The 141578-nt window shown below is 39.6% G+C and overlaps 11 protein-coding genes across 23 annotated transcripts in view; 5 read left to right on the top strand and 6 right to left on the bottom strand.

Moving 5' to 3' along the window:
• Nucleotides 1-275: 275 nt before the first annotated feature.
• si:ch211-243g18.2 (uncharacterized protein LOC559906 homolog) lies at nt 276-7052 on the bottom strand. 2 transcript variants are annotated; one of them, XM_068334867.1, is made up of 11 exons: nt 7006-7052; nt 6479-6675; nt 5475-5743; nt 5208-5333; nt 4766-4848; nt 4463-4619; nt 3444-3611; nt 2986-3111; nt 1842-2059; nt 1550-1578; nt 276-816 (listed from the first exon to the last, which is right to left on the bottom strand). In XM_068334867.1, exons 3-11 carry the CDS (start codon nt 5724-5726, stop codon nt 701-703), a joined length of 1275 nt encoding a protein of 424 aa, XP_068190968.1. In that variant the 5' UTR covers nt 5727-5743; nt 6479-6675; nt 7006-7052; the 3' UTR covers nt 276-700. The 2 variants fall into 2 exon arrangements, with proteins under 2 accessions (XP_068190968.1, XP_068190967.1); XM_068334866.1 differs by lacking the exon at nt 6479-6675 and having other exon boundaries at nt 7006-7049.
• A 24738-nt stretch (nt 7053-31790) lies between these two features.
• On the bottom strand, nt 31791-36745 carry ndufa8 (NADH:ubiquinone oxidoreductase subunit A8). Its single transcript, XM_068335063.1, has 4 exons — nt 36571-36745; nt 34949-35112; nt 33066-33231; nt 31791-32232 (listed from the first exon to the last, which is right to left on the bottom strand). Exons 1-4 carry the CDS (start codon nt 36622-36624, stop codon nt 32095-32097), a joined length of 522 nt encoding a protein of 173 aa, XP_068191164.1. The 5' UTR covers nt 36625-36745; the 3' UTR covers nt 31791-32094.
• A 118-nt stretch (nt 36746-36863) lies between these two features.
• Nucleotides 36864-47871, top strand: morn5 (MORN repeat containing 5). 3 transcript variants are annotated; one of them, XR_011038265.1, is made up of 6 exons: nt 36864-37128; nt 37264-37411; nt 38857-38968; nt 40163-40294; nt 42202-42403; nt 47233-47299. XR_011038265.1 is itself a non-coding variant. In XM_068335701.1 (5 exons), exons 1-5 carry the CDS (start codon nt 37082-37084, stop codon nt 47337-47339), a joined length of 546 nt encoding a protein of 181 aa, XP_068191802.1. In that variant the 5' UTR covers nt 36864-37081; the 3' UTR covers nt 47340-47871. The 3 variants fall into 3 exon arrangements, 2 of the variants coding, with proteins under 2 accessions (XP_068191802.1, XP_068191803.1); XM_068335701.1 differs by lacking the exon at nt 42202-42403 and having other exon boundaries at nt 47233-47871; XM_068335702.1 differs by lacking the exon at nt 42202-42403 and having other exon boundaries at nt 37117-37179; nt 47233-47871.
• A 298-nt stretch (nt 47872-48169) lies between these two features.
• lhx6a (LIM homeobox 6a) lies at nt 48170-63572 on the bottom strand. Of its 4 annotated transcripts, none has more exons than XR_011038264.1 (9): nt 63020-63572; nt 61977-62048; nt 61521-61703; nt 59431-59552; nt 52969-53189; nt 51018-51118; nt 50783-50878; nt 50443-50597; nt 48170-50329 (listed from the first exon to the last, which is right to left on the bottom strand). XR_011038264.1 is itself a non-coding variant. In XM_068335698.1 (9 exons), the coding sequence occupies exons 1-9, from the start codon at nt 63095-63097 to the stop codon at nt 50250-50252; spliced, it is 1128 nt and encodes a 375-aa protein (XP_068191799.1). In that variant the 5' UTR covers nt 63098-63572; the 3' UTR covers nt 48170-50249. The 4 variants fall into 4 exon arrangements, 3 of the variants coding, with proteins under 3 accessions (XP_068191799.1, XP_068191800.1, XP_068191801.1); XM_068335698.1 differs by having other exon boundaries at nt 50443-50617; XM_068335699.1 differs by having other exon boundaries at nt 50443-50617; nt 52969-53186.
• A 1937-nt stretch (nt 63573-65509) lies between these two features.
• rbm18 (RNA binding motif protein 18) lies at nt 65510-77428 on the bottom strand. Of its 5 annotated transcripts, none has more exons than XM_068335173.1 (7): nt 77241-77428; nt 75936-76049; nt 71317-71443; nt 70441-70527; nt 68627-68668; nt 67774-67874; nt 65510-66404 (listed from the first exon to the last, which is right to left on the bottom strand). In XM_068335173.1, exons 2-7 carry the CDS (start codon nt 76040-76042, stop codon nt 66221-66223), a joined length of 648 nt encoding a protein of 215 aa, XP_068191274.1. In that variant the 5' UTR covers nt 76043-76049; nt 77241-77428; the 3' UTR covers nt 65510-66220. The 5 variants fall into 5 exon arrangements, with proteins under 5 accessions (XP_068191274.1, XP_068191276.1, XP_068191275.1 ...); XM_068335175.1 differs by having other exon boundaries at nt 70447-70527; nt 77241-77427; XM_068335174.1 differs by lacking the exon at nt 77241-77428 and adding an exon at nt 76199-77227.
• Nucleotides 77429-77530: 102 nt separating this feature from the next.
• mrrf (mitochondrial ribosome recycling factor) lies at nt 77531-93885 on the top strand. 2 transcript variants are annotated; one of them, XM_068335171.1, is made up of 7 exons: nt 77531-77703; nt 81652-81810; nt 81963-82115; nt 85336-85454; nt 90353-90444; nt 92132-92291; nt 92551-93885. In XM_068335171.1, the coding sequence occupies exons 1-7, from the start codon at nt 77637-77639 to the stop codon at nt 92626-92628; spliced, it is 828 nt and encodes a 275-aa protein (XP_068191272.1). In that variant the 5' UTR covers nt 77531-77636; the 3' UTR covers nt 92629-93885. The 2 variants fall into 2 exon arrangements, with proteins under 2 accessions (XP_068191272.1, XP_068191273.1); XM_068335172.1 differs by lacking the exon at nt 77531-77703 and adding an exon at nt 81383-81515.
• Nucleotides 93886-103734: 9849 nt separating this feature from the next.
• LOC137608769 (programmed cell death 1 ligand 1-like) lies at nt 103735-109198 on the bottom strand. The gene is made up of 8 exons (XM_068335342.1): nt 109160-109198; nt 108732-108792; nt 108303-108565; nt 108083-108179; nt 107601-107864; nt 106803-106913; nt 105764-105832; nt 103735-103989 (listed from the first exon to the last, which is right to left on the bottom strand). Coding segments are annotated over exons 2-8 (861 nt in total). The 5' UTR covers nt 108787-108792; nt 109160-109198; the 3' UTR covers nt 103735-103987.
• A 1711-nt stretch (nt 109199-110909) lies between these two features.
• Nucleotides 110910-118043, top strand: plgrkt (plasminogen receptor, C-terminal lysine transmembrane protein). Its single transcript, XM_068333988.1, has 5 exons — nt 110910-111027; nt 111413-111507; nt 116781-116911; nt 117584-117693; nt 117903-118043. Exons 2-5 carry the CDS (start codon nt 111427-111429, stop codon nt 118028-118030), a joined length of 450 nt encoding a protein of 149 aa, XP_068190089.1. The 5' UTR covers nt 110910-111027; nt 111413-111426; the 3' UTR covers nt 118031-118043.
• Nucleotides 118044-118844: 801 nt separating this feature from the next.
• Nucleotides 118845-120519, top strand: rln1 (relaxin 1). Its single transcript, XM_068333987.1, has 2 exons — nt 118845-119046; nt 119398-120519. Exons 1-2 carry the CDS (start codon nt 118851-118853, stop codon nt 119745-119747), a joined length of 546 nt encoding a protein of 181 aa, XP_068190088.1. The 5' UTR covers nt 118845-118850; the 3' UTR covers nt 119748-120519.
• Nucleotides 120520-120622: 103 nt separating this feature from the next.
• The window catches only part of LOC137608018 (tyrosine-protein kinase JAK2-like), a 21015-nt gene continuing 59 nt past the window's right edge, over nt 120623-141578 (bottom strand). The window contains exons 1-24 of one of the 2 annotated variants that reach the window (XM_068333985.1): nt 141340-141578; nt 134356-134637; nt 132100-132223; nt 131872-131992; nt 130776-130921; nt 129967-130261; nt 129660-129779; nt 128979-129136; nt 128774-128885; nt 128454-128640; nt 127631-127755; nt 126659-126793; nt 126486-126573; nt 125826-125953; nt 125579-125717; nt 125275-125426; nt 124915-125065; nt 124501-124634; nt 124005-124194; nt 123594-123718; nt 123115-123287; nt 122543-122660; nt 122178-122291; nt 120623-121934 (exon numbers count right to left, since the gene is read on the bottom strand). The exon at nt 141340-141578 is cut by the window's right edge and continues 59 nt beyond it. In XM_068333985.1, the coding sequence (XP_068190086.1) occupies nt 121827-121934; nt 122178-122291; nt 122543-122660; nt 123115-123287; nt 123594-123718; nt 124005-124194; nt 124501-124634; nt 124915-125065; nt 125275-125426; nt 125579-125717; nt 125826-125953; nt 126486-126573; nt 126659-126793; nt 127631-127755; nt 128454-128640; nt 128774-128885; nt 128979-129136; nt 129660-129779; nt 129967-130261; nt 130776-130921; nt 131872-131992; nt 132100-132223; nt 134356-134593 (3381 nt within the window). In that variant the 5' untranslated portion in view covers nt 134594-134637; nt 141340-141578 and the 3' untranslated portion in view covers nt 120623-121826. Of the gene's footprint in view, nt 121935-122177; nt 122292-122542; nt 122661-123114; nt 123288-123593; nt 123719-124004; nt 124195-124500; nt 124635-124914; nt 125066-125274; nt 125427-125578; nt 125718-125825; nt 125954-126485; nt 126574-126658; nt 126794-127630; nt 127756-128453; nt 128641-128773; nt 128886-128978; nt 129137-129659; nt 129780-129966; nt 130262-130775; nt 130922-131871; nt 131993-132099; nt 132224-134355; nt 134638-135439; nt 135581-141339 lie in introns of those variants that run through there. The other variant, XM_068333986.1, reaches the window with a different exon arrangement.
• The window catches only part of LOC137608849 (zinc finger and BTB domain-containing protein 26-like), a 9959-nt gene continuing 3750 nt past the window's right edge, over nt 135370-141578 (top strand). The window contains exon 1 of the mRNA XM_068335439.1: nt 135370-135506. The gene's annotated coding sequence lies outside the window, so the exon portion shown is untranslated. The remainder of the gene's footprint in view (nt 135507-141578) is intronic.

Raw genomic sequence — 141578 nt, 5'->3', positions numbered from 1 at the left:
AACCCACACAGCATATACGTTGGTTTATATTCAAATTTATGTAAAATACATTATCCTCATCAAACAACATTTTAGTGTAGTCTCATGCCAAGCTACTGAGTCTAGTCCACATTATACTAACTAAACATCTTTACATTAACATTACCATAATGAACATGTAGGTGTGATTTTCCTACATGAGGTCTCTTTAGACTTTGTATGCAACAAGTTCAACATCAGGTTGTTGATTTCAGTATAAAATATGATTTCAAGCAATTCAAGAATCAGATAATCAATTGATTATACAGAAACTTTATTGATACAGAGGTAAAATGAGATAAAATTCTGTTCTTGTTAAAGTATGTTATTTTTTCTCAATAACTATCACAATAAGAAATAAATATGTTGTTTATTGAGACAGCATTTGAAGATGAAACAGTATGAAGATGGTTACCTGGACAGTTGACACACCCACACACACAGACAGACATTTCTACTCAAAAGTGTTTGAATTATTTTTAGCTACTGCAGGACTGGACATATTTGTGATTTCTCCAAAAGCAAACAATCAATGTAAAATAAGGTATTTGAAATTGAGCAGTAGCCCAAAAATTCCCAGGTAAAACCAATATTTTCTCTGTTACACCAGTCTTTTATTTTTTTTCTCTGTCCGTGTTTCACTTCCATCTACCTTCTACTTTCTTCTCGTCCTCCCTCCTGTTTAGTTCTTGTTCTCCTCGATTTGCTCCACCTCACTGGATTCTTCCACCACTTTGCCATTGATCATCGTCTGAGTCACCACCTTTACAATCTTTCTGGTGCGAATGTCAGGTTCCTCTGCACATGAGGAGATGTTTAAATTAAAGAGAATGAGAAGAGATCAGAAGGGTAAGTGAAAAAACGACAAAGATTGGTTAGATAGTAATACGTGGTTAGAAAGATTTAAATGAGTTTAAATGGTGTTTGATGATGTTTGCATGAAACTAAAAGACAAGGAGAATTAAAATACTATGAGAATATCATTCTGTGTGAAGCGATTACGTTGTCAGTGAGATACCTCTATTTCATTATGAGTATTATGACATTGATTGAAGTGTGTGCAGTGTAAGTACTAAATACCCAGGGATATGATGGAGACAATGACAAATATTTGTCACAATTTTTTCATCCAGCAGCATGACTCATTATAATTAAGGCGTAGTTACAAGTTTGGGAGTGTTTTCAAAAGCACATAAGCTACCCAAGGATGAGGTAGTGGTGGTTGCATTGTTTCAAAGTGCATGAACCTATTATTAAACCTGGGCCTCTTGGGTGTTTGTAAAATAATTTTGTCTGGCAGCTTGAACAAAGGAACAGAAAAGAGTTCATGTGTAGGAAGGTGATCATTCTACAAATGCTTAATAAATAATTGTGAATGTTTCTCATGATTCACATGCGTCCACATAATTATAACTTTAATTAATATTTACTTCCCTGATGTGTATGGGTTTAAAAAAGCATTTTCTCATTATGAATGTGTTACTGTATAATAGTGTAGTGACTTTGTTTCATTAATGGAAAAAGCACTCACTCTTTGGTGGGGGAGGAACTTCCTTGACTCTGAGAGACAGAAAAGAGAACATTCATTTCAAGTGTGGAAATGGCTACCCCTGTTTTATCAGCAGGTTAAGGAGGAGCCTAAAGAACTCTCTTTTAAGTACGTTGAATGTTATAAATTTTATCTAAAGAAAATAGAGTTAAACTATATGTGTCCCATTGTCCAGTGTGCTCAGCAAATACTCATTACTTCGGGACTTGGGTGCCACCTTATGGCTGACACTCCTTCAGTTGTTGTTTTCTGTATGATTTTGGTGAAATCTTACATCTCCTCTCCCTCCAGTAGGCGCCTGTAGGTGGCTATCTCCATTTCCAGGTTCTGCTTGATGCGAAGGAGCTGATCGTAGTCGGTCTTGTTGCGCTGCATGTCCAGCCTGAGCTGGGAAAGGTCATCCTCCAGCTGGTTCAGGGTGAACTGCAGACGCTCAATCTCAATGGCGTATTTCTGACCTGTCTCAATCAGATTACCTTCCAGTGCTGCTACCTGTAGAGATAAAAAAAAAAGTAATGGCACCGGCCCTATTCACATATGACTACGATGTGCTTTTGTTGTCCACAATCACATAGCAATTATCATTTGTCATTCCCTTAAAAGTGCAATGTGACTTGATCACAGTAATGTAAAGCATTTTTCTCAGAACATGCTTGCCAGCAGAAACCAAACCATAAAGTCATCTCCTGAACTTAAGATTACTCACAGAACAATTATCAGACCACAACTGCCTGTGGTTTGACAAGGGCTTGGCATCCGTGATAAATATTCACTGCTCAGACAGGATTAACTGACTAAACAAAGAACCTCACCCTCATGTAGTTTAAGCAAGGGAATCCAAAGCGTTTTTGCCTGGTTTAACAGTGTGGGAAAAGATATTTACTGTTAACTAAGGGTTGGAAAGAAAAGAAAATAACATGACAATTAACAAGACAAAATAACGAGATGTTCCCCATATTTTTTTAATGGAATAGCAGAGATAGGTATAAACTTGGCTGTGAGACGTAACATGAACCTCCTTATGAATTCTCTGTTGTTATAAAACTAGACTTTTCATGACATCATTGCTTACTGCGGCACCGACAAAACTATTAACCTACTTTCAGTTCCTAGTTGTGGCACAGCTTTGTGTGCATTACATTATTATTTATTTGCACAGCTAGTAAACCAGAAGTATTGCCTTAATTTTTATTGGTAAACCTAAATACAATCACAACTGGGTTAGATTAAAATCGTCACTGGAACCACAAGGATGTTGCTCAACAAGAGAACTTCTAGTTTGCTCTTAAACATAACCTCATTTCACAAATGTTTCATATTTAAATATAGGTCGATGTTTTTTCACCAAAAATAACTAACCAAATCTGAATGATCTGACAGTAGACAGTAAAACCCTGACTACTGTTGGAGCAGGTCACCTGTTTTTGCAGACTCTCCAGCTCAACCTCCAGGGTCTGTAGGAAGCGCTGCCTCTCAATCAACTCGCTCTGAGCTCGTCTCAGAGCCTCGTTGCTCTCTTTCACATCAATCTGCACCGTCTCCAGCTTGAACACGGGACAAAATAAACACAATGAGTGATAATATACGCACAAGGAACACACATGAACACACATATGCTGTGATATCAAATTAAATTACAAATTGTGTATTTCCCTTCATTTATATATTCACTGAAGTTTCTTTTTCTGCTTTGTTTAAGGCGTATGTAAAGAAACGTCAGTATTATAGGATTACTGAGAACACTTTGAAGCTACAAAACATGAGGGTTTCTTACTTTTCTTTAACATTTTGGACATATTGAACATTAAACCTGTAAATTATGAATAGGAAATATCATCAACATAATCAGATGAATCAAGGAAAATCTCCCCCACACCTTTTGGCGGTACCACTGCTCTGCTTGTTCCTTGTTGTTTTTGACGATCGCTTCATACTGGGTACGCAGGTCAGCCAGAATGGTGCCCAGCTCAGGTCCACTGATACCAGAGTCCACTTCAACATTGACCTCATCCTTGGCAATGCGGGACTTCATCTGCTCCAATTCCTGGAGGGGGTAGAGGTAACAATCACATGTGTAAGGGCCATATGGAACCAACAACGAGGTCGCAAATCCTACACCACCAGGTGGCAGAGAAGACGTGAGGGCCTCCTTCATAATTTAGAGGGTCTCCATAAATAGTTGATAGTGAAGATCTCGTTTTACAACCAGCTTTCTAATTCACACTGTGCATATGTACTTGCTGTATTTCTTTTACTCTCATTCCTGACATCATGCTCTCCCATGTGATTTGTTTTCGGTTGTTTATGTCTTTTGGGAGTTAAGGTTTTATTTTAAAACCACTTTTGCACCACTTTCCTCACACCAAACAGGACAAAAACCTTAACATGTAAAATAGGACAAATAAGCAAATAGTCATCCTCTCCTTCTATAGTTGTTATGCCTGTTTATGTACATTTTCTTCTACCAGTGTTAAAGTATCTGTTTCTCATTTCTTAAAAGGAAAGAAGCCCAAAGTTAATTTGACAGAGAGAGCAGGTTTGGGAACCGGATCCACTAGCTCCTTTAGTCCGTAGTAATCAAAAGACCATCTCTTATCTCCTCTTCACCACACAAAGTTGTTTTTTTTGTTTTGTTTTTTTTGTTGGTTGACTCCTACAAAGTACCTCTTCAGTCCACCTAAATAGGTCAGTCTGATACTGAAAAGTTTGTGGTTCGTGAGGGCAGGTGGCAGAATAAGAGAGAAGGCCGAGGTGGAAACAAGATGAATCCAAAGTCAAGTAACAGAGAAGGCTAAAGTACATGAGATTAGACTGTTCTAAAAGGCTGCAAACATCTGAATGGGGTTTCAGGAAAAAACTGAAGGCATGAAAGGGTAAAGAGACACAGGGTCTCACCTCTTCGTGGTTTTTCTTGAGGAAGTACAGCTCCTCTTTCAGGCTCTCCAGATCTCCCCTCAGAGAGGAAATGATCTGCTCATGGTCGGTCTTGGCCTTCTTCAGAGCAACACAATCTCTCTCCACAGACTGACACATCACCATCTCAGTTTCCCACCTAATAAAGTCCAGAAAAAAAGGGTTTATACGCTTTTATTTCGATTAAAAACACATGCCTCATGAAGCTATACATTTTCATTTTAAAGCATGCACACAACTAGATGAAAAACATTTTATATATGTAATTATTCTCACTCTACTCACTTGATTCTGAAATCATCTGCAGCCAATCTGGCATTATCAATCTCTATCATGAGACGAGCATTCTCCAAGGTCTTCTTCCTCACCTGGCAAACATCAAGGTGTGAATAGCTTTCTTTAAGAGTCAATTACTATAAATATTATTATCAACTATCACGTCAACTCATTCCTCAGTAATGGATTTGTGAATCCTTATTCATGTAAAATGATTCATGTTAATTGTTAATATAATGGAATAATTAATGGACACGCAGAGCTCGTCCACATTACTACTGATTAATTGAAGGATAAGGTGTAAGTCTTGTTCTGACATGTTGACACTTGAATGAGTGTTTTGCACGTGTGACAGGAGACGCATTGATTGACGAATGTTATTAAATCTCTAACCTTTACTCTGACCTTTTCACGTGAGTTATGTCTGATAAGATTATTGTGCCATGTGTACCTCTTGTTCTACAGCATGAGCTTTGGCCATCATGGAATCAAGGTCATGACCTTTGGGAATGCGTGTCAGCATCAGCTGCTTGATCTTCATCTCCAGGTCTGCGTTGGAGCGCTCCAGTGAACGCACCTGGAGGATAACAAAAGAAACTTTTGATGGGCAAAGTGCCTGATGAGGTAAATGTCTAACTTCCTTGTGTGCGGTGCCACATAGAAATACACCCATCATCGTTTTGACAGCTGAAGCAAAACTTTTTTTTTTTTGTCTGACCTTATCCAGATATTTAGCCAGGCGGTTGTTGAGGTTCTGCATGGCCTCCTTGTCATTGGCGCTGTTGCCATGCGCTCCATTAAGCTGCAGGCTCACTGGCCCATTGAGATCCTGGCCAATAGAAGCAGAGCGGCTCATGGCGGCAAAGGACACCGAAGCACGACGAGGTCGGCCAGTGTCCATCATGGAAAGGCTGGTAAATGTTGCCGGACGGCTCTTCGAGTAATTCCTCATCGATAAGGCTGAGGTCATGATGGATGGCTGAAAGACTGAGTGACACAAAGATCAACAGGAAGCAGAATTAGATGAGGACTAATAGTGAGAGAAACAGCACAATTACAAATAACACGTCAATCTCAATTCAGAGTTGATGGATACTCAAATTACAGATGTCATTAGGAAAACACATCTCCTTCAGGGATTTTGACCCATTACAGTCAATCAAAGATACTGTTACATGAATCTAGAATAGCTCTTTTGTGGCCCTTCAACAAATGTTTTATTCTATCATTGAACATAAATATACTCAGGGCCTTATATTCAAGACCACTGGATATCCACTGTGAATGACGAAAGGAATCTTTCAGTGAGTGTTCATACATGACTTTATGGTCAGAGCCACGTCAGTCCTTCCATCATGGTTTTACTCAAATATAAATTAACTCAGTCATAAAATCAAAATGTAAATGTGTGCCTCTTCAAGCCCTGGTTATCCAAACAGCCTCTCACCAAGAACTCTATTAAAATGATAATATGGTATGTTTTATATTCAATGAGAATATATGAGAGGAAGAAAGTAAAGAGATGAAAAGTGGCTGTGGAAAATAAAACCATTCCTAAAGGTCTGGATGTTGATATGCTTCGATGTCTTTGAATGAATGAAATTGTGAAATTGAAATTTCTGTACATGTTTGAATCATGTTCAAACTTATTGTTTCTTTCCAAATAATTTACCCTCACTGTACTTTATGTTTAAAGGGTGTTTGCATTAGTTACTGACTTACTGACAGGTGGATGTGAAACATACAGGATAGGTTGTCTTTGTGTCTGAGGTTTTGTGCAAGCTTGCTTTTTTTGTGTTTCTGTAGCAACCACAGGAACCTCTCTGTCTCCCTGACACTCGATCCTTACAGCACCGTTCCCACAGCATTACAAAGGACCAGCAGAAAACAGAAAGTCCTTGTTCAGATGAAAGATAAACCTTTGGGAAAATCATGAAAATATTCTGTCTAAATTCCACTGACACAAGGAGAAACTTTGTTCATGAGGACAAAAACCGTCATTTATTTTTGTTCCGATCACCTTTCCATTAACTGACAAATAGATGAGATGACAACTCAAAATGGAAGCAAATAGGACAACAAAATATCGAAGAAAGCCTTTTCTTCCAACCATAAATGCAATTTAAATTGGTCTTCCATTTATTCATTGACGAGTCCATTCTTAAACTTAATTTAAAAAAACCAAATGCAATCAGTAAAAATAATTCATCACATTTAAACAATGACTAAAAATAAAATAACCCACTCACCGAAGTGTTCTTCAGATAGACGCACAGTGGAAACCAGAGGAATAGAGCAAACTGTGTGCTGCTGATATGACAGGTGTGCTTATATGCAGGTGTGCAGGATGTGGGAGGGGTTATCTTTGAACATGAGGTTTGTTTACTGAGCCTGAAGGTCTTGAGAAAGGTACATGTGATAGACAAATTACTACATTTCCTGTTAAATGTCCCCAGAGAGTCACTCTAGCTGTCAAGTACTTTTAGTATTCTGACTTGGGATAGTTTTCACTGTCCAGAGAAAAGTCATAAAACCGCAGATAGCTCAATTTCTTGAGATAAGTTTAAGATAGATTTATTTTGTTGCTTGGATTTTCTAGGTATGAAGAGCCATGACCTAGAGTTTCATGGTATATCGCTTTCAGTGGGAATAAGTCTGAATGACGTTTGTAATAAAGTTGTATTTAACCTATTGTTATTTATCTGGAGCTCTGTTTCTGTACATCTTGGATCCTCTTGGTTGTTTCTTTTCTTTAGATTCCACCAACCCCCTAGAGGGTCACATCTAAGAGACCCATTTCACAATACACATATTTTCTCATTGTTAATTTAAAACAATACTCAGCTTGCAAATAGCAGCATCACTGATCATACAAGATCATGCCCTCTCATGTGTCTGTTCTATTAAATATCTGAATATCATTACCATCCATTTACTGTTTGCATGTGAGTTCAGTCCCACCTGCAGTTTGCTGGAGGCCTCCTGTCATACACTCAGTCATCCGGCTGTAACCGGAGTCTCCATTTGCCTGTAGGAGATAAAATATTCATCAAGTCATTCAGAGAAAGAAATACTGCTCTAAAACGTTTACCTTATTCATAACAGCTTCAATGAAGATACACACACACAAAAATTTCAATCGTGTTTCAACAAATGGGGTTGCTGTAAGTGATTGAATGATTCCTCTTTAACTTTATTTTAGTTGTAGTTTTATACCAGAATCATTAGAAATGTCCTATGAATGTGTCGTCAGATCTCATCCAAGTCTCATCTTGTCTTTAGCTGCTTATGCAAAGTTATGGGTAAAGGGTTCTGCTGGAGCTAATCACAGATGGCTACAGGCATGAGGCAGGGTACATCCTAGTTGACATGCCAACTCATTGCAGAGTCACATGAAAGACAAACAGTTGACACTCACATGGACAATTTGCAGGTTAATGCACCTAAATTGGATATCTGTGGTGGCAGGAAGAAACTGTAGAACCCGGAGATTACCTATGCAGACAACAGAAGAACATAGGTTGAATCGAACCAGTACTTCTCATGGTTTTGGTGTTTATATTCTGATTGATGAATCTCATCTCATCATCATAGTTTATTTTATTTTATCTCATTTTATACATCATCTCACCTACCTTACCTCTTCTCATTTTATTATTGTCTCGTAGTATAAACTAATATATCAGCAGATACCATATTTTAGCTTACCCTATAATATCGTATCTCATCTCATCTCATCTCATCTCATCCATTTCTCTGTATATCTCTACTTAATACCAATGGTACAAACAATTAAAAACCAACATAAAGGAATGAAACACTCAATGAGCAGAATAATGAACATAAAAAGTTATCATGTATCAAAATGTTTACAGGCTCGTCAACAAAAAAATTATTTAAGCGATCATTATACGTGATTACTTTACAGGAACATAATTGTATTTAATCATTATTATCATATCAATTGTAAAAGTGGACATAGCAAAGCAAAGGGATTTCCATAATGAACAAGAAATTAAAATGGAATAAATTAAAAGCATCAACATTTGAAACTTATCAGTGCAAATTTTATCTAATTCTTTCTTCCAAAGTCTTTTGCGTCTATTCCAATCATTCATTCATTCATCTTTCAACCCACTTAATCCGCTAGTTTAGGTCGTGGGGAGCCGGTGCCTATCCCGGCAGTCTCGGGGCGTGGGGCGGGGGACACTCCGGGCACGATGCCAGTGTACCGCGGAGCCACATAGAAACAAAAAATCATTCATACACACTCACTCACTCCTACGGTCAATTTGGGACCGGCCAATCAAACTGAAGCGCATGCTTTTGGAGGTGGGAGGAAGCCGGAGAGCCCGGAGAGAACCCACGGGGAGGGCATGCGAAGTCCGCACAGAGCGGGACTCGAACCCGTGTCCGCCGTGTTGTGAGGCTGCAGCGCTAACCACTGCGCCACCGTGCTGCCCGTCTATTCCAATCAGACCCGTGTCATTCACCAATCGAAGACACCCAGAGCTAAAGCTGCAGTCTATCGCCACCGCGTGGAGGAGACTGCTTATTGCAAGTGAAGCGCACGACAAAGCAGGGACCAGAACTCCCCAAAGGAGGGCAGCAACAAGCTATGCTAATTTGGAGCTTGCTGTTGCTTTATAAAGACATGGCCTAAACTGACTTTTCATTGTGTTTCGACACATTGAAACCCAAAACTCAGCATTTTTCTACAGCTACACCTTGAGTGTAATATACATGTTTCCCGCAAATTCACATTCACATCTTTATATTTTATTATGTTTATAGACTTAGGTATCTCCATCAAGTCTGTACAATATTTTTTTTAATTCATTTGACATCAAACAAGGCCTTTCTGTGTGCTGTAGCAAAAACAACTAAATTTGAGACCAGTCAGGATCAACTTGAACCTTTATCAACCTTTCCTTTTGCTTTCACTTTCTCAGTCACCCTCTCTTCTTTGGTCACTACGCATCTGAGTTTGGTTGTTAAAAAAATAAACAGGTGATTAAACTGACAGGATGTCAGGATACCACTCATGACCCCACTTGACCCCTCATGACCCCTGTCATACCCCTGTCTCCTGTCATGCACTCCGACATGGAAGAGTCTGAACCCTATAGTGCCGAATGACTTTCAGGTCATTATTTTCATAATATTTCAAAATATTAAACTGCATAGACTGGAGTTAATCTACCACTTCATTGTTTATTTGGATGATGGATGAAATAGTGGGAATTTGAAATCAGCTGGATAGTTCTGCACATGACTGTAGCATAAACACAAAATTCATCTGTGATTTAAATTATTGTAATAAGTCATCGGTTTGGAAAAGTAAAACTGTGATGTGCTGATGACACAAACCTCCTGTAATTTCAAGACTGCTGGCTGGATCAGCTCCTGAAAACAAACTTCAAATGACTTCAGCATCAAACAACAAAACATCCTGCGGCTCTGGCCATGAACATGACAGACGCCTCTCTATGGTCATTCTGATCCTGAAGTGATTGCTTCCTGCTGAGATTCTTGTGCTGGCCGGACTCGCTTGCATTTATGTTGGCCATCTGACAGACAGACAAACAAAACACATATGCACACAGGCAGAGAGACCAACTCCCTGAGCCAAAGATGAGCATGCAGGCACCGCAGATTTTCATTATTTGCTTGTAATCACTGATCTTTTTTTTTTATTATTATAAATTGTATTTATAAAGCAGAATTGTAATCTGCTTCTACTGGAACAAATAACCATGAGGTGTTTCTGAGCTGTTTTACTGGTAAAAATTTGTTTTGGTTCACAGTGCTCTGGCCTTTATATCATATTTAATTTAACGTACCTGAAAGAAATCTCACCAGTCGGATAGATTTTCTCCAAGAGTCAGGTGGTACATGTAACATGGTGGAGCAGATGTTGTATTTGGATATGTACAATATGTGATTAAATAAATGAATGTGCAGGTATATGTGTAAGGACTTCCTGCAGGAAATGCAGTGCTGTAATCAAGGACGTAGATTTAAACTCGCTGAGATTCTTAAATCAAACAGAGCAACTAGTTATATTCTTTGTTTCCCAGAATGACAAACCTGCATACTTTATAGTCAGAATATTTTGTTTATATACTCTTCCGTACAGTTTTTGTAATTGCATGGTTTTCTACCATCAATGCTCTGCTTCTCAGTTTGCCTTCGGGTGTTTTACATCTAAGGTAATTAATGGAAGGTAATTTGTTATTCCACCAATTTATGGGACACAAACCGTCGCTCTGTTCTAGATCCCTGATTGGTGCAATTTAGGCCCTGAGTCACAGTTTGAAAGGTGGACTTCAGTGCGCCAGCCGCCCTCCGATAAGGAGATAAGGATCTACACCAGAGTAAAAACATGAGGATAACACTATATGTGTGTAGCACCGGAGGTCAGCACCTGTACTCACTTGTTATTTTCTTTTTCTATAACCCCCCCCCCCCCCCCCGAGTGCAGGTTGTTTTTGTGTGACGGAAACATGTCAGACCTCTTAGTGTGTGTGGAGATTATGATCAAAAGGGTTTGTAATATTTAAGATACAGATCTACTGTATAAGCATAGCTGGAGCTGCTGAGTGAATGAAAAATTCAAAGGGAACGCTGTGTGTGTGTGAGTGTGTGTGTGTGTGTGTGTGTGTGTGTGTGTGTGTGTGTGTGTGTGTGTGTGTGTGTGTGTGTGTGTGTGTGTGTGTGTGTGTGTGTGTGTGTGTGTGTGTGTGTGTGTGTGTGTGTGTGTGTGTGTGGCAGAAGCATAGGGAGGGTAATTTTACTGGGAACTGCATGGTGGCACTAGTCCCATTGGAAGCTGAGCCAGTTAGCAGTTACATGATTTTTGTGTTTGCTCAGTAGCACGTCGGCAGTGGAGAACACTTTCCTTTTTTTTAATTTAATCCCACTGTAAGGGTTCAAACCACAGAGGCCCCATTGTCAGGCTACTGGGTGGTTAATGCTCCAGGGGCCTGGAAGCACCAGGCGCAATCAAAAGCCCTATTTTACCTTGTGTGACTTCATTTTGTCAATTACTTTTATTAAATTTTTTTGAAAAAGTGTGTACCCTTAATGACATTGTGAACAAATGCATCATTATTGTTTTAAATTTTAAAGGATCAAAACGCCTACCGGTATTTTCTAAAAAAAGAATCTTAAAAACATTATTGGTATGGCTTTGATTTTCGTAAATTACCAATTTATATATTTTTGTTGTTGTTCTTACAGTTTTTAATTCAGCATTAAGCGATGAGAAATGCTTGAATCAATGTCATTTGTGGGTTTATTCTTCCTTACCAGTCCACACTAACGCAGTCCCGATGAGTTTCAAAGATTCAGTGTGCAGCATTTCGCTGTCCAATGCGGTGCGGTCACAGATTGCACCTAACTGAACACCTCTCACCTCGCCCTCTCCTATGGTGGCCTCCAAAACCTCGAAAAATGTAAAAACCCTGTCCAGAGCCAATATTTGGTTTGTCTGTTCTGGGCTACTGTAGAAACATGGCAGTGCAAAATGTCAGACTGTGGCAGAAGATCTTTGTAGATATAAAAACATTCATTATAAGCTAAGAAAAACACAGTCTTGCAGGTGATATATTCAGTTTCTGCTCATTTATATTTCTGCCCCTATATTTGACTTAATCAAGTATTCTCAATTAATTTATTCTAATTCCTGCCGTGCTCATGTACTTTTCTGTAGACATGTCGGTATGCTGGAGTTTGCATTAATATTAGTATTAGTATTAGTTACTGTACGGCTTTATTCATGATTTGGTCTTCTACTTTATTCCACTTTTCTAACCAGAAAAGAACAAAAATGAGGATGTGATGAAAAACTACAATTATTTTGAATATTCCGCTTTCCTGAGAGGACGTTTTCATCATTTTAAATCTTTTTATCACGTATGAAAATAAGTGAGGCCATGCCTCCTATCCAGGCAAAACATGCAAGACAATAATGACACAACTCTGTGATCCATCACTAATGTGATCATTGGATGTTTGTTTTGAGGGAGAGAACTCAAAAATCTGATGTTGCTCAGCTTTCCTTCATTTGGTCCCATTAGCCTGCTGGCAGCTCGCTCTGTTTTTCCGTTGTTGTTGAAAGAAGTCCTTTCATATTCATGTTCCATGTTCTGAAGACTCTGTGTGTGTGTCTGTGTGTGTGTCTGTGCGTGCGTACGTGCGTGCGTGCGTGCATGCGTGTGTGTGTGTGTGTGTGTGTGTGTGTTTGCAGGAATTACTCCGTAAGCTCCAAAGTACGAATTGAATATGCAAAACAACTAAAATGAAATAAAAACTCCAGTTGTAGATGCTGAGGGTTAAACACTGCTGGGTGAGTGTAGGTATTCATTAGCAGCAATAAAATTGCTTCTCATTTCAACTCCTAAGTCCCTAATGAATAGCTACTATTGTAATGATTAACGAATGATTCAAGTTACTGCTAACTGAAACTGAACTGACCTTTAATGACCATATCTGCTAATTGAAATGTGGATAAAACCTATTGCGTTTAACATTCCTAATGTTCCTGACTTTGTCCACAGCCAATCTAATAACAGCCTCCGATTAGGAAAAAAGAAGAAGTGGGACAAAAACTTGTTGCATCCTATTTTGAGGAGCAGTGGCCTTTGACTGCAATTAATTAGGTCAAGAACAAGCAAAATTAAATTTTGCATTATCTTATGATGATTTCAATGTTTTGTCATTTCTTCTTTCAAATTAGCCTATACACCTGAGCCTGACTACAAGAAATACACCTTCCACCATTAAAGGGTTCATCTTACAGCACGTTAGAGCAACAGTTTTGACAAGAGAAAAAGAAAAAGAGTATTTTTTATAGATCTGAACTTAATGTCATGATGCATTTCTCAGCTTCTTGCTTGAAGTAAGTTGTTGATCAATATGCCCAGCGGGTGTGATGAATATGCACAAGGCGTCCGCCGCAGCGGCCCGGTAATTGCCGGTCGTCAGGGGTGGCAGGCACAGTAATTTACATCTTGGGGATCCTGCAATCAGCATTCTATTCATTAGTACGCCAGCCGCTTCATCTGCTGGCCACTCAGAGCTGCCAATCTCTCCTCGGCAGCCAAAGCATTTGGAAAAAAAAAAAAACTGAATGAAAAAGTTTCAATTACAAGCTTGTGGGTAGTGGTGTAACAAGTCTTAAACCCTGTATTTAGGCTGTTTTATACATGTGATTGACCATCACTGCAGTGTGAAAGAAAATTGTGGGAAAAAAGGAAATGCCTAATGAAAACAACCATAATCTCGTGTACTGTATTATATATAATCTTTATCTCTGAGTGACACCCTGCATTCACAGACAAAGAGAATGATGACCATAAAAGAAAAACCAAAGCTTATTATACCTCTATATGTAGGTGAACACTAGCACTCATAGCCATTGTCTCATGAACATTACACACCATGGATAGGCTACCGTCTACAATAATGTGGTGATTTCCAGCTGGATACCGGTTTATGTCTTCATATGATGGACGGCTGATAAATGAGGGTGACTTAAACAACACCTTCCTATAGTGTCATAATAAGCCTGACAGCTTGTACGTGGACACAGAACTTCTCACATTTAATCCTGCATCCTGTCTCTGCTGTTTCCTACATACTTATTTTTTGTAATTATGCATGAAAAGTGAGTGAACTACTGTTGGAAGCTTAATCCTGATGATTTGTGAGCTTAGTGTCACCCAGTGTTCATGTTTGTGTGCGTCTGCCAGCATTGTTGCAGGAAGGGAGTGGTAGAAGTGCAGGGGTCTCCGGAGAAACGAGTACAGATGCATGTGTGTGCGTCTGCAGCAGCACCGTGAATCTTCCATTGTTTTACAGTGACATACCTCATGTTTCCTGTATCATAAATCTACGTGCTCTCACATAACTAATGTTCTAAATGTAACCGTAATGATGCAAAAAAATTTACAAACATACACATACAAAGTGCAGGAAGAATAATAGCAATAAATAAATGAATAATACGGCGAGGAGGAATGACTAATAACATAACAAACCAACAGGCACACAGCCATTTCTCTGCACACATGGTTTATTTGCCCTGCCATTGTCTTACAGGAAGCCTGTAACTGAAGAAGGAGGTTGGATCTCATCCTCAGCCGTAGAACCTAAAGGGCAGAGGGTGAAGACAGAGAAGACCAGGGTGGAACAGACAAGGTAGTGAGAAGGCAACAGTACAGGACGGAAAAAAGAGAAGGCATGATGTAGTTTCCAAAATACTAAAGGAGGTCGACTCACTCTTCAGAAAATTATAGATGTCAGCTATAAACCAGTATAATATAAATGCATTATATAAACCAGTATATATAAATGCATTCACCAAAAGGAAGAAAAAAAGGTATTAAATAACATTTTCTCGTTGAATATGCACATATAAAATCATTAAAGAGGAAATAACAGAAAAATCTTTAATGTTAATCCATAGCTCCGTTAAGCATATCATGGGTGAACTGGAGATTCTAAATTGACTGTAAGTGTGAATGAGGGTGAGAGTGAATCAGCTGTCTGTCAATATGGGATATAATCAGCTAATCATTGTAAAAGAGAATTGGTTCTCATATGACTTACCTGGTTAAATAAAATTGAAATAAAAATAATAAATTATGTGTGCAGTAAAACACACGCATCAAACAAGTAAGACTCTGAAGGCTTTATAATAGTGTCTGCTAAATGGATGTTAATGCTTATCATTAGAGCTATAGCTGTTTAAGTGATTAAAGCGACCACACCAATCTGTATGTGCAGCAGTGAGTGATTGACCCACCACTTTATGGTCATAAGGAACTGACTGTTTCTATGCTTGATGTGTTTGTGATGTGAAGCAGGCAGCGTGCAGTTAAAAGAATTAAAAGATAAATTCATGAAAGTTAAGGGAATTATTAGATTTTTGTTTTATAGTGTGACTTTTGCCTCATAGAAAGAAGGTTCTGGATTCACATCCAGCCCTCGGGGCCTTTGTGCACTTCTCCCCACCATCATCCAAAATTATGTAGATACACATTGTAAGTTTGAGTGTGAGTAAAAATTGTTTCATTTTCTTTTCAATTGCTGTGCTCCAGCTAAAGGTTTAAAAATCCTTTGGGAGCTGAAGAGGCCAACTTTTCCTCAAGCGCAACCTTGAAATTTGTGATTCAGTCTCAACAGGAGTTTTTTCATCACCTTAAAATTTGGCGCATACATTTGTGTACCCCGAGGGTAAATTGTAATGGCTTAGATAATTCCTTAAATTTTTATCAGAGGTCATCTAGTCAGTCTTAAGTTGTCCAGTACTTGATTGTTTATGATCAAATACATTCCAAACTAACAACTTTCCCGTTGTTCTCAGTTGCTCTGTGTTCAGCCTGAATTATCAAATCCTATGTTCATGTGCTAAACAGAAATGGTTTGTGTGGTTCTTGCATTTCTACTGCTCTCCATTCCAGCGACCTCGTCTGATCAGAGCCATTTAGACTGAATGTTGTCACGTAACTCCACACACTTTTGGCAATGATGACATCATCAGCACAAGTTTGTTCCTCATCGATGGTCAAGGCATTCATGTTTGCCTGCACAGTCTGGCAACCTGTGATTGACAAGTGATCCAAGTTGGATTGCAAACCTTTTTTTTTTTTCTCATCACAAACCTGTAAGTGTTCATGCGGAGACAAATTTCCACAGTGCAACTCCTCCTTTGTTATTTTTGTGTCACACCCCGATCGTGTATCACTGAAACCTATTTTTTTAATCGCTGAAATGTCATTAAATTGACATGTTTCTGTCAAATTAAAATGTTCCACACACACACACACACACATGCATGCACGCTCACACACACACACACACACACGCACACACACACACACACTCACACACAATCACACTGAAACTCCTTTTCCAAATGACTAAAATAACACCATTACTCCTCCTATCATCATGTCAAAACCCTTTTCAGTGTCCATCTAACTTGCCCAGCATGGATGAACAGACCTGCAGCAGCTGTCAGAATTCTACAAATAAAGGAAAAAATAATAAAACGTCATAAAGAAGTGCTAAGGAGCATTGCAAAGATATGGTGAATTCCAGGGAAAGGAAATTCTGGGAATTTTGGACGCTCCTTGTCCACTTAAGAACAACAAACCATTTTTTATGCCACCGTCTCGCCTTCCTGGATCTGAAAAGAAAGAATATCTTCTCAGCCCTCTGAAAACCATGGCAACCTCATGGCCCTGCCTACAGAGACACCTTGACACACACCTGTAAAAGACGAAAGGAAGGCTTTGTACGCACACGCTCCAAGTGGGGAGACGGAGAGGGAGAGAGCAGAGTGTGTCGAACTGCTCTGTGGGTGGCAAAAGAAAGGGAACAGTGGATCTGACGGGAGCTATTTGACTAATCCAAAACAACAGCTGTAAGGTAGGGATGAGGGGATGAAGGGGAGGAGGTAGAGGGAAGGTACAGGAGGTGAATTGCAGGGGGGGACTGTCAGTTGAGGAGGATTTTAGGAGAGAGGGAATTCTAGAAAGGGAAAATGAAAATTAATTCCGCATGAAAGCCTTGAGGGGAAGAGAAGGCCTCACAAAAAGAACATTTAGGACATCACAAAAAAGCCAAATGCAGAGTCAGATCTACAGAAGTGTGAGCAAAAGAGAGAAAATCCTTGGTCAAACTTTACAAAGTATCACTGGGTTGCATCCATTAGCCTCCACACAGGGGGCTGTAGCAACACAGGTGAGAATGATTACACACACACACACACACACACACACACACACACACACACACACACACACACCATCCTCACACATAGTCTGGCTGGACTGGCCTTCATTGCACATCTGGTTGAGTTTTGTGGAGGGAAGTTGTGTTGGGGTGGTCTCTGCTCTAACAGGTCTGTCCTGTTAACACGGCGGTCCATCACCCCTCGGTGATCGTAATATCTTAACATCTCTTCTCCAAGCAGCTCACTAACTTTCATATTTTTTCTTTCAGTTCATTCCCCTCAAAAGTAATAAAAAGAGTCATGATTTAAAAAATGTTTCAAAGGTTCAGCACTAACAACACTTCACCAAACAAGATCAATACCACTCTCAGTCCATCTTTGCATAACATGTGGACAAGAAATCAATCACCTTTGAAATAAAACTCATTTAATACTTGTAGAACAGATGCCTTCAGGAAACAGTACACCTCATGATACTCTATAAAACCACAAATGTAAAAGACATTAATGATCTTTAGTGGAGCAGTTTAGTGGATTTTGTAACCTGTAGTCAAGTCATGCTAGCTATTTCCACTATATAGGGTTTTTGTGCTAAACTATACTAATATGCTAATGGCTGCAGCTATATATATTCATATATTGATCTTTTCAATTTTGTGCAATAAAGCAAATGTCTTTATTTTCCTCATTCTAAGACAAATATCTGAAATATTTCAGTTACATAATAATAATAATAAATGATCGTGTTTCCTCATCAATTTTATATACTGTACGTTTGTAAAGCAGGTTAATGGTCAGCCATAAATGGTGTCAGTTTATCTAATGGGTCATACAGGTGAACCACATCTATTTCCTGTAGTCTCCTTTGAACCTCGTTGTCAACTCTGCGTAGATCTCCAGAGAAAAACCAAAACACATTAAACATTAAAGTTCCCAACAGCAGCTAAACCAGGGATATTTTATGTCAATCTCACAGTCTGCAAGGACAGGGCAGCCAGGACCAAACAAGAATGACCACAGACAGATCCCATGTGTTTAAATTTTATTATATCATATTTAGAGGAGCAATGAATAGGTAGTACAAATCTATCCAACATGAGTGCATGTATTTCACAGCAGATAAATAAAGCTGTGTCAGTTTGATTCAAGATAAACTGCGCGTTACACAGTTCAACAGTGTGGCAGATTAATATGTCTTTAATAGATTCTGAACAAGTCTGGAGGTCTTGGTGTAATGGATTAGGCGTGTACTTGCTAGAAGACTCAATCTATTGTTACGATTTCATGGGACGTGTCAATAGGACTGAGAGGAGCATGGGGAATTTAATTGTCGTTTTTTCGTACAGATAGAAGGACACAATGCAGCCTGCACACCTTCACGAGGAAGAAGAATCAAACCCATGTCTGTTCAGCTCTCTTGACCCATGAATCACTTGTCAAAATGTCTGCTTTTCCTTTTGGCTTTTCCTACAGGGTTCGCCACAGCAAATCAGTTCTTCCATCTAACCCTGTCTTCTGCATCCTCTTCTCTCACACCAACTACCTTCATGTCCTCTTTCATTACATCCATAAACCTCCTCTTTGGTCTTCCTATAGGCCTCCTGCCTGGCAGTTCAAAACTCAGCATCCATCTACCAATATATTCAATATATTCACTATCTCTCCTCTGGACATGTCCAAACCATCTCAGTCTGGACTCTCAGACTTTATCTCCAAAACCTCTAACATGTGCTGTCCCTCTGATGTACTCATTCCTGATCCTATCCATCCTGGTCACTCCCAGAGAGAACCTCAGCATCTTCATCTCTGCTACCTCCAGCTCTGTCTCCTGTCTTTTCCTCAGTGACACTGTCTCTAGACCAAACAACATCGCTGGTCTCACCACAGTTTTGTACACCTTTACTTTCATTTTAGTCAAAACTCTTCTATCACACATCACACCTGACACTTTCCTCCACCCGTTCCATCCTGCCTGTACACGCTTCTTCACCTCTTTTCTACACTCTCCATTGCTCTGGACTGTTGACCCTTCGCTTCTGCCCTTAGTCTAGCTTCAACTACTTTTTCCCATATATTAATTCTATGGCTCATCAGCTTTATTCCTCTGTAGTTGCTACAACTCTCTACACCTTCCTTGTTCTTAAAAATGGGCACCTGCACACTTCTCTTCCTTTCCTCAGGCATTTGACAATCACTTGTCAATTTGACAATCACTTGTCAAAATGTATTTTGTGGAAAATTGATGTGATAGGTTTCAAAAATTCACAAATGAACCAACAAAAATGATACTTTGTCGAGAAATTAAGTATTGTTCCTATTTACGTCTGCAGAATGCATAAAAGTGCATTTGCATTCTGGTCAAGTCAAATCATCAACGTCATCGTCATATTCTTTGCTTCTCAGCAAGGCAAAAATGTTAGAAAACAAATATGAGGTTTAAGTGGAATCAAGACGCCTCTTCGTACAGAGACAGAGGTCTGCAATCTCTACGTCTGGGTTACATTTAACCCACTGAGGTTACATTAGTTCTGCTCAGGGACCTGGCTGTGAAGCAGAGTTCCTGTGGCTTCAGACCAAACCAAAAGCAAAAAGCCCTTTCCGCACAGATCTTCGAAAATGTCTGGCTTTTCTTATCCTTCTAGTGAGTGTCTTCTCTATACTGTTCCAGAAAAAAATGAAAGCAGAGTGGGCTTCTTCTCCTCTGATTCAATCACCGCAGAATAGCTGGGGTATGTGAGGGTTTTACTGAGGTATTCTGAGGCAACACTTTGATGGGATCATCCAGGTTTGGTCATTAATGTGGTTTTGGGCGAAAAGACGTGAATGGAAGCGAATGAAAACCGACAGAGGAAAACAGCTGAGAGTGAAGGGCTGAAGTAGTGGACAGCTCTGTCGAGATGGACATGGCCAAACGAAAAATGATCCGGCTATGCCGTTGTCTTTGGCTGCATCTCTGAGATATCGGTAATCTGATATATAAAGATACACACCTATTGTTCAGGCACACATGTTTAGAAGTTATGACAGTATGAGGTCATACAGCTTTTATTCGAGGGAGTTTTCATCTTTGGCGAAGTCTGATCTCACAAAAATTCTTATTGCATTATCACTGTGTAAATGATCCATAGCTCCTTAGTTAAAATTATTCTACCCCCCCCCCCCCTCCAAAAATAATGATCCCTCTCCTTTAATTGCAACCCCTTAACCTCCCTGTTAGATGCAGAGGTCTAGACCTGGACTCCTCTTTAAAGTCACTTTGGGAACTTTAAACATGCCTTCATGTCTGATTGGGTCGCGGTTCTTCAGTAACCTACACAAAGTAGCTCCTGCACCATGCATGTGTGTGTGTGTGTGTGTGTGTGTGTGTGTGTGTGTGTGTGTGTGTGTGTGTGTGTGTGTGTGTGTGTGTGTGTGTGTGTGTGTGTGTGTGTGTTCAGTGCTCATGACTGCGTCTTGGCCCTAAGCAGCAACAGATGCTGCGCTGACCTCAGAGGCTTCCTGGAAACGCAAATTTGTCAAAATGAAGCAGGAAAAAGAGAGAGCAGCAGTTTAGGTAAATGTAACATATAGGGACACACAGACACACAAACGTCCATGCAGACACACACACACACAAACTGAGAGCTTAGTGTAGTGTTACATGGGATGCACAAAATGAATAATTGCAAATACACTCACAGCATCAAAAAGAAAGAGAGTTGACTTGACTTCAATGACTCGAGAGTAAACGCAACCCCCCCACACACACACACACATACACACACACACGCACACGTTGTCTGTCGTATATATAAACTCTAAAGGTGACCGTGTGACTGTATTTGTTCTTTAGAACACAAAGGAAAAGCTGACTGAGAGTTTAATCAGGTTTGATCGAGTTATCATTAATATTTAAGGTTAATAATATTGTCTAATAATATAGCAAATATTGAACTATAGAAAATATAAAGTCATTTATTTTAGCTGAGCCGTTTCAAAAGAAGATAGATCTGCTCTGGTTACTCTTTAAATAATTCAAAGTCTCAGAAAGAATGTATAAAATAAACTCGCCAGCTGAGATTTTATCTCCTTTGATATGTTTTAGATGTAAAAAAAAAAAAAAATAAGCCGCTTAGTTTAGTTTTAATGACGGCCTGATGGTCGATTTCCTGCCGGATAATGAAAGAGCTTTTGAAACAGAACATGTAAAACAAATGGTGTTTTTTCCTTGGCCTTGTTTCAGACTTTGAACGATAACACCGTTTGATTTAACGTGAAATCCACTGAGAACCACGCCACCGTCTGATCCATCTCTCTTTTTCTTTCTCTTCTTTCTTCTCTTTCTTTTCTTTCTTACTCTCACCGGAAGCAATCACACTATCTCCGTGACGAGCAAGCAGCCCGACCGCATGATATCACCTCTTTAGGAAAACAAGAGGAAACGCGTGCCAGTTGCTCTCACATGTGATCAATTATTTTACGATGAAGCCGGTCTGGGGGGAAATTTTCAGCCATTAGCCCTTTAGAGCAGGGATCATACTGAGGGTAATAGTGACTAAACACTGAATAAACACATTTGGCTAATAGGTCATTCGAACTTCAAGTGGGGAAGGTGGGCCTGTTGATTGGCCAGAAGGTTAATTTTTAGAATCCCCAAATATTTAGTCAGAATTGCAGAAATGCATGAAGACGACCACATCTAAAAACATTTTGAGACAGCAGGTGATTGTCTTTTGTCAAGGCTATCGCAGGCAGTTTGCTACTCCTACTGTAAAGTATGCAAATCAAGCTCCTTTAATTAACAGTGTTCTTACAGGAAGCCTATAGTCTTCATCGATAGCACTAATTTTCAACCTTACCCAGACTGTCGGCAGAGTCGATGTTCATGAACATCGGCATGCACATGAATGCATTGTCTTTTTTGGTCTCTGCTCAGAAGTTCACAGAGTTGTGACCAAAAGGACGAAACACTGCAGATGACACGCCAACAGGAAAACTGAAAAGGCCACATGACGTCAGAGCAAACAGTTCACTTAGTCTACTTGCTGAGTTATTTTGACATGAAGTGAACTCTTAACATATGGGGTGTTAATGTTACACTATGGCAGCACGCGGTTGTTCATATTCACAAGTGTTCAAAAGTTGGATGGTCGTATCTTGAAGACAACCTGTATAACGTTTTGTTTTGTTTTATCATTACCGGTTGCAAAAGAAATGATCACATCTTTTACTCAGATATAAGTCACACTAAAAGAAGGAAATAGAAATCTTCAAAGTCTTGATTTAAAAATAGTGCCATATTTATTTTGTAATAGCCTTAATTGTTAAATCTATATGCTTACAGTAGTGGCTTAAATAATAATGTAATTCAACTTTGATCATCATCATAAAAAATATGTATTTAAAGTTTTTAAAGTGACCAATCAAAATGATTCAACAAATCTGAAAAGTAACTGAAAATGAACTGTTTACATCTTATTTATTATGTACAACCAAGTGCTCACTAGAAACCACTTGACTTAACCGCAGCAAATTAAGGTTCAACCATTTACATCCACTCATATATGATCCTTGTTCTTTTCTATTTCTGGTATATCTGTTATTTTTTCTTTTGATTTCCCTGAGACAGAACAGAATGACGACTTTTTCCTTTTCCCTACATCATTTAAACCAGATTCATTATTTTGTGTCATGAGATTGTTGCAACAGATGGTGTTTTCCAACTTCTTTCATTTAGTTTTTTATGCTTTTTGCTTTTACTGCAAAGGTTGAGAAACAAACCGCCTGTACACTCTCTCTCTCTCTCTCTCTCTCTCTCTCTCTCTCTCTCTCTCTCTCTCTCTCTCTCTCTCTCTCTCTCTCTCTCGCTCTCTTTCTCCCATCCTTCCCCACCTCTCCCTCTGTTTATTCTGCTGGCGGTGCGACAGGCCCCAGAGCCCGGGGGAAGTCATGTTCTCAGGGAAACTGCAAATCTCTACAGAGCTCATATCAAAATAGTTTAAAATGTGAATTGTCTGATCGTTCCCAGTGAGTGCAGAGACGAGCCAAACACTTCCAGAACCCCCAGCCAGCAGAATGTAAACAGAGCTTGAGTCTGGGAGACACAGAGCTAGTGAACCTGTTGTGTTCAGAGCAGCCTGATTCATCTGCTTGGTGTTCCAAAATTAGATTTAAAAAAAAAAAAAAAAGTAGTGTATTGCGTTTAGTCAAAAAGTCAAGGGTATGCTGGTGTTAATGCTTGATGGGGAAATATTTTGTCAGAGCTGCAATACTGACATGAAGCAGATGTCAGCAGAATTATTTCTTCATGTACAAAATGAACAACAGTGATAAAAACGAAGTTGCATTTTCCTGAACGGTATACTGAAGATTGCTTAGTCTGGGGTAGAGGATGCTGACCATGTAATAGTTATGTCATTTCTAATCTCTCTCCTCTCATTTCTTGCCTGCTTTTCCACTGTCTGTCTTTCTACTAAATTTAATTTATTTTAAAAAAAATAAAAAAAAACACACACACACAAACATAGAAATGTTTCTTGTAAAATGAATTGTAAAGGTAGGTATGAAGTGTGTGTTATACTTTCTAAGATACTTATTTTGATTTCAGTAGCTGCACCCACGACTCTCTTACCAGCAGAGGGCTCCAGGCCTCTGTGGAGGCAAGCTCCATTACAGACTTGTTTAGAAAAGGTGGTTGACATTCAATTATAAATTACAATAAAAACTGAGCCTTAAAGGGGAAACGTATGGGGGACAAAGCTGCCTTGTATTACATATTTATGTGCTGCTTATAAATGATAAATAGGGCTACATAGAATAAAGTGTTTCCCAAAATTGTAATAATAGACAGTGATTGAATATGAAAACAACTGTAAGGTTATTGTCTGTGTGTGCAGAAGTTGTGTCTAGAAATGGTTAGAATATGAAATGAATAAAACAAAAAGTTGGTGTAACATCCATAATAATAATCAGGTTGCTCATCCACATCATATATTTTTCTGTGTTTGCATAACAGACATATTACTGAGTTACTTTACCTTGAATTCCTCATAAAATAGTGGAGAATATGTGATATAAAGATTTAATCTATAATCAATATTGTCTCTCAGTGCATACTTAAGCTAATATAAATGATTGCTTCCCACAGCTCCAGAAAGGTGTTCAGAACTATTTATATAATTATGCACTGGACCTCTGATTACACAGGAGAAAAATTGTTCATGATAATTTTATCCAACGTGAAAAATATGTGTGTAAGAATTTGAAATGTAATGTGTTTGATGACAGGCGTGCATAGTAGGAAATGTCACAACCTCAAGACATAAACATAAAATCCTGTGTATACAGCATTTCAACCACCACATCTAACACACACTTCCCAGAATATGGAAAATTCAATTATCTTCACTAATTTGCAAAAGGAAAAATTTGAAACCTAATTTTATTCATCTCATCTGTTTGTGTGTGGAAAATATCTAAAGGTCTATATATTTGCATTTTATGGATTTTATTGATGTGTTGGAAGATTTAATGTTTTTGTATGGTTGTGAAAGCAGATCTGAACGCTGACAGACAGTCAAATGTTGCATAACGCTTGATTCGTACCTTCATTTGTTTGCCTGCGTGCTTGTTTACTCTGGCGTTTAGTCCACGTTTGTAAGGTAGCTGGAGATGCCAGCATGTAATTAAACAATGTCCTGCATGCAATAAATCATATGATAATCATCATCATCATCATCATATCAGGGATAATAATGTTTTTTGTGAGGTAAATGACCAATTTTCTCAGTTCTTTTCAACCAGATCTCTAACGTTTGACTCCATGTTAGGCTAAATGAAGACATAAAAAATAAAATGAAGACATGAAGACAAAAAAATAAAATGTTCATGAACACGTATGCCTGTTGAGGGCTTTGTGGGCTTTGCCTGAATAAGCACTGGAACTTTCCAGCATTTCTGTTCTTTTTATTTATTTTTTGTCTGTGTTGTTTTCTCAGTATTGCAATGCATCACTTGATATTACCCAAGCAAGTTTGAGCTGCAGCGCATCAGCTGAAAGCAATTTGGTCCGGAGCGCAGCTGCCAGGCGGATAAGACTTTCCTTCTTTCGTTTACTTTGAAATGTTCCTGTTTTTTTCAACATCCAAAATACACAAGGCAGCCAAATTGCTGACATGTGTGAGAGGGGCAGTGAGACTCCTGCATTCTTTCATGCCCCACTATGCAAAATTCCACATTGTTTATTTAAAGAACACTGAACACTTTAGCACTATTAAGAAACATGTCATATAGTAAACTAAAGGTTTCCTCTCAGGAAAAATCCCTGTCAGTTTATTTTTCTTCTGCAAAAAGTTATTTTAGTTTTGACTCACAAACTGCCTGCATTCACAATTAACCAACAGTGTTGTACCACAGCTCGTGTGGTGTGAGACACTAACTGCCTCGGTAAACCTGGAAATGGTGCGATTATTTATGTGTTGAGGCATGGAGGTGTGAGATGGAAGAAGAGGATTGTCTCTTTCTCACTAGTTGAAGTGGCAGCACATTTGTTTTTAACAATTTTTTAATGCATTTTTTAACTAAAGATATGACAATGAAATTAATTTCAAATATAATATTATTGTAGACACTGAAACTATAAGTTTAGGATTTGGCCTGAGTGGGAAAAATGTTTCCACGAAGCGTGATTCAATGTGGCATCAACAATGACGGCAGTGAAATGCAGCTCAGTGCAGCATGAGAACAAGAGATCGCTTTAATATGTGATAGGATGGAGAGAAAAATTTAAGATGACAAGTGAGGACCGTATAGCCTGCTCTTGTGCTCCATGATCTGAGCGGAAAGTCATATGGAGGGGATGTCTGAGAGACACAGACGAGGAAAAAGGGCAAAGCTTGACGAGCAAACCGCGGATGGCAGCCAGAAGACAGCCTGTGCGTCAGTGTGGGTGAGGTGGCTGATGGGAGGAGGGTGTGGGAGGGAAGGGGAAGGAGCTTCCATAGCGGGAGACGGGAGGGCCCGACTGTGAGTGATAGCCCACCAGGGCCTGAAAGCGGAACGACGCAGGGAACAGCTAACCTACCTTGACGTGCGTAGGAAACCTAAACCGATCTGAGCCCTCTGTTAGATAGAAGCCACCCAGAGGAACCCTGCCACAACTGTGTAGCCCGAGCCCCTGTGCGTCCTTTTTAACTAGCTTTGTTTAGATGAGCACACGGTGGAGGAATGCTCCAGTATACCTTGTAGAAACCACAAGCACAACAGCATTAGAGCTACATCAGATTCCCAGCGCATGTGAAGAAATCAGCTCTGGCAGGATTATGACTGCTGGGCTGGAGTTCAGCACGCTCGTGTGTGTGTGTGTGTGTGTGTGTGTGTGTGTGTGTGTGTGTGTGTGTGTGTGTGTGTGTGTGTGTGTGTGTGTGTGTGTGTGTGTGTGTGTGTGTGTGTGTGTGTGTGTGTGTGTGTGTGTGTGTGTGTGTGTGAATGCATGTCAGTTGGGCAGCGCGCTGTGTGTGTCTGTGTGTATATGTGTGTGGAAATACACTTGAGTAGAAGTCCCTTTGATGCGGTAATGTTCTGAGGAAGATAAGCTTTGAAGGGTAAAGTGACTCTGAGGTAGGTTTGGGTCATGTTAGTAGTTGTGACATTGTATTCAAAGACAGTGTTGATCTTTGTTGACGAGGAGCGACGATCCAACCAACATTCATAACGCAGCGCGTCGACACACCGCAGGTCTCCTCCACCCTTTAGCACCACTGACAACCTCAGAGCTGAAACTTGGACTCTTCAGAGACAGCTTGGCACGAAAAGCATCCAGAACAGGACATGACGGAGTGAAGGACATGGAAGGATTGAAAACATATAGAAGAAAATCAAGAGCTATGCAACAATCTACACCTATGCAATCCAAAGGTCAGGGACCACTGACTTGTATGTCGAATCACTTTTGAATGAGAGCTCGAAAAAGTCTATATCGCAGCTACTGCAATAAGAAACATTTCCCCGACTGTAATTTGTGAATTTAAAAAAGGTGAACTTTATGTCAGTTGTTCTTTTACTTACTGCTGTATCTAAACTGGACATACGAAGTTGGACTTGATCCATCTTTAAAAAAATGTTTTGTTGCTCATTTCAGAGGTGTGTTCCACAGTGAAGATCCTTCCCTTCACTGGACAAAAGAATAGTTGTGTAACAAGTGCATTATAATAAAGATGCTTTTACGCACCACAGCAGCATCAGCTTACAATGTGATGAATTAGACATCATTTACCTTCCCACTAACATGGTGATGGGTCTCAGAGTTGCTAATGTGATGAAGCGCTATCTAAATAAAGGTTGATTGTTTGATTGATTGATTGATTGATTGATTGATTGATTGATTGATTGATTGATTGATTGATTATTACCTGATTTGTTGCTCTTTTATGAGTTAGAGGCTAACTGCTACCAACCACTATTTACATTTTTTGGTTATGGATCATAAACACATTACGTCACTCTCCTGTCCAGTCCTACCACCTTACCAGCTCATCTATGGAAATATACTTCAAATTATCTACATACAGTATCTGCCTCCACCAGAGAGGAGAGGAGAGGAGAGGAGAGGAGAGGAGAGGAGAGGAGAGGAGAGGAGAGGAGAGGAGAGAAGAGAAGAGAAGAGAAGAGAAGAGAAGAGAAGAGAAGAGAAGAGAAGAGAAGAGAAGAGAAGAGAAGAGAAGAGAAGGATTTAATGTTGGCACATAGGGAAAGGCAGTCTGCGGTAGACTTGTAAATAGCCGGAGGGACAAAGGGATGGAGGAATGGAGCTATCAGCAGAGAAATGATGAAGGTCTGGGAACAGGCCAAGATAAACATAGGCCAGCCCAGAAGGAGTTACAGCGCCACATATGCACACATTAAGACACACACACACACACACACACACACACACACACACACACACACATACAAACCCTACTCACACATACATGTAGAAATGAACAAACATACAAACATTTAAGGCCGCAAGTGCTTTATTTTCATCATGTGTCCACATTCAACACGTGTACACAGACATGCGCAAACACACACACACACACACACACACACACACACACAAACACACACCTGCAGCGCACCCCCTGCCTCCCAGTCCACAACTTATGGAGTGTTAAGCTGCGTGACAACAGCCTGAGCTGTCATTTAGACGTTTCATTTCATCACGTACTTCGCATTAATCCATTTGCTAAGATAGCCCAGAATAAACAGGCAGGGAAAAGAAGGGCCTAGAGATTTTTGCTTCAAACATGTAGAATAAACACAGCTTTCCAATAATCGCTTAATTTTGAAAGAACAGTAAAATCATTTTCAAATACTACTCTAAACCTGATTTTGAAAAAAGAAACGAAGACATGTGTTGATATATGTGGAAATATGTGTGTGAATTTTGCTTGTTTTTCTCATCCCTCTGTGTGACATGGTGTGAAGCAATACTAGTCGTGCTCTGTCTTGTTTTTGACAAACTAACACCTTGCACGAAACTTTGAGATTTGCTAAATGTTATCTTAAGAGTGGCATTCAGAGGCGTTTGGCAAAACTTGCATGAAAGAGCGGCTGTGGAGCGTATCTGGCTGGAATGCAAAACATAAGTCACGGTCATCACTCTGTCACCATGCAGATTTAAACTCTGAGGGCCCAGGTTTCAATGTGTGTGAGCGACTTCGCTGTTTCGGCTCATTGTCAGCGCCCTCATCAACTCTGTTTCCAGCAGGCAAGCTTTAAGAGAATTAGTCCAAAATAAAGATATATACTAATGATGTGCAAATAAATCAACGGCATCCAGTGAGATTTACCATCCAAAGATGTGAGGCTTGTCTTCCAGGTTTGTTTACACACACACACCCCCCACATTATGAATAAACAAAGCCCGGATGCACATCATCACATTGTGAGTGGAGTAAGGTTGAAGTTTGCAGAAGAAAACTCAGCAGATCCACCTGAACCTTTTCTGCTGATGTTCTATTTTGTATAAATGAACACAAAGATTAAAAACAACAACATCTGCTGCAGGCGTGAGCACATGTGCACACGTGTCTGTTTCTGAAGCTCTCCAATTATTAATCTCCATGAGTGGTGGTACTTGTGTCCCCTCTGTGTGTTTGTGTGTGTGTTCTGTACACAGAGCAACCTGCATGGCTTTTCAAAGCTAGCCTGTGCAGCATGAGAGGGTGAGAGGACACATGAAAGCAGCACTCAACAACACACACACATTCAAGAGATCACAGAGGGACTATGGCAAGAAAGATGCACCAACATAAACAAATCAAATGCACCTACCTTTCAGAGTTTGTCAAACTAAGTGCACCCCCATGGTGGGGGGGGGGCTGTTGATGGCAGGGATGTAAGAAAAGACCTCTCTAGTATTAACACAAAGGTAATGCATTTGTAAAATAGAGTGGAAAACGGAACATTAATGAGCATATTCTGTATAATTTATTTAAACTCATTAAACTCAACCCTTAGTCTCAATCACAAATTAATTAATGGATAAAAACCATTAGTCATGTCTAGTGTAATAAATATTTGTTTATTCTTATTTTTTATTTTTAAATGCATTTTATAACGCTTAATATTTTTGTATCTCAAATATGTATTGCTCGTTGCTCTCTTGACAATTAAATAGAAGCTTTTATTGTACTCATACTTTTTGCGCTTGTGAAGTAAAAGCAGCAGCTGTAGCTGCTGAAGATCGCCGCTTTATTACCTCAGACTTGATCGTGAACAGTGTGAATTCTGACGGTCGCGTTTTGAACTCTCCAGACTGCTTTAGTATTTTAGCGCGTCAAGCAGAGGTGAGCTTTGTGAAAGCCCTGTATTGTATTTCTTTCCTGTGCCAGAGCCCTTTTCCCGTGTCAAAAGATGACCCCCTGTTTCTTGCAGGTCGCATGGAGAGAGGTCTGCCACGAGCCCCGGGGCCTCGCCGCCAGCCACCAAACAACTTACATGCCCCCCTCTCTGTCTACTCTCAAATCACTCTCCACCTTGCCCTGACTGGATCCGTTTTTCTTTTTTCCCTCCATACGTCCATCAAACTCCAGCTCCTCTCACTTATTCCTCTCCATCAATGACCTTCTTCCCCTACTATATTTTCTTAACTCCTGTCTCTCTCCATGTTTTTTTCTCAATCTACACCTCCTTTCCTCTTCACATCCCTTCTTCCCCCCTCCCTTTGTCCCACTATCCAGGTCAGAAAAGGGTTCCTCAGGCGTTTCCTGCACATCCAGACCACACCTTGAGAGGGGATTTCTGCAACACTCACCAGTGACATGTTATAAAATCAGACGTGCAAGTCTGACGTGTAGTAAACCATGTTTATTCTGAGCAAATGTTTACTTTTAACATCTGCATGAAGCCTCCAATATGTAGCATAAAATGAAACTCGTGGGAAAAATATAGGAATCATTAATTATTCTGTATCATTGCTTCATCTGGAATGGAAAACAATGAAAAATGCTTAGTGTATTTTTACACATTTAAACAAAATCACTTTGGACCAGTGGACAGCTGTTGACCTCCCTTTTAAGTCAAGTCCTTGTTTTTTCATGCACTGAAATAAGATGGGGGATTTTAGAACATATCCAAACACCCCAGGGCCACGGCTCATAAGTTCAGCTTTTGAGTATGAGAAAGCTGTCAAATCATGTATTACTGGGAGTCCCAAAAGTCAAACATATGGCAGGGGTTAGAGACAACGTGCCTGATGGTCACTCACTACTATCATAGTTAGGTTAATATGGGAATATCTGCACTTTTAAGGTAACTCATTTGCAACAGAGGTCTCTCAACACCATATAGGGAAGCTTTCATCTTAGACAATGCCCCGCCACTTCATGTGTTTGCATTGGCACGGTCCACTAATGTTCCACACGCCAGCATGTCTTTGAACTGGCTTCTCATTCAAGGTCATGAGAGCGCCTGCACACGTGTGCCGGCAGCAATAACATGCTTTACAGTGAATCACTGAAATTGTTTCTTCTGTGTCTTACAGTCCAGGTCAGGGGCAGGAAGTGAGCTGGGCAAAGAGGAGGAAGCAGAAGCAGCTCTCTCTGACTACAGGTAGTGACCCCTAACCTTGACCTCCAACCCCACCCCCCACCCCCCCACCAGTCTGACTGCACAATGTGACAAAACACAGATGTGCAAACTTGGTGGTGTTACCTACATCTTAGACTGAAGGGACTGTTTCAATCCTGCCCTAAAGGCTGACCCAAACCATTACATCAGGAATGATGAGTTATGATAAAGAATAAAGACGTGGAACTCCACAACTGTATTTCATCTCTTTATTATTTGACAACAATAATAATAGCATGTTGTAATTTTTTACTGATTACATTTACCTTGTTCAAACATTTAAAGATTATGTTCTCCAAAGTTTGAGGATGCTGGAGGTCCAGCGGATGAAGAGGATGGGACATGAGCCCTTTCTAAAACTAACCCTCACAACCTACACGAATAAAGCCAAGTCATTCCTTGACATTTGTGTCTGAACTTGACAAATTTAACCCCTTGTGTCAATGGTCACAAATATTCTAGCAGTTTGTGGACAGGTGACAGACTTCCTGGAGCAGCCTCACCATCTCCAGAAGAAAAACCTGCTGCCATATTTGGAAGGCTCCAGTGGGCCCTCCGGGACTGGAGTGGGCTCAGGACGTGGCTTAGAATGATAGGGGTTCTCTGGAATGGGCCTTGAAGTCGACACTTTGGTCACCTACAAAAGAACATGAACACGAGAATTTGTTAATTATATACGTATAAAACTCTGTTCATACAACAAATGCATATTGAATTTGTTTAAGGAGTATGTGGAACCAGAATGACCCAAGAATCTGCCACGAGCACTTCACCCCGAATGATTTTGAAAGCGATTTGAAGGTAAGATCATTTTCAGACAATCCATAGTATTTATTCTGAATTCCCAAGGTTCCACCTTGTTGGAATCTGCGTCAAAAATGGAGCTCCGATCCACCCACCCGTCCATCTGCTCCATCAAAAGTCACTCACCTGTTCAGTCTGTGTAAATGTTAAAAAATCTGTCTGTGGATATTTGGTGACACAATCTTTACTTTTCAACTTGTGTGTCTTGTTTGATAGTGGGCGGGTGTCAGCCTTCCTCACCTTGGCCAAGCCTCTGAGCACTGAACACCTTGTACTTTTGGACACTCCAGGTAGATTATAGTTCTTGAATGTGACAGCAGTTGAGGATAACCGGTTCATGGAAGTGTCACATTTTATTCTTCTCAGATTTTTGGCTCTGAATTTGCATCTTTTTTACTCAACATCTTTCTTGTGACCATTTTGACTATTTGCAACAACATATTTGATGGTTCTGTGAACAAAGACCAGTATCTCAGCATTTTCAGTACATAAAATGCCTTTTTTTGGCCCATTTTGTGAGAGGAAAAAAACCTGCCTAAAAATTATGCACACCTTGATATAAAACATTATGATATAGTCTAAATATTCACTTGCCTTACAATTGTGCACATAGCAAAGAGCCCAACAATCAAGCTGTGACTGAAGCCAATCCTGCACAAATCTCACCTTAGACAGGTCTCCCAGTTCAGGTCTCTTCCATCCCAGCTTATCAAGGACGCAGTTGTCGAAGGCCTGCTGCTGCTTACGACAACATCGCAGTTCTGCTAAGGCCGAATAATCCAGGCAGGTCCAGTACTCAGTGAAGGAATCAGCACAGGTTCCTTTGATTTGCCTGTAAAAGAACAGTGAAAATAGATCTTTTAGTCAGAATGAAATTTAGAAGAGGGCATAAATAATCCAGAAAACCACTGAACCCAAAAACAGGAAACAAAGCAAACACGTAAAAATTATACCCACATACTATAGGATTTTCTAAATAAAATTTTTGATCAAGCCATGTGTCTTGACCTGCATGGAATCAAAAAACTCCAATCCTGCCGAGACCTTAAATAAATTGTGATTTATGAATTTCCAGTTCCAACAAGTCAAATTATTTATGATGTTTCCATATAAGGGACTGTTTGAATTGGTGGTGTGGATCACATGCTTATAAAGGAGTTGAGCACTTGCCAGAAGTACCTCAGCATCAAACCAGGTCTCCAGTGCAATTACTGTTTTTCTCAAGTCTTTCCTCATTATAACAATTACACAGAATTCTCTTTCACAGTTACCCTCAGTTTAACTTCAGGGTCAGAGTGTCAGTTGTTTGTTTCTGCTTCACAATTAGAGGTCATCTGTTTTTAGAGGAACAGAAATGCAAGCTGTCTGATGCACTCCCACACACAGAAGCACCTTAGTTACTGCATGGGCAGAGTAGCTTAACAGAAAAGTGGTCAAAAACCTTCAGTTAACACAGACGCAGTGGTTAAGAGTGACAAACCTCAGATGTTTATTCATATTTTAACAAACCTTTCATTAAAAGTAGCAGTATTAAGGAAATGAAGTATGACAATAACAGCGATCCCTGTTAGATTGTAGTTTATAAGATTTGTGATTTACTTTAATGTTAGGAATTTATTGAGAATGCCAAAATGAGAAAACAACAAGCTGCTACATTGTTCGGAAATAAAAAATAGAAAGTGAAAATAATTTATATAGATTTACTTAAATATTGACTAAAATTATACAAAAATATCACGAGTAAATATCCACTGTAAATGTGCTGGAAAAAGTACAAGAAGATGCATTTTATCATCACACCTTCACAGTACTCATAACCCTACCCTGCAAGACAACTTAATTATAATGCCTTCATTTGCACATTTATCACTCAACATTCTCTCCTTTAGAGCACACTTTGGTAAACTAAGGATGCTACATGCATAATTTTTACCAAGACGATGGAACAAATATTGTAGACAGACATCAAATTATATGAAATTATCACTCCTCTTCTGTATAACTTTGTTGTTCCATTCCATTCCAAATTGAGCCCCAAACATATTAAACTTCTTGTCTGATACCATTCAATCAAAATTTGAAATGGTAAATTTTTAACATGCCGCTTCTACCCAAAGCAAACTGAATGGAAATGTTATTAGCTGGACAAATTTCGGTACACGGAACAGGCCACCAGATGAAAAATAAATACAAACCACAAATATCTGTTGACCATAGTTTAACCAAGACTATCCAATTCTGCACTCCTCAGTTGGCTCCAGAATTCAGCCACATCTTCGATCACTCTCGAAATACAAGCACACTGTTCGATTTTGCAGATGTCACCACAGTGGTTTTCATCTCCAAAAACATATACAGTAGATTCAACTCAATCACTAGTTTCTAGTGTACTCATCATTACTGCAATGTTGGATTACTTAATGTTTTGTGCAACAACTTTCAATTAAGAAAAAACCTAATAGAAAAAAATCAGCAATACATCACAAATACCTTTGCATACCAGGAGTATTTTAGCACTAAAAATAGCAAAACCCTGAAATGAGGGGTACCTGAAAAAGTTAAGGGCACACTCATTGACTTTTCTCCCTTCTTCTAAACATTTTCGGGGATCCTTCTCCTCCCAGCGGCAGAGCATGAACTCCTTGTTGGGTTTATCGCACTGTGCGCCATAGTGGTGGGCACCAGCCTTCAGCACAGCAGATGACACATTTACCTGGACAGAGGTAGATGCAGGGAAAATAGTGCAGATCAGTGGATTACTATTAAGTGTAACACAATAGGATACCATTTTTAAAGGCAACCTGTACAATCTAATATTTGGATAATTGTCTAATCAACATGATTCTTGTGCCTTTTGATAGTTTTCATTTTATAGCACTTGTCATAGAAACACATTTCAGGTGACTCTACAGAGTCATCATTGCTTAACTTACTATACAAACTGCACGCATTCACTGCAACAAGGAGTTATGCTTTTGAATATTTTGATTTTTCTGTAAGTGTTATTTTTTTCCTTGTTCATGCAACAATGACTTTAAGGTGATTCTGAACGTTGGGAAATATCTCCATATATCCTAAACAGTTCATACTCCTCAATACTCCCCTAAGAAATGGAAGATATGTAATATACAGAGTGATTTGTAGCATAGTGTTCTGCAGGGAATAAGTGTGTGCCATTCCTTTATTTCACTCTTTACTTATTTTTCACTATCTTTGCTCCCATATTGTAAGAGACTGAATTCTATTAAACACCATTTAAGTTCGTGTTCATAAAAAAGTGGAGAAATATTTTCATGGAGGTACTTGTGGATATTTGTTGCCCAATTTAAGAGACAAATAATGTATTATATTAAATTTGTGCTGCTAATTGAGGGAATTTCAATTAAAATTATCTATACGTATACATACATATGTATACATATGTATGTATGTGTATATATATGTATTATGTATGTATTATGTATGTATGTATGTATGTATGTATGTATGTATATACAGTACGTAACAGACCTGAACATCAAATGTATTACAAGGTCCACAGTTTGCAATGGTTTCTTAAGGAACTTTACCTTTACAATAACTTTACAATAACTTATATTACTAAAACTGTTACTTTCTTCTTATTTAGATAATAGCCATAACAGTGGATAGGGATTAATCCATTATGCAATTTCCGCATACAAGTTTCGGTGCTCATATCGTTTTTTGTCAACACTGTGGATTGTTGAGTGTTTTTTATGTCAAAAAGACACTAGCTGTCTCCAAGGACAAGTTCAGACTAATAACCGGCCGGAAACGTGTGCTGGGTCAGTCATTATAGGGTTTCTGTCCCCATAAAATAGAATTGAAGGGGGAATGAAACGTTAAAAATGTTGTCCTGCCTGTTCCGACTCATATAACGTGACTTTAAGACAATGTTGTGATACTGGGTGTCATAAATATAGCAACATATTTAAGTACAAAACAATAACTTCTAGTAGATCATTTAAAACTCAAGATGTTTTTTTTTTTAATGACGTTAACCACTTTGAGAAAAGCTAAAGCTTGTTTCATAAATTTAAATGCTAGCGAGAACATCTTGAACTGCACAGCTAACCTTGGCTAGCTAATTAGCATGTTCAGTTTTACCACCATTTTCATTCAAGCTAAAAAAAAAATACACGCTACTCACTTCATTCACGCTAAGCTCCTGCAGCGTGGGAACCTCTAAGGTGGGCATGGCCATGTACAGACACTACACACTACAGCAAATTACATACATCCACTGAAAACAAGTCAAGGTCCTCGTCCGGCTCCAGGACGATCGCCGAGGCTACGGAGAAGGTCAGTTTGAGCAGCTAAACTCAGTAGACAGCTGAGAGGCGCGATCTGATGACGTAACGAGAGCGTCACCAAACCAGGAACCTTTTGCGCACGCGCACTTTAAAAAAATTTTTTAACGAAACGTGTTTACGTTATGGACGTTGTATTTATTTGGTCTTGTTTGACTTCAAGCCCTTAAATTGATGTATATAAAAAGAAGAGATACTAAACCTTCTTTATTTGTGAACAATCTAAGGTCAAGTCTTTCACCCTGGTTTTCTCTGTTGTCATGGTAACTACCCCCACAGTCTTGCCCTCAGTCTCCATGAAGTCTACAGTTTGCGTGACATTTCATCTCGTGAATAAAATTTAAGGATATAATGGAGTTTGTCGGAAGCAGTTACAGTGGAGATACAAAAAATGGCAGGTTAGTAAACCTTTGCTTCAGAAACAAGTCACGATAATCTAACCAAATACTGTGAGTAAAAACACAGAGTTGACTGAAGATGGTAACCGATGTGAGCAAAGGTTAGCGAGTGTGACCGCCTCCTCTCTTCCTCAGGATGCATGGAGACGGGGAGTACACCTTTCCCACAGACACCAGGTATGTGGGAGAAACGAAAAATGGGATGTTTCACGGCAAAGGAGCACTGCTCTTTCCAAACGGCAGTAAATATGAGGCAACCTGGGAAAACGGCAGAGCAAAACAGGTGAGGACTGTGTGTGTGTGTGTGTGTGTGTGTGTGTGTGTGTGTGTGTGTGTGTGTGTGTGTGTGTGTGTGTGTGTGTGTGTGTGTGTGTGTGTGTGTGTGTATGCATGTCAGAATGCAAGCATCTGCATAGATGTTTTACATTGGTGATAGCTGATATTACATCTGGTCTGTTTTAGCAATCATTCACCATTATTGTTGTCGTTATTGGGTTTCTCTCCTTCCCCTCCAGCATGAAGCTATGGTCTCGCCTGCTCTGATGCAGCCTTTCATGGGCTTTTGCCACAACAGCAACTACTCCAATTATTATCATCAGTACATTCATTTGAAATGATAGCGGCTCTAAACCATGACTAACCTGGGGCCAGAGTACCCTGCACCTGCCTCCATGCCATACCGAAAGCCCTACAGCACTTCAATTCAAAACAGACCTGAACTGTACTACAATGAAGTGAAATGCAGAAATTCAAACCCTGGAAGTTATATCTGGTCCTCTTGCTTCTCCCTTTAATGTTATTCTGGGAGTTGAGGATCCCCCCCCCCCCACCTTCTGTTTTGTGATCTAATGTTTAAATCAACTGTGTATATTACCGTCTGACAAAAAAACCTCATAGGTTCTTGTAATATCCATATTGAATTTAAGTTGTTACAATTGTTCAGGATGCAGCTCATTGATAGAGTGCATGCTTTTCCTGTCTGCCCCATGTTGTCACAAGTTACTAAATCTGTCACTGACATCACAGCAGTTAACATTTCAAGTGCTCCCCTTTAATGTGGCTCGCCTCTCATCATTTATTCTCTTTCTCTTTTATTTCACAAATTACTATTATATATGATATACATAAATATACAGTATATATACTGTAAATATATAGTGTATTTATATATATATGTTTATGAGAGAAATTCTTAACGTTAATATAATTACTTACAAGAATGTTTAGTCTTCATTCATTTATTTTTCATTCCCAGGTACAGTTTTGTCATTCTTGAAAATAAGAGAAACACATAAGGACACAAAAAGATAGCTTTTTCCACTTGCTCCTTTTTACGCAGACAGTTTTGATTTAATCTGGTTTGTATCATCGTCTATGATTTCTGTCAAAAACAATGAGCAATAATTTTAACTTTTTTGCTGTGCTTAAAGCCCTGAAAAGTCATTTTTGAAGACCTCAGACACAGTTTATCTTTCCAGGAACCATGTCTGGGATTCATATTGTAGGATTACCATCAAGCATCACTTTCAACAGTTTTCACTGGAAATAAACACACACACACATGCACACACACACACACAAAGAAAACTGTCAACAGGGAAATTATAGATCATCTTGAGCAACATTGTTTCTGCTCTTTGGTAACACACACAAAGGAAACCCATTTTAATGTACAGTAAGTATTAATGTATTAATAATGGTGATTTCACAAGTGTGATTCCTCACCAGGGTTCCTTTACCTTTGCTGATGGCCTTCAGTACCAGGAGAAGGACTGGGACTACTGCCATTGGAACGACAGACGTTTCCACAGTGAAAGGTGCAATGGACTCAAACCGGCAGGTTTGAATTGATTGATTTGCTCCTGTATTTATATTTGGTAATAGTTTTCTTGTCTACCCTGGACACTCACATCATTTAGTGCTTACAGAAGCAAACCTGCAAGGTTGCAGCTTCAACTCCCTGAATTTTCATGAATAAATCTGAATGAAACTAATGTAACCTCAGTAGGATATGGTCTAAATAAAGTAAGACCCTTAACTTTAGCAGCGTCAGTGCACTGCCCATTGTCCATCTTCAGAATGCAGTCGCTTACATGTAAAATGTTCCTTTAAGTAAAGATTAAGAAAAAATATTGCCTAGAATGAAAACACAGAGTGGGAACATACCTTCATCAACACCAATGTGACTAAAACCTGAACAAGCTAAATTGAAAATTAAGTGATGTCAGTTTGTTTCTTTGGAAATATTATTCCAATATTTTAAATTACGTGTTCATCCTGAGTAGTTTGTTGATTATCAAAAAATACAAAATTTTAAATAATGTGGTAGATGAGTCTCTTTTCTAGCTAGAAAGAACTTGTAGCCTTTCAAAGATACATGATTCCTTTTGACTGATTAATCTGAATTATCTCAGCTACACACTGGTAGTGATGTCCTGTCTCTAAACCTCGCTGACATGGTACTGTCAATAGATATCACCTCTCTTCTGTTAAATTTCAAGTTCTCAAGTCCAGAGTATGATCCAGAAACAGATCTTATTGTATCACTTCTATTTTGACCAAATATATTCTTTTTCTTAAAACAGAATGTGTCATACTTTCCTAAAAAGTAAGAAAGTAATCTGAAATCTGCGTGAACCAAAATCCTCCTCAAAACTGAATCATCTCTTGGTTGACCTCATCTTCATCTCTTCACAAAATTTAATAAAATCTGTTGACAACTTTTCAAGACACTGTGGAAAAACAGGCAAACAAACATTGGTGATCACATAACCTTCTCTGAGTCGGAATAAATTGAGATCATGTGTGAATAAGAGAAATGACATCTAAAGCCATTACGTTGACAGCAAATACATTCTACCGACCAAAACACAAAAACCATTTAAAGCTTCTGGTGATCGTAAAAATTCACTCATCATTGTGTGCATCATTTGTATTTTCTCCAAATGTGTGTCCGCACAAAGCTTGAGGCATGAGTTGTAAACTACTGGATGATTATCAGACAATGCACCAAATGGTTGTTGGGTTACTGCAGGAGAATCTCAGATGACTGATCGGCATCCTAAACCCATCATTCCCGAGGGGTGTTACGACTGCGGAGACGGTTTCTATGATCCTGATACCAGAGTTGTCACATCTTACGCTTGCAGATTCCTCAGGAACGCAGGTAAGATATAAAGTATTCTGTTGCGATACCACAAATGATATGACCCCTTTCTGTGAATCATAAAAGCAACCCTTTGCAGCTAACTACTATGTACTTTCCAACAAAGATGTATTTTGTGCAGTGTATATAATCTGTAAAGTGAATATTAGTGGGCTTTATTTGCTGCAGACCACATCAAAGTGTAGATACGAAGCAAGGAGAACTGACACGGTGACAAAACTTTATTATAATCAAAGTTTTACTTTCTTTTCTAGCTACTTTTTCTTCAAACATTTTGTTTGTAGACTTTTATGTTTTCACTGTTGACTGTTGAGTCATATCCCAGTGTCTTTCTATCTTTTGTGCCAAGATCATTTTTAAGTAAAAGAGCAAATAAATCTCATTTTTAAAATAATCATAAGCATTTTAAGCACTTTGCCAGAGATAGGTTGTTACATTTGTATTCAAGTAGTCATCAGTAATTAGTAATAAAGCATCATTGTTGGTCTGTCTTGATAAAAAGTCAAGTAATAGTGTTACTGGCTACTGTTTCCAGCCTTTCTTGAGGTCTATAGTTGAACTTTGTAAGGAAACAACCTCTCCAGGAGTCTACCTCAGTACGTTTCAGCTAAAGGTTGAATGTTGAATTTGTTTCAGACAGAACCCTTTGTCTTTACAAATTTTCTATAACCTCCTAAAGCGTACAGCCTGGTCACATGGGAAGGATTTGATAACACTGACTCTGGAGTGATGTTAAATGGATTACCCCTTTATTCTCTGAAGAAAGGTTGCTACATCTGATAAGCATGCTTCCATAGGCTGTTGCCATCTTTTCATTTTTTTTTTCCTTTTGTTATTCGTCAAAAGTGGAAAACTCAAGACACATTTTTCCACTGAACGAGCGCCCAGTTTTGGAACTCCTGATTTGAGGCGAATGCAGTCTGTCAGGTGTCCCGATAGGAATTCACAAATTCTGACATGTTCTGCTCATCGTGTCTTCTGTGATTCGGCATCTCTAGACAATGTGGGGAATCAGGCAGCAGCTTATAAAATATAGTTTTTAAATCTTTGAGCTGTGCATTAAAATTACATCACTATTCCTATGGAAACATTCATTACCAGACGATGCATGAGGATGCTTGATAATCATGCAGGACTCCTTTAATTTTACAACTTCTATTTTATTTTTTATGTGAATTTGAATGCTGCTAATTTAAATTTATTAACACAGGCAAATGGCAACATAGGATTCCTGGCAGACATTTCAGTATGACTCACACTCCCTATGGTAGAAATTTACTTTCTGGCAGAAAATTTGTATTAAAATGAGCTACTTGCAACATAACGCAGATTAGTTCCACAAGCACGTGCGTTTACATATGTGTGGAGACAGAAGGAAACGTGGGACGGGATCCACATCCTCAGCAGATGTTCTCGACGAGCCTATCCAGCTCAAAAATATGTTTTACGATTCTTGCCTTGATGTGGGTTGTTCATCATCATTATCGGTCTGGTATTGATCAGTGGTGCAAGTAAGAGACAGAGAGAGAAGAAGAGTGCAAGAGCATAAGAAGAAAATATTTTTTTAGATGAAAATGAGGAGTAACTGAACATTTTCCAACAACGCTCTGGCTCTAGTCTGATTTTAATAAATACAGAGTCAAACAGGAAATATTTAATTGGTGTGTGCCTTTTTATGGCAGTGTTTATGTTATAGCAAGTAGAGGGAATGTTGCTATATATGTCTTGAGCTGTACATCACAGACTCCGCTTGTGTCCGTATACTCCCTCTCTTGTCTTGGTACACCGTTCTTGAGAATAATTCTCCTGTATCCTGTATGGATTTATTTTCCAACCCGTGGAGGTGAAGGCACATTTGTCAAAGTGGGTGTGAAGACACAATTTATTGCTTCATGGCTTCCGTCCAGGATGAGGAGTGCAAGGATGACGGGACACAAAGAAGGCCCACCCTCCCAGAGGGGGACATTCACTGCAGTGCGGAAAGAGGAAGGAGCTCCCTGCATTGCTGTCACAACGGGTGGATGAAGGACAAAGGCAAACTGAGCCGGTGAAGATGGAGCTCCATCAAAGGTTGCAAAATAATGCATATGGAAATGGCTTAAAATGCAGGTGATTAACCCCTTGAACTGCACATCGTTGTTTGGCTAAATTTTACTGAGTGCTCAAAATGGACCTGTTGCGATGTCCTGTTCTCCTTAGTTACTGTTGCTAACTTAAACAAACATTACTTGTTGGCATAGTGCCAGTGTAGCAAAACAATAGGATTGTTAATAACAATTGTTAATATTCCCCAAGAGGTTAAAGATTATTTTGGAGTTTATCTTTTTTCTTGTTGTGAAGGGGATGCTGATATACCTGCTGTACATGGCGGAATATGTTCAGAGCACCATGTAATGGAGGAAATTATCCATCTATATCATCCTAATACAGGCAATGACTGTAGAAATGAAAAGAGCAATACTGATTTCATTTCTAATTGGTCATTTCAGAAGATCTACAAAACATTAAATGAAATTTTCTCGTTATTTGCTGGTTTGGGGGGTGAGGGGGGTGGGGGGACCAGGAGCCTTTTCCCTGAATTGGTGGAGATGTTGCTAGTTGACCAAAACAACTCAATGAGATGACAACTGCCTGACACATGAAGCCAATCAGCTGTCACTGGTCCACAATGTGCAGACAACATGTCTGGAGCTTCTCCCCATCCCCTGCCTGTAATACTGCTGGAATAGGCTCCAGCAACCCCCGTGACCCAGAAAAGCAGAGGAAGTAGAAAGAAAATGAATTAATGAATGGTCACTGATTCTTATCCACACATCCATCCATTTTCTACTGCTCATCACAGGTCACAGGTCTTCCCAGTTGGCTATAGGTGAAAGGTGGGGTACACCCCAGATTACAACCTTCTTACTGTGAGGCAACAGTGCTACCCACTGCAACACCGTGCCGCCCTCGGTACACAAAAATTTACGTAAAAAAGGACATTCACGCATCATTTTATGTGCATTTTATATCTATGGATTGAAGTTTCTTTGTGCAGTCGGGAGATTTAAAAAAATATACCACTTCCCACACCATTTTCACAGATTTAATTTTCTGCTGAATCTTCATGCCTTTTTTTTCAGCTTGGGTTAATTTAACAAGAAAGTGTCTTTTAGGATTGGTTGGCTAAATTCATTATGATACTTTCTTCATGTCTCTCTCCCCGACCAAACCTTTAATGTTGAGAATGATTTTTTTTTTTCAAAAGGAAAAAAACCTTTGGAGCTAATATTCCAAAGAAAGCCACATTATTCATCATTGATTCTGGGTAGATTGTCTGACCTTGCAGTCAGGTGCAGAGTAAGAAGCTCAGTTTGATACAAAATCACAATCAGACACACCTCACATCAGGCAGGTAAACCGGGAAATATATAAAGAATAAGACAACACTATACAGTATGAAGCAGCACAGTAGTTGCTGATGGTGATTTGGATGTTATTTGTTATGGGACGCTCTAAACCTAAGTGCTGCCAATTAAGTGTATTTTCACCTCTGATTTTTATCAGATACATTTGTTAATTTATACATAGAAGATAAATACAAATACAAAAAAAAAATCAAAGTAAAATTATATACGTTTGAAGGCACAAAATGCAGCTTGTTAGAAAAATAATGTTCAATGAAAGATTTGAATTATGACTTGATTTTGACCTGAGATCGTTACAGCAAACATGTGCTCCCACTTACTGTCACCTACCTCACTGTGTCATTGTTAACCAGCCCGGCTTAAATAACGCCAATAGACCACAACACAATGAAATGATTACTGCAAAATCTGAAACACAAATCGCACAATCAACAAACAACTCTAAAAGGTTGTTTTTATCTGCTTTCCCCCAAAGATCCAGAGACACATAATTGAACCTAATTTGTTGTTGCTGATGAAGTTCATTTCTTAACTTTGTAGGTATAATGCAAAACATTTGAATTGCTCAATAAAGCTGCAATTAAAAAGGATACACATCTGCTCAATCACGTTCCCACCACCAACTGATTGAGCATGTTTGGTTATTACTAACACACACACACACACACACACGATCACTTGTGTATATTCTGTCTTGGCAGCAGACAACACTCAGCAGCAGTGCAGGAGGCGGCAGCTGCTCCAGCAGGGGCCATGTGTTGCCATATTGTTTGTAGCACTTTCCTGTTTCTGGAATAACTGCTTCCCTTTGAAACGGCACACAAAAAGAGTCCCACACCGAAAACATTCCACTGCCAAGGAAAACACCTCTGGTGACCAAACCGCAGCTCCTCCCTTTTGTGCCCACCGAGCCGAGGTGTTTCACAGACAGATAAAATCAGTCAGGGCCCTACAGAATAGTAAGCTCCCTTTTCCTGAAACTTTCCTATTTTTTGAGACAAAATTCACCACAAAACAAGATTCACATGTTGGATCTGTAAACTTGAAAAGAAGAATTCAAAATCTTAAAAATCAGTTTTATTTCTACATAGAAATGGGAAAACCTCTGCAGTTTTTTGTGATGTCACCAAGATACAGAAACCGAGGCTTCTCCGTTGGTCCTGAATTGAAGACAGATGACAAGTATTTGAGTGTTTATTTGAGCTTTCGCGTTGATTTTGATGTCAGTGTGGTGCCTCCAATTGAAAACCACAAAATGTGCTTATGTTATCACACATGACCCAGAATAAGTCCACTAAACTCCTACTGTCGATTTTGTCCCTTGGTGACGTCACAGAATCATAGCTTTAAATAGGAAATAAGATATCTTTCTATTATACCATCAAATCCAGAAGAATCATCTCCTTGGATTCAAGGAACCTAATTTTTGCTTCTCTAATTAAGTGTGTGTGTGTGTGTGTGTGTGTGTGTGTGTGTGTGTGTGTGTGTGTGTGTGTGTGTGTGTGTGTGTGTGTGTGTGTGTGTGTGTGTGTGTGTGTGTGTGTGTGTGTGTGTGTGTCTGTGCGCGCTCACAAGTACCTGTGTGTGTAAATTTGCTACCATTAGGCTGGAAGGAAACACTTTTCCCTCTGAGTGTATTTTAAGGATTAAGATAAACAGGCTTTAACAAGGTGCCATTATCGCTTTCACACGCTCTCTCTCCTGTGTGCGGAGCAGACACAGGTTGTTGCAGTTGAGATGTTGTGAACCAAAAAGTGATTGTTCTGTGTTGCACTTTACTTCTTACAATACATGCTTACAGATCTGACAGTTATACATTGTAGAGAGAACCACACAGGCTAATGTGATTTTTTAAATGTTTTCTTATCCCTGCCACATCCTCCCATCCATCCATCCATCCATCTGTCATTCATTTTTGCTGCATAACTCAAAAAAATACTCAATATGTTGTCGTCACACTTTCTGAAGAGATGGCTTTTATTACTTAAGAACTTTTAGTTTTGTTATTGTTGTTGTTGTTTTTGTTGTTTTATTTCCATGGCTGATATTCCAAAAATAAGGTGAGATATTCCATTAGTAGTCCCACAGTGGGAAAATTTCCACACACACAAAAAAGGACTCTTCCCGTCAGGGAATCGAACCCGTGTCTACCGCGTTACAAAGTGATCCTGGGAGCGGAATTTGTCACAGATGAGCGCTTCCAGGTAATGGATAAAACTCCAATATTTATACCGGCCATGGATTAGAGAAGTTCCTGTTGATTTTTAACTTCTTCTTTTTTTTTATTTTGAAAGCCGAATTCGAAAGGTGATTTTTTTTCTCTCTCTCTCAGGTAATCAAATAAAAGGAACAACTTCATTCTTCTTATTTCCAGTTGTCGTCAGTGAAATCCGCCCAATAATGTGGTATCCTGAGTATTTTTTTCGCTGTTGTTTTTGTTGTTGTTGTTGTTGTTGTTCTACAACATACAAATCTACCGAAATTATGAAATGCGACATTGGGTATAGGTTTATAAATTGAATATATTGACTTTGAAACGGTAGACAAAAATGTCCTGCTGTCCTCTGATGCAGGAAATTACCTAAATATACTGCACCGCCACCTGCATCGATTACATGCTACTTAAATGGTGTAATAAAGGCTGCTATAAGACGTACCGCATCTATGAAAAGGTCCTAATGATTTTATCGTTCATATCAAATGTGCGTAATGACGCAGCGACGTGTAAGCTTCTCTAATTGCCTTCCCCACTGACAAATGCGTGACAAAGACCGCCGCTGAAATCGCAGCTGCCTTCGTGTCCGACGCGTTCAATTGACCTCCCGACCAGAACAGGTAGAAGAGAGACAGAAAGAGAGAAGGAGTGCGTTTTTAAGCTTGAAGTGGCTGTTAGTCACGACGCCCGTGGCCGACAATTACGCACAATCAGCCCCCGAGTTGCAGACCTGCTCTCCCGCACAATGGAGCCCCGCACGACGTGGAGCCCGGTGAGGCCGGTTGAGCGGCTCAAGTGCGTGCAGCTGCGGGCGCTCCAGAGAAAGAGCGCTTCCCCTGCAATTAGCAACTCGTTTCAGTTGTAACAATGAAAAAATGGTTTATTATCAGCTCCTCTGTCAGTCGTTACGGTTTAAAGAAATAGCGACTATTTTCGGCCTTATTATTTATTGGTGTCTGAAGTGGCACTAAGAAGTTATTTTCTCCTAATTGTCAGGTTTATCTTGATTTGACAAATTTATCCGGGACTTAAATGCCACTTGACAGTTTTGCAGCCTTACACACAAAATGGTTCGTAGTTTAATTATATGGTTACTGGTTATTAGAGATTTGATTCGAACGTTTTAGCTTATCCAAATGAAGACAGATCTTTGGTCTGCAGCCCTTTTTTTTTTTTTTTCATCTGAGATTTTTAGCCCTGATTTTTGTTGTTGATTTTGTTCATATTGTTTAAGGTTAAAATTTTATAAAAACCCGTTAACGTGAATAATACGAACAAAAAAATCGTAATAACCTGACATGAAAATTTCCCGACAGATGACTCCGAACATGCGTGGATTGTGCGGACTTGTCGGAAAGCTGATGACGTGGATCCTGAAATATCTGTTGCCACCAGAGCCGAAGAGAACGAAGAAATCCAATGATTTCGAATAAATCTGTTTTTATCATTTGCAGATACAGTACAGTGCTTCATCAGCACTTTTTTTTTTTTTTTTTGCTCGGTTTGTTTTTGTGTAAGACAAATTTAAAAGCATTTTACACTTGTGATATTTTTCCTTTTCAATAATCATTGTGATACATATAATAAATGTTAGCATTGCATTGCAATACATTCCGTACCATTTCAATATTGTGTGGTCTCGGATGTATGTGTAAATTTAAAGACAGTAGAATGTATGTCCAAACTGTCGTTTGTTTTGATTGTAAATAAATCTTCATCCTTATAAATGTATCATATTTTGTTTAGAGATAAGCTGTTTGTTATGTAAACACACTGTATTGTATTTGGATGCCATCCAATCCAATCAGATGAATGTAAGCCTGCTGCTGTATATGTCTGTCCACGGGGGCAAAACGTTGAATACAGTTTCTGCATTTAAAACATTTATTTTGCTTTAGCCTCATGATCCAAATGTATATGTTCTACACGAGCTTAGTACACAGAATTGGTGTCTATTTATGTACCACAAATACACCTTTGGTGTGTCTCAAATGTGTATATACTAATATATCGATACATTTTTTTTATTCCCACACAGATTTTGGGCTATAATTATGCATATAGAAATAGATTTTTTTGCACAATTATTGAAAGCATTCAAAGTATTTAAAATAATTTGGTGTTTGGTGTCTAATATGTGTTAAAACTTCAGTAAAAAGAAATTAGTCATTATTTGGTGCTCCGTTTAAGATTAGCATGATATGATCCCTGGTCTCCAAGGTGAGGGAGTTATCCTCTGCTAAAGCACAGGTAGTTAGAAGTAACAGCTGGGACCAAAGGTATGATCAACTGTCTCTAACAGATTGTGTTAGTTGTGGTTTGGATGTTCCTCAATCACCCTTCACAAAAATTGAATCAACGAGAAAATTGATCAACGAGAATTTCCTTTTGAAGGCTGTGTTCATTTCACAGTTTTCCCATAATGCACCTTTCCTACTTCATGGCAAGTAAAAATTTACAAAACACTCACAGAGAGAGGGAGAGAGTATGCAGTCCACAAAGTGTGAGTAAATATGCACCCAAACAATGAAATGTACCAAACTGCAAGCATATTAAGACAGTAGGACAATAGCAATAACTCTAAATCTAAAAAAACACACACAAAAGATCCACTATTACTTAATATATACATTTTTTATTTGTTTTTGTCCAATTGTCACACACGTTGTTATTGTGTGAATTATTGCTTTTTTTAATATATCCATAAAAATGATCCAAAAACCACAAAAATATCACATTCTATTTTATTGCATTTTAATACACAAAACATTTATGATGCACAGTCTATCAAATAAACTTTTTGTTTCATTTCTTGTTTTTTAACAAAAACAAAACAATGTCAGAGGGGGAAAGTGCTTTACAGGGATTTACCGTCTCAATAAATACAAGGACATTGAGGTCTTGTTGGATCCTGTTCTTCACACAATGGCCATGGCACGAAAATACAGATGCACATTCTCTACCCCTGCCAATACACACACACACACACACACACACACACACACACACACACACAGACACACACACACACACACACACACACACACACACACACACACACACACACACACACACACACACACACATACACACACACAGAAACAAACACTTGTATAACCACTGGTTCATTTTGTCCATATTGTACCAATACACCAACACTCCTTTTCCCTCCTTGTGTGAAAGTCAGACACACTGAGGCTGAACAAGCAACCATAAAAATTATAAATTAATGATAATACACTGAGTTGGAAATATGAAGATATTTAAGTTGCGACATGCTTTGTAGCAAAGGGACTGAAGGATGAGCTCAGAGACTTTGTTCTGTTTATAAATGTATTCTTCTATTGTGGCTTCAAATCTTCCGTTTGTAGTATTGCAGCTGTAATGTAACAGCACTAAGTCCTATATACTGTGCTTTATGGTATTTTTTCATAATATGCAGTCAAAATGCTGTATGTAGATATTTTTGATTTTCACCAATTTAAGATGTGTGTAATTTGTTCTGTACGATTAATTTAAAAAAACATCCAAATCTTTGTTTGGTTTCGAATTACAGCCTCCAATTTGAATCAGCCGATTCTTACTGTTTCTGGCACCAATGAAAATGATAAGGCACACATTATTTCACTGTTGAACAAAAAAAGAATCAGACTGTAAATCTTATTTCAGAAGAGAATTGAAAAAAAATTTAACTGGCAAGTTTTCTGACATGTCATTCCTAAAGGAAACATTTCAAAAGTCGAGATATTTCATTTACATGTAGGAATCCTTCATAGTTGCTTCAAAAGACAAGAGGGAGGTATCTTACCTCTAACGTGGTGTACTGAGTGGGCCCAGCCTTTGAGCCACAATGAAATTTCCCTCTTAAATTTCCCCCTCATTTTTTATCTTCTGTACTCAGACGGCTCTCAGGCTTCAATCCTGCATTTTGATCAATTCCATCTTTTAAATCTGCTCCACCGTCAAGTCAAGGGTGGATGAATAGAGAGGAGGATGCTGTACACGTGAAGCAAAATGGGTCCAGGAGGAGGTGTAAAATACAGTCAGCGAGTTCCTGCTCATAATATATGCTTCATGGGTCAGTTTTGACAGAATGTCTGCAGGTGGGATATTCCTGTCCTCAGAGAGAAAAAAGGACGGATGTGTCTAAGGTTTTCCTCTTCCTTCCATTTCTCCTTCTGTTTCCATGTGGTGGGAACTCCAGTATGCTGTGTCTTTTCTCCAGTCTGACTCCTGTGTGACCTCTGGGCAAGGCCTGCAGACATCAGTGGTGGAAGATTGGAGGGTTTCAATCCAGAGTTTGAGGGGTCATGAGGGTCGTAGTGGTGGAGCTCTAGCGGCTAAGGGGGAGCTGGGGCAGAGACATGGCCTGGTGAGGGAGACTCTGAGAGGTCAGCACTGAGAAGGGATGACCTGGAGAGCAGACAAAACACAAAAACACTTCAAATAAAAGTATTACCTGAAGAAGTGCCAGTGAAGTAAAACATTTTTTGCCTCTATATCCCACATAAAAGGAAACAACTCACTGTCGATGTACCCGTGAAGGGCCACCATGCGAGCCCGCTCAGGACTACCAAAGGGGGAGTAATGCAGGTCATCTGGCAGGGATGAGGGTATCCTGGACTGGGGATGACCTGGAGGAGCCCCATTGTGTTGGGGCGTGTGCTTTTTGTGTCTTGCTCTGCAGTTTTGAAACCACACCTATGAAGACGCAATGTAACCAGACATCATGTATCTATATCCTTAAAATGGGATGTGTTAATATATTTCAGAGGTGTGTTCGTACAAATTACAAATTTGTCTGAATATTTAAGTATGATTCTTTCCAATGCTTACTGCCAAAACTGGATTCATAGACATACTGACCTGTATTACTCTCCTGCTGAGGCCTGTCATATCAGCCAGCTTCTGTAGCGTCTGGGCATCTGGATTGTTATCCTGGGCAAACTGAGCCTGCATGATCTGTATTTTGAAACCAAACATTAGCCAAAAATAATTTGTTGCAGAAATCAGTTCATTACCAAAATGAATATATACTAGTTTTAATGTTCGAATTGAGAAACATGTGTCATATTTGAAACTCAACAGCTGCATGTCTGACCTGTAGCTGCTCTGCGGTGAAGGACGTCCGTGCCCTTTTAGCTGGTTTGGGTTGACTATCTTGTTCTGTTGGAACCGCTCCTTCTAACGTGATTCCATTGCCTGGAAAAAATAAATAAATTAAAAAGTAAGAGATAACAGATGAATATTCTTAAAAATTACAGTTTATCACATCCAAGATCACTCCTGTATTTGAGCCAGATAGAAGCAGGTCAGATACATCACGTTATTACAGTTTTTTTCAGTCGCTAACAAGCATTTGTTCAAACAGCAGTAACATTTTCAAACCTCTTAACACAGACTCATACCTAGAAAGCACGATTGACCAAATGGTTGATTTTCTTCTCAAAGACACATTTTGTTAAATAAACACTTTGTCTGCACACACACTTTACCAAAACACTGGATATTTGACTGAAAATTAAATTACTGTGTCAAACAATAATGCTTGTTTTCACTTCATAAGGTACATGCAGTCAATCAAAGTACACCAGGTTTCAAAATACTGGGTATCACTGACATTTGAAAAATTACAGACTTTTATGTCTCAGTTATAATGGTATTTACCTGCAAAATGTACACAAAATGTCTTGGTTGGGAACTTTATGTTCACATGCAATTTTCACATTCAAAAGCATTCCAGTAAAGAGCAAATAATTTTTTTTCCTTTACAGTTTATTACAGGAGGTACAGTAAAAATACTGTTTACAATATGATAGAAAAGAAAAAGCTTGCAGTGAACAAAATAGCCATGAAACACACAAGAGCATTCTGAACAAAAAATAACAACAACAGCAAAAAGCCCAGAAAAAAAGGGGGCGGGGGGCTACATAAAAAAACACAAAATTACTGTCTCTAATCTCTACGATCTCTGATATCATCCAAGGTGATGCACCTGGGTGAGAACCAATTGGTACGCCGGATCCACCCTTGGTAATGATCAGCTGTGTGTCAAAGGGGGGGCAGTGACTCAGTGGTAGAGCGGGTCGTCCACTGTTCCAAGATTGGCGGTTTGATTCCCCCTCCCCCTCCACCTCCCTCCTGACAGTGGGAGGTGTCAGCTCACCTCCTGAGCACTGCCGAAGCGCCCTTGAGCAAGGCGCTGTCCCCCTTACAAGTTGCTCATTTGGGCGCACCATAAAGGAGCTGCCCGCCACTCTACCCCCCCCCCCCCCTCCATGCGTATTATTGAAAAGGAAAAATGCGTAACCCTGTGTGTGTGAGTGTGTGTTCAGGGCCTTTTCACACTAATATATGCACATATGAATTACTAACACTAGAGTGTGCCACTAATTTCCCTTTCAGGATTAATTGAGTATATAAAATTAAAAAAAATATTCAATTGTTTGTTTATCAGCTGCGATATATTGTTTTTGAAGTGATATCATTGCAGAAGCAGAGGTTTTTATACTGTATCTAAGGTTTAGAATATTGTTGTTGCTATTGTGGGATGTTGTGTGTTAACATTCGTAAATAATAAAAAAAACAATTCATAATTTTGTTGGGAGGTATAGCTTGTCTGTTAAGAAAATGAAAGCATTGTGGAAATATGTTCTGTGACTGCATATTGAGTGAAAACAACTTGAAATGTGTGAATGGTATGGCCACAAAAGACCGATGCTGTGCTAATTGTGTTTAGAGTTTTGAAAATGTGACTGCTGTTTGGACAAACGCTTGTTAGCGACTGAAAAAAAACTGTAATAATATAAAGGTGCTAAAATAACATAAGGTTTGGCAAAAGTGACAAAAAATATGAGGGTGTGTGTGTGTGTGTGTGTGTGTGTGTGTGTGTGTGTGTGTGTGTGTGTGTGTGTGTGTGTGTGTGTGTGTGTGTGTATGCAGTCATAATTTTTGCATGTGCAAAAAGATATATATATATAAAAATGTGGATAAACTCTATGTAGCGAGGACAGTCACCAAAAAGTAGTAAATGTACCAAAATCTTTCCTCACCACTCTCAGCTGCTCGTTTGAGGTTCTCCACCATGGTGTCGTAGTGAATCCTGCACAGAACCTTCTCCTCCACCAAGCCAAACTCCTCTCCCGTGGATAACTGCCTTTTACATGAGTAGCAGGCAAAACATGCTAAGTGGTATGCATTTCCCCTGGCACGACGTACCCAGTCGCTGGCATAGATCTGCCGCCCACAGCGGGCACACTTAGTACCAAACCTACTGTGAGAGACAGAAAAAGAAAACAGAGACAGAGGGGCAGGAGAAGTGAGGCATTAGTGAGATAAAGATGAAGTAAAAGCAATATTGCAGCAGAGAAAGTTGCATTTTAAACCTCGTCTTGGGCTCCATAGGCATTACAGCTATAAAATTAAACGCAAACAGACACTCTTTCAGCTAAGGATACTTTAAGAGAGAATGAGAGAAGATACGTGTTTTTAAACTTTAGGTTTTGGCAGAAGTCAAAGAGTTTGTGGAATATACTCTGGAGAAGGATATGGCCTTCAGAAGAGTTCTGCTGCTGCTGCAAGCTGAGCCTTGAATGCAAACAAACCAACACCTGCAATTTCCTGGCTGATGTATGAAGGTCCTGACATGTACACTGGCTCAGTCACACACACGCACACACACACACATACACCAGGGAACACACCAACAGACATGTAAACTGGAGTGGTCTTACACGATGTAGGATGTAAAAAAGACTCGGATGACATCATTCTAGATCACTACGCTGTAACCGATAACAACAGTGAGGTCAGGCGGTCTATAAACTTAAACCACCTGATTTACTGTTCACAATGGGTGGGTAGCGTTTGGGGGCTCAGGGGCACAGAAGGAGACGATGAAAGATAAATGCACCGAAAGTCACAAGCATAGAGAGTTAAGAGTTGGCAAGCGCTTCCACAATGTCCTTCTGAACTCAAAACAGGAACAACAAACATTCTGTCAAAATTAGAAATATTTGACTGTGACTGAAGACAGAATGAGCCAAATACAAAGGAAGGCAGAGACAAATCTCAAACTAAGGATGTGAGTGTTTCTGAATGGGACACAAAAAAATGAATATTTCTGGGACATTTTTGAAGAGGTACTATTTTCAGCTGTGGATTGACACATATTTGGTCTTTTAGTGAGTGTACAGCAACAGAGCAGTGCGAAATGTCTCAAATTAAGTTGTGCTGTTTTTATAAATTTAAGAACTGTTTATTGAGACAACTGATCTATATCGGGTATTGGCTATATATTCCAGACTTTTAGGATTTTGTTTTAAAAAAATAGAAATACACGCTATCAGCAGCAATATCCTTTAGCTGAGCAGCTGGTATGGTTAAAATTGAAAAAAAAAAAGCTTTATACAAATGAAATATTATACAAATCTCCTGCTGGACATTAGAATCAGAAAAGATTGAGCCTGTTCTTTAAATAGCACATTGTGGGTTTAATGGGTATAAAATGATTTAGGTTTGTGAAGGTTATGATTAGGTTAAGAGTCATTGTTGAGGTGAGCAGCTGCCAATTCTGGTGAAGCAGGCAGGATTTGAAAGCAGTGAAATCCTTCGACGCTAAAACTGTGGGGAGGAGGAATCACAGCAACATTGCTTCAGCTCAAATTAAAAATGTTTCCGTATTTATGTTCTCTAGAAGAGGCGCTGACCAGATGTTACAAGCAAATGGCAGACTCTTCATTTCAAACAGTGCTATTGCTCCCTATAATTTAACCAATCTTATTTCAAAAGACAAAGGAAATTTTTTTTTTTAAAATTAATTCAAGCAAAGTATCACAAAGAAGAGACAAATTCAAAGACTGGTCGATGGTTGAAAGGTACAAAGGCGGCAAGAGTTGGTGAGGGCAGGATGAAAAGAACAGACATGGAGAGAGGAAGTAAGTGGCTGAGGGAAATAGCAGAGAGCATCATGGCTGAGAAAGAGGGAGCGAGAGAGGGAGGGAGACAGAGGGAGAGAGAGAGAGCGAGGGAGAGAGAGAGAGAGCAGGGGAAGGAGAGCACAAGGGTTGCCAAGTGAGTGGGTTTGGCAGCCCATCAGTGCAATCAAGTCCACTCTATCTGGGATGAAAGCATACTATAGCCCTGGCATCTCATGGCCTCATACCCCTACTCATGTATATGAAGTCAGTCGGCCACAAGTAACGTGTAGTGATGGAGAATATTTAAAGTTCATTTTTAAACGCCTCCTGTCTGAGGATCTCTGCCATTCGTCTGGTTGCTGCCTTTTTCAGTTGTTTATAATCATCATAACACAACATGCACAGAGTATTTAATTAATGCATCAACATCCTAATAAAAAAAACTGAGCATGGACATTTTACCTGGCATAACATTCAAGTCATTTCAGCATTACCGCAGTAAATCCACTGGGGAAACAGTCTTTTTGATTACCTTGAAATAAAATCAACTGGCATGGCACTTACAAGGGGCTTAGGTTGTCAGTGATATTTGCAACTTGACCAAAAAAACCCTTAAAACTCAATAAAGCCATTCCGGAGACAAATCGACTCCAGGGCTTATGCTGCGCTGAGCGTATGGCATCATTTTAGATGGGAATGGGGAATACCAAGCTTTTTCTACAGTAAAGAGGAAAACATTGTGGAACACTGCAGCTAATCTAGCATGACAGCTTGTCAGTTTCATGCTACGAGACAGAACCCAGAAAAGCTGCAAATCATCCCCTTTCGTAAAGCCCTCCTCCTTTGCGTCCGTCTCCCTCCTTCTGCCCTCTTCCTTTTTTGTATCTTGTTTTGTCTTTGTACCAAAAACCTGGCGTTTATTTTAGTTTGTTGTCGGTTCTCACAGCCTCCTATATCACTCACAAGAAGAAAAATGCTCCACCACATAAGTCTCTTTTACCCCAGACTCTCTATCTTTCATCTAAACCATGCTTTTCTTTTCTTTTTAACCTTATTTCACCTGCTGCTGAAAGAGGGGCTTGAGGAGGTACATGTTTTTTGGATTATTTCTGATGTGCTATAAGAATACTTTAATCGCTATTAAATTTGCCCTAAGAGATTTCCAGCTTGACTTTGTGGTCTTGAGACGTGAGGTTCATGTTAAGCCTTTGAAAGACAGTCTAAGACAGGATAACATACTTAACAGACAACTTCTTTTAACACATTTATCATTACATTATCATTCTCAGCTCATACAGGCTGCAGTTTCTCTTGAAATTATTTTTCTATTTCCTTGATGAGCAGACCGTTTTCTTATTGTGTGACAGATTTCTTATTATAATTTTGATTAATTCAGTTCTTCATAAAACTCAAATCCTTCTGCAATTTACTCGTACTTGTTGCTATATGGGGACCTAATCTGCTAATCAGAGGTGGATCGGTGAATAATTATTATTAGGCACACACACATATACAGAGGCATGTACACCTACGCATGTGCACACACCTCACACACAAAACTCCCTGCAACCATGGATTCTGGTTACACTGTTAGAATCCCAGGGTGCCCCTGATTAGTGCAGCAATGCAACTTCCTGTGTGGCCTGCAGCTCAAAAATGAGTATGATGTTTCTATGAGTGGGGTTCAGAGAGGCGAGGGGGTCATGGCAGGAGCCTGATAAAGAAATGGTTTGCATTTGTATGTGTGTGTGTGTGTGTGTGTGTGTGTGTGTGTGTGTGTGTGTGCGTAAGTGTGTGCGTAAGTGTGTGCGTATGTGTGTGCGTATGTGTGTGTGTATGTGCGCACGATGGTGTTTATGTGCAAGCCCTTGAGGCTTGACATAGGTTTAAGAAGCACAGCATGAGCTCTGTCCTGCACCCCGATGTCGACATAAACTAGCCACTTTCCTTCCGCCAAACACACACACACATACACATCACACAATCACACACGCGCACACACGCGTATGGAGGGAAACCCACTCTGATTTCCTGCTATTACGCCCCATTAAAGTAGCTGTCAGTCCAAAGCCAGATGAGAGCCTGACACAGATGAGGAAATATCTCCAGAGGTTTGAAACCAGCCCAAAGGATCTGGACTCACAGTGGTGTTTAGCCTAGTTTAAATCTGGCCTAAACCCAGATTACAGTTTATATTTACAGAGGTAACCTTTGTGCAGGCCCCAGCCCTGCAGCAAAGCACCACTGTTAAGAGTTTCTAAAAAATTTTTTTTCACTTTTCAGAGTGAATTTTAAGAATATTTCAACAAAACTACAAATATTCTTATGCCAATTAGGAATTTTGCCCAGAAATTGCAGCCATACTTGGCTGAATACATGCAGTTTGCATAATGGCTAATAATTCCATCAGCGATATTCAACATATCCAGAATATCAAAATGTATCTATCAGCACTTTGCTACTAATTTTGAAGTCATTCTATACAGAAGTTATACAGTTATCAATCTAATATTTAATCCTAAGGATGAAACTGACCAAAACAGACCATTTGTGGTCATTGTGAAGGTGTTTCTTTTCATAAAGCATATATCTGTGAAACATAAACTGTCCCAATCATCAAACTCAAAAAGAATATTTTAAAAAAGCACCAGAAACATGGTTATACATGCAGAGATCTGTATTCCTACACAGCCTTGGGAGTTTAAATGGGATATGAGAGATAGGATATTAGGCCATGCAGATTGTATTGGTTTATTAGATTTAGCCAAACACTATCACATTTATTTTTCTCCACTACTATTTGCACTGCTTTATTTATATAAAATTGTATTTGAAATGTATGTGTCAGTTTCACCTAACAGATACAGAGTGGGAAGAAAAAAGGTTAAATTGAGGTTAGCTGTGGCTCCAGCTAGTTTGTGAGCAGCATAGTTGTTGTTGTTGTTGTTGTTTTTATACTAGCCTCATTTTTATCATGCTTTTCGAGATCAAAACGATAGGATTACTGTAAAACATCCCTGAATTTCATATAATCAGAGGATAGAATTCCTATAAGGACACAAGTGGTCCAGGGACAGTTCCCTAATTCTCTGTCAGATTGTTAATCCACTTTATCTACTCCTGGTTCTGGTTGAGGGCAAGAGAGGCGAACTTTATAGAGGTTAATAAGTGGAAAACTTATTGTGATGAAGCCAAAATCACTGTTTTGTGGAAAACATCATCAAAATGATTGACAACTTCTCGACATACTTAAATAAACGGACATCTTAGTGTATGTTTATGTATGTGTGTAGGCTGAGTCAAAGAGCAAGTGTGAGTCAAGGAGCTGCAAAGAGGCAACGTGTGAAAGGCATTGGTTTTAATAGGTGGATGTTAATGTTTCACATTCATGTGTGTGTGTGTGTGTGTGTGTGTGTGTGTGTGTGTGTGTGTGTGTGTGTGTGTGTGTGTGTGTGTGTGTGTGTGTGTGTGTGTGTGTGTGTGTGTGTGTGTGTGTGTGTGTGTGTGTGTGTGTGTGTGTGTGTGCGGCGGTGGGTCTGTTTAGTTTGGAGAGGAGTCACGTTCGGATCACAAGTTGCTGACCAGGCACTAGGGGGAAGTCTAATTGCTGGTCTGGAGGCCTGAGGGTCTGCTGTGGGGATCGACTAATTGCTGGTGATTATAAACCTCAGCGCGGTGGCTTGGTGTCAGGTTTCGATCAAACTAACACCGAAGCTCACTCGTGGGTCGGAGCAGACAAGCGCGCACACACACACACACACACACACACACACACACACACACACACACACACACACACACACACACACACACACACACACACACACACACACACAAACTGACGTGTACAAACGTGAACTTGTGTCCATTCACTTCATATGAATCAATTTAAGTTTACACATACGGTTGTTATACAGAACAGCCACCACTGATAAAATGCTGTATCTTCAAAAAGATTAAATTCTACGTGCGCGTGTACGCGCGTGATTTTGCGTGTACGCGCCCGAGTATTTGTGTGTGGTCACGGGGTTTGAGTTTATATAGCGCGCAGAAATCGTTTAGTGGTAAAATAAAAACTGGTTAATTCCCCTCTGGTCTGATATAATTCACGTCAAATGAATCACCAGAATATTCCAGCGCCGTTTCGAACGAGTCACTTTGGTAAAATGTGATCCCAGACATCCTCCATATAACCGGTACATTCTACCATCCAAAAAACTGCAACGTGGTCCTTTCGGCTTTACAAGATTACGCATGTGATTTTATAAAATATATTCGAGGAGACACTGGATATTATTTTATTTCCTTCAGTGGCTGCTGTAAATCGTGTGTTCTGGATAGCCATAACAAACTGGTGGCTCTTTCAGCGGTGTGGCTGAAGACTTTTATTTTGTTACAGAGCTTGAGGGTTCGTGAAAAGGTCTTTCAAGAAGACATCAAGTAACCCGCATATCTCAAAGGAAGTGTGTGTGTGTGTGTGTGTGTGTGTGTGTGCGTGCGTGTTGGTGAAGGAGATAGAGAAGTGGGGGGGTGGGGGATCTATGCTTGCAGAGTGGACTTTATGTTTTTGGAAACACGGCCATAAACTTACCCTACCTGAAATAATCCATTTTACAGAAGATCTCCTTGTTCTTGATGTAACAGCTGCTGTGCTGACGTAACGACGTCCTGCAGACGGAACACTCCAGACAGCGCACGTGCCAGATCAGGTTGTTCACCTGCAAACACACGACGTCCCCGTCAAAGCACTGGTGATAAATCACTGGGGGGTGGGGGGGACACGGCTGTTACAGTATCGATTATTCCTCCAGATGTAATTGATCAGCGATCAGCAGACGTTATTATATTAAGGTAATCTTTATCATAATTATTTTTTACGTTAGAGCCATATGATTTAATTAACAACACAATGATTTTCCACAACTCTTCTATAGTGGTGTTTAATAAGGAGCTTCTATATCAAAGCATATAATACATTTCCGTTATAATTTCATTATCGATATGGAGTTAAACAGATCATCTACATCATGTTTTCCTATAGCACACACATATATTCTATTCTTATCAGATAGTTTACTATTCCCGAAATTGAGTCATTTTAATTATCAAATAAAGCTACAAAGTAATAAATTGAAATATTGTGCGTATAGTTAAATATTTTGTAGCCCTGTAGATCTTTGGGAAATATCGAATCAAATGTTAAGGTTCCAGTTCAGATTATTGGGATATTGGGAAGTAAACACCCCTAAGAACAGATTTTTCAGTCGTATAAAACGACATCAAACCTCCCGCAGTAACTGATGCAATAAATTTAATTAGTTTGACGATTTTCAGACAGCAGTATTATGCTAAAAAATAAAATAACGTGGTTATTTAAAGCAGGACGTTCATCATGAAGTGTGTCTGGTACAGGCCTGAGAAACCGTTAAAAAGTTAGTCTGTCTAAACTCACACAAATGTCTAGTCAACGCTCTTTAAATTACGTAATTAATTCGTAAGTTCAAAACATTTACTCTGATCGATGAATTGCTTCTAAATCATTCACCTGTAATTTTTAAAATATCAATTTCACCCAAGTTATCAAATTATTAATGAGTAGAAACCCGGAGTGGTTCATTTAGTTTGGTCTGTAAACATTCATTTACAAAATCTATAGAGAAAATAGCTAATTAATGTTTTAAACAAGACAATTTATTTTCAAAAATTGATGTAATTTTCTGTGTGTTTATCTCTTTATTGCAGTTGCCGAGATCTATCATCTTTATATTAGAGTAGCTCACAAAATTTTAAAAAAAAAAAAAAAAAAGCCTGTGGTTTTAATAGCAAGCTGGTCAAAAAATAATTTCTGTCTTCATTTAAAATAAAAATATTGTAGACTTTCTGTCTAAAAACTACAGATCTGAGTAGAATAACTATTCCAGTAGTTCCAGTCCAAACAATCCCCTTCCGTTCTCATCTCTGAGATAAAAACTGATATCAGACGAATGACCTTCACGCTTCCTGACAAACACACATTCAAACACACATTCACACACACATTTAAACACACATTCAAACACACATTTAAACACACATTTAAACACACATTTATGCCAAGCAGAGAATTATTTGCGTGAAACACGCGACCGCACGCGACAAGGCGCACTGACGTTTTAAAACAAAAACATTCTTTTCGTGTGTGTGTGTGTGTGTGCGTGCGCGTGCATGCGTGCGTGTGCGTGTGTGTCCTCTCCAAAAAAAAAAAATCGCGGTTTTATTCTTGTCCTGTTAGTGTTACGATAGAGAAAAGATCGATTCCATCTAAATTAAATCGTGCAATGGTTTATATAAATGTATTGTAAAGTAGGATGTATCTGTTTATAAGGGCTGTGTTTATTTATACGCAGATTATTATGACTAATATTTACCCCAATGTTCAGTCTATGTTGTTGTTTTTTGTATTTGTTCTTTTTTTTTTTTTCCCAGAGTCTAATGAAATACTTCAGACGCCCTAAGGCCTTCTGTTTAATCCACGGAGGGGATAAATATAGAAAAATACACGCAGAACACAAATCCAAAGCAAAACAGCACCAGAGCAACCGCTTTTTTATGACCTGGTCTAGGAAAAAGCGAACGGTCTTAACGAATAAACGAGATGATATTTTTCTATGCAGCCACTCAATCTGGTTTCATCGATTTCATCTCACCTTCAGCAAGTATCTGTCCAGGATCTCCTGACCGCAGCTGGCGCACATGTTCTTCCCAGTGGACGGCACCGAGCTGGTGGTGGAGGTCGGTGAACACACGGAGGGAGTGGATGGCGTGCTGGGTGACGAGCGAGTGTCCTCCCGCTCCATGTTGGACCGCTGGGATTCTCCGTCCGAGTGTGACTAGAAGAGGGCATCAGCAGAGCTCAGTAACACACAGAATCATCCTCATCCGCGCTGTTCCAGTCTGCGGTTGTCGCCATTTTCAATGAAGTATTCTATAATGTGCGTAATACATTCATACATACACATATAAGCCTATACGTGCATGGCTCCTGTCTGCGTGCGTTCGGTGCGCACGGGGTGGAGCGATCAGCGATCAGCTTTACGCGCAGCGTAGAAGCGTTGAATGATCAAGACACAATGATCAGAACACAAACGGGGAATAAAGCTCACCATTGGCGCGCGTTTCGAGTCCACACTGCAGCGCGAGGCTCCCGGTGTACTCAGATGTTCACTAGAGATCACCTATAAGACAACGTTCAGTAAACCACTAGTCTTCATCACTCTTCTTCATCGCCGGTCTAATCCTCAGCTGACAAAATCCTCTGGAGACATTTGCACCCCAACTCCTTACAAACTACTCCTATATAAAGTCGTCCTGACAATAAAACCTGGTTAAAGCGGTTCAAAAGAGAGGGGGTGGGGGTGGGGGGGCACGCAACAAAAGGCACATTTTAATCAAGCTATTTCAATTTGGATTGATTTTTCCCTTCCCCTTAACCCATGCCTCTCAGAATAGGATTTTCTTCGCAATCCAGGACATGAGAGTGAAGGGGGTGGATGGGGGGGGGGGGGAGAGAGAAACTACCTGTAATTACAAATAGCTTGAAACGCGATGGATAAGAGCGACCCAGAGTGTCAATTTCAACTGTCAATCAGAAAAAGGCAACGGGTCACCCAAAGAATTGCAAATTTGATTTTTAATGGCTGTAATTAAAATCCAATTCTTCTCAGGCGAGTTGGCAGCGCTCGAGAGGCTCGCGGACCGCAAATCAAGCTATTCATAACAGGGAGGCGCGTGCCTCTTCACGGCGGCTGGCGCGTGCAGTTGATCTCAACGCACGAGAAGAGATTCTTGTGACATCACAGAGAGACAAAACAAATGTCACACTCGATGCTGTGGGCTACAAAGGCGTGTTTTTGTTTTTGTTTTTTTTGTTTGTTTTTTTACCCTAGTGGACACAGATCCGCTGAACGTTCATGAATTGATTGATTTTTTTATTTTTTTTTGAGAAATGAAAGGATTTCGTTCTGATGGTTATCACTTCAATCACATATAATATAGAATTAATGAGATTTTTGTCATCACATTCGAAGGAAAATAAATAACCCGAGGCCCAAACAATGCATGCGTGGGTGCCTCTCCGGTTTCAACATCTATTACGCACAAAATTTAAAAAAAAAAAAAAAACGAATCCATTCCCATTTGTTATTACCTGCTTCGTGGGAATTCCTTCGGATAGAATCTTATTTCCCTCTGAAAGAGGGGACAAAACTTCATTTTTCCAATACATGAACTCCTGGAGTCTCACAGCGTGTTTCAGTGTCTCCAAAGTCTGTGCGTGCGATCAGGAGAAGATTCGGCGATGGGCGTCAGAACTTGTATCATCCGTGCCATGCATAGACTCGGGTGTAAATGGCGCAGATTGTAGGTTGTTGTTGTTGTTGTTTTTTAACGCGAAATATCTTCTTTTCCTAAAACACTGCCGGTCATGACGATCAGACACAATAACGAAGCTGTTGCAGGGGCGAGAAGCCGCTTGCCGCTCCGCAGAAAGCCTTATTTAGATCAGAAAGAATTCTTCCTTTCTCCGTGTTCCCCCTCTCCACTTTTTGGGAAGGAGTATATTTACAGGAAGCGAATCGAATTGAGGTGTTGGCAGCTTTTACTCCAAGGCTTCACAGGTACGGGGAGACTACAAGGCTGCAAAGTCGACGTGAGCGCAACAAGCAGAAGCAGTGTCTGTGTGGAGCTGCAGTGAAAGTTGGTGCGGCTCTCTGGCCTGCCTTATAGTTAAAGAAGGGGGAGGGTGAAGAAAGAGTTTCATATGCGTGAGAAGGGTGGACACACTTTGAAACTGTTATGACAGAAACTTATTCAAACTGCATCTTGGGTATCGGAGACATTTCTATCGGCTGCCAGACAAAAAAAAAAAAAACTACCCAAAGTAAATTATAGTTATTTATATAATTACTATTTATTTGCTGCCAAAAATATACAACAACATTTTGACGCACATCTCCAACGCAGTGATTAACAACATATAAATATACCTTTTTATATAGCGTTCTGATTAATATGTAGTTTGTATTTCAGCCTAAAGGAATTTAAGAGAAACGGAAAAAATAACAGTACCGTAAAGCGTTTATGTGAATTCCATGTTATAAAGCATAATTTAATGAATTCAAATGTTCAGTGTATTATTACACATATTCTAGACATATTAATGACCTTTACTATGATGAAATGAGGCTTCTTTTTAACGTTAGATCTTCGTTTTTACGGGAATTAAAAAATTGTTTAACATTTACATGTGATATCTAAAATTAAGAACACATACTGAATGTATGGTTGACAAATACATATTTGGAATTTTTAGATAAGAAGAAGTGCAATGAAGTGTATACAGATTAAAATAATTAGATATTAATTAATGGTTGTATTTTTTGTAATTCTGGGTTTTTTTTAAACAACTGGTTTATAATATAATCCAAACAGTTATTTGTATATGTAAACAGTAGAGAAGCTCAAAAATAATAAATGAAGTCCTTAGAAATAACTCAAGGAGGGTTTTGACGAACGGGAAGCCTACAAATTACAGGATAAAAGCCCACACAGTGATTTAGATTGACGTGTCAATGAAACAAGGACCACACAATTATCTGTAAATGTATTAATCTGTTGTAGAAAAGACCTCATCTAAATAAAATCTTTTTTTTTAAAAAGGAAGGGGGTTCATTATTTTAGAGTAAAAGTCAACATTTACTCAAGTTAAAACAGATTTTTAATAGGTATTTTATCGTAAAAAGATAAAACAGGTATTTTAAGTAGAAAAAATGAAGCGATTTCACAAAATATTTCTTTTTTTTTTAAAGTTATGTGTCACGATGTTGGATTTGAATAATTTGATGCGTAGAAAAAGACGCTCTTTCATTGCATCTTGTGTAATTACATCTCTGCACCCCTGCTGCTACACGACCTGAGCAAAACACTCTGGTGAACTCTTATAAACGTTGAAGCTCCGAAAGACCTTTGGCTGGTAAATTTATTCATCAGGCAATCAAATTCAGACTAAATTTCACTCTGCTCCTCCTTCCTCCCCTTTAATAACCTAACATTTCACACCTGTTCCATGGACAATATGGAATACACAAAATGTATGTTTTCAAATAAATTACATAAATTTAAAAAAGTTCTAAAAATAACAAAATTGAAGTTTGTTAGACTGCATAGGAATTAGTATGGGCAGCCCTCAACATGCCAAATGCTATGATAGCCATACTATTAAAGAAAACTTGGTGATAATTGGCATATTATGAATAGCTGTTATGGTCAGATGAATGTTTTTTTTTACTATAAGCATAACAGTGAAGATAATAATGGTAGTGGATAACTGTGGATTTAATTCTTGTGAGTAGTTCTTTGAATAACCCATTACTAAAATGCAGATGTTTTGCCAAATTTCTTACAATACTATATATTATCAGCAAAACCGCAAGGACTAGAGCGGCAGGCATGGAGTCTTGTGACAAATCCTGAAAGCAACCCGTACTTAAAGAACAATGTGGAGAATACACACACACACACACACACACACACACACACACACACACACACACACACACACACACACACACACACACACACACACACACACACACACACACACACACACACACACACACACACACACACACACAGCAGATTTGATATTGAATTGCCTTTAATTGAAAAATCAAAATAAAGAGACTGTTTCAGAGAAAATACCGATATTCTAAACAACTTAAAAGAAGTCAGTAAAAAGATACTGAGGGCGTGTAAAAAATTGGATCCAGGGGAAAATGACAAACTATTAGGTAGAGTAAAATACGTCACACAAAAATACTGCAACTTACAGTATAAGCCGCTGAGTGGCTGAACTCCATCGATACATGTGTTACATATCTGTGTGGATTCCACCTCATTGAAATCTCAGTCAAGACTATAAAAAAACAAACAAATCCCCCTTCAAATTTCATTTTTAAATAATGTGACCTGAAAGAATGACGAAATAGTAATATTTCTCTTTCCTGTGTCATGTGATTCACAATCACACCAGTCGCCTGCATTAAATCTCTGCAAAAGTGAGAAAGCAGACTGATAAATGATCCAACTTTCACAGCAGTCAGATGTGGGTCACATGTTAAGACTGAGACTGTAACCCAAAATAGCTATGGAAAAAAAACAAACAAACAAACAAACAATAAACACTTACGATATTTGTCCAGAATTTGCATTTATAAAGAGTTCAGGTTTTCAAAATATTTTTAACAACTTAAAAAATACTTATTCCCAGACAGAAGCTGTATAGTCTTTATAGTATCTAGTGTGCAGTCTGTGTGTGGGTGGGGATCTCCAGAATGAGTGGGTGGATGGGTCATCTCCTAAACCTGCGGAAGGGCCTGCTCTGGTTATTGCGTTGTGATTTAGAGTAGGGCTCCCAGCGTTTCCTCTCTGGCGGTTTGTTGTAAACGTAGGCCGATGGGCCCGAGTAGTCATCATCTGGATTCTCTTCCATCATCTGGAGCTTGGCCTCGATGGCGCGGATCTTAGCACTTGTACTGGAGAGGAGGAGGAGGAGGGGGAAGAAAAAAGTGAAGATATTGTTAGCAAGGCTGAGTGGGAGATACCAGTATTGGAGCTAAGGGTGACAGAGTGATTGGCAGATGGAGGGGAAAATACGAGGAGGCATTACTGCTCTTAGTAACAGCAAGGCACAGGCGCAGGAGTAAAGAAAAAAATCACGAGTGCAACCGTGAAATTACCCTTTGAGCTACATGAAAAATTGAGAAAAACTTGCATTCATATGATGAAACTGAATTTGAAGGAGCTCAGAGAGAAGTTTGTGGGAAGATTGCAGTGCAGGTGAGGAGAACGGAGACTGAGAAGAGTGTAAGAACGATCCAAAATGCAGACGGAGAAGGGGAGATGGAGAGTTTATATTTCCTCTCTTGTGTACAGAGAACGTTTTTTTTAAGTTTACAGACTCAAAGTGCGGTGTCTTTCCACAGAAGAATCATGATAACTGAGCTGGAACATGCACTAGACCGCCTCCGTGAGAGGCTACTGTAAGCACGAGAGGCCTTTTACCAACATAACAGTGCTCCATGTCCCCAGCGTACTAAATGTGCATCCACTAGACGGATGCAGACAACTTCAACACTTCCACAAACATTGCTCTCCAACCCAAGTGTTAGTCATGTAGTTCTCACAAAGTTGTATGTTGTGAGATAAACAAGCCCACGAGCTCTCCAACGGCAGTGTCTGAATGCAATCGGAGTTAAATGCAGGATCTATTCAAGGATCTGTTCAAGTAGCGCTTGGAAACAGGTAAATCACATCCACACCCAGAATCCTATGATGTCATGGATCCATAAAAGTTTCCTGAGATTTTTTTAAATAATTTTTTTCCTGAAAATAAATATTTTATCATCACAAAGCTGCCATCTAACATACTGAATACAAAACCCGTTAATGTGTTAACTTAAGTGCCATCATGCTTCCAACCTCTTCTGAAAGTAGGTAGTGAGGCTGTCCTATATAAGAACACACTTGTAGGCCTCATACACTACGGACGACAAAACTAGTTGTGAAAAATGAAACCCTAGAACCCAAGAGAGACGTCGGAACCCTGCTTACTTTCTTAGCTCAGAAGACCTGGGCAATGTCGGTAGCTGTGAATGTTGAGTTGTTGGTTTTGGACACGACAAATTCAAATTTTAATGCCGTAAGTGTCGGAGAAGAGCTCGTTTGACCACTGGACAATCAGGATAGCTGACATATTTTGACTATACGGTAGGCCAGTACTTACAACTGGAGGCCCACTATGGACCAAACAAAACCTTATAATTTGCTGGCCATGCTGCCACACAGTCCACAGAAATGACTGATTAACAGCAAATGATTACCTTGCACGAGTTTGATACCAACCTGAGGTGATTGTTAGTAACTGATCCCTCTTCTTTGGAGCCGCTGCTTGACGGTTCCAGGCTGGAAGGCATCGTCTTTTCATTCCGGAACCCTTCGAACCTCTGAAAAGACCCATGGCCGAGACAAACAGACGGGGAACAAACAGGTGATGGAAACATGAATGGACGAACAGATGGAGAGAGATAAAGGGGTAAAAAATTGAAGCAAGAAAACACTTGTACAGGGAAGAGACAATAGGATAATGGCACAATACAACACTCACAATAAAGATAAAAGTCTGTTTTAGGGCCTGGTGTCCAAATATGTGAAAGGTGTTAAATGAACTACAACTCAGAGCCAGAATCATGTCTAAAAACTGTTCATTGAAAGGTAAAATAGGGATTTTCTTTGCTGCTAAAAACAAAAAAATGAGCTCAGTGGATCACTTGTGTTTCTCTCAACCCAGGTTTGTGTCAAAATGAAGATAACACTCTCTAAAGGAACAAATGGTGACATAACCTCAGTGCATTTGGGGGAAAAAAATCACACCTGCATATAAAGACATTTTAGTTTGAACAAGATCACATAACAAGAAGAGGAAGACGAGAATTTAAACAACAATCCTGTCAGGCAGACTTTCTGACATCATCAGGGCTCCTGATAAACACTGACAGCAGTCCTCCAGAGAGCATGCCCCTGCTTCCTCCCACAAGCATCAACATTATTAAACCAGAGTATTGATTTTGTTTGTGTCTGATCAAACAGACAGTAACCAAACAGGGAAGTGTGTACATCTCATAATCACACCCTAAAGGCACGCAAAAGTGTAGCTGGAGCAACAACCAATGTCAGCACTCATTCTTTTCAAAACCACCTTCCATATATCTCCACCACCCCAACACAGAACTCTTGAGACCTATGGAGAAAAAAAAAAAAAGAGGACAAAAACGACACAGTCACAAACATGATGGATGCAAGGAATGGAAGAGCTTTGTGTTGCAGCAGCATTTTTGCAGGGAAATGAGCGATCAGTTTGTGCAAGAAGCACTGAAGTTATCAAGTTATATACATGTACAAAGCAGCACATATAATATTACATAGGGTGGAAAGGAATACATTCCATGTATAGCCAAGAATAGGTCTAAAACAATGATCAGTCCACAAGCCAGGACCCTTCCCTTCCACCTATTCCTAAAGGCCTGGAGCTGGAATGCATATAGATCCACGCAGAGCCTTAATCTGTAGGCAATCCAAAACGTTACTTTATGGGACAATAGAGTAGAAGTACATCTGGCTGTTTAGACACACATCTTTAACAACAATCTAACATTAAACAGGAATAAATTAAGACTCAAACAGTTTAATAAAGAAATGTGGTTAATATTTTGTAGGTTTAAGGATTTGGAGTTAATCCAGTCACCGGAATGGTGGGAGCAGGTTTTTCTTTTATCAAAGTGTCGTATGTGTAACATGTTACTCAGCTATATGTGTGTTGATTATGCAAAATGATTCTGCAGTTCATTGAATAAATGTTGAAAATGTCAAGTCACACACGCACGCACGCACACACAAATTGTCATCTTGTCCTGATATTCAAAAACAAATATTTGGTGTTAGAAACCACAACCAAGGGAAGTTTTAGGTGCTGCATTCATAACCAGCATGATGGGATAAAATTCTGCATCTGGCAATCAATTTTTTTCCAGCTGGGATCAATCCTGGCTGGAGAGGCTGGTCTGCAGAAATCAGTTGGACTGCAGGATGGGTTAAAGATACTACTTCCTGTGGAGCAGCTTTTCTCACACCTGCTGGCATCATCGCATCAAACATGTCAAATCTGACCTGAACAATTTAAAATGAGCCCAAACTGCAACGGTCTTCCTTTAAAAACTAAACATGTAATCCCATGTTTTACTTCTCTTGCTTCCTCACCCAGTGGATAAAAACAACAACCAGCACACAGGAAAACTTTCTCCCAGACAGTCGGCAAACTAATTCCACAAGGCGTGCAGATGATGCGGAATGTAGGTCAACATTATTTGCCCCTTGAAAAAGACTGGCATTAACTGAACATTTGCAATTTAAAGATTTATAATTTTAGTTTTTAATATAAACACCAACATCTGCGTATAGTTACAAGAAGTGATCAGACTCATCCTACGGTTGCCTTAAAGGCAGTTGAATTGACCTTGACCTCCTGCCACTATTCGTTTTTGTGTGTGTGTTTGTGTGTGTGTGTGTGTGCGTGTTTACGCGTAGGGCGTGATTCGTCTCTATACAGGATATCCCTTCACCCCTTGCCAGTAGGCTGTCTATTGTTAAGAGACAGGCATAGGTTATGCTGGGACCCCACTGTTCTGTGATTCCTGCAGCAGTAACACAAAAGTGAAGCAAAATGAAAATCAACCGATGCATCAGTCAGTTGGAGGTTTATATCATTTTGGTTGCTTTTCTGCCTTGTACTTATCTACAGCACACAGGTTCCTGGACTGTTTTTTTTATTTTTAAATCTCTTAAGGTTAATGACGCAATTTTCACAAGACCGTTGTATATTTAGTTTGTCAGCCTTTGGAGGGAGACCACAAACCAGAGCAGCAATCGCCATTGCAAAGAAGCGTGTCTTATCCCAGTGAGGCATCATGGAGCGTTCCATTTTTAATAAAGATTTAGACTGAATTTGACACTTACCCTCACCTGTGCATGCGCCCAGCGCACAACAAGCTTTTTGGACAAAGCTAGTTTCCCATTTAGACACTGGATAGCCCTCTCTGCCTCCTGCAGACACACAAACACAGAAGGCAAGATTTTTGACAGTTTTGATTAAAAATCTGTGTTGTTGACTGCACCCGAGTCATTAAATAATTAGCCTTCCCAGTAATAGACAGCGATGTGCTGCTCTGCCTACAGACCATTAATGACGTGTGTGTGTGTGTGTGTGTGTGTGTGTGTGTCTGCTGTGTGTTTGAGAGGCAATGTGGCAAAATGCAGTCCTGTGGATCAAATGAGTAAGCGCCTTTGGTGCTAAATTATATTAATGAAGTAGTTTTTCTCTGAGAATGTGTGTGGGTGTGCAAGATAAACACACACTTCCTATGTATAATCCTTTTGGACGGCTTCATATCACACAGATAGGGCTAGCTGTGAAAGCAGATGCTTATCACCATCCCTCAGGCGCAATCCAAAACAAATACCGCTGTGGAGCTGTGAAGCTGAGAGGGATTCAGTCCACTTCAGCAAGACACACAATCAGGTCCTAAGCACGTGAAGCAGTAACATGGGAAGTATAGTTACACTTAATCAAGGGACTACTTTAAAAAGTATATTTGAATAGACGAGGGCACGAGGAAATAACATTTCAACTGGCATTTGTTAATGTCATCACCTTCGAATGATCTTTTGCAAACTAAATTTGTTGTAATATTTGTTCGTAAGAAATTATTAAAATGACACACATGTATCACGTTATTGGAAAAAAACAACAACAACAATTTCAAAATGTAACAGTTGTGGTTGTTTGATCGGTTTACAAAATGAACACAGATATGACCTTCGTCTTGCACGTACCTCCCTGGTGTTGAAGTTGACGAAGCAGTAGCCCCTCGGTTGGCCCTCCAAAGGCCCCGACTTATGGAACAGGAAGTCAAACTGTTTCACATTCCCAAACTTCTCCAATAACTTCACCAGGTGATACCTGGAGGGAGGAAAATACAGGGGAAAAAAACATAGAAGAGGCTTAAATGATATTTATTCTGTGACAGAAAATAAGAACGGGGGTAACATTTTTACACAGATGTCCAACACCAGACATGGGGCTAATATGCAGTACTGTAGATCATAGGTCAGTCTTTTGAGCAGATACATGGCTCTGCGCCACACTGAATTTGCCACCTTATATTCCATTAATCTGTCAAGAGGGGCTAATGAGAATGACGCCTTTCACTCGCTGACACCTTTTTAGCAGCAGGTCAGCTGGTCTAGCAGCTCAGTGACAGTAAATCTCTCACTGAGACAATGTTGAGGATACAGTAGCAGGACAATGAGGGAATAAAAAAGAGGAAACCTCAAATCCCCCATGAGCGCCGGGCTACGTACAAACAATATGCATTCACTGTTTGGAGCTGCCTGGAACTGTCAAGCTGCATATGAACATACGTGTACAGGAAAAGAACAGCGAGTTCAGGGCTGCCTGAAAATGACTGTATATTCACTGGTATTTTAGCATCAATGCTCAGCTACTGATACCTTTAAAGGCACGATCAACAGTAGGTGCTTTTTCCATCTCCTGAAGTGTCAAAGCTTCTTTTAATGAACTTATTTATATTTTTGCACAAAACACTGAAGCCTTTTTCTTCATTCCTTTGAGATGAAAGATATTTTATGATTATAGTACTTTTAATTAATGGTTAGATATTTCTAAATGAATATAAATGTTTGTGCAATTGATTATTTTGTCCTGTAGCCAGATATTTTCACAGAATACTAAGAAATGTTTTGTGTGTGTGTATATATATATACAGTATATATATGTATAAAATATTTGAGAAAGTAGAATTCTGAAAATTTTTGCTTTAAAAATGGATGAAATGACAAATCAGTTACATAAAAAAATCTTTCAAATACCTGTAAAATTAAGTAATAAAGCAATCATATGCATCTGATGTTCACCAAAGGTCCTCTGCAACAAACAGAATCTTTGTGATTGGAATATCATCGGACCCACCATGAGATACCTCATTATGTTCTTGGATTCAGTGTAACATGTCATCTTACTGTACCGACTATACCACTTCACTTCAGTGTCATTCATTTTATCATTCTACCTGTGTTTTTTTCTACGCTCACGTCTGTGACACAAGAAAGTCCACTTAACCATAAAAAGCAAAGACTAAACCTAAAAGAGCTAACAAAAGAAATCAACAAATGACTTCCTGTGTTTTTGTTTTGATGCCCGTACCTGCACTGGAGTGACCTCAAGTGTTTTGTGTTGCCGTTAATGATGAATGAAGCTTTAGCCTTTGATTGTTTAGTCGCTCGTGATTTTTTTTTTCATCCTGAGGTCATTTGAGTGTGTGTGCGTCATCATGGCAGAGATGACTATATGAGACGTTATGAATGAGGCTGGATATGGGATGTGAGGGGTTGAGGTGTGGGTTTGAGCAGCAGGTTGTACATATGTCTTCCCACTTCTATGACTCCCTTGAGATCTGGAGGCCAGAGAGTATTTCTGCTTTTCCCAGACAACACCCTGCGAGGCTCCCATGTGAAAGTGACTCCTCTGGATTCATTTAGAAAGACAATCCTCGATATATAATGTTCACATTGTTATATATACGTAACACTTTTCCACACTCTGATCCACAAATACTTTGCTTTTCTACTTCATGCGTGGTTAGTAAATGAGAAAGGCGGTCATTCAAGTCAAATGGGGAAAGTCTTAAAATTAATGTTTTGCTCTAAAAAATAGCATTTTATACAACGTTTGAATACATGCATGCAGCATGTTCATGCATATGTGCAAATGTGACAGAGATGAAGTAGTTGACACTATCGACACTGAGCTGAACCACAATGGACTTCTTCTCCTGGGGGCTGTAAAAACCGCCGGAGGAAGAGGAGGCTAGGAGGAGGGGAGGAAAGGGAGGGAAAGCTGGGCAGCAGGAGAGTAAAGTTCAGGGAGGGGATGTTGACGGGGAGGTGAAAGGTTGAGAAAGAGGAGGAGAAGCCAAAAGAAGAGAGGAGGTGAGAAGCCAGGTAGGAAAGATACACGAGCAAGGAAGCGAAGAAGAGGAAGGAAGGAAGAAAGGAAGGAAGAGGGGGATGTGAGTCCAGTCCAACAAAATGATGAGACAAAAGGCTCAGAGCAGAATTCTGCTGGCCAGAGGGGAAAACTTGAGACAGGAGGAGGGGCGGGTTTTGACTACACGGCAAGCAAGCCATGTGCAATATCTTTCAAGAACAAAAAAGAAATACTCAGTGTGTAAAGGGATGGTTAAAAGTTCTTTTAAAGTACGCAATGACCTCTGGGGACAAAAAAATCTAATGCAACCAGTGTGCCAAAAAGACAAAGTGATGAATTTACATGAGTGAAAATTGTTTCCTCTCGGAGCAGCCAAAGCATGAAAAAATAAAAATGTGTCGAAAGGTCCAATTACACCTGCTGTGTCCCTGTGACTGGAAAAGAACTGGGATGCTAACCTGAGCATCTCAGTGATGAGGAGTTAAAATAGTTTGACTGGTAGGGAAGCCCTCGTTGTCACTGAGCATTTGAAGAGTTAGGAGCAAGTTGCTACATGCACAAGAATAAGAGAAATCGTTGTAAGCTTAGGCACAACCTTCAGATAGATTCTTGTCTATTTGGGAACCCCAAGCCCAAAAAGGAATCCTGAAGTTTCTTAAAAAACTTGAGCTCAGTCACATAAACACGGCAAAAGTAATTTTTGATACAAAAGAAAAATTAAATGACAAAACCTCCCTGTTTATCGCAGCAACATTAATCTAATACTTAATTTAAAGCAGAATGTGTTGAAAATATTGTGGTCAGACAGATTAAATGAGTCTAAAACTATCTCTTGAGTGCACTGGGAAACATATGCATTAGACTAATCTGAGACAAATCACTTGTAAGAATGGAAATAAGAAAAAAATAAAATAAGAGACGCTCCCAAGGAGCAAACACTGATATTATAGATTTTGGTTGTTGTGAGTCATTTCATGACCGCACAGTGAGCAGATTTTCAGATCTGATCTGGAAATGAGACGAACCACCAAAGTCAAAGTTGAATTCATAACAATAGCAATCGAGAAAACCAAAGGGAGAAAAAAAAACCGCAAAAGCCACAATTTCATGACAAAACTGATGGGACTCCAGAGTTTCGTGGAAAAAACTTTTTCTGATTTACACTGACAAGACTGATGGAACCGTTCTTAAGTAACCCTCCATTTATTTTGTACCTAATTATAGAGAAAATTTGACAATGAAGACTTGTTTTAAATCAGCTAAACAAAACTCACTTTTAAATTGTAAAAATATGAGTTCCATTCACAGATTCACTCAAACCTGTACCTCATATTTCTGGTTATTTCATCTCTTCTCCTATTTTGGCTTGGTTTACTAGGACAAACAGGGGGATACCACTACTGTGTATGTGTCCCAGGAGCTAATTAATCTTCCCAATCAGCACCAGGACTCACAGGCATTTCTCTTGTTTTCCCTCTATGCTGTGAAGCAGCGTATGCAAGAAGAAGTAGAGTAGAGCAGGGTGAAGGGAAGGAAACGCCTGTCTAGACACCCACCAGAGCTGCAGTCCATACATTCTCCAGCAGCCCCCACAGGCACACAAAAACACCCCTCACCCCCCAAAAAAACACTGTGTGTCTGTCCATCACAATATATGCAGGGGTCACCTTTGGAGATTTGCACACTCTGACAATTACAAACACGCCCCCAGACACAAATGCAACAGCGGAAAGATGTCTGCATTCATAAATGACGTTGTTGAAGCCTAAAATATCCTTTTACACACACACACACACACACACACACACACACACACACACACACACACACACACACACACACACACACACACACACACACACACACAGACACACACACACACACACACACAGCTCCAAGTTGACACACAGAGAGTAAACAGGGCAGGTGAGAGAGGAATGATGGCTGCTCCTTAGCAGAGCAGGTTGCCATGCATCGCTGCCTCTCTTTCACACACCCAGCTCCATCTGTTTAGTCTCAGCTCACAACTCACACACAGACTACACACACAGTTAATCAATCATAAATTCACACACACAATACACCGCCCTCTATGAGGCAAAGGCAGGTAAGTTAAAAAGCATTGCCTTAAAGTCTATAGCATGGACAGACTTATAAAAGCCTCAAAGTTGGACACTTGCTGCAGCTAAAAAACAAAACTTGACTGAATAAAGTTAAAGTGGTTGCTTATAATGTATTTTTTGTCATTTTGTTTTTTAAATAAATATGATAAGTGTTTAAAGATCTAACAAGCTGAGTGCTAACTCAATGTAAACCAACTGAGACATTATTTGATATTACAGTTTGTCTTTTAAATAGCAATTGCCAAGTTGAAGAAAAATATATGGAAAATATATACAGTATAAATAAATATATTTTATCTGAAATGAGTAGTGAATTTACTCACTCTGTAATTTTGGGATCAATATTGCCTATCCACAGGCGGTTTCCTTCATGGGCCGCGCTCTCTGAAATGATGGAAGCATTTTCCACTGTACCTGCTGCAGACGACATGTGTACTCTGAGGGGGAAAGAAGTAGATGACACAGAAATTAAGTTAAGAAAGAAAAGGCAGGTGTCGGTCAACATTTTCCATTTGTATTTGTGTGGAACCATTTGGTAATTTTCACTTGAATGTGGTCTTATGTGTTTGTCAAGCTGTGTACTTACATGTCCTCAGTTGTGTATCTGTTATCCTTGTTGTCTTATTTATCTTGTCTCTTTAGGGTTATTGGGGCTTTATTTGTGTATTTATATGTTTATCTGTATTTATTTGTTCCCTCACAGCTGTGCTGTCTTGTGGAACATGATTTCCTTCAGCGTAAATGAAGTATCTGTCAATTTATTTGTCTGACAGTCTGTCTCTCTGTCACCTGCCTGAGCACTGTGGTACATATTATTAGTCAGCATACATCTGGACAATTAAAGAAAAATATGATCAATTGTCTCACCTGCTGTCCGTTCAGCCACATGGAGATTAAAATGCAGACAGTGCTGAGATTCCTAATCTGATTTTTAGAATGGGTAAGTGCCTTGAACAGACTAAACCCAAAGGTAGTTCCAAAGCCAAATGGAACACAAAAAACAATGACTACTAAAACAATAAATATGTTGAAGCAAATACATATTAGTTAAGTTATCCTCACAAATTTAAAAGAGATTTTGTATCTCAGTCCACATTGACAGAATTCTTTCTCGTTTTCTGGCACGAACTTTAAACGCCTTCTTATAATTCGATCTGAAAATAGATGCTATTGCATTAGGTCACACGTCAAATGTCTGAAAGTGCCCTTTTTATACAAAAGGTTAAGAATCCACATCTAAGATTAGTGTAGATAGGGTACCGTGAGAAGCATTCAGCATATTTGTTCGTTACATTTTCATATTATTTGTTACAGATTGGATAGCTTGCACAGAATCCTGAAATCATACAAGGTGAAAAATTTTTATCCATGTTGTCAAACAAACACGTGGCTCAGACATACAGTCGGACAATAGCAATTGTTTTTCTCTGTTTATCCGCTAACGTTGGCTTAGCTGATTGAATAATCGTTGTTGTTGGTGTTCGTCATGAAAAGTGATTCCAAACTATTTTGGGTGATCCAGTTAGTGAGATGTGCAGTTACCAATAGACAAATACATCCACTAAATGGTTAATCGTCAGTGTCAGTGAATTACTAGCATTTAGCTATCATAGATGGTGTCACTTTACCTCCTCGATCTATAAAACCTTCTCTTTGACGTCGTCGACCTTTTCGACAGGATCACAGATCCCCCTTCTGGGATGAGTAAGTAACGTCAAAACGTATTACAAATCATTTCAAGTAATGTGTGTATTTTCCTATTTTAAGAATTACAAGACGGGTTAGCACGAATGATAAACAACAGTCGCCTATCGTCTGACAATGAAGGCGCATGCTGATGACGTTTGTTTCAGCGCCTGTGGAGTCCAGAGGAGGCACTCGTTTTAGTATTTAGCATCTCCCGTACATATATATCGCCTTCCTTTGTATAGGATTTCCATTGAGTCGCGCAATCACCGCTCACTTGCTACAAGCCGTACTTTATCAATGTGTTACCGGAAATCGAAATCCGTACGCGCGTGATTATGACGATTGGATGTCATCCCGTGAGATTCCCTCGGTATTGCGTGTTTGTGAAGAATTTGACAATTAGTAAGTGCTGATATGTTGGGTAATATATCATTGAGGAGATTGTTTTGCTGAGCCGTAGTTGGACGTAACAACGATATTATCTTTAAAACTATATTCAATGTTTTTTGTTAGTTGTCCCCCTTTCTAGGGACGACCTTCACACAGCTTTGAGTTATGTTAAATGTTAGGACAACGCAGTTACCGATGTATACATACTGTGTGCTCATTGGCGAACGTGTGTGTGTGTGTGTGTGTGTGTGTGTGTGTGTGTGTGTGTGTGTGTGTGTGTGTGTGTACACAGTACTATATATACAGTATATAATAATTATTGTCTTTTCAATTATCGGCAAAATAGCTTGGGTAGTTTGTGTTGCATGACTATAACAGCCCATAGTTTACTTACTATATGGCATTCTAAATATATAGTTAAGAAGTAAACAATTATGCAGGAAAAAAAAACAATTCCTAAATTGTAATTACAGGTGGCCCAACAGGGATACAAAATTGTTAATTAATGTGTCTCCCGACGGCTGTAATACTTCTCTGCCTGGACTTGCACAACCTTATGTGAGACGGTGGCCCAGTCTTCAGTCAGAGCTGCCTGGTACTGCTCACAGGTTGAATGTCCTTAAAGAGTACAGTACCCACCTTTAGAGTGTTCAATGATGAACACTCTAAAGGTGGGCCATACAGAACTGACCATGGCATTCATTCATTCAGCACAGCACCAAAGCATCATGTTCAAAGTCCACCATGCTTCAGATGAGTTCACATTGTTTAGTATGCATAGGTCTATTATGGATGCCAGTGATCTCTAGTGTTGTAGTAGTGGGCGGCCAGAACATGCTGTATTTTTCAAGATACAGCAGGTGGATATAAGGATCCTGATTTTGGGTCGATACATGTGAACATGTTATTGTTCCTATCGCTACCTAACTCCATCATATATGGACTTTGACTTGTCTGGTGGACCACTCTGTCTCACCATGCCAGCAGTAGCACAACTCCAGTCATGTTATCCCAGCCTTGGCCTTCCAATAGCATTGTTCCCTCAATCTTCAATTTTTTTTTTTTAATGCCTAGATTGTCTTCATCTTTCCCTTTTAGCGTGTCCTCCTTATCCATGTCAGCCTATCTTCTTAATCCTTCTCTCTAACACCAACTGCCCTCATGTCTTCCCTCATTACATCCATCCACCTTCCCTGTGGTCTTCCTTTTGCCCTCTTGCCTGGTAGCTCCACACTCAATACACTTATATACCAACATACTCACGATTGAAGTCTGCTCTCTCTAACTTTGTCTCCAAAACATCTCACCTTGGCTGGTTCTCTGATGAACTTATTTCTGATCCTTTCCAACCTGCTTGATTTCCTGTCTTCTTTTCAGCTGCACTGTCTCTAATTTGTCCATCATGACTAGCGTCACTTCTATCTTATAAACTTTGCCCTTCATTCTGGCAGAGACACTTGTGTCACATCAGACACCTGACACGTTCCTCCACCTGTTCCAGCCCGCTTGGATCCATTTCTTCACCTCCTTATTGCACAACATTTTTGCTCTGGACTGCTGACCTACTAGAAGTCTGTTGAAAAACCTGGTCAAAAACTCCACAGCTACCTCTCCTAGATGTCATCCAGACCAACTGCCTTCCCGTTCTTCATCCTGTCTAGTGCCATTCTAACTTCATCCTTGCTCATCACTGCTACTTCCTGGTTCTTCTTCTACTCTACCTTGACTCTCATTTTCCTCATTCACCAACTCTTCAAAGTATTCCTTCCATCTACCTGTACACTGCTGGCGCACATTTCCATCTCTATCCTTAATCACCAAAATCTGCTGCACGTCCTTCCCATCTCAAACCCTCTGTCTGACCAACCTGTATAGGTCTTTCCCTCCATCTATCAATCAATCAATCAATCCAACTGGCATACATTTCATCATGCCCACTGCACTTATCTGGGCTTTGCCCCAACCTACAGGTGACACTGCCTTGTGCCCCTGTAGGGCTGCCTACAGTGAAATATTTTAATATGAATATTTCAGGGTTTGGGTTTGAACAAGTGATCTTTTTGCTAAAATTTTCTCCATTTTTAAAATGTTTTATTACTGTCTGAACGAACAGTAAAAATTAAAAGGTGTATTGCTATTTTACCAAGTCTAGCCTGAACAGTTTGTTTGACAAGGCAGAGCGTCATCAGCGACTTCATGCGGGCTCACCAGCTGGCTGCCGTCTCTGGTAGAAGGAGAAGTGTGTCTCCAGCTGCCACTGTGTGTGAAATCTACAGGATATAATTCTACAGTATCTCACTGAACACCTGCGCTTCACTTTTTCTGCTCGGTTTCCACTCTAAAGAGATCAGTCACCATCCCACATCTGAACCTATCTGCTCTGCCGTACTGCACCGTATCATATCAGTTTGTCAGGAAACTTTCCAGCCATGGATTCCTGTCATAGGTTTGTAATGTAGGTAGTGGCCTACCATCTAGCCTCAGTATAGCTGTTTGTCTTTGGGTTTTATTTTAATATCTGTAGTCAACATTTTAACAACACCAATGATTTGTTTGGCTGCAGCGACCAGGGCAGAGACTGAGATTACTTAATTCATTCAAATTAACTTTTTAGAGTTTATGATCCTCAGTTGCCTGGTTATTTGAAGTGATTCTGACATATTTCTTGAATTCTTAACAAAATAAGTCTGAGTTTGATAAGATTTTAAGTGGCTTTGTCCTTTAAGGGAACATCTACACAGCGAATCTTAAGAAGAAATGCTATATTGTCAAACTTTTTGAAATATCTGGTTAATGTTTGATGGCTTAAAATGATCAGAAATATGTTGGTCGCTGTTACTAGTACTCAGGTCTACTGTAGTTTTACTCTTGACTTTTCAAAAATATTTTTAAACTCCAGTATAAGTCTGTGGTAAATTTGCAGATCCAGAGTATTAAACAAAAGACAGCAGTTATACTTGAAATTAAGTGAAATCCTTTTGGATGATGAGAAAAAACTTGTCACTTACTGGCGAAGTGGATTTTTTCACACATTTTTCTCAGAACAGCAAATATTTGCGTGTTCATATGATTAGTTTTTCTTCACAGCTTCTAGTTACTGTAATGATACAGAAGACGTGAGTCAGGCTGCAGGACACCCTGAGCCGTTCTCTGCCACTGACTGTGAAAGACAGGCTTTAGCTCTTGTTTGTGTCTGTGGCCTTTGATATCTCATTTGTCTGCACTTCTGTGTTCACCGAGGTTCAGTGACAGTTCACATTTGAAAGCCAGTTTGCGAGGTGGGAGGTAGTTCATCCATAGACAGGAGTGGTTTGTCTCATGTAGGCGTGTGATCTGAACGGTTCCCCTTAGGGATGCCTAAGTAAGTGTGGATGGGTGGGTACTGTACGTAAGAGGAAGCCCCAGTTTGTTTCTGACTGTATGTAATTGCTAAGTTTTCAAAGGTTTGTTGGGCAATAGGAAACATATGAAATACTGTACCTGTAAGCTCTTTTAGCTTCAAGAAAGTTGTGTAACATGTCATGATTTTATGAAAGCAAGAGACTCAATGTCTTTATTCAATTTGTTGATTTATAGATATTGTTGTCATTGTTGATCATTACTTTCATCTTGGACTTGCTTGAATCAAGATTGTGTGTTTTTGGCCGTTTGCTTCAATTAAAGAAATCATTGCAAGACATCACTTTGAGCTGTAAAAAAATATACCCAGAGTTAACTTTCAAGGCAAACAGTTTATTAGCTTCATCCAAAATGTACCAGGTGAAAGGGACTGTGGTGCTGCAGTCTATCAGAACAACATGTCGGCCCACCTCCTGCTGGCTGATGTGAGCTATTACTTCATGATAGCATATTACCAGCAGTGTCTTCAAGTACCAATGTTTATCAGATGTTCTCTTTCCAAATATTTGTAATTTTCTTTCAACAACATTGTTTATTTCACCTCCTCTTTTTTCTTGACAGTTATGGCTTTGAATCACCTGAACCTGCTGCGACCGATGTGTCAGTCCCTGTCGAGACCCCTGTTGGTCACCTCCAGGGTCCGTGCACCACTGCTGTACCCCACCACCAGCTCCTTCCCTGTTGCCTTCTCCAAGTGCTATGCCACCAAGAAGTCAAAAGGTCAGTTAAGAGAACCGGATGTGATTTCATTGACAACTTTGACTCTTGTCTTTTGCCTCATTGTGTGTTACCTAATTCTATATTATTTGTCTGACATGAGTGTCCGTTCTTCTGTTGCTGTTTTTCTTCTTTCCTTCTCTTCGCCGTCCAAGCCAAGGCAAAGAGCCAGTCGGCTAAGGTGAATATAAATTCAGCTCTAGTGGAAGACATCATCAGTCTGGATGAAGTGAAGGCAGACATGACAGCTGTTCTCAATGCACTCAAAGATGATTTCACACGAAACCTCACCATCCGGACATCGGCAGGTATTTAGCCGTTCTCCCTTGGACTCCGTCTCACGTTGTTCACACGCGACAACAACACTGCACTTCTTTTAATTTCATTTCACTTGTACCACTGGTATCATTTTTCCAACATTTGGCTTTGTCTTTGAGGTATGTCTGTGATTTCATTAATGTCTGCAGTCCGACCAGAATGACATAATGTTTCCTTCAGAATCAACCCGACGTTTTAATCCAATTTTTTCCAGAGAATGTTTTTCTGTAACATCTCTGCTATGATGGTTCTCCTTCTCTGTCCAGAATGTATTATTGTGCATCTGACTGGACTGAGGCCTTCCATGAGATCACAGCCGTTCGTTAGATACCCAAAAAGAACACTGCTTGCATTCTTCACAGACTAGCATGGAGTGCCGATTCCACTCATGGGTTATTTTCTGCTATACGGTTACTATAAATTTAATGAAACAAAATAAGCACTTTGAAATTCCTAATCCATTAAAAATTTTATACCATGAGTAATTCACAATTATTCTAGCAGTTGTAATGTCTGCAAATTTTTCAGAATAATATCTAACAAAATATTGAATGCATAAACAGCATGGATTGAACACATGTCTTTTTAGCAACACAAACAAGGCAGTCAGTGAGTTTTCCTCTTTGTATCTACCTGACAAAGCACCTCGGGCGTGGGAGTGATGCAGCAACGTGACCTTACCTTGACCCCAGTTTGACCTCTGCTTCCCCAACTACATCCAGGTCTTGACCCTTTGCCTCTGGGTTCTACCAAATAAGAGCTAGGCTCAGGGGAGTTGAAGGCTGACTGTATAATGGAGGCTCCTCAGGGACATCACAGCAACTAGAACCAAAATCTCTAAGCTTCCAGACTTTTTTTTTTTAGTAATTTCTGACCAAAGATGAAGGTGTGCTTTCTTTGACATTAGATCTGCAACATGTGCAGTCTTTTGACTATTTTTATTTAACACCCTCAAATTCATTTTTCATTCAAGGATTTGTCAAGTTTACATCTCATATCCTTCCGATTTTTTTTCTCTCCTCTCATCATTCAACAATTTCTATGACAAACTTATTTTCTATTTTTGGTCCCGCCCTTCATCCCTCCATTACCAACTCTTTTCTTTTGTTTTCCTTGCAATTCCATTGTTACATTTTGGCCTGCACAGCATATCCACAGACTCTCTTTTACATTTTAATTCACATTTCCTATTGACCCGCATGGAAACATTTGTCCACAGGTCAGGAATTTTTAAGCGCTGTTTATTCCCTGTGTCCTCCTCCTGTTTTTCTTGTCAGCAATGTCTTCTTCCCTTTGTCCTGTCATTCTCTCTGTCTCCTCCCTCCTGCTCTCCATCCTTCACTCAGTCCTTTCCTTCTATTCCCTTCTCTTCTGTCCAGCTGCACGGTAATCTAGGGAGGCAGCAGGACTTAGAGCTGACAGGAGAGATGAGATGGAGGAATGGAATGACGTCAGTTGTCCAAATGTGTGTGTGTCTGTGTGTCTGTGTTTGTTCTCTCATCTGGCTCTCATTAAGCTGCAAGTACATATGTGTGTCTGCATGTACTATTGTGTATTGCCATGCATGCATACTGAATGTGTGTGTGTGTGTGTGTGTGTGTGTGTGTGTGTGTGTGTGTGTGTGTGTGTGTGTGTGTGTGTGTGTGTGTGTGTCAAAATATATAGCAGGCAGTCAAAGGTGGATGCAGAGACCAGGAATCAGTGCTTTGACCATCATATTGTTGTTGGGCTCAGGGGGGTAATCTGGCCAGAATGCAAGTTCTGTTTCCATGGAAACAATTTTTAAAACAAAAGGAGTTTGAAATCAAACAACATGAGAAGTATTGTGAGAAATACTTAAAAATATCTCTGAATACAATGGTAGAATGAAGTCTGCCAAGTTGAGGATAAACACTGCAGGGGCTTAAAGGAATAAGTGGATGATAACACAGTTGGTTAACTTAGCCCAGCTAAAAGAAGCAGCACAGCTAACCTGGATCCAAATCAACCACACATTCACGTCAAATATATTATCAGTGTGTGTATGTTATGATTGATAACAAATAATTTTAAAAATGCTGTCTTAATAGTCCTCTGCCAATCTACCCCCCTTCACATCTACCTTCCTGATTGTTGATCTGTGTAGATGCACGTAGTTAAGGCACAGGTCACAAACAGACATAAGGTCACATATAAAGCTATGAATGGTTGCACATATGAAAAGAAGCACTGTGAGGTCAACAGCGGGACAGAAGACGCAATAATGTCTGCATCCTTTAAATATAACATTAATTTTATCCCATCAGCTATTTGTTATTAATATTATCATCCATATTTGATCTCTGTCTGGACCATCTATGTTCTTGGACCCACAAAATCATGTGATAAGTTAGTTGTATAGAGAAAACTACACGATTGGCTCACCTCCGCTTCACCCTCCCTTTTTCCTCCAGCTCGGCCCCCAGTGGGTAAGCAGGGAACGGGTGATGTAAGGCAGAGGTGGGGAAGAAGGAAACAACCGCGTCTGAGGTTAGCCAGATGGAGGAGAGGCAAAGGGTTGGATGGATGGTGTGAGGGAGTAAAAAGAGAAAGAAAGAGAGGATAGACGTGAAGTTATGTGGACAAACTTCCCTTTGCTACTCTCAGTGTTGACAGTGTGGCGAGACAATAGACCATGGAAACTCTTAACAATGTGACATTGTGTGAAATTGATATTTGTACTGAAGCCATGTGATTGTTTCTGCTGACGCATCTGTCATCTGGTTATTTGATCATCTGTCTGTGAATGACTGATTGCAAACTCTCCTCTATATTGTTATGCATAAAAACAGTGTCAGAATAGATACCACATTTAGAACACCCTGACTGACTGTCTTTAAGATCAATGCCAGTATTGATTCTTGTGATTAGAACAAATCTCTGATTTCTGATCTCCTTGCATAAAGGTAAGGAACAATATAAGATAAGATATAAGACAGATATAAGATAACAATACATTTAAAATATTGTAAGTTTAAATATGATATTCAACATGTAGTAAAATGTCAAATAAATGCAAAATATCAAACACTTATTATTACAAATGCTAATCAGTTCAAGTCAGCTTTGACTGTAGACGTGCTCAAAGTCCGTGATACCACGTTGGCATTGGCTGCAGTAGAACACTGCCTCAGATGTCTGGGTAAGTAAATAAACGAAGTGGATAAACAATTAGATTGTGTATTTGTTTAGGAGCTCTGGATCACATTGTGGTGACGACCCAAGATGGGAAGTTTCCTCTCAACCAGCTGGGCCAGATCTCGGTGAAATCACCTCAGCTCATTATGGTCAACATGAGCAGCTTCCCAGAGGTAAGACGATCACACACGCACACACACTCACATATAGCCAAACACAAGCACGCACAGATCCTTCCTCGTGGTATCTGTGTGCTTCATGCAGACACGTAACTGAAGGCTTTATAAAAATAATCCTGAGCACAGACAGATAGACGGTCCTCAGAAGGAAAAGTGAAGCTGAGCAGACCTCTAAGCTCACATCTCTGTATAAAGAAACCCGACCCACCGCCCTCTCGCCAACTGTGTCTCAGACACTAATTGATTGATCACTCGGGAAGCCCTTTGTTCTAGGGTGAAAGATAGCAACAAGAACCTTAAGAACCTATGTGTGTGCGTATGCCGAGATGTGCTCAGGTCCGTGTGTGAGTTGTCACAGAAAAGGAAATGACCTCATCTTACCCCAGGTTAGAAAGGAATGGATTATTATTCTTTTAACTTCTTTCTCTCTTACACTCCTTTCCTTCTCAGATGATACAACACTGAACTAATCAGAGCTCCAGAAAGAAATGCTATCCATGGGGGCAACACTCTGGTGGTCTGGAATATCTAAATGTGCTTTTTTTTTTTAGCATTTAACAACATTCGGACAGTCATGACTGATGATTTAGCTTTGTTTGATCTCATTAGCCTTTGAGGCAATATACGGCTCTTCATGAGGTGTACCTTATAGTAAAGTTCATGATTAAATGTTTTAGAGGATTTAGAGATTTCTGCCAGTGAACATGCATTAATATGCTTGAATATATAATATGGTAAAATGCCTATAAGTAAAATTATGATTCACATCCCTGATGAGAATTTTGTTTCTCACTTTTTGACTCCTTAAGTCCAATTTAACGTGTAAAAACTTTTTAAAGATACACTGTTCAATAAATAACAACAGTTTATGTACCTAATATACTGTTGTATATGTATATGTAGCTCAGTGGTAGAGTGTGTGCTTCACATGTCTGCTGCCCCGGGTTCAATCCACAGCATCTGCAACCCCCTACAGGGGCACAAGTCAGTGTCCACCGTAGGCCGGTCCCAAACCCAGAATACAGAGGGTTGCGGCGGGACGGGGATCTGCTGAGAAAACTTGTGCCAAATGAACATTGCCATTTGTCAAAAATGGAAAAGGGGATGCCGAAAGGAAATTTTAAACTGTCAAGTAGTCATAAAGTCGCAGGTTGTTAGATTGAGGTAATAAAGCAGAATACAGCCTAAAAATGTCTAGCCACTTTGAAAGCACTGAGACAAAAATCTAAAACTGGCATTTTCACAATAGCATTGCTTACATGTTATTAAGCAGGAATCTGCTAGCATGCTAACCTTTGCTAAATAGCAATAAACAGAAAGCACAGGTTTGGCTATTTTAAATGTCATTTTTACTTTTTTTTTTAGTTTTCGCTCTTAAAGCTCAAAGGTTGACCTGAAGGTCTTGGCAACTTAAAGGTTAATTACCATAGGTACTAGTAGTACTGTGGTAGAAATACTTCTGTCTGGATCAATGTGGTGGAGCAAAAGAGGAACCTAAAGCTACAACACAAGCACGGATAAAAGCATGTAAAAAAATACAAGAGTAAACATAATAACGCCAGTGATGGAGGCACTGAATAGTCACATATTTATCAAACAACAGAAGAACTCAAATTCAGTCCAATCAGACTTGAACACATAGCATTCTGAAGCAGTTTGTTCTTTTGGAGAACCACCTGTCTATAAACAACAAAAAGTGTTTTTGAAACCATCTCACACCCACCAGTGAGTGTGGTCTCACCTCCTTGGTTTCTTTTTGTTCCGATATCATAGAGCAACACAAGATTGTAATTATCAAAATCTCCAATCTGGAAATCCAGTCTTCAGCATGAATCAGGCATGAATGGTCTTTCAGTAACTCCATTTCCTTCCTACATATTCCAACCACAGACCACACACACACCGACAGACACACTCATGCACACACACATGCTACCTTGTCATGCCCTGCGTTGCCCTTGTCCCACACGGAGGTGAGTCGTCAGTACCTGGAGCTAATAGTCTTATAATGATAGCTATCCATTACCGGGCACTCCAGAGGCCCTGCCATTGTTTTCCATTCATTAAGAGAAGCTTGGGAAGGGGACAGTGGAACAACTACCAGCAGCAATGAGTAATTTGGTGTGTCTTTGTGTGTGTAATTTTGGATGGTGTGAACCAACCACTTTTTTTATCAAGAGATTTTGGCATTTTTTGTTTTTTTGGGTTTTTTTTAAATACTTGCAGACTGTTGTCTGCATTCCTGTCAGCTCGCCTCTTCGCTTTGAACAGGGCCTTAAACCGTTTGATGTGAACCTCCAGCGTAATTTCTCTTCCTCTCCAACATATTAACCAGAACTCTTCCTGCCTTTTCCAGAGAAACTGGGTTTTTTTTCCCCCCTCTAACCACCAAAGTAGTCGTCAGAGAGGGGAAGCACTGATGAATTTGATGCCGAGAACAATCAAACATAGGTATGGGCTGAATTTATCACCCTACACTAAAGAGAGCAACCAGAGGGCCCCTGCACTGAATGACTTCAACAAAGGAAGGGCAAAACCTGATGAATTAATATAATGCACTCAAAAAATTACTTTTAATCTCAACCATTTCTATCCCCCAGTGGAAGAGGCCAGAAGGAGCTGTTGAGAAGGAGGAGTGGGGTAGAAAGGAGAAAAAAAAGAAACGGAAATGCTATTCTCTTTGCACTGTTGCACACGTAGGCCTTGACTGAGGGAGAAGTCTTTGCGGTTGCAGAATCTGTTTGAGGATTCTGACTTTGTTTTCCGGAATTCAAAGGACTTGGCTTTGTGCTGTTCTGTCTGTATGCTCTGCTTCACCGTGATTCCCTGCTTCTAATGTAATGTTAGCTGGGCTTCAGGATCTATTGTGTAAATCTTTTGCCAAAGGAACCACTACAGTAATCCTTCACAAATTTGCACTTCAAGATGCACGGCTTCACCTCATCGCGGATTTTTAGTAGGTAGTCACGTGATACCATTCTGTTGGCTGACAGCATTGGGAAGTGTGCTTCGTTCCGAAACTCAGGGAACTTCCGTGTATTAAAGAAACACTTAAAAACGCATTAAACAATCGATAAGAGTGCGGGAAAAAGTAATACAGATGTAAGGTGGTTTAGTACCAGTATGAGGAGGGTTCATAGACCTTTAAGTGACCATAAATAATCAAAATAAATAGTTTGCTGCTATATCCCGGAATTTCGGTATTTGCGTGTGGTTCTGAAACGCATTAATCACGAGAAATGAAGGATCACTGTACATAAATTAAACCACATTATTAAGTGTTGTGTGACTGTAGACCAGCATTCCTCCCAGCAGTGTCTTCTTCTGATCCTGCTCCGTGTTGACATTTAGTATTTACAGACACAGCTGCCTCTCTGGCCGGGGTCCACACTGACATTGGATCGCTTGTTCTCTTACAAAACACAAAACACTGTTCTGTTGGTTGCCTCTCTTCATCTTCGTCCTTACAAAAAGATCACAGATCATTTGTAGAGTATATTTTTCTCTTTTTTGATGGCTAATGATCAATATGCACCTTTAGATAAAGTAGCACCTAATTAAATCTTTTGATCCAGGAGATATTTAGTGACTCAAATCAACCACTGAAACCTGTTGTTTACATTAGAAACAGTTTAATCCCTTGGAATCCCTATTTCTTATTTATATTTATTCTTTACCTTTCTTTGCTACTATGAGATTTTTATTGTTTATTTTTTTTGCGAAGACTTTTTAGTGTGCCGTGTTTGTCTGGTAACCTAACTTAAATCTTTTTGTTTGTTTCCAACAGATTGGTATCAGTATCAGCCACACTATGAAATGGTTCTTTTTGAATTTGAACAGCTTAACAGTCTTTATTTTTTTACATTTCCATGTCAACAAATACTACCTATTAAATAGAAAAGAGTGGGTATTTTGTTGTTGAAGCACGTTTTGCAAACTGCTATTTATTGCTTTTGTAAATAAGATATTATAAATTGTATTCCTATTATTGTACGATTTTTTTTGGTGTTTTTGGTATTTCCATAGCTAGAATATGGAGCTGAACTTGGCCTTAAAAGAGAATGAAGCTAGTTTCCAGAGCATCTCACTTAATCGTGCATTCCAGTAATTTTACGTATAGATAAACTGTTTATTCTTAATGTGAAGAAAGGAAAGAAAACAACCTTTTAGTAGCCCATCTGCTTTTCTTGTGAGCATTTATATGAAAACATTTCCAACTTTTAGTACATACTGCATTTATACACAATGTTGACCTAAACAAATCTGTTTCAGTTGGATGATTTATTACTTATAATATATAAATATATTTGACTCATTTCGTTGCATAGTTTGATTCTCACGTGGAGAGGAGTGAGTTCAGTCTTACCTGCAAAGTCACCTGTCAGCCATGTGGGCTTGATGGCACCAATGTAACGACCTTTCCCTCTGTTCAGAAACAAAACATTCCTTTAGATTTTAAAATTTGAGAAATTCTTGATGATATGATCATAAAATTAACACATAAAAAGTTGTGCGTGTGTGTGTTTGTCTACCTATCATATACAAGCAGACTCTCCTAAAGTCATGGGGGTCAATGCCCTGCCCTGCAACCCCTCAGTACTGTCCCACAGGGCACAGCGCTGACAGTGGCCTGAGGCACTTCCACACATCACATGGACTTTCCCTGACACACACACACACACACACACACACACACACACACACACACACACACACACACACACACACACACACACACACACACACACACACTACATATCCACCACAACACCTTAATGGTTGCCAGCTGGGTTACTACCTGTAGTTGTAGCTCTGCGTTCCCATTTAAACCGGTGTTTCAAGCAAACACACATTTCATGTGTGTGTGTGTCTCTCTGTGTGTGTGCCCCCAGGCTACAGCGGCTGCCATCCATGCCCTGAGAGAGAGTGCCATGAACCTTAACCCAGAGGTGGACGGGACAATCATCAAGGTGCCCGTTCCCAAGTGAGTCCCTGTCAGACATTCAAACGAACACAGCCCCTGGGCAGAGAACGCCTTCTAGCTTCAAGCTCTTTCTTTCTTTTGCGTTCTTAACCGCACACTTTTACTTTTCTTCACGGGCCTCTGTTTTAATACTCTTCCAACAGCAACAGCTTGGAAATTGGAAATAAAGTATGGCTGCATAATCATTTAGGGAAGGAATGAAGAAAATAGACATTTTTTACATTATTTTTACATGAATTGTTAACCATGATGATTATTCAAATATGTATGTATGCATGACCTAACCCATATGCAACTGTAATGTAGAGTGAGAAAGACAATTTTAGGGATAATCAAGTGGACTTTTTCTTTTTTCTTTCTATTAATGATCTATTACAATCAAATATTATTAATGATATAGATTTGCAACAAAGGTTGATTGATTTATTGATTTAGTTTGATGTCAAATGTTACTGAACTAGGTCCAGAAGAAAACAGCATCTTGAATATAGAAAATATATATACTAATCAAATGATATTGATACCAATGGAGAGGAGATTCCTGCTGAAAATATACATTTATTTTTTTGGTGGTTTAAACTCAATTCATTCACTCAATTCAGAAGACAAATACCTCCGTCTCCAAAACGCCAAATTATTTAGATAGATAATAATAGTTGAGAACAAAAAGAGTGTTTGATTTTCAACTGTGACAGAGTTTGAATCTTTTAACCAACTGACCAAAAGCATCTGATTGTAGCTAAGCGGTTTATGAACTTCTTGTTCCAGACAGAGACCCGTAGTGTTTGGATGTGAGTGTCTGGTGTGTCTGTCTTTTTCACTCTCTCACTCCAACCTTCTCTTTTTTTCTCCCTGCCAAGTCAAACAACCTCACATGAGACAATCCGTCACTCACCCACTAAACCTCTCTGTATATACGGTATGGTTTTTTTAAATATACATGCATAAACGTGTATCCACTTTTTTGGCTTATAGTTACTTTTATGTATATGTGAGTTTGGGTGTGTGTGTACAGTAGGTGTGTGGGCATTGGAGCAGCAGGTGTTAGTTTGGCAGAGGAGGAAGAGTCAGTCCGCTCTCAACCTGCAATCAGACTCGACGTGTTCTGAGCCGCCATTTGCATCCCCAAAGAGAAGGCGCTCCTTGATTGGCCCTGGAATCAGTAATTAGGCCGTATTGTTTGTGGTAAATAGACGCCACTCTTGAATTGTTTGCAAATAGTCCCAGAGGCAAAAACCGATGAAAAAAAGAACCAATAAAAGACAGAGGGCAGAATTGAAATGAGAAGCATGATTTTCCGAGTGATTAATAAATGCAAATTGAACGCAAAGTTCTTGGGTGATGGTTGTTTCAGCGCTGGTCTGAGACCTCAGCTTGTGATTGTCATTCCATATTTGCTGTGAATGAGGTCTGAAATGATTACACTTGTTGCTAGTATGGGCCCTCAGCATTATTATTAAACCTTTTATATCTACGCTGTTACAGGTTTTGACTTTCCATCACAGTAGTGTCAAAGAGTGATAAACCCTTTAGTTTTCAACCCTAACCCCTAACATTAACATCTTTGTTCAGTATATCTACATACAAATAAATAGTGGTACTGATTTGACACATTAGATGCATTTCCCTCACACATTCTTCGCTCCCTTCTCATTCCCTCTCATTCTTTCTCTCCCCTTTGCTACAGAGTAACGCGGGAACACCGAGAGAATCTCGTCAAGCTGGCCAAAAAGAATGGCAACAAGGCCAAAGAGTCGCTGAGGAAGGTTCGATCTCAGGCAATCACGCAGGTCAAAAAGTCAAAGGACACACACTCGGAGGACATCATACACCTTGTAGAAAAACAGGTAAGGGGACATGCACGTCCATTGGGCGTCTTCACTGAAAGACCAGACATGTTTAAGGAAAGATAGAAGTTAGTGTATAGTTGTTACAGATGGATGAAGTAGATGAATGATAATCAGAGCTTGATAACTGAAATCGTAAAACAAATAACATCTATTTTAACTATATTTTTTTGCAGTAAAGTATTTCAATATGTCTTGCTGTCCTCAACATTTGATATTAACTATTTTTTTCTGTCTCTCTTTCTCTTTGCCTTCACAGATTCAGCAGTTGATGGACAGCATTTCAGCAGACATTGACAAACAGCTCGACGCTAAGAGCAAGGAGATATTAGGCTGACTGTGATTTTTAGAAGAAACACCAGTCTTTTTTACATGACAGGTTTCAATGAATTTTCACAATATGTGAATATGTGCATCTCACTCTTGGCTTCTTCAAAATCCTGGATTTACATGACATTACATTTATCCTCATACTTGTAGCAGACGGTGACTTCATAATGCCAGAGAGGGAGTTTGAACGCCTCCACACATAGGGTGCAATCTTTGTCCTGGTCCTCAATTTGGAAATCCTGACAGAAACATTGCTTCAGTTCCTGCCTACATCCCTGGTACAGATGTGCTCGCCTCTCCATGGTGATATCTGCATTCATTCTTACGTTGGTGCAAAAACAGAAATTGGCACGGAAACAACAACAACAACAACAAAAGATTTCCAGTCACCTCTCTCCTCCCTTGTTACTCTTCCTGACTTCAAACGAACACACCACAAGGGATGGATTGACTTTTAATGGGATCTGCAGACCTCCTCCTCATCAAAAACCTTTACCACAAGGGCTGTCTGTTTATATAAAACAAGCACACCAGCCTGAATGTAAACTGGTTTTGGGTTTGACTTGGTGGCGAAAGGGAGAGAAAAAGCATTTGTTCCAGAAATACAGGATATCATCAGCATGCTGCCAAACATTTGTTTCGCATTGATACACACTCTGTTAAAACACGCACCCGAGGGAGAAAGGAGCTTTAATTCCTTCCTGTGTTTTGGATTGATAAAACGACAGCTCTCTCAAAAAAATCAAGTTAGGAAAGTAACATTATTGATGGACTCCATTAAAGAAGCACCGCTTTGTTCTACATGAGTCATCTTTTTTCATTCTTGTTTTCTTTTGCTCAATTTTTGGGGGTTTGAAGTTTCTCCCCCCATCAGTCAGTGATAATAGCCTTTTCCTGTGTACACATCTCCAGGCTGCTGGCACCACAACCATCCATTAAGAAAAGGAGGCGTTTGTGATCTTCCACCTTTTTGTTCTTAAATAACTTGTAATGCCGGTCAGCAATTGTAGGATGTGACGCTGACGTGGATGTGACGCTGACGTGAGAAATGTTTGAGTGGGAAATCCATCCAGCCACACACACACACACACACACACACACACACACACACACACACACACGGATCTGTTTTTATCCGCTGTTTACACCAACGTGAAACATTCCTGTATTCTTATGCGGTTAGCGTCTTCATCTTTATAATCATTTGTTTTGCTTTCCATGCTACTGGTCGCCAGCAGCCCACATGCTAGACAGTTTAAATTTTAAAAGTTTGCCCACACACTTGGTGTTACGTTCACCCAGTCATGTGATGATTACAGCGTAGCAAGCATCTAATTAAATGCATCAAAATGCAATCTGACTTTTTCTTAAAGGAGAACACCAATTAAGGGATTTTTATCATCTTCAGAGTTAGCTGGTAGCCATGCTAAGTTGCACACTACTGCTTGTGGTTTAATACATTTACATGGGCCCACCGTCTCACTGAACGGCTCCGCTTTAATGGCCTAAACAGACCAGAATCATTAGATAAACAAGAGTTTAGCAGAGGAGTGGCTGGGTCGGGCCAGAGGAGGAGTGGGGTGGAAATGGCAGGTTTTTGTGGTGATTCTTGGTCCATATGTCAGCAATTTGAGGGCATTGTGTACCTTGGCCTAAAACAGAGGCTTCATGATCGATGGAGGGGTGAAAATCTCCCCAGTCCCTGGCGCAGAGCGCAAGCAAGCACAAGGAAATTGCTTTCAGCTGATAGCTTCATTTTAGTTTACATTTATCAAGTGAATTACCTCTGTTCCTTTCAAATGTTTACTACTACTCGCACTGCCTTTTAACATACATGTGCATGTGTGTGTGGATACAACTATGTAAGCATAGGAGCTGCATAGGTTTGTCTTTGTGGAAGTCCTTCAGTGTCCTTTGGTGACTTTACAGAAAATATGCAGGTTTAAATTAGTTGATTTTTATGGTCTCACTTTTATATTAACTCTTGGGACATTTTAACGTAAAAAAAAAAAGTCACACATAGGATTTGAATTCAATGCTATGACATAAGAAACCAATATGTTGGGTTTTATATTGATTGGCTTTACAAAAACCATAATGAATATATACCAAAATGTTTAGCTCAAGTTATAAAACAATAATTTTTTCAGGTAGTTAACTTTTGCCTTTTAACTTTACAGATGACATTTATGAGATAATAGAGAAAACTAAAATGTTATGTAATCAAAATAATATAATAATGTCCAAATTTTAACATTACTAGCGCGAACCCATGGAAATTCCACAATAAAACAATATCAGACTTCATACCAAACATACATCCATTTTCATGTACCGCTGCCGTATCCGCCGTAGCGGGTCACGGGGAGCTGGGGCCTATCCCATCTGGCATAGTGCGTGGGGCGGGGGACACTCCAGGCACGACGCCAGTGCACCGCGGAGCCACATACAAAGACATACAAACACGCGCACACACTCACTCCTACGGACAATTTGGGACCGGCCTATCAACCTGAAGCGCATGCTTTTTGGAGGTGGGAAGAAGCCGGAGAACCCACGCAGACACGGGGAGATCATGCAAACTCTGCACATACCAAACATATGAAAACAAATGTATTGGTATTATAAACTAAGCGCACCCAACGTAGTCAGAAATCAACATGTAACAACTTTGTTGGCAAAGTTGTTACATCACCAGCGCAATTATGGATTGCGCTGGGCGGGCTTTGCTAAATCCGTAGATGAATGTTAGCAGGGTAACTGGCAGCAAGAACGCTAACGTTAAAGGAAAAGACTGTTGGAAAGACTGTTCATGTTAGCCGGCTAGTTTCACTCAGAATTTGTTTCCGTTTTCTGTGTCGTTCCTGCTGTTTGGACTTAATGCTCAAAAACATAAAAATTGTTGGAACAGTTACGACACTCTAAAATTATGTGAACTGGGAAGTCCACGTACAATGCGCAATTGCGGCTTCGCACATCAACTACTGAGACTCAATCTCATCGCGGATTTTTAGTAGGCAGTCATCTGATACCGTACGCGCATTCTATTGGCTGACGGGATGCGGAAGTGTGCTCTGTTCAGTCAGTCTCGGACCTTCGTGAGACACGAAAGTGCTTTAAACATTCGATAAGAGTGTGGAAAAAGGTAATACGGATAGAAGGTGGTTTAATATCAGTATGGGGAGAGTTCATAAACGTTTAAACTACTGTAAGTATTAAGATAAATAGATGTCGATCGCGGATTCGGCAATCACGTGTGGTTCCTGGAACACATTAACCGCAGAGAACAAGGGTGCACTGTATAATTATTTCTTCTCTTAATATAGCAAATGCCTTACTCCATATTGTTCACGTGATTCCCTCTGGCAGATGCTTCATGATTGGTTGGGCGCTTGATTGACAAGTAGTGGGTGGAGCTGGTGACAGCGTGAGACTTTTTGAAGTGAGCTTATTCAAATATAAAGGTGGGGAGATTCAGCTCGACTCCGGAGGGAATCAACTGGAGCCAGAATGCCTTGTAGGTTTCATGAATTCATGATTATTCTAGCATTGCTTCATCTCATTCTTATTTAATTGTTGCACTCTGCATAACAATATCGAATTTCTTTCCTTCTACTGCATTTGGAGCGCAAAATATCAGCTCCACCCGTGGACGGGTACGATTTATACTGGTAGTGGTGTTAAAGAAAAAGTTAGAATCCCTTGAGTGTTGCTCTCGATTTCAGTCTCTTCATCTGCTGCTACTTCATTCTTCTCATATCCATCTGAAGACTATTGTACTTTTCAATCTCTTTTATTTTGATGCAGATCTCAGTATTGCATTATTCATGTCTTTTGAGATTTGGAACTAGTCCACTGTATAAAACAACACTACAGGCTCAGCATGTGTGGAAAAAAAAAAGTCAAATCGGTTTGATTCTCTTCTGCTACCTGTCTTCCTGTGATTACACTTTAGACATGAAGCTGCTCGAGCAACTGCCGAACCCCCAAAGGAAGTGGGGGGGGGGCATACAGAGCCGGGCCGAGGACGGGGGCCGACCACTTGAGTGCAGACAGAATTACACCGACACACACATGCACACACACTTCATTCCCTCTTTTTCTCGCTTCTCATCTCCCCTGGAGTGTTAGGATTGTCGGAGTGTGAGAAGCCACCCTGAAGATCTCATCAAGGATCCAATCAGTGTGTGAATATGAAATGCACCCTTCTCTTTCGATGTAATGATGATGATGATGATGATGATGGGGAGGAGATGGGGGGTGGGGAGGAGAGAGCCTTTCTGGAGGGAAAATCTCTGCATATGCAAATTGAACTAAAGATTTAAATGGATTTGATGTTTATAAGAGTATCTCTGACCCTTTCAGGGATGCAGTCGCAGGCTCGCAGGAAAAGAATATGTGCAGATTAGTACATTAATATTTATAGAGGTAATTGATGGAGCCGTGTGGCGTGAGGCCTTGCTGCGCCGGCTGTAATGCAGACCACGTCTGGGCCTAATCCAGGTGGGTTCTCTTACTGCCCCTAACAGGGAAATGGCAGAACATTTTAGGAGGAAGCTGGATATCCTAATAATCAGGTAAACTAATACCGTGTGGTGAGAGTGTTTCCTTCCGGAGCTTTTGGCACGTCAGTCATTGACAGAATCACTCCTGTCTGGTCTGTGAGCCATTTTAACTCAACGAAGCACGCGCTCGTCCCCCCACCTCCATGTGGATTTAGAGAGGACCACACAGGCCCCTTTGGATCTCCTCTAAACCAAAGAGGAGGCTTGCCAACCATCGTAAGGACCGACCAGACGCTCCAACACACACCTCCTGCTTCTCAAATGTGAACAAAGCGTTCCTCAGTCTAAAGTGGTTAAACTGTCATTTCAAATCGTCTGGACATCGTGATTACCGACATGGGAGGAATTATATATTTAGCTTTATGTCCGTCGCCATTTCCTCCCCCGCCCTGATCTGAAGTGACTAGCCAGTAGTGCCCTCGATATTACTATCTCTGAGGAGTTTAAACCTTCCCCCCAGGAGACAAGTGTAATCAAGGGCTGCCAGCAGGAGAGAGGGAGGATGAGAGGTGAGGGGAGGGTTATGTTGGAGACGTGTAGTGATGGGATGGTAGGGGAATGACAATGAACCCCAGGCCAAAATTCATCCCTACGTCTACAGCCTTAACAATCCTGATGCATCCTGTGAAGTCTTATTTTAAGATTTAAAACAATTTTTTTGGACAACCGGATGTTGAAATAGTATTTATAAATTGAATTTTGGCAGACTACCATATTTTTATACTTTTTCTATACATTATAATGAATAAACAACTAATACTCATCTTACACCATAAGCACTGGTAGGAAAATATTTCTTGTCATTGTCCAACAGGTGAAAGTTTTCAATTCTGATTGAGATACATGATATAAAGTTGTTTTTGGTACTTAACAACCATTTGTTATTATGTTTTCTTTTTCTTTTATTGTGGCCAAGATTCATGTTTTCATAGAGCACAACTGTAAAGAAAAAAAAAGCCGCTGCTGCAGATGTATTATTTCAACTGAGCTCATGGACATAATTAGGCACAATTCAATTTGCAGTGGCATGTTTTTTTCACACTGGCAGATTTTTCTTTACCAGAGAAATTTCCATTTTCAATAACAAAGAAAAATTATGTTGTCAGATGGAGTTTTATGAAGTACGGTAACATTGGTAAGAATATTCAAATCCCATGAGAAAACATTCAAATAAATAATGACTGGTGACTCTTTGCTGCAAGAAAACACGTGCATGTACACACACATATGTCCATTTGGTTTAATTTATTGATTCATTTTTATTCTTTTTTGGAAAATGGTTATATTACTCTTAAATTATATCCATAATATACTGCTGAAAACAATTGTCCCTCAGTAAACCCCCCTCGAGCCTCCAGGATCTCATCCATCCTGAAGACTCATTCATCCTCAATAACGTCATGGCTTGCTCATAAATAAAAGTGACCATTAGAAAAGCAGATGAACGCAGCCGGTGGATTGGACAGGAAGCCAGTTAATCTGCAATCCAATCCGGCCCGAGTGCAGTGAAACCCGGCTCAGTTTGGCTGACCGATGCCTGGGAGGAAGGAAGTGAAGGACTCAGGAAACAGTGTTCAGGGCTTTCACCAGTCATATCCATCACAGGGCATGGTGATAGAGGCATGTGTGTGTGTGTGTGTGTGTGTGTGTGTGTGTGTGTGTGTGTGTGTGTGTCCCGTTTCACCAGTCGTATCCATCACAGTGCTCTGTCTCCAGGCCTGGGCAGGAGAGCTGGGGAGTCATTAGAGGGGCTGGGCTGCAGGCAGCCGCACTGCACTTTAACTAAACATCTTTTCCATAAAATAAATGCTTCCAGGTTAGCGTGGGTCCCGGAGAACCCGGGTCGCTTCGCTTTTTGCTGCCACTCATCTGATCCCAATTACCAGGCAGACTGGGTCAGAGCCAGCAGAGGCTTTATGGATTCAGATTGGAGTTGTATGTTTGACTCCGGCAACAACCCAAGTGTGGCATCCTTTGCTTTAAATGAGCACAAGATCACTCTCGCCTACCCTCCCTGTCACTATGTAATAAATACTATGTAGTTAAGACAAAACAGTTTTTTGTTGTTTTTAATTAAACTCATATTCCTAGTGAGAGCAAACATGTGCTTATAACCTAAAAGTGGAACAAAGCTTTCCTGGTGAAACTTGTGACTCATCTGCATTAAGAAGTCAAGTAGAAGTAGAACCATTGATCTATTAATCATCTACATTTAACATGCATATTTACTCTATGTAGTAAAATCTGTGTTTATATTTATATATTATATTTATATAAGTTTATATTTGAATGTATGCTGCTTAAAATATTTTTTGTGTATATATGGGATGTTAATATAATGATGCCTTTCTGGTCTTCCTCCTACAGTCTAGTGACATGCAGTACTGGTGATCTATTGATACTAAATAGTACATAAATGTGAATATTTATATATTTCCATGTGTTGTCCTTTTGATGAATTATTAATATATCCAGGGTGCACCTCACCCCAGCTGATACGACTCTGAAAGCGATGAGAGAGGCTGTTATTTTTTTGTGGCAATTTTATCAATGGTTCATGTGAAAAAAATCATTTTATTGACTTTTATATCATGTTATTTAATGTGATTATTTGTAATGTTAGACCACATCCCTACTCATTGTTTTCATTGCACAAGCAAGCCTGTAGATGACCTTGGAACAAAGAACAAAACTCCGCAAAACATAAAACAAATTATTGATATGCAAAAGATTGAGTTCCTTCTAGCAGGTGTAGTGCAATCCTGTTATATTGTGTAGTCTTTTGTATTTGTTTATAATAAAAGTAGAAACACAAATTTTAACCTAAAAATACACCATTATTGGATGTTGCATCAATGCACATGAGCAGAAGGGTTAATCAAAGAACCTTTGACCTTTTATGGCTGCTGGAGAGCTGAAATTATGCTAGAATCTGAAAAAGAAAGAAATATTTTGTAAGAAAATATATTACAAAATCATACAATTTCTAAAGCATGATCTCACCCTCTATCCACTACATTTACTACATTCACTGCTCTTGTCTTACACGTCCAAGAGCAACTTGACCTTTGAGGTCCAAAGTTGATCATAGTGATATATGTGTGTGTGTGTGTGTGTGTGTGTGTGTGTGTGTGTGTGTGTGTGTGTGTGTGTGTGTGTGTGTATGTGTGTGTGTGTGTTTGTATGTGGACAAGGTGTGTGTTCCCATCTATACATTATTGCATAATTGTTTCCTGATGCTCATCTTTTCCACAGAATATTAATTACCAAAAGTTTGGGGGGGGGGGGCTGTTGGGAGGCAGGAGGTGCAGAACATCGACCATGAAGGTATTTTTTCTGATACTTAGAATTTCGTGATATCTTAATAACAATTGGATTTTTTAAAATTATCATTAATTGATGTATTTTTATTCTTTGCAAAAAATAACCTTGAAGCAGGGAAAGGAACTTAAACAATCCTGTTTCTCGGCTGGTTATTCTTGACAAAAACACCTTAGGAAAAGAGGATTTGCTATCTTATTTAGGAGCATCTGAAGTTAGATGTGAGTATTCAGACAAGTAAAGGAACGAACCTGACTGACATCTGTCATATTGAGCTCTTCATCATTTTTTAAATCAAATTCTATGGGAATCATTTTGATCCAAAGTATTATAATAAAATGCATTACATGTACCCAGCGTGCGATAAATAAAGATGAAATGGAGGGGGAAATGCACGAAACATTTATTTGAATCAAATCAATAACTGCTGGTAAGAAGTTTTGTGTGTAGGGTTTTTTTCTATAACCATTGGATTTAAAGCTTTTCCCTAAACCAATCTAATCTCTTGTATTCATGATTTCTCTGTCTAGCCTCCTTTGAAAGCGCGATGGCGCCATCTAGAGACAGGGAGGGGCATTACACCCTGTTGTAGCTGAAGCAATTATTAAAGATTTCTCAGTTTCAAAGACGAGCAGCGTCCGCAAATTAATCTGTCTTACAATAGAGGCATGTCGGAAAAAGACATGGATTCACTGGTCACACTTCCCTTACATGATACAATGAATGTCTTCTGCCAAAAGTCCAATGAGTCATATTTCTTGGTTGATGTTGTACGGTAAGAACAAGCTTGTGATTTTTTTTTTTACATATATGATTTTTGTAAATTTTTTAAAATGACTCACAAAATGATTGTGAATCATTTTGTGTTTTGTAAGGATAATGTAATAAATCTTTTTTAAATGAGTCTAAGTTTTACCTTTTTAACATGAGGGTTTCCTGTTCCTCCTTATGTACACACATCACACATATTGCTGACTCACAAAGTCTTCTGTGTTTGTTTGGCCTCCTGAAATTCCACTTGTTGCTGAATAAACAATAGATTCAGCTGAACTGGGACCGTGAGAAGACCTCACAAGCAGTGTACACAGCAGGAGCGCTCTGCTTTTTCTCTCACATAAAAAAAAAACATGGTGGTTATTGTATGCTGAATTGATTTTGATCCCAAACAGCTTTCATTTCATGAAAGTTTCATGTTGCATTTGAGTGCATACACATTTGCCTGATACAACAGAACCCAAATCTGACCCCAACCCGAACCTGAAAGTCTGAACTTCATTTGGTTAGTTAGTTATATTTTCTACTTTCAGAAAACTCTGATGCCGGAAGAATTACTTCCCTTTTTACGAAACAAATATAGACTCTTGCCACTTTTCTTGTCTGGCCTAAACAATGAACTTTATTTTTGTCTGCTGGGATTACATTATAATGCAGCTTCTCATCCACTAAACACATGTGGACTGGTTGGGCAAACTCCCATGAACCCTCAATCACTCGATGGGGAGTGTAGAGCTGGTCCAGTGTTCCATGACCAGGAACACTGTTCCCCCTGAATCCGCGGTTCAACTATAGGTCTAATCCTCCTCTCCAGTACCCTGGAATAGACTTTCCCTGGGAGACTGAGGAGTGTGATCCACCAAAAGTTGGAATACTACCTCCGGTCCCCCTTTTTGAAAAGAGTGACCACCGCCCTGGTCTGCCAATCCAGAGGTACTGTCCCCAACTACCATGCGATGTTACAGAGACATGTCAACCATGACAGATCCTGCACATCCCCGGTGTTTTGCCATCGAGGAGTTTGGCAACCACCTCAGTGACTTCAGCTTGGGTGATGAACGAGTCCACCTCTGAGACCTCAGCCTCTGTTTTCTCTGTGTAAGACATGGTAGCGGGATTGAGGAGATCCTCGAATTATTCTTCCCACCGCTAGACAATATCTTCAGTCGAGGTTAGCAGCTCTCCACCCGTACTGTAAACAGTGTTGGCTGTGTACCGCTTTCCCCTCCTGAGGTGCCGAATGGTTTCTTCGAGGTTTACCGATAGTCCTCCTCCATGGCCTCCCTGAACTCCTCCCAGACCAGAGTTTTTTTCCTCCACGACTGCCGAGCTGCAGTACGCCTGGCCGGCCTGTACCCATCAGCTGCCTCCGAAGTCCTACAATTCCACAAGATTTGGTAGGACTCCTTCAGCTTGATGGCATCCATTACTTCCGGTGTCCACCACCAGGTTTCTGGCTTACCGCCATGACAGGCACCAGAAACCTTGTGACCACAGCTCCAAGCAGCCACTTCAACAATGGAGGTGGAGAACATGATCCACCGTGACTCAGTGTCCCCAGCCTCCTGCGGGATCCGAGAGAAGTTCTCCTGGAGGTGGGAGTTGAAGACCTCACTGACAGAGGGTTCTGCCAGACATTCCCAACAGGCCCCCTGCTCTGCCAGCTGATCCAGCTCACCACCAGGTGGTGATCGGTTGACAGGTCTGCCCCTCTCTCCACTCGAGTGTCCAACACACGTGGATGGAGGTCTGATGATACAACAATGAAGTCGATCACCGACCTCTGGCCTAGGGTGTCCTGGTGCCATGTGCACTTATGGACATCCCTGTGGTTGTGCAATGTGTTCGTTATGGACAAACTGGCTAGCACAGAAGTCCAATAACAGAACACCAGTTATGTTCAGATCGGGGAGGCCGTTCATCCCAATCACCTCTTTCCATGTGAACATTGAAGTCCCCAAGGAAAACAATGGAGTCCCCAATCAGAGCACTATTCAGTACACCTCCCAGGGACTCCAAGAAGGCCAGGTAGTCCGCAATGCTTTTAGGCCTGTAGGCCGAAACAACATGGATGAAGAATGGAGAAGGCATTTGATTTTGTCCCTCGTGGTATCTTGTGGGGAGTGCTTCTGGAGTATGGAGTTCGGGGCCCCTCTGCTGAGGGCTGTCCGGTCCCTGTATGACTGAAGCCAGAGCTTGGTTCGCATTGCCGGCAGAAAGTCAAACCTGTTCCACGTTCATGTTGGACTTTGGCAGGGCTGCCCTCAGCAGATGGATGGATAGATGGATAGAGCTTCTCATCTGTAGGGCAAATATTGTACTATCCATAAAAACAAGTTCATAGTAAAATATACTATTTTTCAAAATGGTAACTGAGGTTGTAAAGAAAATAATACAAAAACAGCATTTATAATAAGAGTATTTATTTTGAATCCAACAGATTTAGCAGCACATTTACAATTTCACAAAATCTAACCACACCGTCAGTGGAAAAGTTAATACTGTAACATACAAATATTATGTAAAAAGCAGATAGTCTGTGTTGGTACTATTACATCTGTGTCCTTCAGCACGTAGGGGGTTAGTACCCTGACCAGTAACCTATATCCTCCTCTTTCATTTAGGAAAATCCTGAAGGATCTACCGGGACATCTCCAAGATCAGCTGAACCTCACTGGAACCAGTTAGCACAATCCTCAGCTCATCTCCTGTTGACAGAATGAGAATGAGTGAGCTGAGTCATTATTTGCTGCGTCACTATTTGCTAAATCATTATTTCCTGAAACAAGTCCATTTTTTTTATTTTATTTTAATAGAAGGAACAGTTCCATGGGATTTCATGAGTACAATCAGTCAGTCATCTTCAGATGACTGACCGCTGTATCCGCTGCAGAGGGTCACGGGGAGCCATTTCGGCGGCATAGGGTGTGAGGCGGGGGACACTCCGCAGAGCCACACACAAAAATATACAACCATGCACACACACACTCATTCCTACGGGCAATTTGAAACGGCCAATCAAACTGAAGCACATGCTTTCTGGAGGTAGGAGGAAGCCGGAGAACCCACGCAGACATGAGGAGAGCATGTGAACTCCGGGACTTGAACCCGGGTCCGCCGTGTTGTGAGGCAGCAGCACTAACCGCTGCGCCACCGTGCCGCCCCTTCATGAGTACAGTACTTCTAAAATGTGAAGATTCAGTTTGATGAACTTCAACTCCTAAATTTGGGGCATTGGCCAAACTCAACTTGTCCCGACAACATTGACTGCAAAAGTAGACTGGAACAAAAACGAAAACTAAATTTTATAGGTTATTGTTAGGGTTGGGATTGGGGTTAGATCACTCTCTTATTTTGCAGGCTTTAAGGAAGCTGGTTCACACAGAGAGGTGACATCTTGTGTCTTCGTAGCTAAGGTAGTGATAACTGTTTTTCACAGATGTCTTTGGGTTTCCCTGGAATAATGGGGCAGATAACTGACATAATCATTCACTTCCGGATACAAGCACCAAAATTGGCACATATACTCCTTGGGGGTCACTGTTTTGATGAAACCTGTTAGCCACCTGAAAATTTAGGATGCATGGAGGCCATTTTTAAAGATGGCCGCTATTGAATTCAATATAATGCTGTTCTTTTTTCAGCTCTGTTTACACACATACAGACACACACAGTGCAGGAAGATGCTACACATGCTAAACCTCTAACACCACTACAACATCATGTATTTTAGCCAAGTCCGATTTAAGATAAAGCTCTATCTTAAAGCTTTATCTGCCCCACTAGAAGTGACAACAAAACATATTTGACTCGATTTTGTTTTTTGAAATATTTCTGTCATGCTGAGTGTAACATTCAAGTTTTCTTCCTGGATTTTTCAAGTGTTTTATTATTTTATGAATGTGATGAATACTTGTAGGCCTGATGGAAAAGATCAGCAAAGAGCATCGTAGCGCCAACAGAAATAGTATTGAAGTGGTCTGTGTTATGGTCATTAATTCATGGTGCAGTTTATTGTACTGGTGGTGAAACTTTGTCTCCTGAAATCATATTTGTTGACTATGAAACAGATGTACTTTATCACGTGATAAAATGTCTTCAGAAGAATTCAGTTGTGTTTCAGGCAGTAAAATCAGCTTCCATGCACTGTCGAAAAGAAATTATTTCCTGAATAGTTTACTGAATAGCTCGAAGAACCTTCATTAAGTGTTACGGTCAGACAACCAAGGAAATAGATGTTATCAATATAAACATGGCCAAAGACGTAACTGATGATGATTGTGTTCTCAGATTTAAAAAAAAAAAAAGTCCTTTATCAATCCCACAGCAGGAAATGCCCTTTGTTCAGGCAGTAAAGCAAACCTCAAAACAAAGAGTAAGTATATCAAGGTATAACAAATGTTCTCATAAGAAGATCTTTTGCTCAGTATGGAAGGGTTTTGTGTGTCATTCTGTGAATGCTTTAGGTTTGTTCAGACTTACAGGCAGTGGCAGAAGCAGTCGTGTCCCGACATTCAGCTAAAAGCTTCCTGGTAGAGGGAACTCCTGGCCCTGGGGACAAAACACTATTAGTGCCGGTAATCTAGTGCATTGTGACTCTGTGTGTGGTTGTTTAAACAGAATCGCAGGTTTAGGGTAACAGTTCTGTTTGCAGCATTTAGTTTTTCTTTTGTTCTCCCATAAACATTAGATTTACAAGTTACGTGATCCAAGAAGTCCAATAAAAATATTAGTAATTATAGCAGGAATATACAGCGAACAGGTTCTGGGTTTATTTCCGAGTCAAAGAGAAATTCTTTGAAATGAAACCTTGATACCAGCTATCACATGCCATCAACAGGACTCCAGAGACATAACTTTTCTTTTTTTTTTGCGTTTATATATGGAGACCACAGCATACTGCTACCACTGAAATGATGGGAGCGTTTTGCAGTGGGGGTTTCTAGAAACAAAAAAACTTGCTGTGAAGAAAACCCCCCATAAGTAAATCACTTCCAAAGCCAAACAGAAACTGTGACACAGCTCAGGTTGAAAAGATGAATCATGCTCACGTGGAAACACGCAGAACATGTCTTGTGATGAGAAGTTCCTTGAAAATCTATTACAGTGCAAAACTACTTCTCGGACACATCCCCTTTTAGCAACAGAATGACTCAAGACATTTGACTTACAGGTAGCTTGACTGCCTATTAAAATATAGAAATATGCTGGAAGTCTATGAAGGTGGATACTGATAGCCTAAAGACCAAGTTTCAGCTCAAGATGGATCATAAAGCTCTTTTTGACCAAGTTCCATCCTGTACAGTCGATGTTGTTTTATTATGACATTTTGAAAGTTTCTGAAAATTAAACCAAACAACATGTGACCTGTTACATATACCTACAAAAAGCTGGTTTATCCTCTTTAGGTCCTGCTAATGTTCTTTAGATGGAAATTAGAAAAGGAGACGCCACTTGGAATTTTTGTACACTCTAACCTATGATTGGCTGTAATTTCATAGATTAGTGAGTATCTGGTCACCTTTTCGGCGTGAACACATGATGATTGTGGTGATGATGACAGCTATTATAACTCCTACGCTCAGCACAATTATGGCAGCATCGTTTCGTACATCGGGAATAGGAACGTCATCTGTGAAAAGAGTCGAGAAGGATTAGGACTGAAACATAGAACAAAATCAGTTTTGGTAACGACAAGGCCAGAGATTCTGTATTTTGTGTTTTTTTGTTTTTTTGAATCACAAATAACAAAAACAAAAATATTAAAAACTTCCCTCTAATAAACAAATCTGGTATTTTCAACAAGGCAAAAGCAATGCATCAAAAAGACAATACATCTCACCCTACGCATCCACACACACACGCATGCACACACACACACACACACGCACACACACACACACACACACTCACACACACACACACACACACACACACTCACACACACACACACTCACACACACACACAGCTCCAATGTCAATGTTATCTCTTTGTTAGCGGTCACATCTGATGTGGTTTCACCTCATATTTTTATGAATCTTCATCAAAAGAAAATCTGAACAAACAGGAAACAGAAGTGACTGAAATGAAATTGAAATTGTAAAGAGAACAATTCTGTTTTGTTTCCTTTTTCCTAAGTCACATAAAACTGAATGTTAACATAAGTCATTGCCTTAGGACAACTTTGTTTCAGGATTTTTGTTTGATTCAGAGAGCTAAAAAGAAATGAACCCATCCAAGAGGATGTTGGACTTACATGATCATTAACTAAAATTCAAAAATGAACCAAAGAATGATACAAAGTGCCCAAACATTTACCTGGGATGTGAAATATCGCGGAGTAGCCATCATATGTAAAAGTACACGTATAGCTGTTGTCTGATGATGGGACACGGATCTGACTGGTGACTTTAAAAAGCTGCCCCGGGGTCAACACAGAGGTCGTACTGGAGTTAACTGTCTGCAGGCGTCTGTTGTGCCAAGTGACCGATGACTCGGGGTTCCCTTCAGATTGGCAGGTCAGCAGCAGCTCCTCCCCATCTGCAGTCTTCTCAATGCGTTTAGTCACTGTTTTATAAGGTGCTATAAACAGGAAGCGTATCAAATATTTACTGGTACTCTGTGCTTAGAAAGTTCAGGATTTTCATAAACGTATCTTGCTTAATAAAGAAGGACAAAAAACTTTACCAAATTGCGTAATAGTCCAAGTTATACTTTCTCTATCTCTTTCCAGAAATGATCCCCTGCCTTCCGTTTTTATAAAACCAATTAAGATAAACTGGAACTGAGCTAGTAATTACCTTCAACAGTCAGTGTTATCTCTTTATAATCAGCTCCTTCGCCTGTGTGCACCAAACACTGATAGGTACCGGAGTCCTGAATCCTGAGGCCGGAAACCTGTGAAATAAACGGTACCCGTGTCTGAAAAATTAACACGCATAATGTGAAGAATCATATGAGCCTCGTATCAATAATTTCTGATGGGATGAACAAGTTAACCCATTCAGAGGCGACACCAACCTGCAGCTTGACCCAGCCTTCCTTCAGCTCTTCACTGAAGAGTCGCACCCGGCCCTGATAGTTCGGGTCCTGGGAGGCCAAGCGCTCCACGCCGTTATCCATCCGGTACACCTCCCGAGCCGAAGCAGAGGAAATCCAGTACCAGGTGACTTTCAGGTAGTCCTGAGGATTTAGCAGTTTAGGCTGAAATCTGCAGCTCATCACAACGTCACCTCCAAACTCTGACCGGTACGTGGTTTGCTCGGCCTCAACAGTGAGCAACACTGGAGAAAAATATATAAGTTGATGACAAGATAATTTTTATCAGTGGCCATGAGCTTTTATACTGTGTTATAGGGATAGTGAAAGATTTTAAGTGAGTGGAATGTCATTTCTTCTTAAATATCTAAACTGCTGTGTCATTCTTCACAAAATAGCTTTAGTACATACCGGACAGAGATGGCTGAAACATGACTTGCAAAATTATAATGTACATCCAGTCCATTAAAACCTGAGAAGGGAACCAAAGGCATAGTTTTCAGAGGAGTCTTGTTCTTGTTATTTTAAATCCTTTAATCATTACATGTTTAAGCAATTACACACACACACACACACACACACACACACACACACACACACACACACACACACACACACACACACACACACACTGAAATCTATCCAGGATCGAGGCACTAAATCATATAGTTAATCCCAAAATGGGTAAATCTGATACTACTACTACTACTACTACTACTACTACTACTACTACTACTACTACTACTACTACTAATAATAATAATAATAATAATAATAATAATAATAATAATAATAATAATAAAATAGTGCAGCTGTCATTACGTTAAGAATGTTCTTACCTCTAGGTGAAGTGAACAGTATTCGTGAGAATTTTTTCCAGTCGCTATTTCCTCCTCCTTTAAGTATCTGCTCCACGCATGCACGCCCTCAGTCAGAGGAACCCCCCCCCCCCCCCACACACACACACACACAAACACACAAATAAATAGGGGTTTCCTTTAGATGAGACTTTAAACAAGGGTTAATTATCACGCAATATGTTGAGAACTTAAAATTCCTGCGGTTTTGCTGGAGTTCCCATTCACTGGCCATTAATAAGTGACACGCGTCTCCTTGCGGGAACGCTTTGAGCTGTGTATTGTTGCATGACCTGTTTATATTACCAGGAATATGGCGCTAAACAGAACCCAAAAACCAAAAATATCTTTCTGAATCAGCCTTGAGGCAGATGTTCAATGAACATACATTTCACAGAGTAGAGCATGAGGAAGCAGCTTCTAAAAAGCAACGCCTAAGGCCATGTCCTGGATAATTTTTTTATTCGTCAAATAAATAAATATTGGTTGTAAACGACAGTTTATTTTCTGTATGATACAGATTTACGCCTTCCAAAGTCCAATGTATAAATCATCTTTATTTGAATCGACGAGAAAACAGAACTTCTGATCCTGCAGTGGAACATAATGTCCGATAGAGGGAGACATTTGTCCACAAACTGCGACGACAAAATTAGATGAACTTGGAATTAGATTAATATTTTTCCACCCCAGGTTTTCACTGACTCCGGGTGAAATAAATCATTGATGTAATCTGAATTGTCAATACGTTCTGTTTCATTATGTTGTTGTGTATTTTGATGGTTCTTTGATGGCCTATGTTAGTTAGAAACAACTACTAAAAACCGAATGGTTTTAAAGCGCATCAGTGAAAATTATTTGACTTGCAAATGTGAAATATTGTGTGAAAAAAGTAAGTATACACACACACACACACACACACACACACACACACACACACACACACACACACACACACACACACACACACACACACACACACACACACACACACACACGCGAAAGAGTAATTATATAACAATTTTCTAATGGTGTTTGGCATAGAGCAATCTGAATAATTATCATTTAATGTACCACAGTGAAAATGTCCCTTTACTATTATCCAAGAATGAAAAATGAAAATGGGTTATGCTATTACTTTCATTATGAAAGTATTATTGCTGATGTATTGGTGATATAGTATTTATTACTTTATAGTGAATAGAATCATAACAATTACCTCTTTATATGACAACAATATAACCAAACCAAAATGAAAATACTGTACACTTTTATTCAGTTCTCTGCAACTGGGACGCCAGCATCAAGTAAAAAGGTCTTCACTCTCTTGAAGAATTTGAAAACCCTCTGCTTCATCTTTGTAAGAAAACATGGTGCGTTTTTAAATCCCTTGAGCGTATTGTAAGGAAAATGTGTATGAAGCTGGGTTTTGTCTTATTTTGAAAGTTTAACCAGAAGTATATTCATTCTGGAATAACAATGAAACAAGTGCTGCATTCAAGAACTACGTAACGCCGGAAATTCCACAAACCTGAATTCAAAAGCTCATAAAATAATAGAAAACTTGAAACCAGTGCCTCTAATAGGTAGCCAGTGGTAAACTAATAGCAATTATATAAACGTTTGTCGCTAAAGTGTACGGTAATTTAAACGTCTTCATATACAGGTATGTATCCTGTGCATGGATACATTCAATGTCCGACAGATTTGAATGCATCCATACACAGGAAGTGGAAGTGAGGCTGGACTCACGAGTGTTTTTGAAAGAGTTGTGTCCTTGATAAGAATTTATTGGTACCCTTTTTGGCGTTATCATACAGCATTTAACTTTTTGTCCTCAAATATATTAGGTACGTTATACTTTTATTCATGTTTCACCAAATTAACTAAAGGTTAAAGTCAGTGCTTTGCGGTTAGCGTAAGAATGGGAAGACTATTATGTGTTGCTAATACTGGAACATGTTGTTAAGCCAAATTAATATAACAGCACATTACAAAACACCTCTATTTGTTTCTGTATGTACGTATATAAAATAATTAAGTAGATGATGATAGCATCAAGTTATCGAACTAAAAGATAAGATTGTTATGCTGTCAGGGCTATTTACTCTCCATGTTAAAGTAAATTAGATGTAATGGCTGTTCAACCCTTTCAAGTATGTGGTTACAAGAGAAGTTTACCAATGTTGATTTAGTAGTATAATAATGAATGATTTATAAATTGTATTTTGACAGGTAACAACACCAGTATGGGGTTTTTGCTGTCTAAATCAATGGATGCAAACTTGAAAAAGCAACAAGAATTCATGCTCCACACTGGTCGGCTCCAGGTGAGTGCTGCAGGTGCATAGCATTAAAAACATCATGTAGATGATATTTTTAATATGCAGCATGTTTTACTTCATGCATCTGCAACTGGAACATGAAACTGAATGTTGTTATCCTGATGCATGAATGCATCTCCATAATCTACTGTGGCTCAAATTAGTCCTAATATTTATATTGCTTAAGGAGAAAAAGCATCTGTTATGGTACAGCCACCAGACTGGTATTTGCATTATAATGTATTTTCTGTCCTCAAAATCACAGGTGACGTTATAGGTTGTCTTGAGCAGGATTAGATTGCTGATTCTAATTTTGTAAATGTATTTTAATGGATCTCCCTCTGATGTACTTGAATTAAAGGTCTCCATGATTTACAGTAGATCCCACACTCAGCCCCTGAGTGTGGGCTGAACAGGGACACATACTCAGGCCATTTGTTTCCCAGTCCAACCCTGGTTTGATCTGGCTATCAATCTGTTCATCTACTGATCACATACTGTATATTGGTGACATCAAGGGCTGTGAGCTTTAGTTTGAATCTGAGCATTTTTATGTGGAGACCACGGTTTTGTTCATTGAAGCAAAGCATTGTTTTCGTCACCTTTTTGAAACAATTTGTTGTGAGTTATTATTGCCTGCAAGCTGTTGAGCAGCAGGTGGGATGTGTGACTGTCATAATGCCAATGACATTATCTGACTTATGCCCAAAAGGTTTGCCGTGTTTTCTTCCCTGTAAATGTCTCTTGATCTTCCAGCTGTAAACCGAGTAGATGATGACGAATTTCACTCGTTGATGGCGAAGGTTTGGTAATTAAGTTTCATACCACTCTTAGGTCATGACTCTGAGTCACGGGTGAATGTAATGCACATATTAAAACTTTCCTGTAGTGGATCCACTTTGTGTCATTGATTTTTTTTTTAAACATTTTGCATTTACTGGTTTTTCCACTCAGATCTATTTCTGACAGCAACATGACGTCTCTCATTTTATCATTATCTATCTCTCAGCTTAGATTTATGTACAGCGTATGTCGCAGCAGTTATGTTTTGTTACTGCCTGTAACAGGAAGTCATTTTTTCTGTATTTTTACATGAGTAAAATGAAACGACCCTAGCAATTTCAGAATATGTGTGAAGTGCTAGCTGCTTTCTGTCATTGCATTAAGATGTCAAAGATGATTGCTTCCTAATGTTTTCAAGTCACATAGCTCAAAGATAATTGATCCTTTCCCTGCTCGACCCTTAAGTAAAAGTCATCGCACATTGTGTTTCACCCCCATCGTCCATCTAAGACATTATTTTAGAATTAAAGGGGTGTGTTTGTTTGACATATGTCCAAAGAAGAAATTACACTGATGAAACTCTGCTTCTCTCTGACTTAGGTAGAAATGCTCTTAGACGAGGTAACATTTTAAAGTTGACCTCATGTTTAGACACATCCAGAGACATCCTCCCTCCCTCTTACTGTCTGCTAGTTACAGCAACAAGTGAACAAATAAATCACATTTTAATTATGATCTTCCTAGGATGAGAATAGATATAATTTTGTTATTGCAAAATTATATCCAGAGATGTTACATGTTATAACTTAAATAGAAAAAATAGAAAATGCAGATGAAGTCTCTTGTATGGAATTCATATCCATAAAATAGTTTCTAAATGTACTGATAGCCAATATGTAATGACTATAACAAAAAATTATTTGATCATAATTTGTTATGCAATAAAAACAAGATAAAATCAGAGACAACATTCTCAGTAGCAAGGGATAACAGTACATGTTGAGAGGGATCTGTATTGTTAAATTTCAGTTTTATCAAAAAGGGAACAAGAAGGGTACCCTGAGGAATTCCTCCTCATGCTTGTGAGCCATGAGATAATTTGAAATAATTATAATGAAATACATTAATTACATACAGATTTTTTCATTTATTACTCAAAACACTGCTCACACAACACAAATATCGACAATTAAAACAACACATTATCTGAATAAATTTTCGGGATAACATACTCAGGTAATGTAAAACAAATCACAAGAAGCCGTGTTTGTGTGATTCATGCGAATCAGTCCAGGATGGCGTTGTCCCGCTGCTTATGCTTGTAGCTGTAAGAAAAAGTAATTGAATTTCTCACTCATATTTCAGCTCTGCTCTCACTTTGTCACCTTCTCAGTGGCCTCATCACAGTTCAGTACTTTCTTTAGCTTTATCTTCACTGTTTTTTCCCAGTCATGGTCCCCCTGTTATTGTGTAATAACAGCTGCTTGTCCAAACTTGCATTCAAGTTATTTGTAATCCCTTGCTATGTTTCCATGACAGAGACTTCTACTTTTGACGGAAACAGGTATGCAAGGATAACACTGTGTTGCTTTGACAGAGTGGTAAGCACCTCATCAAAACTCATTTTTTATCAAACATTTACATAAATACAGGTAGTCCTCAACCTATGAACACAATTGGTTTGTAGATTGAGGTTGTTCAAATCGTTGGAATTGTTCCAAAGTAGTTATTTATTCAATTTCAATCTATAACTGCCATTTGAGGTCATTTTAATACCATTAAATACAAAAATATTAATCCCTAAAATTTACCAGAAACCATTGCAGGACATAAAAACAACACAATGAAGTAAAATACAGGCAGGGTTTGGCTTGTTGTTTCAAGTTAAGTTGTTCTCGATCAAATCACCGGATCAAATCACCGGAAACCCGTTAAAAGCACATAATATAATGTTACTCTACATTAAAAAAAGGATAAAAACATATGATCATATTGAAATACATAAGTATAGTTCCAATATCTACCGTTAAGCGTCACTCGTGATTCACAAGATTGTTTTGAATCCAGATTAGTTTAGAGATGCGCATGCGGAGCGGTGCTGCTTGGTGTAGGGGTTGAGGCAGAAAGTAGTCGGATATGTCAGCACGCTGCTGTTTGTATCTACAAAGATTTGGGACTCGAATGTTTGTATCTTGAGAGCTACCTGTACAGAAATGATGAACATAAATACCAGATACAGTCGTTAACAGAATTCCCAACATTAAAATTAGATTAGATTTGGATTAGATTGTTCTTATTATTGTAAGTCCAGAAGCACATTCAGGTTCTTTGTGTTTGCACTTTGGGAGAGTTTGTCTCTGTAATTGGGTGTGTTCTTTTTTACCTCAGTAGATCAACATATAAAATGAAGTGATGATCATCGCTTAAGGACTCTTAAATCCAGCCATAAATGGATGCACACACAGGCTTTCCAAAGTCAAAAACACGGATCTGTCTCAACAGTTAGAATTTTTGTGTCACTCATCATTGATGAGCTAAAAATGCCACAGAATAAAAGTTATACCAGCAATCTATGTTTTACTGTTATTTGTTGCTAGTAGTGTATCGTTAAGTGGGTTCTTTCCTGATTGATTACCCACCCCAGGTTTCATGAAAATCCATTAATATATTGTGTAATCCTCTTAAGAAACAAACAACCCAAAAATAAACCAAAAAACACATATGGGCAGAGACATCCTGCTTGGCAGACTACACACTCCAAAGAAAACTCCAGCTCAGCTGAGTCAACTTGTCAAGCTGTGACTCATGTGGCTGCTGGGACTCTCCTCTGAGGAAGCTCTCAGAATATACCCTTCTAGATCACCGTCATGGTTTGGTTGTCCGAATTTCCATTTACCTCAGTGTTTCTTGGAATGACGTATCAAATACGCGACTACAGAAGCTGCTCCTGAGATTCCATGACTTTGCTCCACCCAGATCCATTTTGAGTATGGAACACTGACCCCTGAGACTTTTTTGTGGATTCCTTGTTCCTGGTGAGACTGAAGGTTCTCAATCACTTGATTACAGTAGGAGTTTCCAAAGAGAAGATTTGAGACCGGTAAATTATTTTAGACATGCACAGAATGTCAGACCTGCATTCCGTTCGTATTCAAAGGGGATGTTTTAAGACGTGTTCTCCTTAGGGTTAGGATAAGGACACCAAGTACAATAGAGGAGGGCTGAATAGGATTCTGATCTGCATAGGAATGCAGATCAGAATGCAGATTGGTCTTGTATGACAACTTCCTGTAGCAAAACTGGATTTAAGACTCAGCATGTAAGGTCATACAAGGCCTACAGAGGTTACCACGGCTTTGTTGCTGCAAGCCATTCTCGTCGACTGTTTGATCTGGCTCAGAGAGTGCCAATGCGGCCATCTCCATTTGAAATCTTAAATATGAAATGTCTGAAAATGATTGGTGTAGACGAGACACATCTACGGAACAGGTTTAAGTTTAATGTTGACATTTGTAGAAGGCGAACAGATCGATGCAGGAGCGTAGGTGACGATATCCTATGATCGTACGTGTTCAGTTTTCAATGTCCGGTTTGCTGAACGGAGACATGGATTGGTCTTGATGTTGATTGAACTAAATCAGGCTAACAGCAGGTGTAAAACTATATAATATTTGATTTGATGAGGGTTAATTATCCATTAACACAACTTACCTTATCTACACAAGTGACACCACAGCCCGTTAATTACGGATTTAAATCTTCTGAGCTCTTTTAATTATACACCTTTCCATTCTTAGCACTCCTAAAATTTATTAGCAGCCAGATCCTGTTAGTCACCACACTTGATGCCCCTTGATTTGTGCTCTCCAAATTCCTTTGATTTGAATTTCCCACTGATAAACAGTGCAGTGCTATGTGAAAGCTTTTAAGACTTATAATATGTGTTGAGAATTACTTCCACAAATAATATCAAGTAGTTTGTCAGATTAAGTCCATGTTGAAAAAGTTGAATCTTTGTGACTTAATAACAGCGTTACAGCCATTATATAAAATGTGTTCAACCATTTACCATCACATTTTTGTGTGAGAAATTTGAATAAGGGTCTTTTGTAGATCCTGAAACGATATACATCATGCAGTGCTTCTGTTTTTTGTTTTTTTTTAGGTGCAATACCACATCACAGTGACGAATTCTCCAACTGCTTAAATAGAAAAAAAAAATCATTTACATACTTTATGTCATGTCATCATCACTTTTTTAACCTTTGCTTCATCTGTGCATTATTGCCACATTACTGTTAAGTGGAAATAAATGCTCACCTCTGACATCAAGGCTTTTAAAATGAAAATGTTAGTTTAATAGTCTAAATGGACATGTAGGAAGAATCTCAGATTAATTTACTTCAGCATAATGCTTCTTTGGAGTCTGTTTCCGCTCCTTTGGACTTCTGCATTGTGTGTTTTTGTCATGTACTTGAAATTCTGTCTGTGCATAGATGGAGCGTCAGATCATGATGCAGGACCAGATGAGGCAGAGACAGATGGCCATGCAGGTCGCCTGGTCCAGAGAGTTCATCAAATATTTTGGCACATTCTTCACAGTTGTTTCTGTGGGAACCATAATCGGGTGAGTTCAGTGTGTATGCGTGTATGTGTGTATATATCAATTCACAGCCACTTTATGTCACATGAGACACAACACAAACAGAAACAGATATGTTACAGATTCCTTTGGAAGGACTGCATTCCACCCCACAGCAAACATCAATCCAGACTGGATGTAAACAAACACCTCGATCTGTTTCACCGAGATGAATGAGCGTACATTAAAATGATAATGAAGTAAATGAGAACGACGACACACAATCTTTGAAACAATTTAATTGTAATAGTAACATTTTTTTGAACAGGTGAAGACACGGTTACCTTCATTGGAGTTCACTGTAGCGGCAGGTTGAAGATACAAGGTATTTCCTGGTCGGTGTATCAGGGAATGCCCACTGGAAACACCACCAGTTTATCAAACCATACGTTCAGCTGTCAAACTAGTCATGAAACCATCAGACAAGATGAGATGGATGAGGAGGAAACTCAAACAAGTTTAATTTCAAAATAAAATATCAAAATAGTTTGATTCTGTACGGCGTGAAGGAGGAACACTGCCCCCTATAGGTGGGATTTCTGCAGCATTACACGTAGCTGTTTATCTGCAGTTAGGGGTCTGATTCATTCATAGTTTAGGCCCACTCTTTCATACGTGATGAACTTTTCCTCTTATTGTCTCCACACTTTTCTTCAGTGCTTACAAGAAAAAGAAACCGGGCCTGATGGCTCCTATTGTTCCCCTGAGCTTCGTGTTAGCCTACCAGATGGACAACGCCTACGGGACGCTTATTTATCGTATGAGAGGTGAGGAAAAACCTTTTGTCATTAACCATCACATTTAAAACAAAACTTCAATGGCTGGCTGGGAGAATTAATCTCGATCTATTTGCATCAGCATCATGGTTTGCTTGGGGTTGCATCAGTTTACATGAGCACATAAATTTAAAGAATAAAATGAAACAACTATAAAAAATGCTTTAAAGCACATTTCCTATGCATTTGTCTACATTCAGGAGAGGCTGAGAGCATCATGACGTCTGAACGCGACCGCCTGGACCTTCCTCATGGAACTCCAACCTTCGACAGCATAGAGAAGGCCCGCCGCGCCAGGAGCAGCCTCAGCTCGTTTTTAGACAAATAACACATGATTTTTACTTAAACGTCAACAAAATGCCATAAAGCAGCTGCAGTTTTCATATTATTTGGTCTATAATTTGCACTAAGCTGTAATTATTGTTATCGGATAACTTTATTTAAAAATAAGGTTATTATTATTATTATTCTCTGTGGACATCAAATCAAATTATTCTTAATATAAATGTTAAATTCATACAACATGGTATTTCTATTAAATATATAGCATATGCTTTACATATGAATGGTGCACCTGTTAATTTCCACCTGTCACATTTTTATTATTATTACAGTACATATATTAAAATTAAAAACAGATTGGATGATTTGAACACATAATATATGTTATTATAGACAAGGTTTGTCTGTGAAACACTTTCAAACTTAACAATTAATTCCTGATAATAAAGAAAAAAATCTTCCACAGTACGCACATTTGTGTCACATAAAAAAAGCATTTCTCTAATATTACCTTAATAAGAAAAATAACTTCAAGTACGTCATTGTCATCAATCCAAATGACGTGTGAGAGAGGCAGAAGGACTGGGAGTGGGAGGGGGCTGCGGGTAGAACGCATAAATTAGGACCAGGACTACGGTGAGAAGAACAAGAGGAAAGTCTGCTGTGCAACACCGGGCATCTTTGACTTCAACAGGCTGCAACAAAAACTACCAAAAAAAAAAAAAAAAAAGGCTAAAACAGCCAGTCAAACCATCAGGATTCAGAGCAGCTATCTGATCAGAGGTGGAGCTCAGCTGGCCCCCCCATCAATCCCCACCTCCCCTCCCTGTGCAGCAGCCGAATCCAGCCGTCAGGTCAAGTGAAAGATGCTCTGCAGAGTGACACTTGCCGTGGCTGTGGTGTGCTTCTGTGGCGTGTGCAGCTGTGTGCAGGTGGACCTGATGAGCAGGCTGAACATACCGAGGGACTACGGCGTGAAACTGTGCGGGAGAGAGTTCATCAGGGCGGTCATCTTCACCTGTGGGGGCTCCCGCTGGAGACGCTCCACAGAGGGGGACAGGGGTGAGTTGCAACAGTTGTTTGATTTGTGGGCAAAAGTAGATCTAAGAGTAGTGGTTAAAAAAATACAGATAAAATGAGACTTGCTGCAAATTCTATTTTTTTAAAAGCTGAAAAATGTCTATAAATTAATTGTGTTTGCTGCTGTTTAAGATCAGATTATTTAAGAGGTGTGTAGGACGTCAATCATGCACTGATTCAGACAGACAGCTGATTGATTCAGTCCTGTGGCCGGGTCCTGAATACTGGCAGCTGAACATGAAACCATCTATTCTGAACCGACTGTCATTAATATGTTTGCCCCGATTAACGTGCATCATTTAAAAAATTTCCATCAAACGTGTCCCTCTCCAGTCCCCTTCCAGTGGAGTTCCCTCAGTGACATCACGCTGGAGGACGACCGGCGCAGATGGCAGCCCGACGCAGGGCTCCCAGATGACCCCTTTCCTCGCCACGTTGCCTCCTTCTCCTCTTCCTCCTCTCCCTCTTCCTCTCGCTCCCTGGCAGACCTCCTGGCTCTTTACGGGCAACATCCGTCACTCAGCAACCCGCCCCCACTTCCCTCCGTGATTTTGGGTGAAAGTGTGGGGATCCTGTCGGACGAGCCAGCACAGGGCAAGAAGAAGAGGAACTTTTCTCTGGGCGTGGCGGGGAAATGCTGTAACCATGGCTGCACCAAAAATGATATTGGACGCCTGTGCTGAGGTAGAGAGGATGGGTGATGACAGTGTACAGATGTGAAAAGAAGTGGTAACCTGGGCTTATCTGCTATTAAATATGCTAAAATACCACAGTATGTAGAAATCATGACGTGCAAAGACTCATCACATCCTTAACGTTTCCATCATATTTTGACCCTCTCACCTTATGCCCTTGGCTAGTTTGATATTCTCATGCAGCTCATGTATGTACGTTGCCCTTTCAGCATCACTGACAATAAATTTTGAATACTGCGTTCATATGAAATGTTGAACAAATATCATACATCTGCTTGTAAAGGATTTGGCGCAATAAGCGGTGCTCGTATTCTCGCCTGCAGACAATCTGACTAAACTGGATTCTTACAGGCCAATATCACACATTAATGTCATTTAGGCTGCTGTGAACTTATTGTCGGCCTCTCTTCACAACATTACGCCTGCCTGAACATTTTCCGTCAACACCCTGAGGACACTACTGGAAAGGATTCTACTTTCAACCCTGTTTGACACACCACCAAACCCTCTATTACCATTTCTGTTTTACATGAATAATTATTTATGATTTTATCCCTATAATTTAATCTTGAGGAAGCGGAGCTTTATGTTGAGCATTTTTAAAACAAAATATAAATCAGAATACTACCGCATTATCTTATTGTAGTAAAGTGATTAAAACCCTAAAATTTACCCCACAGAAATCCTCACACATTTAAATCTATTGAGACATTAATCTATTGAAATGATCAGATTGTTATTTCCACCAAACTTAAATTATTAAATAAGTGGAATAGAAGGCACACGAGTCACTGGTTAAAAAAAATTTTTTTTTTTAAATTCTGGAAAATTTTTGGAGCCGGAAAAAAAAAGACTCGAAACTCTCATATTTGACAAAATAATCATATTTGTTCTTGAACACTGGTGAACATTTATCAAAAAAATATCAATGCAAGTAAAAAAAACCAAAACAATGTTTGGCAGAATCACTTTTCATCACAGGCACAGAAAGCATGAAGAAACTGATGATTTCTATTCTATAACAGTTTTTGACACAAACAAAGTAGATTATGAGCCGGATCTTCGATGTCTTGCCCTGAGGTTAAGGCGTGGGAGCTTCTGGACGCGTGACGCTTGTGACACAACTTCACGGTGACTCATCTTAGCAGTGTTATGTGTAGCACTGCTTGGCTGACATTTGCTGTGTTTGCGTGGCCTGAATTTTATGACAAGAAAGGAGCCATTCTGCAAAGTTCATTCTGTCCGCGGAGCGCCTAACATCACACTTAACACTCCTTTGGTCTCACATTTTATGTAAGAAATTAAAATTGAAAAAAGAAAAAAAAATCCCACATCATCATTCTTAACATAAAGTATATTCCGTCTACACATTCAGTCCCTTCAAATGGATGGGAAAATATGGTTTTAATAAAAGCATGTAACTGAGGAAGGTACCACTCACTGCCATGGTTCTCCATCTTCAGTAAAACTAATGTGCATCTAAAGTAGGTAGTATCAGCTTTATCACATTGAAAGTAACTGTCGTATAAAATACATGCAGGTTACTAATTACGAAGGCGATATCATCTCCTTAAAAACAAGATAATACTGTCGTTATCAGCCCAATGAGAAGTTATTACCGTCTCATTTATTTTGTTTCTGCGTTGAATAAAAAGATGAAAAAAATAAGAAGGACATGGTTTCTTCCTGGACCTGTAATTAGGATACTGTACTATGACGTGAGGCACTGGCCTTGACTTGTAGAGGTGTAGAGAGATGGTTCCCTTGTGAAAGAAGTGCCACTAGTGCTTCATGTTTCCAGTCTGCCCTTTATCTTGATCCAAGTCCTCCAGGAAGAGTCCTGCCTCACGTCAGCAGCAGCAGTCATTGGGGGTCTTTAGATCGTTTTGGTTAACACGATGTTAACACATTTGACCGATGGACGTGCAGTTCACCCACAAAAAAAGCAATTGCATTTCCGACTAGTGACTGCATCACTTAAGTAAACGGACTTCACAAAGACGCTGTTGTGTAGACTGTTCTGTTGTTGGCTCCCCTGAAGGTCAAAGATCTACGGATCAACGCCGCTCATCTGTCCATGCTGTCGCGTACAGTCTCCACACTGTGGGTTAATGTCTTAAATGTAGGGCGAAGTCTCGGTTCACCGTTCCAGCAGTCCATCATCATCTTGTGAATCTGAGGGACGTCGGATGAGAATATAGGAGAAAAAACAAAATAGTTGAAATATTGTTATCCTATCTGAACAACTCACACAGTTTCAGACATAAATTTGTAACTTCAAATCTGGCAAACCCAGGTTGACATGAGTTGGTACATTCCTCAACAAATGATGAAATGTTTAAACAAAATGTTTAGAAAAATAGTGCTTTAGCATTAACATTGAACCAAAATATTTTTGGATTGCATAAAGTTACTGACCTCCTTTGGACAATTATCAGGGGCAGGCAACCTGAATCCCTGTTTCAACAGGTCTATGAGGTGGTACACAATCATCTGGCCTTGCTTTTCATTTCCCATCTTGTCCATAAAAACCTAAAACAGAATGTACATAGTTTGTGTTGATGAAAACACATCAGGAAAAATATCACAAAACTCAAATGGCCCTCAAAAAACATGTTTATTCTGTTCTTGAGTGCTCAATCAACTGATTTTGATCACAAGACTCCAAACCACTTAAACTGGCTGCTGATTTATGACTCATGTTAGTTAAGAGCATTTAATTTAATTAAAGGGAGAGTAATAGAATGGTTAAGTGACACGAATGACGAAAGTAGGAGGTTTACCGCTGGTGGGCTGTAGTTCTTGTCACTGTGGGTGAAGAGTTCATAGAGTACGACACCAAAACTCCAAACATCTGATGCCACAGAGAACTTACTCTCAGTCAGAGACTCTGGAGCGTACCTGCAAAATAAACACCATTATATCTACAGCAGATAGTAGGATTTATTCACACAACTTCAAACAGTAATAATAACTGTTACTTATGTAGAACCTTTTATGTAAAAAAATGCAGTTTATATAACTAAGAAATTACTTGCACTTATAAAAAAAAGTAAGAGCATAAAAAGGCATTTATTACAGTAGGAATGTGGCTTCTTTAGCACTTTTTAAAAGATGACAAAAATGTTTTTTTACCTTCTTTATCTGGGACTGAATCTAATGTAACACCAAGATTCATAACCTCAGGTTTAATCCCACCCATTAAATCCCCCAGATAATTAAACATCATTTCTCTTTTTTTTTAAAAGTCTACAATAATCACTAAGCAATTTGTCTTTAAAGATGTTAGCGTTACATTCAAAATATTTTCATGATAAAAAAAAAACAAAAAACTTCTCGAACTAGTGTTCCTCACCAGAAGATGGGGCTTTCCCCCGGCTCTCTGACGGTGTAATACTCTTTGTCCTGTGGCAGAACCTTCGTCAGGCCAAAGTCTCCAATTTTCACCCTCATCTCGCTCTCCACCAGGATGTTTCTGGTCGCGAGGTCTCTGTGGATGTATCGCTTGATGGCAAGGTAGTCCATACCCTGAAGTATACAGATGAGCAATGGGAGAGAAAAAATGTTTATGTACACCCGTAAAGCCAATAGAATCTAAGAAAAATAAAAAATACATGTAATGAATACTCAGAATACTACATATCATACAATATGTACAACTTAACCTCCGAGATGTAACAATAAAACTGTTTCAATTCACTTTCTGGCCACATTTTTAAAATACAAACATAATTTTTTTATACGGACAACATTGAACGGATGAGGCCAAATCAAAGTAAGAAATGTTTCAGCACCAAGACTTTCAATTTTACGCCACCTACTGCATTGTGTTACCTTGCAAATCTGCCACGCGTAGTGTAGCAGTTTATTGGAATCGAAGTGGTCTTTGTGTTTGATGAGATAATCTCTCAAGCTGCCATAGGGGAGATACTCCATTATCAGCCGCAGGTTCCTTCGTCCTGCGAAAGTAAAGACGTTAACGGTGACACTTAAGGGAAGAAATTCAGATGAATTTTTTCAGGGTTCTGGACACCGTAGGCAGCAAAAGCGGGAACTGCAAACATGTTATTAGGTATAGTAGAATCTACTGCAAGTGGTATTTGGGATTTGAACAAATTGGTGAGGATTGTTTGCGTCACTGGAGTGGAGAAAAACGTTTTGTGTTTGATTCGTCTAAATAGGTCAACTAAGAAAAAAAAATAATGTAAGAGGTACTGCAATTATATAGATATCATATGATCATACCTGCACTGTAGCAGACTCCTTTGTATTTTACAATGTTTTCGTGCTGGAGAGATTTAAGAATTTCAATTTCCCGCTCAAAGTCCCTGAGGTGCTCAGTGGTGCTGTGCTGTAGCTTCTTGACGGCCACCACTTCTCCTGTGCTGTCCTGCAAGGGATCGTACCGGCACATCTCCACGCTGCCGAAGTTTCCCTACAGCGCCAAGTCAGAGAGGAGAGTCAAGCATGCGTTCAACAGGCTCTGCTTTTGGTTGGTGCATTCTATTTAACTAGGAGGAAGTCTTATGTGACACAAGAACATCTGAAGACTGTGACACTTCTTTCATAAAGGAAAATAAAAAACGTCTCAAGAGAGCAAAACTTTAGAACATTTATAATTCTGGTCTGCTATCATTTGTCTCCAGTAATATCACATGTGATTAAACACAAACGTCCTCTAGATTATGTAAAATGAATTTGAGAAGGAGCGAAAGAGAAAAAAAACGTTTGTGCGTCTCACTTTGCCGAGCTGCTTGAGAAAGATCAGGTGCCTCTCCTCGAACTGGGTGGGCTCCTGCTTCTCAAAGGCCCATGGGAAGCCGGAGCCTCTTGTCCTGTTAGGAACCATATCGCTCTCCACCAGCAGTTCATAGTCTGCCAACAACATCGGCGTCAGCAACATCACACCAGCTATTCCTGAGTTCTCACATCACACCAGAGAGTTCTCTACAGAGACATCCATCATGGAGAGGATGTACAGCGAGACTGTGTTATGAAACTTTATCATCAATTATCTATGGATAACAATTATCTGTGTACAGCACAGTACCAGTAGATCTACAGTATGTAGGTGAGACAGAACTAATCCAATTGTTTATGCCCGTTTGCTCCCACTGGCCAATGTTATCAGTGTTACCAGAAGCGTCCTTCTTACCTGGAGTAAAAAGACTGTTGAGATCTCTGATGATCGCTCTGAAGGACGGTCGGTACGAAGGCTCATAGTCCATACAGCTGTTGATTAGATTGGCCAGCTCTGTCCATTTAGGAGCCGGCAGCTGATGCCTGTCCTCATAGAACAAGTTCTTCTGCAGAAGAAAAGAACAGAATTTAGAACTGGTGTATTTTCAAACTGAGCTCCTCAATTTGAAGGACAGAAGACATAAAGCTGAAAAAACTACACTGGAAATATTTTGTTTTTCTTGAGTGAATTCCGTATTTCATAAGATGCAGATCTTTTTCTTTAAAGCGTTCTCATTAAGTCAGTGCTCTCAAAAATTCTTTTTGTTTTTGTGACCTTGGAGCAGTCCAGGGTGCTGAGAGGTTTGTCTCCACCACTGCAGATTTCCCAGAGGGTGGTCCCAAAGCCCCATTTGTCCGTTGCCAGACTCAGGTTTTGGGGGTTTTCAATGCATTCTGGGGGAACCCACGGGATGTGCTCCACCAGAACTGATAGAGACATAGAAGCACATAGACGTGATACATGACTGGAATAGAGGGAGGAAACAGACAGAGGAGGGATATCACAACATCACAATTTCAACATGGTATTACACAGATGTAAAGCAGAACAGGAAATGACACACAGCCATGTGGCTCACCTTCTCTGGGCAGCACAGTGATGCTGATGCCCGGGTCGCTGAGCTTGATGAAGGGCAGGCTTCCCATTGTCCGATCCTCCTCTCTGATCAGAAGGACATTCTTGGCACAAACATTTCCATGAATAATGTTCTTATCCTCCTGTGTGCAGACATGGTAGGTGCATCAGCATTCACTTTGAATTAATTTTTCTAATTTGGATGTCAGTCCCACGCAAAATAAAAACCAAAACAAAAAACCATGTCTTACCAGGTAGTGCATAGCCCAAGACAGCTGCTTGGCCACTTCTAGTTTCCAGGTGATGTTAACAAAACCTTTATGCTTTTTCATGTAGGTGTCTAGAGAACCGTGTTTACCGTACTCCTGCACCATCATGTCTGAAAAGGAGACAAGATGGAGTGCATTGTTTTTTACTGTAGATGAGAAACATGGATTTGAAAAATAAAAAACAAAACAACTTTCTTGGGACAATCTTTCAGGGATTTCCTTTGGTGTAACCTAGTATCCCTGAAATGCAGCTGCTAGTTGTTTCCAGACAGACTTCAGTGCTGTATTGTTGTGTGTGCAAGTAGTTTCAAGTAGTGACTATTCCCAAAGGCTTAATGCAGTCAGAGTGGAGTGGTCAAATCGGACTGGGTGTGTGGTGGAGGGGTGGTAAGGTCAGTGGTCATGAATGTAATTTCCTCTTCGTCTCATTGTCTTTCAACTGATGTCAACACAACTGCAGCATGGATGCTCTCTCGTTGTGCTTCTTTACATTCTACACATTCTTTTTTTATCTCGGTCTTGGGATCCCTCTTAACTACACATTAGCACACTCTCTTTATATGTCACAATGAGGAAGACCAAATGATTCCAGTCTTTATGATCATTGCTGAACCAATAACGTGTGTCTGTGTGTACACTTACTCTCATCTCCGCAAACACACACGCCATAATTGAGGAGCAAGTGCTTGTGAGAGAGCTGGCTCATCATGCTGGCTGCTTCATAAAAGGACTGTGAGAGAAAATACAAAAGACGAAGTGTAAATTTGTTGTTTCTCAACTGAAGAAGAAATATTGAACACAGACAACAGGCCAACCTCTGAATAGTTGCGGTGGGCTTTGTCCAGGATCTTGATCACAACATCCATCTGATGTATCTCTCCGTAGTCTCCCTGCTCTTTCCTCACCCCACAGAAGATCTTGGTGAACGTTCCTTGACCCAGACTCTCATTCTGAAACAAGAAAGTTTAATTGGACTGACATCCAAGCTCAAACCAGCGTTTTTGAGCCAGCCTGAACAGAAGCAATCTGATCTTTGAGTTGAGGATGAGAACTTTATTTCAACTACTGCTTGTATGTTGCTCAGTTTTATTGCTGTCATATCAAAATTCAGAAGAGGGAGCAAAACTTATCTACATTTTGCATCTAAGAAACCAAAACAGGTAAAGCCCCCTGATCACGTCCTTCCGTAACTGAGAAGGGATTCAGTCCGCTGCACACAAGGGTTTAACTGCTTAAATTTCAACAAAACACAATTAAAATCAGGAGGTCTTAAGTTTTTAAATAGTTGCACATCTAATTATAAAATACCTTCCAAAAGTGGAAGACTGAACAAACATTGGTTGAATCTGCCGTTGTCTGAGAAGACAATACAGAACAAACAAAAACCCTTTGATGTGGAACAGTTTCTGTGGGTTTCCTGTGACAGACCTGTTTTGCAAAACCTTGTGTGAATTTTGAACAGAAAATATGGTGAGAAAAAAATTAACCGGTTGACAAGAGAGCATACATCTCAGTCTCACCTGTTTGCAAGGACAGATACTGATGTTGAGATCAATTCATTTAGAGTCTTTATGTTAACTGCAGCAACATCACAGGAGTCATTATATATTTTGGATTTTTACGGTAAAAGCACTGGTTTATTTTATGCTCTTACAAATGAATATATAGGTTTGTTGAAGAAACACTGCATCTAAACATGCAGACTACAATGACTGGTAAAATGGCCTAGTTATGACGATAAGACTTTTCTAGTTGCAAGCAAAACATAAAGCAAGAGGTCATCTTACAAAGACGAGGTCCTCTTTTCGGATCTTGTGGAAGACCATCTGGCTGATGTTGCGTTTGTGGAGAGAGGGCGACAGAGGAACCTCTTCTTCTTGGTTATTTCTACACACGAGCAGGTTGGATTTATCTAAAGGTCAGGAGGGGTTAGGGATTAGGATCCATCAACTTTTAGAATTATTGGACTCTATATAATGAAGCTAAAACAAAACTACTGTGTAAAACAACTTGTATACTGTTCCTCTGGCCCTTAGAGGTAGAAAAAAGGTTCTTATGTTTCTTCAGAAATAAGAGCTTTGACAAATGGAAACTTGTTGAATTATTTAATGAATCATCAGTAAACTGATTCATCGGCAGTTAAAATCCATATATTGTATAAGTGCCGATGAATCAGCGACCAGCGACGGCAGAAGAGAGGTTAAAGACTGAACTTGGACATGGTAGGACATTTTACAGTGAAAGGTCTACAGTTTACCATATGTCTGCCTTTGATAAACAACTCTGTAATTCTGACTGACGGTTTTACAATTTCCCAGTTTTTTATGGTCGTCATCTTGCCTCTGATCATTTTTGTGTTCTTATCTATTTTATCTTTTATATCTATTTTTTCTTAACTGTTTCATATCTGTTCTTTTATCTGTATCTGCACCGAAGGACAGCACCCAATTTCGTTGTTAAACTTGACAATGACAATTAAAGTGATTCTTGATTTTTGCAGCTTTTCTGTTATATTTTAATGTAAATTGAGATCCAAAACAGAAACCAGGATTTCTCCACTGTTATTTTACAGGCCTTAATACTTGTGCAATATCTCAACTGAACAACCACCTTTCAGAGTAGGTGGGCAGCATCTCATCAGCTGGAATGTGTAGCCGTCAGTGCGCAGCGCCTCCCTCTGGTAGCAGTGCAGAAGTTCCTTCAGTGATCCAAAGCTCCTCTTAGCGCCACTCAGAATGTACTGACCCGCCTCCGTTTTCACTATCTGACAGTGCTTATAGTCCACCATAGTCTCATACTGGAAAATACATTCATTTTAAATCAAAAGTAGAGCTGCAATGAATAAATAATATTTACCACAAATTAAACATACTACACAGTATTAATACTTTATGGGTTAGCTTATTGATGACCCAAAATTAAGAGCTTACCCCGACCACAAAGGACATGAAGTATTTGTCATAGTCCCTTGGACTGCATCGAAGGATGTACAGGCCTTGGTGGTTGCCACTGCGACGCAGCTTACCAATCGTGAACTCCATCCTGTGGCAGAGACAGAATGTATTTCTGGGTATGAATGGATTTGTGATTGTGGTTGCATTATTGCACGCGTGATGGGCTCTGTGTGACACTCACGACACAGGGCCGTGGCAGTAGCTCTGAAGGCACTCCAAAAGTCTCGGCGGAGCCACTTCTTTACATAGGTAATGGTGGGAGTCGGCAACCAGTCTGTAATAACCATCAACCAATGACACGAATGACAGAGCCTCTGAGAGCATGTGAAACTCCAGCTCCTGAGAGACACAGAGAATAAATAAAAATAACAATAATAACAACAATAATAATCAGAATAATAATAATAATAATTACAAGAAGTAGAACGAGGAGGAGGAGGAGGACAGAAATAAGTCCTGATAGAGAACTTGTACATTTTAAATAATGTAGTTCAGAAATGTTTTGACCATCAAGCAAAACAAATACAATACAGTGCTCGAAATTTATGTTGTACTCTCCTTACTAAAATTATAATACTGTCTTAACTAAGGTGATGGTGGTAATAAATGTGTCACAGCAACCACAGTAAATACAACAAATATACAATATAAATATACAATTAAATGTAACGACTTTCAGATTTACATGACAGATGAAAAATAGATCTAAACCAGTGAAGATTTTGCATGATCTTTGCAGTTGCAGCAAGACTGGCCCCGACAAACACATATGTTTAAACACAATGCAGGTTTTTGTTGGTTTACTGACAGTTGTGCAAGACTAGGTTGGAATACTGCAATGAAACCACAGTGTGTCACATACCAGGATCTGGTTGTCCTGTCTGGTGAGGGTAACTATGCGACTCTCCACGGAGCCCTCCTTATTGGCCTGTTTGATGCTGATGTCTATCACCTCTGGGAAGTCACAGTACGTCTGTAGCTCCTGGAGACATTTGCATTTGAATTAGAGCCCACACGACATGCACTCTAGTCTTTACTGTCAAGTTTGAACTCCTGGAGCTCCATCTGTTGGTAAAACAGCAGCCTCACCACCATCGCAGCTGTGGCCTGCTGCTAAATATGAAGTATGTTTTATCGAGTGCAACATGCACCCATTTCACAGTCCTTACCTCCTCTGCTCCATCTTCCTTTTTCCCTTTTGACCATTGTATGCCCTTGTTGCCCATGACAACAATGGTAACCTTGTGCGAAGAGAGGTCGGTGACGTGAAAGCGCTCACAGTAGAGGGAGGGTAGCAGCACCTCCAGGCTCATTAGGTATTTGAGCTTCAGGTTACACACTGTGGCCTTGCATTCGCTGAACTGCTGGATGAATCTCTTGAAGCGATACCGGATCCTCTTCCGAGTAAACATGTTATATTCTTGAATGCGTAGTTGCACGCTCTTGGGCAGAAAGGATTTGTAGCTGATGGCGTGCAGGGCGTGGTTGGAGGAAGGTGAGGTCAAGAATAATGGAGTAAATGATTAACATATCAAAAGACAAAGACAGACAAGAGGGTCCAGAATCAGCCACATAACAACCCCAGGAGGCAGAATAAGTAATACAGAAGACAAATTAAAGAAAAGAGAAATACACATTTTAGGTGTAAATCACTTAAATCTACTGCTTTAAAGCAAGTCCAGTCGATTTACCTCGACCTGGATAACTCAGACGTGTGCTAAGATCAATACAGAGAATAAATCATTCAGTTGCATGAACACAATGAAAATATCTTGACGAACATGGCATCCTAATGAGCCGATAACACTGCTCTGAAATTGCTATTCATGAGCTGTACCGAATGCAGCGCACTGCATGACAGCGAGGTACTTCATATTCAGACGAGGACGTGAAAGCAAGAACAAAATAGTGAATTTAGCTGAATATTTTTTCAGAGCTTACTTTCTCTGTTATTACCTTTTCTGAGTCTGAATCCTACCTGGTGTCACTGCAAATGCTCATGGGGGACTGACCCCTCTCTTTGGCAACTCTCATCATGTCCAACACTGCCATGCCCAGACACTCTTCCTGGACTTCATAGCTTATTGGAATATGAACCCAGCCATTCAGGAAGTCACTACGCCACTATAAGTAAAAAAACAAAAGTTTTCAATTGAATGGATGATATCGGGTCAATGAAGGAGGGTAGAAAAAGTGGGAGTAATTAAGAGAGTTAACCAATGACAGAGGTCTTACCAAGGGCTGAGTTGGTATACTGTACAACATACAACATGAGAATAAACATTCATTCATTTTCTGAACCCCTTCTTCTGCTTTTGTGTGTCGAGTGAGTTGCTGGAGTCTATCCCAGGAGACTTAGGGGCATGAGGCAGGAAGATGCTCTGGACACATCGCCATGATATTGCAGAACCACACAAAAGACAAACAGTCACTCACACACACACACTCACACCTACGCACAATTTCAAACCCATCAATCCACCTGAAGAGCATGTTTCTGGAGGTGGGAGGAAGAGAACTTATAAAACACAGGACGTTTGGAGATTTATATTTAAAGAAAAACCAAATTAACCGTTAAGGATTTAATTTGGAAGGGAACATTTTATTTTAATCAGCATCTCTTCAATAATCTTATATTTCCTCAAGTTGTCATGGTGTGTTGTTCTGAATCAGAAGACATCTGCATGCACTAAACTGTCTGTTGACAGACAGTCTGTGGAATCAATGTGACTGCGGATGAAGAACACAACTAAAGGGAACTGTGAGGAAAAAAAATATCCCATATTCAATCACAGATATCTGTGCACACACATATACACACACACCTAGTGCCCTGGTATACTCATGGAACATAGCTGAAAATAAAATAAATTTAAAAAAATAACTAAACAGTCAAATTTTTCAACTGGTGGGCCGCACAGAGTTTTGAAATTTGACTGGTGGGCTAGCCGAGGAGCAGATGAATGGAATGTTTATTTATACTAATGCAAATGACATGTAAAGAAACACTATATAAATGGATTTGGGGCTGGTTTGTCCATGCTTGATGTAACATGCAGCTCATGAAGACTCACCTGGCAAAAAAGGTATGCCATGACACAATCATCGACCACAGGGCTCTCCAGCCCCTTGGATATCCCGTAGCGATGAGTATACAATGACCTGCCACTGTTATACCAGCCAGGAAAGTAATATCTGGATAAAAGAATAGACCAGAAAATATCTGATACAAGAATCTAAGCAAAACACAACATATACAAAGTATAAGTAAAGGAAAAAGAAAAAAAGCTGTGAATATCAACCTGATTCTGAACTGTAAGTTCTCAGTGGCCGGCGGCTGCAACTTAAAGATATGATTTGGAGGGAACCATATGTGGTCACTTTCCCTCATCAGACCAAAGAGACTACAGTAGACTGGAGCAATGCCTGGAGGGGGGGGGGGGGTAGAGAGAATATATTAAATAAACCCAACACTAAAAAATGCTTCCACTGCAACTGTTGTAATTGTCAGTGTTTGTGTATCCGTTCATCTGTCCGTCCACCAAATATCTTCACAACCGTTGCAGATAGAAAGATTAAAGAAAAAACACATTACTCGGGCGGCAAAGGGGATGAAAATGCGATCACAACCTTGACCTTGAAAAACTAGGTCAAAGTCAATTTTCACTTTTATACCTTTTTAGGTGCACATGTCTGAAACCTGATGAGATATCATCAAGAAACAAAAATCAACAATTTCAGGAAGCCAGAGGCACAAAAATGTGTAGGTCAGGGTAAAATTTTGAATGCAGGGGTGTCGCGGGATGTTGCAGTCTCTGACTGCCTTTTTGAGTTTTGTGTTTGCCCTACTTGACAAAGGCCGATGACACATTTTTCATACAAAAGCCTGGAAAATATAACTTTCTGAACAAAACTGGATGTGTACTCCAATACAGTTTCATCAGCTAAGGATAGCGTGTCACTGGTTTTAGGAAAAGGTCACAACACAGCAGAGAAATTTGAAGCAATACTATGAGGTTCTGGAAGAGGAAGTATGTTTAACCACAACTGAGGTGAAATAAAACAAGACTGAAGAGTTGTTCCTTACGCATGAAGTAACTTGTCTTGAATTACCTTCAAAATATTGCTGTTAAATAATAAAAGGAGAATTGTGCTGCAGAAAATAGACTAACTAAGATTGCATTCAGCAGAGAAAATGCCTCCGCAAAGGAGGAAGGGCTTTACACATTTGCCTAGTTAAGCTGACTCGTAAACAGAGCCCTTATTTTAACTACAATCCATCCAGTAGTTTCTGTGTAATCCTAAAAACAATCCAGCAAACAAATATTCAAGACAAGGGTGAAATGTGAAATTTTCAGAGTTAAAATGAGTAATAGATAAAAGTGATGACATGGTTGAAGAAAATATTAGTGTATAGTTTAGCAGAGAATGTCTTTCAGGTTATTTGACTCGTAGTAAATCTTTAGACATGGTATAGATGACAAACAAAGGGAGAGTAGAAGTAATGTCTGAAAAATCAATGAAGAGAACAAAGGTTATATAACAAAAGGATGAATAAAAAGCAGGAGAAAAGGGGAGAGGGAGGTTGTTTCTTATCAGGGCATGAGAGTGTGGCAGAGACTGATACAGCTAAGGCGGACAGGAACACAGCCACAACAGTTGACAACTTCCTGATTTTTAGTTTCTATAGGAAGAATACAAATGCATTACTATAGTTTCTACAAAATATACAGTGGATCCCCTCCAATAGTGGAAACGCCTCTGAGAAAAATTGTAGTGAAATAGAATTGGAAGGATTTCCCCTAGAAATCCACAAATACACAGAATGGAAAATTTTGTGAAAAACAATAAAGATAAGATGCATGGAATATGCAAGAAAAACAAGTGCTGATCATTTACATCATATAAAAAAAACAACTTTTTCACAGATAAGTTAGACAAGGACGAAATCAACACAAACAGAAAAAATGAAGCTAACACAACGATCAATGATCCTTGAAACAGATTTGTCAGATCTCAGCTGGCAGAGATATATCTTCATGTGTTTGGATGTTTGACAGTTAAAACAATTCCGAGCAATAAAAAAGCCTCCATCAACCACTTTCCCACATTAAGAAAATGGAATAAACTGCCCTTTTATGGCCCAATACATGGATATGTGACTGCAAATTCATTCGTAAGTCAGAATAAACCAGGTCCTCTTTTTACTCCTCTTCATGGGGTAACCATACATTAGGAATTATAAACTATTCTAAACTAGGTCTATTATAATCCGCTCTATGATCTCCATCTTCATTACAATGAAAGATTAACATGGGTGTTAATGTTCTGCATTCAGTGCATTTAGGTTTATACCTTAGTAAATGTGACTGCATGTTCAGTACAGAAAAAATGAGTCCCTAGTAACATGTCTTTTATTTTGAGTGTCTGTTAACAAAGAAAATTTGGTGAAATGTTAGATTCGAGGTTTCAAAATGTTGACGAGTCTACCCAAAATGTGATGAAATGTGCGGCCATACACACAATTCACCACATTTTGAAAGCTTCTTGTGACTCACCACAGGTTTTTGCTGCATTGATGCACACTTCCTCTGCGACATACTCCCCAGATGGGAACGTGAGTGTACTCTCCGAAACATTTGCTCCACCCCCTCCTCTATTCTCCCCAAGGTAGTAAAGGTGGACTGTGAGGCAGGTGGAATCCCGGACTTGCTTGGGATCGGTAAAGGCGGTTGGATCCTGGTCAGAGTGGAGGCCATTGCAATGTGCTGTGGGACTGGAGGTGGGAGTATCCATGTCAGCTGACTACCGACCAGGTGCTGCTTAGAGCAAACATCCACCTGTCAGGGGATAAAGGAATAAGACATAGGTAAGAATGAGGACAGGAAGAAGGAGAAATAAAAAAAAATACATTTTTGGGAGGGCAGCACAGTGGGCAGCTGTTAACTCAGGGCAACAAGGTTCTGGGTTTGATTCCTTTCTGTGTTTGTAGATTCTCCCCGAGTCTGGGTGGCTTCCTCCCACCTCTAAAAGTGAAACAATCATCACAACAACTTCTCAATAAATAAATAAACAAACAAACAAATAAATATATTAATTTCACAACTGCCATTCCACATCCATTATTATCTCTGTCAAACATACTTGGAGGAGGTCACACAATCATCCCTGTTAGTTTGCTCTCTGCAAGATAAGTCTTCATCCGATTTTGATGAAATTTTGTGGATGGGTCAAGAAAATGTAAATTAAAATGTTTACAGTGAGTTGAATTCACTTATGTGAGCTAAAGTTCTAATTAATTACAGGTTTGACTCTCAATTCTTTTCGCTCCCCCAGGCCAGAGCACATGGAGCAGTGCAAGTTATCATCACTATAGTAAACAGCAGCCTATATACAGTAACAGGGAAACCAGTGTGTTAATGACTTCAGATCTAATGCCTCAGGATAGCGGTGCATCAACCATGTAAACGAACCCACCAGATATTGAGGTCAGTGCTCCAGAGGGGGTATGGATCGATGCAAAAGTATTTGCTGTGTAAACTGTGAGCGTAAATCACACAAGGACTGGAGGAGAATGATAATACCCAAAAACATTCTACTGGCCATCGCTAATGCAAATAAATAAGATCAACAAAAACGCACCAGCTCAGCAACGGAGGAAGAACCTTGCAGATACTGCGTAGTTTGAGAACTATAACATGAGAATAAGGTCAGTAGCACAAGTCAAAAACAAAAGAACAGAATTGTGTAGATTTAACACACCCAAAATGTTTAGCGTGGAGCAGACAGACAGAGACAAACATTTCCTTGCCGTGTCTTATCTGAGCCTCAGCGCTAGCTGAGGTCACAGCTATCAGCTCCAACACATTTTGCAACTAATGGTTGTCCTGCTCTGGTGCTAGCTGTTGATGACATGTATTTAAGTGGCCTCATACGTACAAACTAACAGCTAGGATTCCTTCTAAACTTAAATCATTTTCCCAGCCATGAAACTGAGCTCATTGCAGATGGATGTATGGTTCCCACGCTTCCAGATTCCTTTCAAAATCAAGGGTATTTTATGCATAACTGGCAGTGCTTGTTCTTTTCTGAAACAAAAAAATAGAGCACTGCCTCCATGTCTGATTTGGTATTTCAGCAATACTTCCATGAGCCAAAAAGACACCTCCAAACTAGCTTGAGGGCATCATAGTGAAAAACTGATATGAAATGTGAGGAAGCAGAACTGTCGAGAATACCTCACCTCATCAACTGCTATCTCCTATAAGCTCTATTCAGACACCTTTTTTCATTGTTGTGTCTATTCCACACCAATGAAGGCATGATGGGGTGCAAGTTTCTTCCATCTTGGATGCCTGTAGTAGTAGCAATGGGTATGAGCTTGAAGTACTGTAGATGGAATCATGAAAAAAGTTTTAAAATAGGCCATTCATTGAAGGTGCACCTTATAATCCAGTGTGCCTTATAGTGCGGAAAATACTGTAATGTGTTCAAGTGTGAAATCCACTCCAGTCGATTTAAAAATGTGACAGCAACTCAAAGTCTGTTGTTGATTATTAACACAGAATATCACAAACTGGGAGGATGGTGACATATTTAGTTTTTATGTTTCTGTCATATTGACTTTCACCCCTCTCATGAACACAGTGAATGCACACTCCCAAGAAGGTGGTGTTATGACACTTTAGTTCAATACGGTTTGAACCAACCAAAAGGACCACAGAGAAGGGAATTTGCTTCAGCACTGTTGCACAATTCCCGCTTGAAAGAGGGTTTGGTCTCTCTTCCCAGAAATTTTTGGGATCATTCATACTTTGCTCACATGATTCTCCATTAGGCTTACAAACCACAATGTGTTAGAACACTCAGAAGAGTTTAATTATCTGTACTCCCCACAAGTCAGTTAAAAGTGAAGAGGCCTTTTGAATGTGAGGTGAAACATCTGCAAGCCATTAAAATCATTTGCTTCGGATTCAACCATAAAAGATCACGAGAGTCATGCAGCTTAGGTAGTACAGTGGAACTGGGTGTTCTGGTGTTTGAGCCCAGTGTGTGACCCTAATGCATCTCTAATGAGAACCAAACTATCTGCTGTGGCAAACGACTGCCAAATCAGTAACTAAGACTAACTAGCCCGTTGTAAATGACTTAATATCTGCACTTAGTAATATAAATGCTCTATAAATATTTAGTGATTTTAGTTAGATAAAAAGTTTTTCTTGCATCCAAAAAGGCTTAATAACTTAAGGCATAACTAAATAGTCAAACATGATAAATGACTGATATTTAAAGTTCAAAAGAAATCCACAGATAAGAGTGTGATTAAACCAACATCAAGCTGGATTTTTTCTTGTAACTCAGCAGGAACACATCAGTAAAAACACATCATCCCATTGAAGAGGATAAAGAAATGTTTCAACCCTGTGGGGAAAATGTGCCAAATGTCCTTAAACCACTTTCTACAAAAGGAGACAGGATTAAATTCCTGGTGTCTAAAAAAAGACACAAGTAAATAAAGAGCTGTTGCTGCTGCCAAAGGTTTTTTTTTGTGGTTTTTTTTAAAGTTTAGAAGGAAGAATACTTGAGTTACCAAGGCTCTTGAGTGTCAAAAACACAAAAAAGGGAATTACCGTATTGGCCCGAATATTAGACGACCCTGATTATAAGACGATCCCCTCTTTTTCAAGACTCAAGTTTGAAAAAAGACTTTTTGAACACCAAATATAATTTTTATACAGAAAACAATTAGAGTACATATGAAAAAAATGATTCTAACAATATATTCGAGAGAAAAAGCAAGTTATTTTGCCTCATTCAAATCATGCAAAAACTGTCTATCTGAACATTTAAATATGTAAACTAAAGTGCAATCACATTTGTAAATGAATGGTGAGTGGCACCAACCTTGCTACCATCCGAGAACCGACCCACTTTTCTCCATATTGTCACTACGATTCTCCATTTTCTGTTATCTCTTTTCTTATTTTCTTCTCTTTTCTTTCTTACCGCTATTTTTTATTTTTCTTCTTCGTGCTACCGCTATTTTTATTTTTCTTCTTCGTGACAGGGGATCAATTTGGCCTGCGGAATTAAGTTCAGCATTCGCTTTAAAGATATCTGGCACCATCTAGCGTTGTGAGTGGGTATAATGTCTAGACCCTGAATGTAAGACGACCCCCATTTTTTCAGTCTTATTTCAATGCAAAAAGCACCGTTTTATATTGGGGCCAATACGGTAAATAAACTCCAGTAGCACATCTTCACTAATAGTTCTGGTTAAACTCAATTTCTGTATGCCAAACAGCTAACAGCTATCACGGAGCTGACTGCTGAACAACCGTCTATCCTGCTATGAGATACTGCTGAGATACTGCTGATCATGAATGGTGACAGGTGACTTGCATTGCTTAACAACACCCCACATATTCCAGAGAATTTTTGAAAATCTTTCAAAATCCCTACTCCTAAAAACCTAAATTAATTGTTGTGCAGGTCACTTTGTTTTGATTTGACTTGTCAGCACATTCAAATCTACTGTAGTGAATCTGCTGCTGTGAATCCCTTCATATGGTCAGGAATGAAAATCCCATTTTGTCATTGAGAGCATACTTCTGATAATTTTTCTCAATTCTCCTTCTTATCTAACACAATAAACAAATAGAATAAACTAAAAAATGGCTGAAAAACAAACAGAAAAGAGGCTGTTAGAATGATCCTAAACTATGCAAAGAAATCTTTAGTCAGTGAGCAAACAGTAGAATAAGAGAGTTGTGTCTAAAGTTCAGAATGTCCTTGGCATTACTCCTCACTCACTTTCCAAATACCATTACAGTGGGTTTGCACTTACCCGACAGGGATCTAAAAAACATACCACTTTTCTAACCAGTCAATCAAATAATAGCAGCTCATTGCATGTAAGCACGTCAAGATGATCTGTTTCAGTTTAAACAGAGCATCAGAAAAAGAGGAAGAAAGGTGATTTAAGGATGTTGAACTTGGTTGCTGGCTTCAGGCCGGTTTGACTATACTGTATTTGAAAATGTTGGTCTATGGAGATCGTTTTCATGCAACATACACTGGGGGTTACAGGGGCCTGTCTATAAAAGAAAAAATAGATTGTCACTAGCAGTTCTATGGGAAAATATGTCTTGTAGATGCCAGAGGTCAGACAGGAATGGCCAGACTGGTTGGAGCTAGGAAAAAAGGCAACAATAACTCAAATAATCACTTGTTACAACCAACATGTGCAGAAAAACATCTGAACATGTAACCACTTCAAGCCGTGAAGCAGACAGGCCACGCAGAGTGCCACCAAGAACCGGAAACCGAGACTACAAATTGCACAAGTTCACCAAAAGAATCCCTAACAAACCAAGGCCAATTCTGATGATTCTAAATACTTGCTGACATCCTGATGGCAGATCAGAATGTGGCATCAGCAACACAAACAGCCTGATTAAATCTGCCTTTTAGCAATGGTTCAGTCAGGCAGTGGTAGTGTAACGGTGTGGAGGATGTTTTCTTGGCCTATTTTTGAGCGGCTTATAAACATTTGAGCATTGTTTAAATGCCATGGTAGATTAATGTCTAGAGCAATGTCAATGGCTACTTCTACCATGATGACACATCATTCTCAAATTCAGATCATCATAAAGTGCTTTCTTAATTAGGATGATGAGTTTGCTGTTCTGACCAAATCTCACTTAAAACAACTTTGGTATGCGGTGGAATAGGAGATCTGCGCTATGGAGGTGCAGCTGCAAAACCTACAGCAATCTGACTGATGCCAATCATATCAATATGGGCTAAGCGCTGAGGATTGTTTCCAACATCTTATTAGATAAATGCAATGAAAAATGTAAGCAGCTGTGAAGGCAAAAAGGGGTCAAACCCAGTAGAAGCAGACTGCACCTAAATAAAGTGGCTGATGACTGTAATTTGGCATTGTCACTCTCCCTCTCTCTCTCTCTCTCTCTCTCTCTCTCTCTCTCTCTCTCTCTCTCTCTCTCTCTCTCTCTCTCTCTCTCTCTCTCTCTCTCTCTCTCTCTCTCTCTCTCTCACTGTTTGCCATCTTGTAACAGTTTTTTTTTACTTTTACACATTGCATAATCAAAAATGTACAAAACAGATGACAGATTTGTGCACTGAAATTGAGACTTGTGGGTATTTCCATTCTGTCAGTGGAAATAGTGAGGTGTGTGCTTGTATGAATGTTGTGTGTATGGTAATATGCAATGTCAGCTCTCTAATCTGGTAAAAGATAAAGAGCATTATTTTAAAAAATCAGTGAGTTAATATTTTTATCAATTATAGTCAGTTTTGGCACTCCTAAACAGGATCCTTCTAAGTTAATCAATAAAGGCTCAGGGGAAAACCCCCCAAAATTTTATACTCTTGAGTTAAGATGCAGCTCCAGGTCTCTCTATGACCTGGTAGTTCCAAGAATGCATGTAACACGATTGGAAAATAGTGTAAATAGGAAAACATTCCCCATTTGTCCCATTTTAAACTAGTCAACTACTTTTTCTCCGTAACAGCAGCTGACAGTGTAGTTCTTTGTATGTGACCTGGATAAAGTACACAGAGTGTTACACATGAGGCAAGAAAAATGTTCTTTCCCCATACATGTTACTTATTATGTTTGTTTTCTCCAGTAAAGCTTTGAACAAACAATGAGAAATATGGGTTAAGTGACAAAATGACAAATTAATCTGCCTAAATTCAAAAAAAGAATTATGCAAAAAATCTGGATCATGTCTGCTTCCTAAAACGGAAGAAACAATAGAAAAAGTTAAGGCAAGCTTCTAATCCTAAATAGATGTACTACTTTATCTTGTTAAAAGTTACCATCTCAGTCAACAGTCAGTTTGAGAACCTATATTAGTAATTATGGTTATGATGATTAAAACACTGCAAATAGCACCTTTTTGATAGGTTAGTAAAAGGTTATTTGTAGGTTCATCACTGACGTCACTGGACTGTCATGCAAACACTAGAATTTACATGAACACATTTCAGGGCATAGAGAGGTATAGATTGGTTTGAAGTTGTGTGGAGTAAGAGAAGTAAAAAAAAAAAAAAAAAAGTTAAATCTACTTAACCTTAGTCATGACTCTGTAATTAGCAACACTTTGTTCACTATTAATGAACCTATCAGCCGATTAAATAGTCATTAAGGTCGCATAACAACAACATTAGCATTAGCTTCACTGAGCTGCATTTTTATGCTGGGTTTACCAACATAAATTGAACTTGAAATGTCACACCTATCAAAGCAGTACCGTTAGTTTTGTATTTTACATCTTAGGTCTGACTTTTGCTGTTGAAAAAAGTAATGTGAATGAAACTGCCCACAAAATAAACCAAAGATCAGCTCATCCTAACTATAATGAGTGATTCCTGTGCAGCTCTGGATGTAAATCACCAAGACATTTTTACAGCTAATTCATTTTCCTCGTTCAGCTAACTGATCTCTGCTAACGCCTGAGGACTCTTAATAACAAAGACAGCTCACTCCATCCACACACACACGGGTAACTTACTCTCCCCGGTGTCTTCTGGTGTCCTCTGGCGGCTTGACTTGTCCAAAATCAACCACAAGTCGGTGTTTTCACAGCCCAACAGTTAGCTAGCTAATCCACGGACCAGCAGTGGTACCCCTGCATCTGTTCGCCCCGTCGTCTTGTAGATATTACTCAATCGTTCTCATTTCGATCGTTTGGTAACCTTAATCGATCTTTTTATTGTTTGCATGATATGAGGGCACTTAAAAATGCCGCTA

Source organism: Antennarius striatus, chromosome 15 (assembly GCF_040054535.1).
Source record: "Antennarius striatus isolate MH-2024 chromosome 15, ASM4005453v1, whole genome shotgun sequence".
Classification (NCBI taxonomy): domain Eukaryota; kingdom Metazoa; phylum Chordata; class Actinopteri; order Lophiiformes; family Antennariidae; genus Antennarius; species Antennarius striatus.
Note: the sequence above shows the minus strand (reverse complement) of the source record. Positions and strands in the feature narration are given on the sequence as shown.

Coding starts and splice junctions, on each gene's coding strand:
- morn5 (XM_068335701.1), top strand. CDS start 37,082: ATGGAGTTTGTCGGAAGCAGTTACAGTGGAGATACAAAAAATGGCAG. Junction 37,129..37,263: donor GGAGATACAAAAAATGGCAG/GTTAGTAAACCT, acceptor TCTCTTCCTCAG/GATGCATGGAGACGGGGAGT. Junction 40,295..47,232: donor CAGATTCCTCAGGAACGCAG/GTAAGATATAAA, acceptor ATTTCCCGACAG/ATGACTCCGAACATGCGTGG.
- rbm18 (XM_068335173.1), bottom strand. CDS start 76,042: ATGTCGTCTGCAGCAGGTACAGTGGAAAATGCTTCCATCATTTCAGAG. Junction 70,528..71,316: donor TCAACTTCAACACCAGGGAG/GTACGTGCAAGA, acceptor GTGTGTCTGCAG/GAGGCAGAGAGGGCTATCCA. Junction 68,669..70,440: donor GGGCGCATGCACAGGTGAGG/GTAAGTGTCAAA, acceptor TTTTCTCCATAG/GTCTCAAGAGTTCTGTGTTG.
- si:ch211-243g18.2 (XM_068334867.1), bottom strand. CDS start 5,726: ATGACCTCAGCCTTATCGATGAGGAATTACTCGAAGAGCCGTCCGGCA. Junction 3,612..4,462: donor TCAAGAAAAACCACGAAGAG/GTGAGACCCTGT, acceptor TACCCCCTCCAG/GAATTGGAGCAGATGAAGTC. Junction 1,579..1,841: donor CTACTGGAGGGAGAGGAGAT/GTAAGATTTCAC, acceptor TCTGTCTCTCAG/AGTCAAGGAAGTTCCTCCCC.
- plgrkt (XM_068333988.1), top strand. CDS start 111,427: ATGGGGTTTTTGCTGTCTAAATCAATGGATGCAAACTTGAAAAAGCAA. Junction 111,508..116,780: donor TCCACACTGGTCGGCTCCAG/GTGAGTGCTGCA, acceptor GTCTGTGCATAG/ATGGAGCGTCAGATCATGAT. Junction 117,694..117,902: donor GCTTATTTATCGTATGAGAG/GTGAGGAAAAAC, acceptor GTCTACATTCAG/GAGAGGCTGAGAGCATCATG.
- ndufa8 (XM_068335063.1), bottom strand. CDS start 36,624: ATGGCCATGCCCACCTTAGAGGTTCCCACGCTGCAGGAGCTTAGCGTG. Junction 33,232..34,948: donor TGTGCCCTTAACTTTTTCAG/GTACCCCTCATT, acceptor GTTCTTTTACAG/GCAAATCAAAGGAACCTGTG. Junction 32,233..33,065: donor AACTGGGAGACCTGTCTAAG/GTGAGATTTGTG, acceptor GTTCTTTTGTAG/GTGACCAAAGTGTCGACTTC.
- rln1 (XM_068333987.1), top strand. CDS start 118,851: ATGCTCTGCAGAGTGACACTTGCCGTGGCTGTGGTGTGCTTCTGTGGC. Junction 119,047..119,397: donor CTCCACAGAGGGGGACAGGG/GTGAGTTGCAAC, acceptor GTCCCTCTCCAG/TCCCCTTCCAGTGGAGTTCC.
- lhx6a (XM_068335698.1), bottom strand. CDS start 63,097: ATGTATTGGAAAAATGAAGTTTTGTCCCCTCTTTCAGAGGGAAATAAG. Junction 51,119..52,968: donor CAAACGAGCAGCTGAGAGTG/GTGAGGAAAGAT, acceptor TATTTTTTCCAG/GCAATGGAATCACGTTAGAA. Junction 50,879..51,017: donor TCACCGCAGAGCAGCTACAG/GTCAGACATGCA, acceptor TTCAAAATACAG/ATCATGCAGGCTCAGTTTGC.
- mrrf (XM_068335171.1), top strand. CDS start 77,637: ATGACGATTGGATGTCATCCCGTGAGATTCCCTCGGTATTGCGTGTTT. Junction 77,704..81,651: donor TGTGAAGAATTTGACAATTA/GTAAGTGCTGAT, acceptor TTTTCTTGACAG/TTATGGCTTTGAATCACCTG. Junction 82,116..85,335: donor CACCATCCGGACATCGGCAG/GTATTTAGCCGT, acceptor GTATTTGTTTAG/GAGCTCTGGATCACATTGTG.
- LOC137608769 (XM_068335342.1), bottom strand. CDS start 108,786: ATGGACTGGATGTACATTATAATTTTGCAAGTCATGTTTCAGCCATCT. Junction 108,180..108,302: donor AAGGCTGGGTCAAGCTGCAG/GTTGGTGTCGCC, acceptor TTTATTTCACAG/GTTTCCGGCCTCAGGATTCA. Junction 106,914..107,600: donor CGCGATATTTCACATCCCAG/GTAAATGTTTGG, acceptor CTCTTTTCACAG/ATGACGTTCCTATTCCCGAT.